General features: G+C 49.9%; 6 protein-coding genes across 9 annotated transcripts; 3 read left to right on the top strand and 3 right to left on the bottom strand.

The window, feature by feature from the left end:
* Positions 1-6,177: 6,177 nt before the first annotated feature.
* Positions 6,178-37,082, top strand: FANCA (FA complementation group A). Its single transcript, XM_066636940.1, has 43 exons — positions 6,178-6,225; positions 7,149-7,258; positions 7,965-8,052; positions 8,299-8,432; positions 9,459-9,554; positions 10,360-10,433; positions 11,189-11,301; positions 12,043-12,125; positions 12,743-12,776; positions 14,134-14,200; positions 15,537-15,649; positions 16,181-16,257; positions 17,438-17,579; positions 18,911-19,044; positions 19,329-19,439; positions 20,217-20,312; positions 20,769-20,828; positions 22,037-22,125; positions 22,900-22,960; positions 23,170-23,219; positions 23,711-23,787; positions 25,060-25,167; positions 26,069-26,211; positions 26,660-26,730; positions 26,816-26,915; positions 27,099-27,298; positions 27,738-27,834; positions 28,406-28,585; positions 29,080-29,153; positions 29,685-29,813; positions 30,257-30,347; positions 30,576-30,736; positions 31,011-31,116; positions 31,401-31,460; positions 32,124-32,228; positions 32,770-32,882; positions 33,436-33,577; positions 33,774-33,836; positions 34,433-34,538; positions 34,634-34,709; positions 35,418-35,577; positions 36,162-36,254; positions 36,872-37,082. The coding sequence occupies exons 1-43, from the start codon at positions 6,186-6,188 to the stop codon at positions 36,971-36,973; spliced, it is 4,329 nt and encodes a 1,442-aa protein (XP_066493037.1). The 5' UTR covers positions 6,178-6,185; the 3' UTR covers positions 36,974-37,082.
* On the bottom strand, positions 36,993-54,043 carry ZNF276 (zinc finger protein 276). The gene is made up of 11 exons (XM_066636941.1): positions 53,745-54,043; positions 47,003-47,321; positions 46,419-46,471; positions 45,604-46,098; positions 44,149-44,227; positions 43,039-43,116; positions 41,803-41,916; positions 41,641-41,716; positions 40,150-40,267; positions 39,458-39,557; positions 36,993-37,768 (listed from the first exon to the last, which is right to left on the bottom strand). Exons 1-11 carry the CDS (start codon positions 53,971-53,973, stop codon positions 37,480-37,482), a joined length of 1,950 nt encoding a protein of 649 aa, XP_066493038.1. The 5' UTR covers positions 53,974-54,043; the 3' UTR covers positions 36,993-37,479.
* Positions 54,044-58,838: 4,795 nt separating this feature from the next.
* On the top strand, positions 58,839-76,979 carry VPS9D1 (VPS9 domain containing 1). Of its 2 annotated transcripts, XM_066637081.1 has the most exons (15): positions 58,839-58,951; positions 60,817-60,892; positions 62,229-62,321; positions 62,842-63,001; positions 63,141-63,252; positions 63,529-63,591; positions 64,894-64,946; positions 65,100-65,187; positions 65,594-65,679; positions 66,466-66,971; positions 68,061-68,190; positions 68,853-69,067; positions 70,948-71,032; positions 74,030-74,134; positions 75,856-76,979. In XM_066637081.1, exons 1-15 carry the CDS (start codon positions 58,841-58,843, stop codon positions 75,983-75,985), a joined length of 2,013 nt encoding a protein of 670 aa, XP_066493178.1. In that variant the 5' UTR covers positions 58,839-58,840; the 3' UTR covers positions 75,986-76,979. The 2 variants fall into 2 exon arrangements, with proteins under 2 accessions (XP_066493178.1, XP_066493179.1); XM_066637082.1 differs by lacking the exon at positions 74,030-74,134.
* Positions 76,980-79,558: 2,579 nt separating this feature from the next.
* Positions 79,559-85,301, bottom strand: LOC136660078 (farnesol dehydrogenase-like). Of its 2 annotated transcripts, none has more exons than XM_066637084.1 (7): positions 85,216-85,301; positions 83,240-83,382; positions 82,201-82,308; positions 81,409-81,548; positions 80,816-80,912; positions 80,282-80,406; positions 79,559-79,817 (listed from the first exon to the last, which is right to left on the bottom strand). In XM_066637084.1, exons 2-7 carry the CDS (start codon positions 83,295-83,297, stop codon positions 79,641-79,643), a joined length of 705 nt encoding a protein of 234 aa, XP_066493181.1. In that variant the 5' UTR covers positions 83,298-83,382; positions 85,216-85,301; the 3' UTR covers positions 79,559-79,640. The 2 variants fall into 2 exon arrangements, with proteins under 2 accessions (XP_066493181.1, XP_066493180.1); XM_066637083.1 differs by lacking the exon at positions 85,216-85,301 and adding an exon at positions 82,853-82,941 and having other exon boundaries at positions 83,240-83,278.
* A 264-nt stretch (positions 85,302-85,565) lies between these two features.
* On the top strand, positions 85,566-91,133 carry SPATA2L (spermatogenesis associated 2 like). The gene is made up of 3 exons (XM_066637656.1): positions 85,566-85,632; positions 89,042-89,351; positions 89,456-91,133. The coding sequence occupies exons 2-3, from the start codon at positions 89,043-89,045 to the stop codon at positions 90,509-90,511; spliced, it is 1,365 nt and encodes a 454-aa protein (XP_066493753.1). The 5' UTR covers positions 85,566-85,632; position 89,042; the 3' UTR covers positions 90,512-91,133.
* A 742-nt stretch (positions 91,134-91,875) lies between these two features.
* On the bottom strand, positions 91,876-100,866 carry CDK10 (cyclin dependent kinase 10). 2 transcript variants are annotated; one of them, XM_066636935.1, is made up of 14 exons: positions 100,757-100,866; positions 97,247-97,319; positions 96,534-96,605; positions 96,322-96,424; positions 95,675-95,756; positions 95,231-95,298; positions 95,001-95,053; positions 94,827-94,896; positions 94,010-94,069; positions 93,723-93,846; positions 93,329-93,468; positions 93,075-93,127; positions 92,869-92,998; positions 91,876-92,451 (listed from the first exon to the last, which is right to left on the bottom strand). In XM_066636935.1, the coding sequence occupies exons 1-13, from the start codon at positions 100,850-100,852 to the stop codon at positions 92,898-92,900; spliced, it is 1,095 nt and encodes a 364-aa protein (XP_066493032.1). In that variant the 5' UTR covers positions 100,853-100,866; the 3' UTR covers positions 91,876-92,451; positions 92,869-92,897. The 2 variants fall into 2 exon arrangements, with proteins under 2 accessions (XP_066493032.1, XP_066493031.1); XM_066636934.1 differs by having other exon boundaries at positions 91,876-92,998.
* Positions 100,867-104,751: the final 3,885 nt, after the last annotated feature.

Genomic DNA, 104,751 nt, shown 5'->3' on the forward strand with positions numbered 1-104,751 from the left:
CTGAGATGGTTGCTTCAGGCAGCAGGTTGGCAGGGATAGGAGAGGAGAACAGTAGGTTAGAGGGGCAGACACACTTCAAATTCAGGGAGCAGCTAGCCTAGCGCATCACCAGGTGGGGGTGAGGGGGAGAAAGGAAACAGCATTTGGATGCTGCCTCAACTGGCCCAATGAAATAGCTTAGAAATTGACCCCCACTTTCAGAGCCAACACAGAATATTTTCCATACAAAGTAGTTTCCAAAAAGAGATGATATTCATTGATGGTTGAATAAATAGTCCCCTAAATAAAGTGCTCCAAACCAATTAATGTAAGCTCTGCAAGAAGCACAGAAGATGTTTGGAGGCAAGAAGGCCTCTGTAGCTAGCCAGCCAGCCAGCCATCCCCTTGACATCACACATACCTATAGGTGGGTCCATTCCATTCAGTTCTGTGGAGCAGCCCCAGCCCAGCTAGTTTCACTGCCACCCTTACTCACTCCTTGGATCACTGTGAGGCAAACTGCTTCTGGCAGAGGCAGGTAATAAATCAACTAACAAAGATCAGCTGGTTTGTAATGGTGGGGACTGAACAAGGACACCATTTTAAAGGTCTATGCAGCACACACTGTGCAAGGCTGCCTGTCCGCGTTGGAAGGAGCAAGGATGTGCAGCCTTTTTATTTTAAAATCCCTGTGTGGCCACAACAAAAGGATGACTAAAATAGAGGACTGCATCTGCCCATCTGAGAACTGGCAGTTGCTGAGTGCAGCAGGGGTAGCCAAGAAACAGAGAACAACTAGAAGCCTACTAGGCCTCGTACTCTTATCACTGTAGTAGCCTTTCACCACAGAACTGAAGTTCAGTCCAGCCTCAGAGCTGCTCCACAGGTTGTGAGCCTGGCAGGTATGTTGTGTCCCATAATGTACAAAAGGGAAACACCTGTTTCAACTGAGTGTATCCTGCAGGTGCATCATGCTGTGGGGAGCTGTGATTGGGGCCCTTGGGGGGGGGGAAGGTAAGCAAATACAAATGCTATTAATCAGTGGCCAATCTATTATTAGAGAGGCAACTATACTGGGTTGCAGTCCTAAATACGTTTATCTGGCAGTAAATGCCATTAAAAAAAGGAAAGACATCCAAGTCAATATGTATAGGATTATACTGTTTGTGGAAGCAAAAACAGAATCCTCTACACCAGCTATTTTCAGTCTTTTTCATTTCATGGTACGCTGATAAGGTGCTAAAATTGTCAAGGCATACCATCATTTTTGGGGCAATTGATAAGGCACACCATGTTGCTGGTGGGGTCTCACATTCTCCAATGCCCCTATTAATAAACAAGCCTCCCCCAAACTTCCATGGCACACCTGTGTACCATTTGCAGCACACCAGTGTACCTTGGCATACTGGTTGAAAATAGTTGCTCTACACAACTTACCCAGGAGTCAGGCCCACTGAACTTGCTTCCGAGTAGGCTGCTATGGTACCTCAAAAGGCTATTGTGACACAGTTTGCAACAATAAATCTGCCAGTCTTTAAGGTGAAACAAGGCTCTTTATTATTTTGCTTTGCAATATATTTAATGGGAACCAGAAGGATGCTGGTTCTCACTCATGACCCCTGGAGTGGGGTGAATAGTCTTTCTTTTATAGGATACCCTTTAATCCATGGAGGTATTTTAAAATTACAATGCCAGAGTGCACACTCTGAGGTTCCCTTCATAACTAAGGCATAACTAATCTGTGTTAAGATTAAGAACAGAACAAGGGAACCCATGAGAGTATCAAGAGGGGAGCCTCATGCAAAGAGCAATAGAGGACAGGAAAATCCGATGATGTCAGTTTCTGGCCTTTTCAGAAACAAGAACAGAGTCCAGCAACAGAGGGTGAGTCATCCCTGGTTCAGTTCCTGGTGGCACCTTCCCCACAAGGGCTGGGAAAGACCTTTGTCTCAAATCCCACCTATCAGTATAGAGCAGTGGTTCTCACACATTTAGCACCGGGACCCACTTTTTAGAATGAGAATCTGTCAGGACCCACCAGAAGTGATATCATGAAGCAGGAAAAATTTTTAACAATCCTAGGCTGCAATCCTACCCACACTTAATCAGGACTAAGTCCCATTTACTATCATTGTTAAAAGAATATATATAGTAGCTTGTTAAAAGTACAGGTCTGTAACATTTCCCCAAATGCAGTCACATACCATGGGAGCATCAAGTCTAATATATCAAAAATAAAATATTGAAATTAATGGGGGCCCACCTGAAATTGGCTTGTGACCCACCTCGTGGGTCCCAACCCACAGTTTGAGAAATACTGGTATAGAGATAATACTCAGCTGATTACCAGCAGCTCAATAGATCTGGTCCTGAGTCCTCTCTAGAGATGTTTCAGGGACCCTCTGCAGCTTCCCCCCCCCTTTTCACTTTACTCCTGTCCCCATAGTTAACTTCAGGTGTGGTGGTTGGCAACCTTCAGTCTCGAAAGACTATGGTATAAGCCTACAGCACCCGGTATTCCCAGGCGGTCTCCCATCCAAGTACTAACCAGGCCTGACCCTGCTTAGCTTCTGAGATCAGACGAGGTCAGGCATGTGCATGGTAACTTCAAGTGTAATGAAAAAACAATAGCACCCTTCACCTATTTTTTAAATTTAAAAACCCCATCCTATTGCAGTCAGCCTTTGATCATTCAGGGGCTGTCTCCTGTCCACCATGGCAAAAGTACGGTCACCTTGTAGCCTAACAGCAACCAGGTCAGCTAAGCAGGCTGTGGCAACCTTGAGGAACAATTAAAAATAGACTGCTGTGCAACTGTTAAGGAGGTAGAGAGCAAGAAGAAACAGCTGCCACCAAAGGAGAAATAAGCACTGCCTGGGGGCTTGCAGTGATGTCACACCTGTCCCCTAAGTGCAGCAGTGTGAGTCAGGTGTTCATCATCTGGCATTGCAAGGGGGGTGGGGTGGAAAAATCCAAGAGGTCAAACAACTCCATCTCTCTATTTTGCTTGCCCAAGCCCAGATATAAAAGCCTCTCCAAAGAGATTAAGTCTGCAATCCTATCCACACTTTCTTGGGAGTAAGCCACACTGATTAGAATGGGATTGACTTCCAAGTAGACATGCATAGGATTGGGCTCTAACTCCAGAATGAGAAGGGAAACCAATGGTATTCTTCTCTCTTCACACAGAGGATCCATGCCTGCTGAATATGGGAGACAGGAGCTATCATGATATGTGACTACATCCTGCTGTTCCTCCAATGATCTCAGGCAGGCTTATATGGGGGGTGTCCCATTATAGCCATACAACAGCCCTGGCTTGGCACTGGCAAGATTACGCACGCAGCCTCACAACCCAAAATTCTGGATTTGAGTCTAGCACTCTACCTACTTCCTCACTCTGGCTCCTAAGACTATGAGCCATTGTTGGTGGAGGGCAAAGGGGATGGCCACCATCCTAGGCAGTAGCCAGAAATGCCACCTGCAGGGGTGCTGGTCTACAGCCTCCCTCCCCATCTCTTTGGAGTGATGCTCAAACTGGGCAAGGGTATAGCCTGTTGATCTCACAGAGGCTGCTCCCTCACAAAGCTCAGGGCTTCCTGAATTCCACCTGTTGAGGCCATGTGAGGAAATTCCTTTCCTGCTTCATCATTATTTGCAGCTGCCAAATATTTGCAGATGCTTATCATCTCCTCCCACTTTGATTACGTGAAAAGGGTACGTGAAAAAGCTTTGTTTTCTCTAATGAGTCAGGGCCCAGAGCTCTCTCTTGAGCTTCCCTCCAGTAAGAGGAAGCCCCACACAAGCCAGTCAGAACCAGGGTCCTCCTGCAGCCCCTCTATGCAGAGCTGTCATTGGCTTGTTATCCCAAGCTCTGTGGTTTCTTTAGCATCCATCCTTGCTGATTTCCTAATCGCAATGCAGTTTAAGCAGTCTTTTTCTTCGTAGGCATCATTTGTTTGGATGCTTGCCTCTCTCATTCATCCCCACTCCATCTTCTCTGTTTGTGTCAAACTCCAGCAGCTCATAAGCTCCTTGGGCAGTGTACTGCCTTAAAGCCAGGGGTATTAAACTTGTTTTAAACAGTGGGTCAAATAGCACTCATGATGCCTGCTGAGGGCTGGAGCCTGGGGATGATGTCATTAGGCAGGAAGTGATGTCATTAAACAGGTCATAACCAGAAATAAGCACTTTTGCTTACTTAGAAACTAATTAGCTGCAAATGACAGAAGAGAAAATTCGCAAATCTTGATCAAGGTATGGAGAGCCCATTATTATGCGGGCCACCCTTTCAGCAGTGTCACCTCAGCACTACTCAGCAGCTGAGGGCCAGATAAAAAGCTTCGGTGTGTCGCATCCACCCCTGACCTTATGTTTGACACCTCTGAAGCAGTGTTGCTTAAAATTGGTCTACCTAACAGAAGTACCACCAGAAGTAACTGTTGATGATGTCATTGCCAGTCACTTCCAGATTGGGAGGCCAGTCGTAATGCAACAAACACTGGTAAGAGGCTCAGGGTAGCTGGGTGGGCTTTTCTTGAGCACACAAAAGCACATGCTGTAGTGTTGCCTGCTGAGCCTCCTACCACAGCTTGTTGCATTATGTTGCCGGTCTCACTGCCGGCTGGCAGGGGTCTGGGGGTCCTGCATGTACCACCTGACAGCACCTCAAGTACCACTGGTGGTACAAATATCACTGGTTGAGAAATGTTGCACTGTATGTCGATGTCATCAGATAAAGTACAGGCAGGAAGAATCAAGGGAGCGGGAGAGACTCTTGCTGCAGGGAACAAGAAATACAGACCCAGTGAGGTGAAACTTGTGAGAAGGCCCCAGTGAGATGAAACCTGTGAGGTGAGACCAGTGAGGTGGACCCAGTGAGGTCAGAGCTTGGCTGACCACTTTGTGCAAAAGGACTGTTTAATGGAGCTGGTGAGGCCCTGTCATTCAGTGGCATGCTGCACTGCATGCGGAATCCCTTCCCAAATTCCATCCCTGGCTGGTGGCATCTCCAGGTTGGCCTAGAAAGGCCTCTCTCGGGCTGAAACCCCTGGAGAGCCGCCCTCAGCCAGTACAGAAGCTATTGAGAGCCCAGCTCAGCAGAAGGGAGTGTCCTGCACACTCTTTTTTTCTGACTGAGGGAATGGGAGGAATTGGCACAACAACAGGTAAGGAGGCAGCACTTGGCATGCTGCTTCGGGCTTCTAAAGTGTTGGGCCAACCCCCAGCTCTGTGCACCCCTCTTAAGTGACACCTGGACAGCTGTGCAGCTCCATCCATGCAATGGTCTCTGTTAAAGCATAGCAGGGAGGTGGGCGCATCACAGACTCATCAGTCTATCACAGTTTTTCCCAAATTGCAGGTCAAGACTGACTGGCCGGTCACAACCTGATTTTTGGTGGGTTGCCAAAGGGTGATGGAAAGATCACATAACTAATTACCTCAAACCCTGAGGCTATTCAGTAATCAGATATTGCAGCTGCTAACTACCCCGCAAAGAGCTGAGCTCCTGCAGTTTGCAAGGTAGTTGTTAACTGTCTTGCAAAGAGCTGAGCTCCTGTCTTGCTGAGTTAACTGTCTTGCAAAGAGCTGAGCTCCTGCAGTTTGCATGGTAGTTGCTAACTGCTCTGCAAAGAGCTGAGCTCCTGCAGTTTGCAAGGTAGCTACTAACTGCACTGCAAGGAGCTGAGCTACCACAGTTTGCAAGCATGTGTAAATATAGGGAGATAAATGCTTGAGGGTCTTTTTTCTGGTTATTATTACTTATGCATAAATATTTCTTTCTAGATCATCTTTTTTAAAAATCTGGTACCTAGGTGGGTCCCCATATAATGTCATTTGAAAAAGTGGGTCCTGGTGCTAAAATTTTGGGAACCACAGTGGTCTGTCGTGTGTATAGATAGACCATAAACGCGTCTATCTATAAAAGTGCAAGAAGACAGGGACGCCTCATCCCGTCCAGTGCCCGGGAAGCCCTTGCGCGGGCGAGAGAGAGGGGCTTCTCTCTTTTGCCACAACCAAGATGGCGCCTGAGACCTGCTGCTCCCTCTTAACGCCACTACCAGTATGGCCGCCGTGCCGGCCTTTTAAGTACTCAGGAAAGGCCACGCCCCCAGCCCTTCTTCCTATTGGTGAAGACGTATCAGCCTGCAGCCTATGAGGATGAAAGGCGCGCGGGAGGACAGGGGAGGTGTCTTTGCGGAGCGATGGAGGTGGCGGGGTCCTGGACTCTCTCCGCTCTCCTGGGTAAGGGGCAGTGCAAGTCTGGAGGCTCCCTCTGTGCGTGCCCAGTGAGATTCTCTGGAGAGGGGTGCTGCACTCTGTGCATGCTCAGAGGCACTGTTGTACTGGGGGATACCGAGTCTCAGCTTAAATGAAGCTTCTGAGTCCCATAGATTAGAATGTTTTCATCTTGCTCTTCCTTCAGACGCTCAAAGCAGTGTATGTGCTTCTCTACCCCTCTTCCCCCTTTATTATCACAACAATCTTGCAAGGTAGCTGTGTGTGTGTGCACCTGGCCCAGAGCTACATGGGGGGCTATCTTGGCTGGGTAGAGATTTGAGTCTAAGTCCCCCTGGCCCTCATCTGACACTTGAACCATTATGCCAGCTGGGTTTCTAAGACTGATGTCCATCTCCAATTAGTGATAATTTTAAGTAGATATTGTGTTAGGCTGGAGGCTGGTAGTGCCATGGGGAGGGTCATGCCAGTCAAGCAAAATGGCTAGTAAGAATCCTCAGGGCTACAGAGGGAGCACAAATCTAGACGCTTCCCTAGCCAACCATGCTCCCCTCCACTTCCCCTCTGTCCTGCACTTCCTTTTCTAATCCAGAAAGTGGGAGGAAGAGGAGAAGCAGTGTGTTGAGTGGGCAGATGGACCACTGTTCTGCTCCCTACCAGTTTGCTCCCTAAGGCAACCACCTCAGTTGGCCTTATAGATGGGCAGGCCCTATTTATGAGGCTGTAGCTAGGAGCTCAGCTCAAGCTGGTCAAATGACGAAGACCAGCTTAAGCCATTTCTGCCCAACATATTATATATGCAACAGGGATCAAATGTGTACACCTGTGGGTTGGGCAGAAATGGGTTAAAATGTTTGTCATTTAGTTTCTCAGGCTTTAGTCTTCTGTAATTTCACTTTAGTCTTTTCTCTATATAACTTTGATTCTAGCAGGAAGATACAAGAAACAGAAATGTGAATCTAAAAGCAGGCAGAAGCTACAGGAAGAAGCTCTTCGTATGTTGAGTTCCCATCAGGACCTTGGGGACCTCTTGCTGGAGGTAAGGAAGGGCATGGCATGGATCTCAACAACTTCTTTCTCATGTGTTGTTGGAGTCCATAGAAGTTCAGTGTTGAGTTTACACTCCTGGCTTAAATTGTGGTTGCCAGGCCCAAATCTTTAGAATGGGCTGGGATGAAATGCAGATGAGTTTAAGACAAAAAAATTGAATCTCTTTGCAGCAATGGAAGTCCCCCCCCCCTAATGTAAATAGTGCAAAGGGAAGGGGGTGCATTTTGGATTGGCATCACACTGAGGGCAAAGTATTGAAATCTCCTTCTCACCCTCCACCATGGGGTCAGTTCGGCCTGCATAGCCTCTACAGTGTATGGTTAACAAAACAAAAAAAAACTTCAGGATCAACAGAGTCTGTTTTGACCCAGATTGGCTTTTAGTTGTGTTTTATAAACTGCTTTGAAGTTTATGAAAAGTGGGATATAAACTGAATGAGCAAAAACATTAGAGACTGATCTGTCAACTGAGGGTTTTCTGCCTGTTGTGGGAATTTTTTCCTTTTAGCTGCTCTGAGAAGCTGTTTCCATTTAAGAGAAATATTGAATTTTTTCGTGGACTCTGAAATGTTTGCTGTGTGTTGTGGGCCCAAAACCGTTCAAGCTATTAGAATCTTGCATCCACAGCACAAAGGCACATTTGATATATTAGCCCCAGACTTAAGGTTTCTTTTTCTTTTCTTTTTTTCTTAACAGGTGGGAAGTTCCCTTTGTGAGAAGCCATCGTGTTCCAGCAGTTTGGGCACATGCAGTGCTGAAGCTCCAGTTCCAGAATTATTTTTGGGTGGGTGAAAGAGAACCTTTTGTTAGAGCTAAAAATTAAGTTAGTCTCCCCAATGAGATGAACCTATTCAAACCACCTGCCCTTCTTGTTGTGCCACACATGCTATACTCCAGATCTATGCCCCACCTCAGCCCGGTGGCATCCTGAAAGGCCTATGGAACAGTGATTAGAGCTACAATGGGCAGATGTCCTCTTATGTTTGGCACATGCTGAGTTTACACTTCTGTCTCTGCTTTTATGTTCTAGTCTCCGCCTTGCAGGATCAGGCCTCCACATTGGGGGTGCCAGTGGGGATCTTGTCGGCCAGAACTGTAGCGAACAACATTGAGAAGATCTCTGCAGGGTCTGGTGAAGCTGCGCTGCTGAATGCAGAGCAGAGAGTAAGGAAGAGACATTGTTTTTGTTTGTGGCAAAGCAGGGAGGAAAGAAAAGAGCATGCCACACACTACAAGTGAATGTTAAGCAGCAGTTAGTAATGCGAAAGACTGCATACAGAATGTAAGTTTAATGAGATGGGCCCACCAACAGACTGAGGCCTCTGCTTCAGGTTTACTTGTCAGTTTCCTTGTGAGCAGGAAGTGGGAGCTTCTTGGCTCATCAGGAAGCTACAGTCACCAGGTGGTCTGGCAATTTCCTTGCAAGGATGTTGTGGCTTACCAGTGCCTCTGCCTTCACCTGGTAATTTTGAGACCACTCAACAGGACAGCAACTTACCTTTACCTTAAAGGCTTTCTGTTTTCCTACTTAATTCCTGAGCCGGGTCTGTGTCTCTGAGTGTGTGTTACGATTGCAACCTCAAATCTATGAATCATTGCAGTCAGTGCAGCAAAACTTTAATCACAGATGAAAATGTGCTTACCCTTCTGTCACAATCGGTTGGTGGGATGGCAAGATTCTGGGACTCTGGCTTCTTGAATGACCTGCCTTTGTGCAGGTTATGTCCTGACTTCCTCTTCTTCCAGGTTGTAGGAAAAAGAAACTTGTGATCCTTTTTTTTTTGGTGTGTGCTTTATGGGAAGCTGATAGTTTACCTTTCAAGGAAATGCTGTTTTGAGTTCTGTTACAACCAACAAAGAGAGCTCCCAACAGAGAGCCAACATTTCAGAAAGGATAGCTCCTGCAATACTGATGGATCTTGACCTTTTTTCTGATACCATTTTGGTATGATGTTGTAAATGGGAATATTCCCTGATTCACACTTGATTTTGGCCTTTCTTTCGAGCAACTTAGTGGCTTTTGTTTATTAAAATGCTTGTTACAGTAAATTTGATTTTCCTGCAGCATCCTCTAAAAAGTTCTTTTGCTGAGGTTTTGCAGAATGCACATGTCTTCATCAATTGATTGTTTACAGAAAACTAAACAGCACTGTTGTTTCCTCTCCACCCCCCTTTTGGGCTCAATTACAGAAAAGGTTGTCTTGCCTGCTGCAGGCTTTGAAGGATCTGTTGGCTCACAGTGCTTTCTGCTGTTCACTCTTTGCTCAAGAAGTGTGGAAAATGCAGGTGAGAGCTCTGTAGATAAGCAGGGATCCTGAAGAGCTGGTGGAGGGTGGGGTAGCAGAGGGACATAGTTATCCACACATGTGGGCTGGAAAATGACTGGGACTTTGCTTCTCTTCCAACCAGTTGCATGAGTCTAAAAAATATCTTTAAGTGAGTGTGGAGAAGAGCAGTTTTTCTGATTCTGTCACTCATATCTAAAGAGGCATCTATTTAACCCATTTTTGCCTGGCCCACAGGTGTACACATTTGATCCCTGTTGCATATATGCAACATTGGGCAGAAATAGCTTAAATACAGTAGGTAAACTGCAAAGTCTGTTTTCGCTAAACTGCCAGTATTGTGATAAATAGCACTTGGCCTTTGGCACACATCATGTTGTCCCCAGATCTTGGGTAGAGCACTGTCCTTATCTGGTCAAGGGCATGTGTTCTTGTGGAAGGGCCTGTACTCAAGCCATGGCATCTCTAGGTAAAAAGAGAGCCTCTTCCTGCCTGAAGCTGGCCGGGGTCTGACTCTGTAGAAGGCAAGTGCATGTATGAAGTATGCTGTACTTATCTAACACACTGACCTGCCTTGTTGTGCTGCTGCCTTTATAAAAGTTATTCTGCATGCTCAGATCTGGCTTCATGCTGCTCATGTGGATGGCTTGTGGTGGGCTGCGGAGCTCTTGGCAGGCCATGTGGGGCTTCTAATCAGCTCTTCAGTTGCAGGCAGATGTCAGAGTTATTGGAATGCTGGCATTGGCCCAGCATGGATGCAAATCTTTGCAAGTCCTCCCATCTCACTGAAGTGTAATTTCTCACAGAGCCCACCCATCCTGGAAGTCGCATGGCGCCTGCATCGCGAAAGCATTGTCAGCCTGGAGGAACTACTAGAGAAGTAAGTAGCTTGCTGGCATTTTTGATTTGTGGTGGACACGTGTCGACATTCTGGACTTCTGACTTTTCCCCTTTGCAAGATAAAGATGCCCTTTGCAAGGATTTGTATAGTGTTATCGACCACCAAGCAAGATTTTGCAGTGATCTTTGGCAGGGAACAGCTGAAAATGCCTGCAGAGCCAAGATCATTCTAATGGGCTGCAGATGACAATTAAATATCGCTTGGGCTGTGCGCCTACATGGTCCCAAGTTCTTTTCTTTGGGAACAGCTGCCTTCAGTGCTGCACACTTGGAATGCCAGCTAAGGTCCTTATTTAAGCGGCGGCCGCAGGGACCAAATGTTGCATGTCCACTTAAGAGGGTGGTGGACTGGGAAAGTACGTCGCCTAAGTTTTTAAAGAGTTGCGGCCAGCAGGAGCCTGAGGCTCATAAGCCAGTTGGCTCTACATGAGTAGAGCACATGACAAGAGAGTCACTGGACCCGTATCCTCCTTCCAACAGCTGAGGCTTTGCCAGGCTGATGTGGGCAAGTGGCTGAACTTCAGTGAAGTGGCCAGAGGTGAAATGCAGGAGAGGCTGTGGAGAGTTGCGTATTTAAAATAATGCTGGAGAAGATGAAGAGTAAAAGTCTAATTTCAGACAAAAGAAGGTGTGCAAACTTTGCAGGATTCAACTTATGGCTAAACACGTACTGGGGTGTGTGTGAAAAAGGGCAAAAAGTGCCAACTTTAACTGCTTTTTGTTGTACCTTCTCAGCAACCCAGATGTCCCTGCGCTGGTGGAGTGGCTATGCAGCAGCCTCTGTCTTCTGTGCCATCAGGCAGAAGATCCTTCCCTGGACATGGAAATCCTTGGGTGCATGCTCACAGGCAAGCTTGTGGACACTGCGAATCACATGTTTTCCTGCCAGATGAGGACTAGAACCAGGGTCCCTTGGGCCTGAAGGCAGTGGCCGGGAGCGCATTGGCTCACCTAAGAGGCCTGGAGAGTGCTCTCTATGGGCTTTGATGTGCTCTCGATGTGGCCTTTTGAGAGATGCATATAAACCCTCCCTAATCAAGTCAGAACCCAGTCCTGAGTAGGCTGATGGCTGTCAGGTCCAGTGAGCCCGGGGAACTTGTCTATTCTCTCCTTGGCTTGGTCCTTATTTTCCTGTGGATTGTATCCATGTCACAGAACTCCCTTAATGCCTAGTTGGACTTGGTGATGGATCCAATTGCTGCCGCCAAGTCAGACACCAGACTTTGACTGGGGAAACATCTGGCCATCAGCCTGGCTTCTGACAAAAACAATAATGGCAACAAACTGTCTGGTACAAGTTTTGTGAGATGTGAAAACGAGCACTGTGATGTTTGCAATCTGTTACCATAATTGCCTAGGGAGACCGGATCGGGCCCTGAGAAATGCAGTTTCTTCTGTTTGTCCTTTTAGCCACTCAGGGCTTCTTTGTGGACAAAGTTGGCTGAACCAAGCTGACCCTCTTTTTAGTAAGGAAGGGGTTTTGGAGGACCCACTTGTTGCCTGAAACATCCCCTTCTGTTCTATGCTTTACCTGACTTCCCTTGTGTGTTTGGATTGACGCTAATGGTGTGTTTGCTCTTAATTTGCAGACTTTGTGACTATCTTCCTCCAAAATGCATTCCAGAAAACACCTGAGCAGAAAAAGAAGTTGGAATTACAAAAGATCTCTAAAGTAAGGGCAGGACAGAGCAACTCAGTAGCACAGATTTCATTGCTCCAGTTTTGCAGCATTGTTGGCATGAACAAAACCAGTTGTTCTGCTGACTGCAGGAGCTTGCAGCATGACACAATTAAACTGGCAACCCTATAGCCTTGTCTCTGAATGTTTGGGCCATGGAGTCTTTCTAAGAACGCATGCAATCTGAGAGAGGATGAGGAGGGGGCAAAATAATACTCCTCGGCTTGGCTCTGGCTTCTCTTAAAAGCCTTTGCTTGCTGTTGCAGCCTTGTGGTTTTCCTCCATGAAAACCAATCCTTCTGGGATCACAAGAGGTCACAAGTGCCTTTCCTCTTTCCTTTGTGTATCTAGCGAATTTACCTGCTTATTGTTTTAGTAGTTGGCAAATGCATTTCTCGTCACAGTTGCTCTCTCAGTTTCTAACTTAATGAACAATTGAGGTTCACGAGGCACAATCCCATGCATGGCTACTCAGAAGTAAGCCCCCTTGTGTTATTGTGACTTACTCTCAGGAAAGTGTGCATAGGACTGCAGCAGCCCCAGTTGGTCTTGCTGCAGTCGAACAGATCTGCCAGGAATGCTCATGATTGTGTGTTTTTGTTTTTAAATAGATCTGCTGTGCGGTGCTGGAGAGAATGTTGACATGTAAGTGGCTTGTGTTGGGACCTAAGTTATAATTGCACTCCAGAGAGCTCCTTCATGCTTCCCAGCAGGGGGAGGGCAGGATGTTGTTGACCTGCTGGCATGCATCATCAACATGGTTGGCTTTTTAAACTGCCACTACATGTATAGGAGTGGGGATCCCAAGTGATAAGGAGCCATAATGGGAAACCAGAGTGGCTTGCTTGTATTTCAAGCCTTGCTTGGTGTGGTGATGTAGCAACTTGTAGGTGCATGGAAACATTTTCAATATCCTTTGTTTATCCTCTGCAATGAAAATAAAATCTGCAAACACAGCAGTGTCTAGGTTCGTTTCTCTTCTCTTCCCCTACCCCTCTGCACTGGGAAGCTATCATTAATGTTGTTTATCCATCTCCCAGGCAGGGTTATTTGATCCTGCTTATCACAGCAAGTGCCCCATTGCCTTGTGATGAGAGGAGTCCCACCTTCCTCTCCCGCTTGGAACTGGGGAGAAACTGAAGCTCATCCCAGGGCAGCTATAAGATAGATCCCTGCCCCCCCCCATTTCCAATTCCAAGCTGGAGGACAAGGTTGAGACTGGCTGTTCTGAGCCCTCTTGTCACCCACCACCAAAATGAGCTCTGTCCTTTCCCTTCTGGTCCCTGTTTTGGAACTGGAGGTCAGCAGAGTGAGTGTTTATCCCCCAGTTCTGTCAGACTCACAATGCCACACTCAGTCCCATAAAACTGCTAGGATAATTCCTGCACACCCACCCCAAACTGCCAGAGACCAAGGTTAGAATCCTTTGTGTGCTTTCCTGGGAGTGAGTCCCATTGACCATGATGAGTGAACATGCATAGGATTGCGCTGTAGGAATGGGTCACAGTCTTGGTGAGCATGTGTTTTGGCTTGCCACTGAGGCCAGCCAGCTTTGTGGAAACTGCTCTTGTGATAGCAGTGTCGGGATTGGCTCTGGAAATTGGACTGCTGCTCGAAGGTTCTTTGCTTGGAAGCAGAGAGACATCTTGCTCTTGTGCATTTCAGGGGTGCAGGTAATCTTGCCCCAGTTACATCTAGATTCCAAGTAATTTGTCAGAATGAAAGCTGCGCACACCAAACCACTTAAGATGTTTCAAGGTCAAGGTTAATTGTTTCCTCCTTTCAAGAAACTGCTCTTATTAACTTCAGCACTGGAAGAATGGTTGCTTCCCCCCATTTTCTTAACGAGGGCATCTCCTTTAAAGGATGTGCACAGTCCTCTTTTTAGTCTTTCTCTCTCCTTTCTCCCCAAACAACTTTCTCTGTGCTTCTTGATCTTGTATTTTTCACCCAGGTGAAAGACACTCAGGTGTTTGTTTGTTTTTTAAATTCTTGTGTTCAGGGGCACTTGATGCTGCAGCTAAAGAGAAGCAGGAAGACGCCTCTACCCTGAAGGCTGTGAAATGCTGGTAACAAACTGCCCCTAGAGATTTTGCAGAGGAACACTGGGTGTCCCTGATTCTGAGAGCAGTGAAATGCTGAGAGCAGATGATCCAATGGTGCTTTCAGTTTCATGATCCAGTGATGATCCAGTGCTCCCAGAAAGTCAGGGTGGTGTCGTTGGTATGGAATGTCTGATGACGACCAAGGAGGCCCTGCTGAGTCAAGAAGCTTGCCTTGGGCCATTCGCTAGCACTCAGCTTGACCTACCTCACAGGGTTATTGTGAGGATGTGGTGGGGAGACAAACCATGTATAGTATCCCAAGCTCTTGGAGAAAGAAAGGGTGGGATAAGTTGCTATACTGTCCTGTGCTGTAAGGGCAGAGTAAGAGAACTCGCTTGAATGTGTACTGCAGACATGCAGTGATCTGGATGGAAGATGCTGCCACAGCCTGCCTTGTGCAGTGTGAAAGAAGCAAGGGACGCAGCCCATGTAGCTGGTCCCTTTATGCGCCCTTAAGAGCTGCCTATAACAGGAGGTTTGCTGGTACCAGGACAGGAAGAGAGCACAAAGAGTGCCCTTCCACACCCGGCCTCCCCTCTGAAGTTTCTGGGGTCCTCTCAGCTCAGAGGGCAGTTGCTGGAGAAGAATTTGACTTCTCTCTCTCTCTCTCTCTCCAATTACCACTTGCTTGGGACAGAAAATGGGGGCTAGTGCTATCTTGCCCCACTTGTGATAGAGACGGAGAGCTGGGCCTGTGGAGGACCTGCTGTTCAGAGCCCCCTCCTGGTGCTTGCTTTCTTCACTCCCCAGCTGTACTTGAATAGTAGAAGTAGTAGTAGTAGTATATTAGTTAATATAATAGTAGTTAATAAATACTATGGTTAATAATAATAATAGTGTGGGGAATCCTGGAGGGGCACTTCTGGCACAGAAGAGGATTTGTTCCTTGACTAATAGGATTTGCACTTGCATTTCCTATGCAGGTGTTGCTGTCCAGGCCACCCTCTCCAGGTGCCGCCCACTCCCCCCCCCCCAGGTTTATGTTTCCTGGCCTGGCTTCCGGAAGCCAATCCATTTAAACCTCTTCAGGGTTTTCTGTTTCCTTTCTGAGCTGCATCCCTGTTCTTCGCTTTTGTGGAAAAGCTTTCTGCTCAAAGGAAGAATCTAGTACATTTCCCCCCCCCCTTTATGTGTTAAAATAAATGATAAATATTTACATACATTTTGACAGCCTTTCTGGGGACTGTTGATTTTGTCATTTACAGTTTGAAATTGAAGCAGTTTAAGTTATTTGTGGGCGATGACTCATTGCTCAGAGGGGTGTGTGTGTGAATGCGACTCCCCTCTCCCTTTTCTTTAGGCTCCATGTGTTCAGCATGACAGCATATCAAGGCATCATTCCACCTGAGTCTCTGCAGCAGTTCTTTAGCCACACCTTGACCCAGGTTCTTACCTACAACCCTCAGCTAAAAGGTAGGAGTCCAGGAATGAGAGAGGAGTTCCTCATGCCGAGCATACGCCTTTCTGAGCCTGCCAAGGAAGGCCCAAGCTAGAGAGGCTGCTTCCCCTTACCTGGAATGTATTCAGCGGCTGCTGAACAGCCCCCTTCCTGAATCTCCAGTCCTAACCGATGTGGTCTGCAGAGATGGCTGTAGGGTCAGATCACAAGCTGGGAAGGATGGACCACAGGGGAGTTGTGGGGAAGCCCTAGTGGATACTGCAGATTTGGCCAGCTTGTGCCTCAAACCTCTTGCTTTGAGATGAATTTATGCAGTGTCTTAGTCACAGTAGATGCCTCGTTTTGATCTTGGTGACTCGGCCTTCGGTGAGCAGCCTGTGTGAGAGCTGCTCCTGGGGGTGACAATTTGAGGAGTTGCTGGGAATCCTTGACTGACCTATTTTGTGGGGCTAAAGCAAGGAAAGTCTCGCTCCTCAAATTCTCACACTGCAGCAGTGCTTGGACTGCTTTATGAAGTTAATTTTTTCTCTTTTCTCTGGCTGCAGTTTCTGATGCCATTAAGCTCCAGAGAGAATGGAGTTTTGCAAGAACCAGCTTGCTGCTCACCATGCTGTACCGCAAAGTAGGTCTTCTTCCTTGGCCCACCTGGGAGCACTCAGTGTCTTGGTGCAGTCCAGGTTTCTGAAGCTTGTGCTCATCAGAACAGCTTAACTAGGAGAACTGGGCCTTTGGACTCCTGCTTCACACCCCTCGGAACATGATCGCTGGTGTGCCTGGGCTCCTTATTGTTGGTCCTAAAAACATTAATATATAGCTCTTTAAGCTAAATGTTCCCAAATCGGTTTATACTGCAAAATGAATAAATGGTTCCCTACCCCAAAAGTGCTCAGAGTCTAAAAGGATGCAGAAGAAGCTGCAGCAGAAGGGTCTCTGGGAAAGATGCAGTGCTGGCTGTTCTGCCCTTGCTAACTGTCTGTGGACCATCACTTTAATAGATGCCTCTTTGCCCGGTTAGCGGAAATAGCAGGCTTCAATGATTAAATGTGAAGCTGCTGTTCTGTACTAGAGAAGCGCCACTGGTGTTGTGCGCAGAGACAGGGAGCCAAACAAAGCATTAGGAAGGTGATCTCTGTGCCAAGAGACGGGCAAACCTGAGTGGGGACACAAAAGGAAAGTGATATCAATGCAAGGCCTTGTTTGAAGGGAAAAAAAAAACAAGGAGAAAGAGGAACAGTTTAGATTTTGGCTTCAAGGTTTCATTGCAGTCTCTGTAACAGGGGGGAGGGGGGAGAAGCATCCTTTCCCTGGAGACAAAGCAGTAAATATGAAAGCAGACATACTGGGCAAAGAATCCTTACATTCAGTTGATAGTAGCCAACCAAAAATGTGCGGTCCCCCAGGACCTGCCACCCCCCCCATGCCATGTGAGGTTAGGGACAATTCTTGTTCCCCATTTCAGTTCCAAGCAGGAATTGAGGCTGAGATGCGTGGGGGACTGTTAGTTGTGCAGTACTTCTGAGATGCTCTGAGTGTTTAGAAGTGCGACACAGTTGCTGGGTTGATCCTAGAACTTCAGGCTTTCTAGGAGGGCCAAGCCTTGTGCTGCTCAGGCAAGTGCACTCTGCAGCGTTGGGGGCACTATTCTGTCCACACCCAGCTATGAGGTTGGAAAGCTGCAGAGGAGATTGGGATAATTGCTGTGGCCGGTTGGATTGAGGTCCTCGGGCCAGGAGGGACCAGCAAGCACATCCTTGGGTATTTTTCACAGATTTCACTAAGAAACTGCTGTCCTTCCCTTCTAGCTGTTCGTGGTCTTCAGAGCAGAGGAGCTGATCCAGCACTTGCAGCAGGTCCTGGAGACCAGTGAAGTGAACTGGCAACACGTCCTCTCCTGCATTTCCACACTGCTTGTCTGCCATTCTGGAGCAGAACCTTTGGTTAAAGGTACAGGGGTTAGAGAAGAGGCTGGTCTTTAAAGGCCAAATTGGTGCGTGGCCTGTATGGAGAGAGGCCTGAGGATTCCCACTCTAACACTAGTAGAAACAGAAACTGCACCTTTGGGTCTTGGCTTTTCTGACAGATGTTTGCGCTTCACTTTTAGCCCTTTGGCCCAGCTGCTGCAGGCTTCTGAAGTGTTAATTGAGCCAAGGGTGGTTCTGTGGCAGCTGCTCAATTGCTGACTAGTATCTGAGAGTGGTAGAATCTGTGCCAAACAGTAGCAATTTGTGATCCAGTTTTGTCAAGAGCTGCTTCTTTAGTTAGCTCTGAATGATTTTGGTGCCTGCTCAGGAGTTGCCTTAATTTCTAAAAATGTGAAAATTGTCACAAAGTTGATGTGTATAACAGTGTTTCTCAACCAGTAGTACTCGTACTACGTGCGGTACTTCAGATGGTGTCCAGTGGTAGTTGTGGGACCCCTGAACCCTGCCACTGGCAGTGAGACCAGCAGCACAACGCAACAAACAGCAGGAGGCTCAGCGTAGCCATCAGAGCTCCAGTATGTGCTTTTCACATGCTTGAAAAAGCCCTCCTATCTGTCCTGAGTCTCTTACCAGTGCTTGTTGTGTCGTGTCTGGTCTCACAATCTGGAAGTTACTGGTGATACTTCCAATAGGTGGACTGTGCAAAGTGGTACAGTATGGGACAGATGTTGAGAAACTCTGATCTATAATATATAAAAGGCTGTTTCTAAGGTATGTTTTCAAGACCAGAGTAATGGAGTATAGTGGTTGGGCCTGGGAAGGACTTGACCATGAAGCTCACTGGGCCAGTCACACACGCTCTCTCCCGCTTCACAGAGGTGCAGCAAGCGTAAAATGGGGAGGGGCAAGGATGGAGTGTGCCACCCTGACTTCTTAGGAGGAAAAGCAGGATAACAATAAATAGAAAAGCAGAGAGTGCATGTGTGACCTTCTAAGCTTGGGCAAGACGTGATCCTGAATTCCCAGTGCTGCAGAAGCCTCTTGTGCTCTTTAGGCTGTTGTCCTTTACACAGGCTGCTGCATGGCACTGGGTCAGTGTGTGGAGTGGAAAACAGTTTGGCAATAGGTTGCGAAGGCCTTTCCTGAATTGCCACGTCCAGCGTCATAGCTTCTTTGCTTGTAGCAGTTGCCTCCTTGTCTTTCATGGCAGAAAGTCTTATCGTGTGTGAACGTTTGTAGATCTGCTTAGTTGTAGCTTGTTCTTTGGCTCTTGAATGATTGACCTGGTTCTGTAGCCTCCGGGTTTCCTCACAGACTTCTCACACTTGGGGGATTTTAATGTGCCTCTTCTAGACCTGCTGGGCCAGCTGCTGAGAAAGGCCTTTGAGAATTACGACCTGGAACACATGATCACTGCGTTCTTGATAGTCCGCCAGGCGGCCCTCGAGGGCCCTGCTGTATTCATGCCTTACTCAGAATGGTTCAAGGTAAGAGTCGGAGGAAGCATCTAGAAGAACCTGGGCTGGCAGGTGCTTCAAATTCTGATTGAGCTGGATCTGCATAGAAGTGAAACAGTGATCTGTAAGCAGAGCAAGGACGTGGCATTTCTCTTTTCACACACCTGACTTGGCAAAGGGGATGTTGGAAGAGAACCCACATTTATGAGCAAGGGAGGGTGGGAGGGAGAAGCAGCCCTCAGGAGCGCTGAGCATGTCTGTTGGTCAGGTGGGGTTTCTGCACTGCCTGAAAGGCGTGTGATGGCTCTTTCCAGGTGGCTTTTGGGAGTGGCAGCTCTGTCCATGGTGGCAGCAAGAAGTCCTTGGTCTTCCTCTTCAAGTTCCTGTCAGAGTTGGTGCCTTTTGAAGCCCCGCAGTACTTGAAGGTGAGAAGTGGCCTCTGTGGTCACCTCCTGTGGTAAACAGTGGCTTGGACCACCAAGGAGGCAGATCTGCTTCCCTCCTCATCCAGCAAAGGAGAAGCAAACCTGTGTCTCTGGGCAGGGTGAAAGCTGCAGTGCCTCAGGGCCCAATCCTATCCAATTTTTCAGTGCTGGTGCAGTTGTGCCAGTGGAGCGGGTGCTGCATCCTATAGTGGAGGGGCAGTCACTGGGGCCTTCTCAAGGTATGGGAACATTTGTTTCCTTACCACGGGGCTGCAGTGTGGCTACACCGGAGCTGAAAAATTGGATAGGATTGGGCCCTCAATCTGCTTGGAGACAAAATGGCTGCACTGCATGTGGATGCTAGAGTGAGCAGCATTGTGGTTGGGGAGGCTTACTTCTAAGCAAGCATGCACAGGACCAGGCTGTAAGTCTTGCTATGGGACTTGTGTTCTGGGAGAGCCACTTCACTGCAGGATCCAGAAGTGCTCTTTGAAAGCTCAACCAGGTTCCAGTACTGCTGTCTTGATTCCTTTCTGGTCCCAGCAGTCCACACCGCAAAAGGGGAAGAGTCAGGTGTGAACCCAGCTCTCCAAGTTCAGAGTGGCGGGGGACGATGGCGACAACGTTCTGTCTATCACCGAGCTGCTGCTCTGACATTCTTGATGTGTTTCATGGCTCTGAGGATTGCTGCCAAGACGTGCCTTGGGATGCCAGACTGCCTCTCTCAGGAACAAGTTGTGACTCTTCTTGGCGTCAGCTTTTCTGTGCTCTGTCTAGGTTCACATCATGCACCCGCCCTTTGTGCCCAGCAAGTATCGTCCTCTACTTCTGGAATACATCACTCTGGCAAAAACCCGGCTGGCTGATTTCAAGGTCAGTGGGCTCTGAACCTCTAAAGTGGCCTTTGATCGAGTTGGAGCCTCGGTCCTTCTAGCTCAGGCTCATCCTTCCTGACTGGTAGAAGCTCTTCGGGTCTTGGGCTTTCCCAGTTCAGCCTGGAGATGCTGCTAATGACCCCTGGGACCTTCTGGGTGTGAGCAGGGGCTCTGCCACTGAGCTTCAGGCCCTCCCTTGGACTTGCCCTCCCACCCTTTCCAGAAACCTGGTCTCAAAAGGGATAACTGGCAGAGACTGGAGATCTCCCTGGAAGCTGCCTCTCAGATCCCAGATGTGTGTGTGTGGGGGAGGCAGCTGCTGCTGTTCTGCAGGGAAGGGAGGGCACTTTGAGGGATAAATCCTGTTGAGAACTGGCTCTGGAGCCAAGCTTGGTCCTTGCCCGTCACAATGCCATTCATTATTCATTCCCCTCTTTCTTGTGATGCTTTCTAGGTTGCGATAGAAGACATGGGGCTCTACGAGGACTTGTCCTCTCTAAAGGAAACTGTGCAGGTACCCATGAGTTCTAAGAAATGCTGCTGCTTGTTGCCATGGAAACCCCTCCTGGTGCAGATCTTCCCTTTTAATACTTGGCAGTGTCACTTTGCAACAATAATAAATGTTTCCTTCTTGTACTCTGAAGGACATTTGGAATGTTTTGAATATTTAGAGCTAGAACATTTTTGTGCAAATGGAAGCGAAGGGCTCAGAGATGCATGTGGGGAGGTTGGAAGTAGAAATACTCGCGTGAACGTGAAATGGAGCTGGGAGGGGCCTTCAAAGCACTGGGAAGCAACGTGTCCCTCCCCCAGCTTCCAAAACCTTTTGCAGTTTCACATCTGCTGGGAAATTTGGAAATGCTGGAGCAGGCAAGTCTGTGTTCTTCTGCCGCGCACAGGCTAGGAGCTGTTCTTTTACAGGATTTCTACCCAAACCTGAGCACACGAATGCAATGCTGCCTGATTTGGAATCGCATATCTGGGCCATCTAGCTCCATACTGCCCTAGTGGCCGTTCCCCGGGGTTTCAGGCAGAGAAGAGACTTTCCCAGCCCTGCCTGGATATGTCGGCGCCTCCTGCATGCACAGTAGGCACTGCTTCCCCATAATCTCTCTGATCTCCTGCAGCTGGCTTTGGGCATGGATGTTTCCCTTGGCCCTGGCCTCCCTGCTGCTGGACCCTTTCTCACAACAGCTACACTTCCCAGTCAGTATTCTGTCCCTCCTGGTCCTCCCATGCCTTCCATTTCACAGGCTTGGCTTCAAAGGGAGACAAAAGCTTACTTCCATTCACTCATATGCCTTTCCTGGGCCCTCCTGCATGCTGTGGCATTGACTTGGTTGGCACTTGCTGTTTTTGTGGCTAACAGCTGGTTTGTGCCAGACCCCAAACAGCATTCATTGCCTTCTGCCTGGGTTTCCCAAAGCTTGTCACTCTGCCCTTTTAGGAGCATGTGCCTGAAACCCAAGATGCACAATGGTGTGAAGTTCTGAAGAAGACACTGGAGCATCTCTGCACCTTGCAGTGGACTTCATGGTCCTTTTTGTTCTCGTTCCCACCACTGAGCACTGCTGGTGCGATGGGGCCATTCACATCTCCCCTGCATAGCACACGAGGCTGTCACAAAGCATAGAGGAGCAGGCGAGAGAGCCTTAATAGCCTGCATGGAAGGAGATTTTTAAAGCCCCCCCTTTTTTTTCTTTTATCATGTGCATGCATCAGCCACACTGCCAGGCACTCCAAGATGTTGAAAAGGCCGTTCAGATATTTGAAAACACTGGGAAGATTCCGGCAAGCGTGATGGAAGCCAGGTGGGATGTCTTTATGTCCCTCTACCCCCAGGAGACCCTGTTGGCAAGGACACACAAAAGAAAATGGAAAGAAAATGGGCTTAAGGAGAGGGGACCCCTTGAGATCTTGGAAGCAGTTGGAGCTTGGTTCCTACTGTCATGGGAAAACTCCCAGTCAGCTGAGTGGCCCTTTTTCTCCTTCAAGGAGTCATTGCACAAGTGTGCATAAATGACAGACTTCCCTTGTAAAGACTTTCTTTGGAGGCCATGACACTCCTCTAGCACCTCCTATTTCACTAGGGTTGACTCAAGAGAAATTTGTGGTGGGTTGTGCTCCCACCCAACTGCAGTGTTTAAATAGCTGTCCTATTGACCTTCCTCTTCTGGAAGCTGTTTATGGATTGCAGTTTGTGGCACATCCCTCTCCTGATGAGATAAAGAATGTCTTGTGAGCTGTTTGTCTTCTTTTCTTTGGGAATGAAGCTTCCCCTTGTAATTAATCAGGCTATTATTACCATAATAATAACTATTATTATTCAGGCTATTATTACCATAATAATAATAATAATAATATAATATAATATAATTACCATAAATAATAACCACATAAGAACTCATGTTCTATGTGTTTTGAAAAGCTGACTCTTTTGGTTTAAAAGCTAGCACAAGTCTGCACCCCAGCGCTCTTTGATTTTGTACCAAGCAGAGTATGTTCCTCAGAATGTTTCAGGGTGCTCTGTGGTTCAGCTGTGATTAATCTTGACTACATCTTCCTTTTTTTGGTGTCTGTTTCAGTATTTTCAGACGGTCTTATTATACCTCCCATTTTGTTCCTGCTCTGCTTCTGCCACGTGTGGTTAGTATCCTTGCCATTTTTCCTTCCTTCTTCCTTGCTGACATGTTCAAATAAAATTTTGGATGCTTTTCTATTTATTTATGAAGTGTACCTGTCACTTTTTTCCATATTAAAAAATACTCCAAACAACCTGCCGAGTAACAGCAGTTGATGTAATACACCGACAACCACAACACTGATATTAAATGCTTCTTCTTTTGTTATTTCAGCTCCCTGAAGCGCCCGACTCCCGCATGGCTTTGATAGACTTGCTAAAGCGGTAAGAAGGGTGACTTCTGCACAGTGATGATCTCCTTTTTCCAGGCTTCTTGCTAGAGAAGTTTGATTTCACCTACAGCTGACTCTATCTCTGATTTACTGTGCTGTATTATGGGCTGTGTGTGCCTGCAGCAGAGTCACTCAAAAAATCTTTGCCCCATCTCTGCCTAATCAACTGTCTCCTGCCTCTCGTCCACCTGTGGGCTGTTCTTGGCCATCAAATTTTCTTTGGATATTGTGTGTGCAAAAGTATTCCCACTATAGAAACCAAAATGCTTTATATCCCAGTTAAAATGATAGATCACCTTGTTGGTCCATGAGAAAAAAATGCCAAAAGCAACAGGTGGGCAATACATTCCTTAGGACCATTACTCATTTGGTAACATTTTATTACATTTTGGTTCCTCCTGATCAAAGCAGCTTCTGAATGTTTTCTCAGAGTTGTACTTGGAGCCAGATTAAAACCAAAGCTGTCTGTGTCTCCTAAACCAGGGCTGACAAAATTCCGCTGAACACGTACTCTGCGTATCTTGAAGGGTGTCGAACTGCTAAGGAGAAACTCTTGCAGGGTGAGAAAAGCCTCTTTGCCCAATGAAAGGCTTGAACTTGGACAAATGCTGCTTCTTTGTTCTCATCCAGCAGAGGAAAGCTGTTGGCATTTTCTCAAATGTTGTGCCTGGTTCTTGCTGGTATGTACAAAAGAGAAATACGTTGTGGTGCCCAAGCACTGGCTGTCTTCCTGGGTGTAAGGAGGAACATCAATTGCCCCTTTTAAATGAGGGTGCTGGCGCTACTCTTCACAGGGTGCACAAAATCTGTTGAGCTGCAATGCTCAAGCAAGCCTGGTACAAATTCTGGAAAAAATGAAATTGACCTGGCACAGGTGTGCCCTCCAAGGAAGTATAAAGACCTGCTGCTGCTTGAGTTCCCTTTGTGTAGTGCAAAGACTGCGGTGCTGCTATCTGACTGGTCCACTGTACAGTGCACTGTATTGTCATATCAGTCAGGGAGGAGGGCCATGGTTGAGGCAGCAAACCGGATGATTTACCTTCCTAAAGAAGTGGCTTGGTGGACAGTGACTCCTAGTGGCTGGTCTTGTCTCTCCCTTAGCAGAACTGAGGTGGGCTTTTAATGTGCTTCAGCTGATATTGATGCAATTGCTGTGCCTGTTACCTGTAAAGCATCACTGTCTGTTAGAGCTAGCCTGGGGTGTTGTGGTAGTCGATCAGGACTAACAATTGTATTGCTGAATCAACTGCTGAAGTGGCTCAATACTGGTGTGTTTTGAGGGTCAGTTGTACAAGTCATGCTGGTCTTCAGAATGGGTACCCAAAGGTCTCTAGACCAGACCAAGAAGGATGGTGCTGTGAACAGGTGTGGAGGCTGCATGTTGACTTCATCATCGTCTGCTAGGCTGCGGCTCTCATGTACAGGGTAGGGAGACTGTTCAGTCAAGTTCCTCTCCATGTTGAAAGTACTTATAAGGGAAGCAAGCAGCAGACACTCCTACAAGGCAACAGATCCCTACACCCCCAGAGATCCCCCTTTGCATTCCCACACTGTACAGCCAACATGCAGCTCATTTCTAACTGCTGATTATAGAAATAGCTGCCCCCTTCGTAGCTGCACACACTTGTCCCCTCCACTTTTTCTGGTTCTGATAGTTGTATCTTTTATACACGAAAATAAATTCCCTAAGGCTCCTCTAACCGTTGGCTCCCATCAGTCAGTCATTCTGGGCTATTGACCAGCTGCCTGCCTGCCTACCAAAGGAATGATTGGCCAGTAGCCTTGAAGGTGTGGAAGGCTGAGCTGAAATGGCCTTCCCTCCCCTTTTGCAGATGAATCTGCTGAAATGGAAATTGTGGATCTTCAGGAACCCTTGGAACTGCTGAAGACTGAACTTGAAGTGCTGAGAGGGCTGATTACAGATCGGTCCAGGCTCGATGGTATGTAGGGGAGGAAACGGGAACAAAACAGCAAGTGATGGACCCAGAGGGTTGGTTCACTGATTGGGATAGACTGGAGCTGAATTCATAAGGAAGAGCTGTTTGTAGACTCCAGTTGCACTCTTCTACCCCTGACTCTTGCAGAAAGGGCTTTAGTTCGGGGGGGGGGGAGGGAATATAAATCTTTTAGAGAAATAAATGTAGGTTTTAGTTTTTCTAATATGGATTAGAAAGTGTGGTAAAAGATGCCTCTGTGAAACAAGCCTCGGCCATTCTCTGATGGTTGGGCAAGGCATGTCCAACTTGGTCCAGGGAGCAGAACCTGGTCTGCCCCCAAGGGTGGCTAAGGGGCACATGGAACAGCCGTGGCAGAAGATGGCTTGTCTTGCCTTCAGGCAGCTGCAAGGTTCTGTTGTAGAGTTGCTGGAAGCACATAGTTTCCTGGCCCATGCAAGGAGTTCCTCTGCACCCTGCTTCTTTGGTCAGCAGGAAAAGGCACAGCCACCAGCGAGCAGATCAGGGTTGCTTCCCAGAGCAATGAAGTGGTTCATTGCAGTCTGTGGCATCCAGGATTCTGCAAAAGAGCATTGCTTGTCTTGGCCAGAAAAGACCTGGGCCAGTAGATGGCCCATCCACTCTGGCATGTTCAGGTGTGTTTCTAGCTCTCAAGTGTATCATTTTAAACCCAGCCAAATTACCTGGTGACACAATTTTTTGTGTAATGTTGAGCTCTCAAGACCTCTTGCTGCAGTTGGAAACTGACACATGTTGTGGAACAGGTGGGCAGGATGATCTTGTGCCTGGTTTTTATCTCTAATGCAGTTAGGTACACCTGACTGTCTTTACTATTTCTTACCTGCACTTGGACCCTCATGACTTCCTGTGCTGTTCTTTGTTGCAGCTGTGCCGGTTCAGATGGCTGTGGTGTCTGAGAAGCTGACAAGTATTCTAGGACGCCCCCAAGATGAGGATGAAGCTGCTTCCCTGAGCCTTCGAATCAAGCTTGATCTTTCTGATCCCAAAGTTGTGCAGCAGGATCAAGGGGTACGTCCAGAGGAACCCACCTTTTTGAAGATCTGTGGCCAAGATGGGTAACGGCACTTCTTGAATGCTCCCCGTCTCATGGGGTCTTGGAGGATGATGCCTTATTGGGGAGTCGTGAGATTTGGTTGTGGCTTCTATCTTTCGCTGGCCGTCTGCCTGTTTCAGAGTCTCGCTGGAACTGTGACTGGGAGCTGCCCCTGTTCAGCTTTCTTCTGGGTGACTTCCATGAACACTAGTGACATTTTGCTTGTTGGCTTCATATTTTGCTGTGCTGTCAACTGATGGTCTGGAAAACTATTAAGGAACTGCGGCTCCTGCTGCTTTATAGTTGTTTAACAGGGACCAATATATTTACTGGGACAATTGCATACCAACTAGCACTGTGAGTTCCTTGGGGTAGAAATGAGCCATATGCCTGGGTTTTTTTGTTTTTGTTTTTTCCTTTCAGGCTGTTGATCTTCTCCTGACATCGTTCTGCCAGAACGTCATGGCTGCTTCCTTTTTCAGCCCTCCAGACAGGTAAGCCATCACCTGCCATGTTCATGCAGGTTTTGCAGTGTGATTATACACTTGCATTCTAGCGTGCGGCTTGTGACCCCTGCAGGCAGGGGCCCTGGCCATCCCTCTTCGTGAAAATGATCTGTGGACATCGCCGACTCCTGCCTTCCTTGTTCAACCGGCTCTGCCAACTCCTGTCTCATCAGGTGGGTTTGCTAATGTGGTGATCTGATGCACTAACATCCAGCCTGCGGAAGGAGGGAGACTCCCCCAATTGCCCGAATGGCACATGATCTGCTTGAGGCCCTGAAGGTCTCGCAGAGGCCATTTGCCTTGAATAAAATGTCTTGTGGGCTCTGGCCAGAGCATGTTGTGTTTGTCTGTTCCAGGGTTCTTCGCTAAGTGACGCTCATGTCATAGGCCTGGCTGTCTTCGTGGTTCACTTAAATGAAGTCAAATCCTTAATTCCCGAGGTGGATCTCTGCTCCAGGGTTCCTCATTCTACCTTGGTAAAAGGCCTTTGTGTCACTGAACTCTGGAATTATTTCTTCGCCTGCAGTACAGGAGAGTCCATGGTTTTTTGCTTGCGGTGAGCTGCTTTCTTCCTTGAAATGCCTGGGATAGGGCATCTCTCCTTGGAGAATAGATCCTGACCCTGAACGTTGCTTTAATTTTAAGGATGGGAATAGCAGCTAGGTCGTTTTAACTTCTGTGCATATGGTATATGCACAGAAGACTGGTATACGTATAGGCATTGTATACAAGGTGGGAGCCAATGTGGTGTAGTGGTTAGTGTCAGACTAGGACTGTGCAATCCTGTGTTCAAATTCCCTGGGTGACCTTGAACCAGTTGCCATCAGTCTTGGCTTCCTCTCAAGGTTGTTGGGTGGAAAAAATAGGGTTGGGGGAGGAGCAGGTGTGCTGTCCTGAGCTCCTTGAAGAGAGGGTAGGATAAAAATGTCATCAATATTTCAAAAGGGGCTAACACAATAATAAATGGATCAAGCAAATTTTTTTTCCCTCCTTAGGTTTTATACTGCAGCAGTTTCCTACTGTTTGTGCAGGTTTTCATCCCCTTCTCATGGCAGCTTATGTGCCTTATTGCATCCTGGTTTTGTAAAAAAGGTAACTTTTTTGAAGGCAGCCAGCCACAGTTATCATGCACTTTGTCAAATGCAAACACAAAAGCATCTTTCCACTGCAGATGTTTGTGGTCAGGTGTTCATACAGTGCTGTGTTGCCCTGTTTGCCGTGCAGTCCCCTGGTTGGCAGCTGGAATTTCTTGTCCGCTCTGTTCTCAGCCAGCTTCCCTGAAAAGCCACCTTTTTTAAAACTGTGTGTGTGTGTGTGTTTCAAGATTTTTGTGCTACAGTTTAAACCCAAAATGGGTGCTGCCTGATCATTTGGGGGGGCTCTTGTGTGCAATGGAAAACACCAACCCAAAGAAGACCCTATCATGCTACCAAATTGATTTGTGGGTTTCCAACTGCCTGGAGTCAGAGGAGCAGATCAGTGAAAAAGATGCTGCCCAGCAGGATTTGGGGCCAGGGCAGCAGCACAGCCTCCACTGGTGCTTGAGCCCCTAGACCGTTATACCCACTTCTGTGTTGCACAGTGTTGTTCTCTGGCTAGTTCACTCTGTTGGGTGCCACATGGGGCTGGCGAGCCATGGATGCCTTTTTCTCTCCTTTTCCAGCTTCAGTACGTTGTACCGCGACTCACTTCGGAAGCTCGAGGACTCGGCTGTGAGGAAGAGGAGGCGGCTGAGCAACCATGGAGCTCTTTATCCCGCCCCTCCCTTGGCTACCAGAAAGCTGCCCTCTGCCTGTGGAAGCAGGCACGATTCAAAGCACTCTTGCAGGAGAAAGCATTCCAGGTACTTGGCAGGGCTCTGTTCAGGTGCCACTTCTGGATACTTTGAGCCACAAGACCTGGTGCTCACCAGGACTGGTTTCTGAGCAGCCCTTGGGAAGCACACAACTGGAGCAGAGAGTAATTCCTCACCACTGCAAAGCGAGAGTAGAAGACGTATGCGGTGCCTGCCGTCACACTAGGAATGGTGACTGCATCAGTCTTAAAGTGCCACTGTTTGTGAGGCTCTTCCATCTGAAGATGGTGTACAGCTGTACTGTGAGGAGAGGGTCACGGCTGCTGTGACGTCAACAGTGAGGCACGGTGGGGGGGAGGTCCCAGAGGAACAAGGAGAGTCCAAACCTTTCAAGGTGGTCTGGTCAAACTTTGTACCTGGGTATGTGCCCACAGATCAAGGAGAACCAGGCAGCCCTGGGCTAGGTAGAGGCTGCCAAGGTGCCTGGTGCTCTGCCCTGGCTGTCTGGTCACCCGGGTGGCATCTTTCTGCTTTCCTTCCAGTTGACTCTACAAGAGTGGCTACTGCTAGAGCTGGGAGTCCACCCTGATGAAGACGTTCTTTCTGCCCTGGAAAGGTGGGAGCAACCAAGCCCCGGTGGAACGACAACAGTGGGTCATGCCGCTGTGCCTGGGGGTGGCCAAACCAAGAGCCTGGCAGAGGTATAAGGAAGGCCTAAGTGACTTGGGAGCCTCTCCACACAGCCAGTCCCTTTCCACAAGCGACACTAAAAACAGCTTCTCCTTTCTCAGGGCTTGTTAATGAGCTGAGCGCACTACAGAACAGCGTTTGCTATGGTTCTGCTTGAAATTTGGCTCAGAGCTAAAATGGACCTACCTTTGCATGATGTGATGTTTTGGCCCCTGACACAAATAATCCAGTTCTGAATGTGAAGGTGGAACCTCCAGGCTTCCCTTTTTGCAGGTCTGGCTGGGCACAAGACCATGAGAGCAGCCTCTGTGGGTTAGGACAGATGTCCAGCAAACTGCTTCCCACAGTGACTGGCCAAATGCCTCCAGGAATCACAGAAGCAGGGGATGAAGGAGGTCAGCGTTTGTGCCCTTTGTGACTGAAAGACCCACTTCTGCTGTTTGCTTCCTGTCTGCAGGCACGAATTCCATTACTGGGCTTTGTACCAACACTACCTCCCTGCTCCTGCTGAGGCCGGAGGCTGTGAGGGAGACTTGAGGGAGGCCTGTGCTGTCCTTGTTGGTGCTATCCTGGACTTCTGCCAAAGGTAGGCTGCCTCCCGAGTGGCTCCCTCTGCATATGGTTGCTGGCCGGGTCACTTCAGCAGACGTGTCTGCAAGACAAATGTCTGCTGCTCCTCATGCCAATTTCCAGCTGATTCCTCTGTCAGGAATTCAGCTATCTGGTGGCTGAACCCACAACTTGCTTGTAAAAGACCCATCATATTTGAGGTATTTCCCCCACTTATTGGGTTTTTTTTGTTTTGGACAACTCAGGAATCAAGTGACTTGGCCCTGGGTTTTCAGGTATGGCCGAACAAGTAAAGACGCCCAGTTCATGGCCGTGCACCTGCTGTGACTCCTCTTCCCAAGTGTCCTTGGCACACCTCCACTGTCTCTAGCAACTGCTGCTTGCTTTTCTCTGCGTATTCACTGCTTTGTGGCCTTTACAGAAGTCCGTCTGGTGACTGGCAGCTGCTTTACCTTCCAGGTCCCAGTTGGACAACTGTAGTCCCCTAAAGAACTTCAAATGTCCAGTTCCCTGTGGGAAAGGAAGCCCTGATATCCACTGCAGGCTACAGGTGACGCAGCAACTGCACGTGACAATCCTTGGATTTTCTGTTCCTTTGTTTCCTCTTAAAGACATGCCTCCAGTAGCCCTCCAGGGTTACTGTATATGTGAAAAGCTTTCAGGCAAGGCAGCAGGCAATAGCAAGCCTTGTTGTCATCCACCCTCTTGATTTTGGTGTTGGCCTGACGAGGCCGGCTCGTGCTGCGGACATGACTTGTGGCCACTGCCTTCCTTGCAGGAGATGCTGCTGGAGTTGGAGCTGCAGCGCAGGAGGGCCCTGCCCCAGGAGCACTTTCTCTTTGGGGTGTTCCAGAAGAGGCTGAGCGCTCTGGGGGGTGGGGATGGGTCCGCTGTGAGCAACAGGTTGCGCAGGCAGCAGGAGCTCTTCTTTCAAACTTGGTAAGTGCCTGAGGGCTGCCTGTCAGAGGGGATTGGGCTGCCTAGAAACATAGTTTGGGGGCCCCTGAAGGATTGGCCCTCCTGCTCTCTCCCGGGTGGTGATGTCTCAGGAGGCAGAGAGCCAAGAAAGAGGCCAGTCTCTGTTTCCATGCCACCAGCACTTGCATTGCCCTTGGCAGTCTGAGAAAGGTCTACAGCAAACCAAACCCCTGTGGAAGAAAAACCAGGGAGAGAGCGGCTTCATCCTGAAAGGAGCTGGGTTGATTTTGTGTAGGATACTCCTGGGCCTCCCGCCATCCATTCTCTTCACAACACGGCAAAGAGGAGAGAAGGTCACTCTGGATTGCAAAGACTTCTTCTGCTTTGTAAACACCGAACTGGTGCGTAGCATTGCCTGGAGAACAGCCGTGGTCTTGGGGACTGCTCCGGGCAGGACTTCTGCAGTCTTGGCAGTGTCCTTCCCAGTGAATGATGCTGAAGCACCTTTCGGGGCTGATAGCTATCAAACTACTGGGGTAACACTCATTCTAACATACTGGGGGGTCACAGTTCCATATAATGGGAGAAACTACATTTTAAATGACAGAGTTTATCACCTGCTTTTCTTGGGAATATTCTTCTCTGCAAACCCTTCATGAATGCTTTTTTCAAAATGCCGTTTCAGAGAAACATCTGTGCGCAAGGCTGCACACTCCCTTACAACATCACTGTGCATTTCTTCAGGGTAACTGCGAACGTGTCTGGAACCTCTCGTATTTCTGCTGCCCTGCAAGTGGTTTGCAGTGAAGCTATTGGTTTGCTTTGATCTGTATCCTGCTTTTTGACCCAAGATCTCCTGGTTCATAACCACCATAAAATAGAACAGTTACCTTTTTAAAAACCCAAAGCCGGGGATGTGGCAGTGCCCTTGCCTCACTCTCTCTCTCTTAGGGTAACTGTTCTTGCATGGCTGCTGCCATGTCCACCCCCAACCTGGGTTTACTTGTGCTATTGAGAATTGGATGTGTGCTTGGGGTGTATGAGCCAAAATGCAAAATTTAGGGCATGGTACCAACCTTTGATTTAGATGTATAACACACCATTCCCCCCTCCCCCCCAATAACAAAGTGGTCAGGGCCCTGCTGTTGTGTTTAGCTACCCTAGCAGAATAGGCTCAATTGGTGTGTCTGGGATGCCAATGTGGATTCTGGAAGCTGTGCTGCAGTCAGATTGGCAGGGGATATGCATTGATTCACCAGGGAGCCCTGATGGTTGGCATTTCTGTGGGTTTGAAGTGCATTGTCAAGATTCACAGCTTGGTGTGGCCAGCACTTCTTCCCACTGCCCTGGTCTTGGCCAGTGAGGCACATACTGTGAGCTGCACCCAGATCTCCTTGCCGTCTTCCAGGGCTTGCTGAGTGCCAGCTTGGACTGTGACGAAGCTGCACAGGAGATGTCTGCCATCCTTGCCCTGTGTCGGGACAAGTGTCCAATCATCATTTCTTCTGCAGCAGTAAGCAATCCATGCTCTTTAGTTTTTTGCTCATAATAGGATGCAAGCTGGGTTAATTTACATTCAAGGACCAAAGAGCCAGAATCTTTTGGATCTAATGTTGGTTTATTTTTTTAAACCCTCGTGGCTGGGCCTGGGCAGATGCAGTGCTCAAGTACTCAGGTTATCTGATTAAGAAGTTTTTTTTAATGGTATTAAGCCTGTTTCTGCTTGAAAGTACAGTATTTGGGTTACACAGAGCTCTGCTCTCCTTTCCTTTTCCAATTGGTCACATTTTTGCTTTCAAAACTTCCAAAAATATGCTGCCCCCTGGGCATTTTGTAGCTCTAGAAACCCCAGATCTTTCACTGAAAGGTGACTAGCAGGATGCTGAGTGGCTGATCAGGAAGCACCTGATAGTCCAGCATTGAGGTGGGTGGGTCTGATCCATTCCTTGGACAGGAGACTGCTGGAAGGTCCATGGGAGGACAGCGTAGAAGCACAGCAGATGCAAAGCCCCCAAATGAACAGTGGCTAATCTGTGCTGTTTGTCTTTGCGAAGCGGTGGTGGTGGAGGTTGGAGTCCATGCTGTGCTTGGAGTGGCGAAGGCTCTTCAGAGCTCCTCTCGCAGAGGGACTGCAAAACTTCCGGGACTTACAGTCTTCTGTCAGGAGGTAAATTTCGGGTCTCAGCTTGCCAGAGTCCATTCAGCCTGCCTGGAACTGAGACTGAGGTTCTGTATTATATGCACCACACCTTCTCAGCCAGGTGTGTACCTGATGAGGGAACTCTCCTCTGCAAAATCTCCTACTATAAGGAACCAGTTGGCCTTTGAGATGCTACAGCAGTGCATCTTCACAGTACAGTGGCTAGTCCTTGGCCCCACTGCTGTGATGACTGGAACAGCCATGCCTCCCCCAACCTGCTGGACACAGGGGGTGGCTGCAGGGCAGGGCTGTGCCAGTGGGTGAAGTGTAGCTGTACAGCTGCCTGGCCCTTTGAAAGAGGCATCATTTGGGCAGGAGGGGGTAGAGCAGAAGCCCCAGTTGAGGAGCAGGCCCTCCCATGCCTGTGCACGACTGCTATCTCAGATGGCAGTGGCTCACAAAAGGGGCACCCACAAAAGGCAGTGGGGGGGGTGGAAGAGGTGGACTTCTCCAGCCTTCCCCTGCCCTGTGCCACATCAGGCTTGAGGTATGTTGTTCTGGCTCTTCCCCCGACCCCCAGCTTCCTCTCATCAGAAGCAGCTTCCCTGGTCTCCGATGTGCCCTGGGTATCTGCTGCCTTCCTGCATTTCTATGCTCATCAGCAAACGGCGCGTGAGAAACTGGTAGAAGCGTTGCAAAGTCTGGGGCCTAGAGCAGAACAAGTAAGGCATGATGGTTTGCAATTTCCTCCTCTTCCCAGACACTCTTAAGCAAAACACCTTTTGAGGAGTGTCTTCCAGCAAAATGCAGTGAGGGCCAGTAACATGGAGGGGAAGGCAGACCCCGCTTGCTGCTCCTGGACACAACGCTTGAATGTTGAGTTCATTCATGGCTTTGGTGTTCCTTTTCCGTTGGCAGCTTCTGCTGTGCCTCCTCTGCTTTTCCATGGTGGATTTCATCTCTGCAAGAACAGCGCCACAGGTAAGGCAGCCCCCACCCAGCTTCTTAGTGGAGGCAGAGAGTGACGTCCTTTTGCTGCATGAATGGACAAAGCTGGGACGATATCATTTTTCCAATTATTTTAATCATATATATGATATTTACAAGGGCTCCTTTTGTGGCAGAACCCTCCTATCCTCTGCCTACCTGAGTTTGCCGGCAGTTCCCTGTCACCATCCAGACACCTAGAGGCTCACCTTCCCTACCTGCTTGAAACTAGGAAGAGCCTGAACTCAAACACCAGCTGCTGGGGTTAGAAGAAACCGGACCCCAGTCTCCTCTTCCCCCTCCCTAATTATATTTTGATTATTTTAGTTTTAGGTTGTTTAGCTAAAGAGCAGAGTATGACTAGAATAAACAAACAAATGTTCTTTTGAATCTGCAGTGTGTTGTAACGTTTGTCTCATTCATTCTCAGAGGAATTCTGGGGGGTGCATATCTCATGTAAGCCCACTTTTACAGATAGATGAACTGAGGCTGAAAAGGAGTGGCGATCCCCAAGTTCCCCATTTTGTCCATGGCTGACCCCAGGGGCTCTTGAAGGGATTGTGTAAGCAATGTGTTTGCCTCTTTTTCAGGAAGGGGTGGATGTTCGCAGAGCCTTGGATCACAGCTCAAAAGTGCTCCAGCATCTACACAAACGAGGCATCTCATGGTGGCCTCTCTTCTCTTCCCCGGGGAAAGGTGCAAAACTCTTCCATCTAGTGCAGTTCTCAGGTGACCAATCTGCTGATGTGACCTGGTTGCTCACCTCTGATCTGTCTCTCCTGGTGTTGCAGGCCAGAATCCTTGCAAAGCCCTCCTCTGCGCCGTGTCAGATCACCACTTGCGACTGTTGCCGGTGGCCTTTTATAGGTAACTCTCAGAAGTGCTTTCCTCTCAAGCTGTTCTTGGGCTTTCCAGGGGCAGTTGGTGGGCCACCATGGGTAATAGAACTCCTTGGGCCTGATCCAGCAGGGCTTTTCTCATGTGTTGAGATGTGGATTTCAAGGAGATCAAGAGGTGTGGAAAACAGTCAGTGCTCCCAGAGAGTTGGGATCTGGGATGGGTGAGGAGTTGGCTGCTACTCCAACTGGGTCAGAAATGGAGGCAGGCAGAAGTCAGGGTCTGAGAACACCCTCCCTGACAGAGAGGAGTTGTTTGGATGGAGGAGCGCAGCTCAGAGCCTGGGGCTTGGCAGGGACTGGCCCTGAGAGGCAACTTGGGACTGAGCCTTGATGGCCCCCTCAAAACACAGGAGCGCAATGAAATCAGAGGCCTGGTGATGCAGGAGGGAAGGTCCCAGAGGCTGACTGCCTGGAGCCCTGGTTTTGGACAGATGCGCAGGTGCATCTTGTCAGAGCAACTTGTTCCAAACGTTTGACTAGTTAGTATTCTTACCTCCCCCCACCCACCAAAAAGACTCCTTTGACCAATGTCGTCTTGAATTTTGAAATAAAACAAGTTGTCAAAAGCCTGAGGGGGACCCTGCCTGCAGTTGGGAGTGTGTGTGCAGGTATCTGGGGTGGTTTGCCTTGTGTCACAAAGTTTGTTTAGTCTGTTAACCTGCGTGTTCTCCTCTAGCCTCCTCTTCACCTCTGACCCAGAACTGCTGATCCAAGAGCCAACATTCCTCCCTGTGGCCACTGCTATGTACACGCAGCTGCTGCAGCTCTTTATGGACGGGGCAACAGCACCAGGCCTGCTGGGCCAGAGAGAACAGAGCCTGCTTACCAGTGAGCCTGTGAGCAAGTTGTTCACTTCTCTTGTAGGGTTCTGGTGTGTTCCCCCCCACCCCCACCCCATCTTCCATGCTTGGTTGTCCATGCAGGGACTATGTGCCAAGCACATTTGACTAGGCCCTGGACAGGGCCCAGCTGCCACGTAGGACCACCTGGGACAGATTCCTGCTCAGTCAGGCAGCCACAGATTCCTGTGCAAGGCTGCAACTGCATATTTGAGTGGCATGGCTGTGTCCACTGGCTTAGCATTCTATGCCTTGGCTGGTTTCAGGGGATGTATAAAACTTCACCTGTAAACAAAAAAACTTGCAGAACTCTGTCTTGAAGTGAGTGTCTCCAATAAAGCTAGTTGCAGGATATCCCAAAGAAGGGGAGCTGTATTTACCTGGAGAGTGGGTTTAAGTTAGGGTTAAAGACTGGAAGGAAGTAGCTCAAAGCAGAATTCAGAATTGGAGAGTGGAGGACAAAGGGCTGGTTCTCCCAGCTGCTCCAACTGGGTGTGATACCTTGCCTCAGGCCAGGAGGCTGACTGAATCCCATCTGTCCCTATGGAACTGCTGCTTAAACTGTGTCTGTTTTTCTCCAGGATGATTTGTTGGTGTTAATTAAAAAATCCCGTGAGTTTCTGCTTGGCGCAATCCCCAGGTGTCCTGCCAGGAGTTCTTCAAACCTCCAGCAGGTAGGCAGAGTCATTGTTTTACCACCTCAAAGCTTCAGCGAGGCTCCCAGGGACTGTCCTGCTGAGCCTCCCTCCATGCAAGTGCACAGAACAAAGACCAGCGGTTGCCCCCTAACCTGACTTCTTGGGATGCCTAAGAGGGCAGTTGCACACATTCAAATTCTGCATTCATTTGGAGAAAATAAATTTGGCAAGAGCTTATTTGGAGAAAAACCTGCATTTGCGATTCTGGAAAAAAGGCACAAATAGATGTGGGGAAAACAAAAGCTAGTGCGGGGCTGAAAAGAGAGGGGCATGCTCCGTGCCTAAGGCCCTTTTAACTGGAGGTAGCAAGACAGTGAACCTGCCCCATGACAGATGTGCTCTCTTGAGCCACAAGCTCCAGTGTACCTTATCTACTCAGCATCTGTCTCCCTGTGCTCTCTAGCCAGCCTCCTCACCATGTTCCTGAGAGATTACAGCACACCACAGTTGTCACAGCGCTGGCAGTAGCCTAACCTGTGGAGGACTGGTACCAGCTTTGTTGGGTTGCTTCAGGGCCATGGGCAGATATTGCTAAGTTCTCTGCCTTGATACCAGACTCTCTCTCTCTCTCTCTCCCCCCCCCCCCTTCTTAGTTACTGGATCTCTGCGGAGAGCTGGACCCAGAGCTCAGAGCTGCCCTTGCAAACTCTGCGGCAGAGAGGGATCTGCTTGATGAAGACCTGCTCCTTTTCTGACCTGGGCAGGGAAACTAGCTCACAGGATGTGGGCTGGGCTTGAGAAGGCCTGGCAGGGCCTGGTTGCCAGGGGCCTCATCTGTCCAAAACACTGTGTAAATAATTTATTACAAGCATAACCATGACTTTTTGTTACAATAAAAATCAGGTTCCATCTCTTCTGTGTCTGCTTCCTTTACAGTTGGCTTTGGGACTTAATTTAAAACGCATGGTCTGGGCTCTGAATGTTTCCATCATCTTTAGAGTAGCAAATCGGACTGCACACCTTTACAACAGGTGTTGTCATCTCAGCCCTTGAGCTTGCTGCCTTTGGAGACATGGTTCACGTGGCTCTGTGTGCCACGGCTGTGGCGTTGGGACACAAGCACACTCAGAGGATCACGCCAATGGAAAGCTTTTTCATGAGCAAGCAGAGGCAACCCCCGCCAAGTCTATTTTTGGAGACTCCATTCAAATGTACACTTCAAACTCCCCCCAGGCTGGACCAGTTCCCCTCCACCTGCATCTCAGGTGGGCTCTTGCTGCACACTGAGTTCTGCTTTCACAGGCTGGCTTTCAGCAGCTCCTCCCAAGGTGTCTGGCGGAGCCTCCTGCCCTGCCTCGGCTGCCTTGGCTTTGTCATGAGTCTGGGTCAGCGGGTGCACCATGGACATGTGGACGTTGAGGTTGTGGGCCTTCTCAAAGCGTTTCCCACACTGGTCGCAGGCAAACTCCAGCTCAGTCTCTGCTTTGTGTTTGGTCATGTGGTACTTCAGGGATGCTCGCTGCCGGCACTGGAAGCCACAGATCTCACACCTGGAGAGGAGGAAAAGCACTGAGTGGGTCTTAAGCCACCTGCCTTACCTCACTGTTGCCAAGAAGGAAGGGGGCTTTGCTGCTTCAAACATAAGGTGCTACTTTCCACTCAAATTGAGGCAGCTGAATCAGGGTGCTTCTCTACACCAAATATATCCTGCCTAATGACCACAGAGCACAAGGCAGCCTACAGTGGGTTCCCAGGCAGTCTATCCAGGTACTGACCAGAAATGGACCTGCTTAGCTTCAGCAAGGTTGCTAGTTCAGGTACTTTCCATCTCTGGCCTGATCTACGCAGCACTTTACAGGCTGAGCTGCTCTTGTATCAAAAAGCATTTGCCTCTGAGTGAAGCTTTAACCACTCAGGAAACCAGCAGAGCAATGCAAGTGGGCTTGGGCGAGGGGGAGATTCCCCCAATAAACAGGACTACAGGTCAACCTTTGCTACAATGGGATTCTATTTTCTCTTAGGGACCGGAATATGCCCTTCTCAGTAACTGGCACTTTTGCAAGAGAGGCTTGATGAAGCCTCTTAACATGGCCACGGTGGTCTATGCTTCAGGACTGGACTACTGTAATAGGCTCTACATGGGACTACCCTATAAGATGGTTCAGAAACTGCAATTAGTGCAGAAGCCGGCAGCCCGGGTGGTTACAGGGGCTAGATGATATAATGACCACTGTTTCAGCAGCTACATTGGCTGCCCATTTGCATCCAGTCCCAATTCAAGGTGCTAATACTAACATTTAAGGACCTCTAGGATTTGGGTCCAGACTATCTGAAAAACTGCCTCCTTCCATACATTCCAGCCTGACCTCTTACATCATCTGAGGGGGCTCCTCTGCAAGTGCCACCTTTGTCCCAACTGAGAGGTGTGGCTGCTCGAGATCAAGCATTCTCTGTAGCTGCACCACAGCTATGAAATTCCCTTCAGGGACTTGAGAACTACTTCCCACAAGGCTTTTCACTGAAGGCTCAAAACATGCCTGTTTTGTCTGGTATTTGATTGCTGAGAGGATATTTGCCCTTTGCCTCTACCACCCTGCTATGGCTTAACTACTTCCCTGGACTCATTTGTTGCCCCAAGGGCTCAACCAGAAGTGTTTGGTTTTACTTTGTTTTGCTTCCATGTTTGTTTTGTTGTTAGAATTAATGTTTTTAATGCTTTGATTTGTTTTTTGGTTTTCTTTTTATCTACTGTGTACATTTATTATGGAGATTTGCAAGCCACATTGGCCATTTACTTCAGCATGGGAAAGGCGGAATATAAACTTCTCAAATAAAAACATCTCTGTGGCTGCTACACTAGCCTGCATTTAGGTGTTTGGCATCTTAGAACTATCAGCTGCCTTCAGTCCATGACAGCAGGTACAACCAAAAGAACAGTCCTGGCTGTTGTTATTCTGCAAGCCGAAATAAGGGCTAGTCCCATGCAATTGTACATTTTTCTCACCTGCGTTTGGCAGGAGCATCATTCCTCAAACTGTCACTCATGTTTGCTTACCACCTCACAATATCTTTGAGACAAGAAATTACACACATTGCTTCCCGCTTAGAGAAGCCCCTTTACTGCTGCATTTACAATTTGGGTAGTCTTTCATATTATATAGAGCAGTACTGGGAAGCGGTATTGTTCCGTTAAAGCCACACAATCTGGACACTGACGGGCAAGAATCAAGGGCACTCACTGGAGAGGTTTTGCGCCTGAGTGGCGCATCTGATGAACCGAGAGGTGTTTGCGTTGTTTAAATGTCTGGCCGCACTCGTCGCAGATGTAGTTCCGCACCTCTGCAATCAGAAAAGCAAATGGGGGGGAGTTTAAACCAGTCGCTGCAGTTCTTCCTACAGTACATACTGTCAAGAAGCAAAGAGAACGGAAGCACAGCTTGATAGCAGAGCAGAGACAGAAACTTGACAAATGGAATTACCCAGGTGACAAACGACCCCACACAAGGCCTGAGTAGCTTCTGTTTCTTCCAGATGTTGACAGGCCAGAACTTTATCCCCATGTGTTAGGGCAGTGTACTTCAACCTGTGGGTTCATTACCACAATGGGGTCATGAAGCCTCTTTTGTGGGGTCACAGTAACCTTTAAAAGCCCACTCCATGACCACCTTTTCCCTCTTTCTGCCCCTAACTCGCCCAGAAGACAAGAGCAAGGGTGGGAGGGGGAGGGGGATCGGTGGTGGGTTCACAGATTCATGTTTTATTTATTGGGGTTATGGCACGAAAAAGCTGAAGACCAACAGTGTGGCTTCTGCCACCTATGAATCTATGAGCTTCACACCCACTGCTGCCTTCCCAGAGGCAGGATTTGGGGCAGGGAAGTGGCCTCTCTTCCATGCAAAGCCACAGCTTTTCCACTGGGAATGCAACATACCTGTGTGGATGAGCTTCACGTGGCGCTGAAGGTACCGGTCAATCATGAACACTTTGTTGCAGCCAGGGTGGGGGCAGGGCCTTTCCCGGACCTCCTCATGGTGCTCCTTGATGTGTTTCTAAAGTCAAGAAGAGGAGGGAGCTTTACACACACAGGCCACTTGCCAAGGCTGTTGGGCTTCCTCCTTGCTCTCTCAGGCCTGTTGGTACCATTGACCAAATGCTTCAGAGCTCTGTGCAAGAGCACAGGTGAGATTTGCAGCCAGGCTGTCTTCTCCCTTCCTGCAGCCAGTCCACTTGGTCAGCTTTAACTTGGAAGGTTTGGTACCTGACCTGATGTGTTTGCCTTTTTGTATTTGTCAATATGATTCTAAGCTCCTGCTGCTTTTTTTTTTTAAATCTAAGTACAGTCCTTAGAAAATAACAATAGAGCAAAGAAGGAAGAAGTTGCTTTGCTGTAATTAGTCTGCAATCAAACATGGATCTTAAGTTACAAGCCTGGTTTTTGTTTTGTCAGCTAGTAGTGGGGGAGACAAAACAGTATTCTGTATTGTATTGGCAACCTTCAGTCTCGAAAGACTATGGTATCGCGCTCTGAAAGGTGGTTCTGGCACAGCGTCTAGTGTGGCTGAAAAGGCCAATCCAGGAGTGACAATCCCTTCCACACCGGGAGCAAGTGCAGTCTGTCCCTGGTCTGTCTCCCTGGCTATGGGCCTTCCTTCTTTGCCTCTTAGCCTCAGACTGCTGGCAAAGTGTCTCTTCACACTGGGAAAGGCCATGCTGCACAGCCTGCCTCCAAGCGGGCCGCTCAGAGGCCAGGGTTTCCCACTTGTTGAGGTCCATCCCTAAGGCCTTCAGATCCCTCTTGCAGATGTCCTTGTATCGAAGCTGTGGTCTACCTGTAGGGCGCTTTCCTTGCACGAGTTCTCCATAGAGGAGATCCAGACAAAAACAGTGCTGCTGTTAATAATTCAGGTCTTTTAATTAGTTAGTTGTCGGGCTTTGGTGGGTTTAACTTTTAAATTTATGTATTTGTCTTGTAAGTAAATGAACATGGCAACAATTGTTGGAAGGAAATGCTGCGTTTGGTACTTGTCCTGTCCTATTTCTGCTACAGCCAGGGCAGTACCGCAGCGCATAGCAGGCAGCAATGCCCTGGCATCTGCCCACCTATTAGCGTCATCTTGCAAGGTCTTTCTCTGCACCTCCACCTTCTGAGCTCGTTTGCAGGGAGATGTACACAGGAGGGCCTTCTCTGTGGTGGCATCCAGAATGCAGAACTCCCTTGCCCCAAGAGATGTGCTTGTTCCCTTCCCTACCAACCTTCCACCATCATCTGACGACGCTTCTTAACCTCCTTATTTTGTCATTTTATTTAATTACTCTGTGCTAAGTGATATTATTATTTACAGCAGGCCCCTTGAGAACTTTCTTGAGAACTGGAAAAGTGGAATATGAATCTCCCAAGAAGAAAACAGATTCTTGGCCATACCTTCATTCCATCTGCCCCTCTGTACACAGCGGTGCAGCCCTGATAAGGACACTTGTAAATGGTTGGCAACTCTTCCCTGGAAGACAAAGAGGGAGCAGTCAGTGAGAAGCCACAGTGCCATTCTTCCACAAAGCTTCATCCCTGGACATTCTGGCATGTCACCTCTCGCATTTTATCTTCTTCTTCCAGCCAGGCTTGGGACCCGGCTTCTTCCTTATTTTGGGCTCATCTGCCTTCTTCGCTTCCTTGCTTTCTGTTTTTCGGTTGTTGGATACCCTAATGGGGAAAAAAACAGGGAGTGTGGCATTGTTACTGCCTCTCTGTCATGGTTCTAAACACTACCACAAGCCACGTGTCACTAGCGGAGGATAGAAAAATGCACCACCTTCACCAGCTGCAGCACAGTGGCTGTCCAATAGGAGCAGAGCCTTCTTTGGTAGTGTTACTGGCCTTATGAAAGTGCTCTCCCAGGGAAGGCTCAAGGGAACCCCCCCACCCCATATTGTGGTGATTTAGGAACCAAGTAAAGCCATGACCTTTTCAGAGGACTCTTGGGCTTGTCTGCACCGACTAGCTGTGTTCTTATGAATTCTGCCGGCTGGGGATTTTGGTCAAGCTGATTTAATTCCTGCAGGCCTGCTACTATATCTTTATTACTGTCAGACCGATGTTGTGCTAAATTTTTGTTTATATGAGAAAAGTGGGATACTGTACAGTAAATGGCTTTAAAAATAAATAACAAAAATAGCAGAGATGAGCCTCAGGCTCTCAGCTCTTGACGAAACCATCAAGAGCGTGAGAGAGAGACTTCAGCCTTTATTGCTCAGGCAGAAATGTGGGAAATAAACGTAGTAAGTAAATACAACCATTATGGGGGAGAGAGATGTTAACACTTGCAAGTAGGGGGAGGGGTAACGGGGTCTTGACAACAGGTTTTTGCCCCTAGAGTAGTGGTTCCCAAACCTTTTAGCACCAGGACCCACTTTTTAAAATAAGACTCTATTGGAATCCACCTAGGTTTATCAGACTTTTTAAAAAAGGAGATCTAGAAAAAAATAATTGTTTGCTTGCTTATGAGTAATACTGACCAGAAAAAGTTCCTCAAACTTTATCTTTATTTACACATGCTTACAAACTGCAGGAGCTCAGCTCCTTGCAGGGCAGTAGGCAGGTAATGTATCTGAAGTCTTATCTGAATGCCTCAGGGCTTAAGGCAATTATCAGATCTTTCCATCAGCCTTGGATCCTGACCAGTTGATCCTGACCCACAGGGTGGGAAGCACTGCCCTAGAGGCGAGGAGACATTAAACTCCTATAAGAGAAAGCTGAGCACTCTGGTCTTGCTCTGGGCCTCCAAGAGAATCACATATGAAAAAAACCCAAAAGGAAAGGACTTACTTCCGCTCTGGGTAAGGCTCAAAGGAATCGTCTGAAGACCGTGTTCTTTTGTCGTTCTCGTCATCGCTGGAGGAGTCTCTGCAAAAGTAGACAGACCTGTTTATTCATAAACAGGAGGCAAGCAAGATTTTGCTTAGCATCAACATGGTGACAGGAGGAGCGCTTTGATTTCCACTATAAATCTGGTAGTTAACCAGGCTCCGCCTTCCTTGACCTAGTGCCCTGAATTCAAGGAACAAACTCCATTTCCTTGAAAAGCTGCAGTTGACAGTAAATCCAAAAAACACAGTGTCAAGAAAATTATGCCATGAAACAAGCAAAGCTTCTAGCCCTCATGAATGTCAGTTTTAAAACTAAAAAGCTGAGGATGGTGCCTGCAAAAGTCTCCAGAGGGCAAGACCACCACATAAGGGGTCTATGTACCCCCAACTATCTATTGCTGGTTAAAAGTCATACCCTCCACATGGCATTGTTTGGAACTACTGCCACTGGCATCAGATGGCAGCAGAATTTGCATATGCCTAAAGTCCAGCCCATTGGAGAAATATACCAGATTCAAGCAAAAACCCCAAATGCATCACTAACTCATGTTACATGTTTTTCAGAATTTAAGATCTGGGTACCCTAGACCACAGAATGTTGATTTTGAAGCTGCATTCATTGAAGGTGGCCTACAGATGAGGTTTTACTAGAAGTCAACACCTACAAGGTAACACAGTATCTTGGCTGTAGCCACCCAGTCTGCAGGCCAACAGCCATTTCCTTCATAATAGCAGCCAAACAAGCCTGGCCTCATTGCTCTGCAGTCACACACACATTCAATGGGCTCTGGATCTGCTTGCCAGAGTCCCTGTCAGGTTCTGAGGGAGCCCTGACCAGAGGAAACAGGGCTGGGTGCCCATTCTTTGCAAGGACACTCAGATGCCCACAGGCTCTGCAGCTGGAAGAGCACTGTGAGCTTGTACTCAAAGCTACCAAAGAATCTATGTGCTGGCCACAGGTTCAACCCACCCGCCAAGCATCTCCAGTGACTAAACCCCTTCTGTGACTTCCCCCTATGTTAATTTTCATGCTCGCAAAGATGACATTTCAAACCCACTCTTCTCTCACCCCTCAGAAAGGTCACTGAACTCGTCTTTTACCCGCTCATCCGAGGCTGAAGACAGAACCGGCTTTTCACTCAATTGTCCTAGGGAAATGGACAACAAGGTACTTTACAAAGAACAGAGAGACACAATAAAGCAGAGCCACAGTCATTGCAGAAAAGTCCTGAGGCACTTTCATAACTAGTTATCTTAGCAGAGGTTTGCTTCTGTGGGAGAAGGCGATGGGTATCTGGGTATGCTGGTGGAGGAAATCTAAGCAGAGGAAAAATCTCATTGACATGGTGCAAAGTAACAGGCTTGCAAAGGACACACCCTGAGAACTGGGCATCCTGAGAACTTAAAAAGCCAACCCCATGGAATTGTTAATCCCAAAAGGGTTTGAGCAGATGTCAGAACTTTCCCTGCAAAACTAGAAGCTGGTGGTGGGTAGGTGTGTGTGTGTTTAAAGGGCAGAGCATGTAAAGAACCCTTTCCTTATTAGTGCCTTGGAGCAAGAGCAAGAGCAGTGAGGTGGGTTTCCTAGAACAGTCTGAATGGGAAACTTTTCTAGTGCCCTAAATTAAGTAAGGCCCCCCTCTAAGCATGTCTGACTCATATTTTTATACAAAACCACAGAAGTAGAGCAGGTTCATTTTGCATGCTGCAGAAATAGCTCAAAAGCTTTCAGAGAGTATATGAACTGAAACACTTTATTACAGAAAAAATATCAAAGTGCATCTGATGTACATCTCACACCTTTACATAAAAATAATTTTTATTGGAATACTCAAAAATATTTTCAGACATCAAAGAATCTTACATCACTTTAATTGCTAATCCATTTATCTCATTTTAAGTTTTTTGTGGAATACAGTCCATGTCATCAGATCAATGAAGTGAAATCCCCAGTGAGCATTTGTGGGGGCAGGAAAAATGGGGGGAAGTCATTAGAAGGTTGGGGGGGGGTCAGAAAATCATGTCAATGACCATGATTATGTTAAATACAGCAACAACTCACAACAGTAGACAAAAAGAGTTGCCCTGGCTACCTCAGCATCACTAGGGACTGAGCTGAGAGTTGCTTGGCATTCATCCATTGCTGCCTTTCACATAATTGTGATCATGGACTCTGACTCCCAATTTTGAAAACTTAGTGATTTTTTCACTATACTGTACTACATGTGCACTTGTTCTCCACTGGCAGCATGTAAACATATGTAGAACATTTCATGCTACCAATGAAATATAGTCCATAAATGTTTCTGCTGAAAGAACATGGTAGTCATTGCAGTGCCACAAGAATCTCTGTTGTGTTTTGTTGCAACAGACAGTACTCCTCCAGGCGACTTACAGATGCAGCTACTCAACAGCATTCAGCTCCTTGTGTAGTTTAAATTTTATGGGGGGGGGAAACAAAACCACTGGAAAAAAATGGTATACATCTTCATCCTCCCACCTACGATCCAGACAAGCCTCTTACCTGGACTCCCGTTCAGCGGGCAGGCTGACTGCGGCAGGCTTTCCTCCTGCAACGGAACTTCCACGGCTGACAAGGAAGGCAGGTCCTGGCTCTGCGACCCCTCATGTTCTGTGCCTGACGCAGGCAAGGTTGCCTCGGGGCTGGCTGGCTGCTGGCTGGCTGCTGCCTGGGTTGTGCTGTGCTGGGACTCTGGCAGGGCACCAGCAACCTCGGCGTTGTTGGCATCCATCCCATTGCCAGTCACGTGCCAAGCGGAACCTTTCTTCAGCTCCCACTTGACAGACAAGGCATTGTCAACCAGCAAAGTGCTTAAGTCCGAGTCTGTGCTCATGATGTAGTCATGGCCCCCTCCGCAGCCCCAGACGGCTCGGATGATCCCACAATACTCGGAGGTCAGCAGGCTCTGCAGGCTTGGCGCCACCTGGCAGCTCTCGGCATGGTTGTGGGCCCATCGCACCAGGCTGTGGAGGCACTGGGGGCTGGAAGTGATCAGGTCTGCTGTTCACAGGGAGAGACCAAGAAGAGGAGGACCGAGCCAGCAGTTACACTGTTGCATCTGGGCAGCTCCCCCCAGCCAGTCTGCCATATCACAAAGGACATCAGTCCACACATCTTGCATTGCACACAGCTACCTTAGCACCACCCCTATAAATATGCCTTGCCAGGCATGGAGCACCAAACCCACCCTGGTCACAACAAGCCTTGTAGGACAGCAGCATAGAAGAAACGACAACAGCAGCAAGGGCCAGCAACACATTGTGACCTCTCTCTGCACCGAGCGCAATGTCCAGAACAGCCAGAATAATTCCACTTACCCAAACAGGGAGCACCTCCTTTGTCGGCAGGCAGAGGCTGGACAGCATTATTCCTGCAGGCAGAAGAGGAGCCAGCACAAATCAGTCGCCTCTCACAGACCTAGGCACAGCATACGCTGAGCTAAAAGCAGTAGTTGTGCTACCTAAAACAGAGCTGGCTGTTTTCACTGTTTGGCATGACAGCCCTCCCAGGAGCTGGAAGCCTGTGCACAAATCAGACCATGCAAGTCACAAGCTTCATCCCACAGACTAAGTCTGCACTATGCGAGGAAGTCCCTCCTTTAATCTGTCCTCCATCTCCCATCAGTCAGTTTCATGGGATGCAAGAGGAGAAGAAAAACTCTGTCTCCACCGTGCCTGATTTTGTAAGTCTCAGTCTTGCCCTCCTGAGTCATATTTTTTCCAAATTCAAAAGGCCTCCCCCACACATTAGTCTCTCCTCCCAGGAAAGTACTCCAGCCACCCCCATCGCCTGCCTATTTCTGCACCCCCCCCCCATTCTAAGACTGAATGTTAGCAAAGCATTTCACAGGCAAACGCTCCTCATTGAGCAGCCCTGAAACTCAAGAAGCTGTGCAACCTACTTTCCTCTCGCCTTGATGTGACCAACAGGGGAGACGTTCACCTTCTGGATGAAGGCCTTGAGGATACTGCGGCACTTGTAGAACTGTGCGTGGCACTTCTTGCAGACAAACTGGGGGAGGGCAGGGTCTTGCCGGACAGCCACTCCAACGAGGCGCTGGAAGTCCATGAAGAAGACCTGGTCCAGGCGACGCTGCTTCTCAGAGCTCTCGCCTATCACGGGGACCTTCCCAAAAGCATTCCTCAGGCTCCGCAAGGAGAACTTCCCATGGCAGAGCCGGCAGTGGCCTGTGCTCACAGCCCGGCCGATTTCTGCGGGGGCTGCAGTGAAAGAGAAGAAGTCAGGCTAGATGAGCTCCTGCAGAGCCACAGAAGAGCCCTGGGCATGCCAAGGAAACAGGAGGAGGCCTGGGTTATGGGATGGGACACACCCACCCAACTGCAGGCCAAACTGATCCCCAAGTGGTATTCTTAGGCAACACCTGAGAAACACCACATGGCAAAAGTGTTTCATCACCTGCTGCATCCTTCTGGACCACAGGTCAAATTTAAACCATCAATCCTCTACATCAGGGGTGACCAAACCCCAGCCCGGGAGCCACTTGTGGCCCTCAGGGACTCCCAATCCGGCCCACGGGGAGCCCTCAGTCTCCAATGAGCCTCTGGCCCTCCAGAGACTTGCTGGAGCCCGTGCTGGCCCGATGCAACTGCTCTCAGTGTGAGGACGATTGTTCAACCTGTCACCTGAGCTGTGGGACAAGGGCTCCCTCCACTATTTGGTGTTTCATGTCCGTAATGCAGCAGTGGCAGCTGACCTTGCTTTGTGCAAGGCCTTTTATAGGCCATGAGCTACTGCAAGACCTTCATTCATACATATAAGTTCTATCTTTAATATATTCATTTATGTAAATTTATTCAAATTTTAAATGTAAATTCTTTTTTTCTCGGCCCCCAACACAGTATCAGAAAGATGATGTGGCCCTCCTGCCAAAATGTTTGGACACCCTTGCTCTACATCAATGTTTCTCAACCAGTGGTATGGATACCACCAATGGTACTTGAAGTGGTGACTGGTGGCATATGCAGGACCCCTAGACCCCTGCTGCCTGGCAGCCATACCAGTAACACAACACCACAAACAGCAGTAGGAGGCTTGGCTTAGCAGGCAGAGCTCCAAAGCGTGCTTTTTGCATGCCTGAAAAAAGTCCTCCTGTCCAACCTGAGCCTCTTACTGGTGTTTGTCAAGTTGTGTCTGGCCTCACAATCCAGAAGTAACTGCCGATGATATCATCACCAGATACTTCCAGTGGTAGTTACAATAGATGTACCATGCAAAGTGGTATGGCGGGGGACAAACATTGAGAAATGCTGCTCTGCATCCTTCAATTTGAAGTGTTCCCTCATCTGTGATCACACCATTTTAAAGCCTGGATTCTACATGAGAAAAAAGGTTTCAACCATCCAAATGAATAAAATTTTTTTAAACCAAGCTTTAGCCTTTATAAGCACAAAGCAGGCCTGACAATTCAGTTTTTCCTCAATGTGGAAAGAATACTCTCTCCGGTCCAGTTAGAATCCACAAAGTGCTGTTTCAGAATTTGTGATGACCCTCCTGCTACTGGAGCCTGCTGCTCCTTCTAAAGCCTGAGCAGAGGTGGGTCTGGCTGTAGAATGGCAGGTCTATGTGCAAGATGCCCAGTTGGGCTTCTGTGAAAACAAGCAGGAGATCTACTACAAGGTGATGGTCAAGGATGTGAGAAGTGTTTCCAACAGAAACAAGTCATCTTCTTGTATATCCACCCCATACGGCAGTACAAATCCGTCACTTTACAGCCTCTCCAACATGGCACAGAATATTTTTTAATGAATATGATGCAACTTAAGAGAAGATAAATACCACCTAAGTACGAATTAAAAGGAGTTCTCTCTCATCTGAGCAGACAATGACTGAAAAGACTTTTTGTGCCAAAAAGCATTTCAATCATGAGCTGAAATTTCATCACCCTGCTCCTTTGCCCCTATCATTTTTAAGCCCACAAAAAAAGCTGCAAGCAGAAGAAAAAAGTTGGAAGGAGGGTTTGCAGTCAGCATTTTGAGCAAGAGAAGAGGCCTGAGCCTCTGATCTCTAACAGCTGGTTGTGAAAGGAAAGGCAAGACTCGGAAGACCTGAACCCACTGAGGTCTGATCACAGTGAGGCAGCTCTGAGTTGGGAATGGTGCACCTGGAACAAAAACATCTGAGTCTGTACAACTCTTTTTCTTTCCAAGATTCAAAGCCAGTTATTTTAGTGGAATTAAAGAACAATGGGTGTGTAGTTCAAAAAGAATGAAGAGAGATGGAGACAGAATTAATTTGCTCTGCCCACTCTTGCCAAATGTAGAGTGCAATGTTTTGGAAACAATTACTTGTGGAGTGGCAAATGAAATTTGGGGTGAAAAGGTGCAGCAGCTAATGTTGCGGGGGTTGGTAGGAGAACACATAATTTGCCTCTAAAGCAGTCCATCCCCTTGGTTCATTATTTAAAGCAATTAAAACAGTAGCAAATGAAAAGCTGCAAATAGTACACTTTTGGATTTTGTACCCCCAATTTGTCACTCATAATCATTCACAGAAGGTGGCCCTGTGTCATCCAGGATGTCTTCCCCGCGCATCAATTTAAGACAAAACTTCTGCCACTTTAGAGAAAACACTCTCTAAAAGCTGGATTGGAAGAGTCTGAAATTCTGAAGAGTTGCAGTTCTGAAGAATTATCATTTTAAATGCCACAACATGACTAACCAAGTTAGTGGAAGTGGTTTCCATGGCCTAGCAGGGTGAGCATGGAAGCATTTTTGAACTTCTTCCAACATGGCATTCTCTTCCAGGGAGCTGCACAGTTTCTAGAGGTTCTGCCTTTTGAAGGTTCTGGTTTGGTTTCACTTTACTCCAAATCAGGACTCAGCACTCCTGAGAAGCAGGGCTTCAAGGAGGCCAGGCACAAACCAGAGATGGTCTTCTGCTTCCATGAGAGAACCATGGGAGACTGAAAGAGTCTGACTTTTTTCTTTTCTTTTTTCTGGAGGGATTTGATCTCTCCAGAAAGAGAGGGCCATGACTCAGCATGACAACACTGCTTGGCATGCAGAAGGAGAGCTGAGAAAAACCCTCCTTGTCCATCAGAGTCACAAGTTGAACAGGACCAGAAAAAGATCACAATCAGACCTCAGTGGGTCAGGGCAGGGCTGCTGCCATCACCCTTGTATTTGGAGACAAACAGAAGCCAGAGTCCCAGAGGCCAATCCCACCAAAGGCTTGGGCTTTGGACAACCCCCCAATTTTCCCAGGTCTCCCACTCACATGCCTGCTTTCCCTAGGCACAATGCACCCTCTACTCTCTGCCTGGCTTTTGCTTTCCCTTCTTTTATCAGAATCAGGTAACTGCTCTGCCCCTCCTGTCCTTCCAATTGGCCTAGAAGGAGACAACCAGCAGCAGCCTTCTTGCCTGCTGGCCTCTGGTAGGGGGTCCTATGCTGCAGACTGGTGTCCGAGGAGGGCCCCTGCTCTAGTCAAGTTGGAGACTACTGGGGTGGTCTTGTCAGCAAGATAGGACAAGTGTGATTCTGAATAAGGCAACTCAGGACTCTGACTGCAGGCCCCCCTGGTTCTCTCCAAAGGGGGCTCTTGGACCCACACTCCTTGCATACCCAGTAGGACATTTTCCCTCTCCTGTAGCCTGGCATCTCCTGGAAGGCCCAGCTCAAGTCACATGACCAGTGCCTCAGGTTGAAGCTTAACAGTGGCCTCCTTGCTTTGCTGGCAAAACCAGCCTCCACAACAGCACTGCTGGAGGTCCTTCTCCTCCCTTACCAGAGGAAGCCACCTGGTTCTTGAACCCAGCGCAGAGTGTGGCCCTTGCCTCCATGGGCAGAGTTGGGCCTGGCTCCATTTGGCAGAGTTTGGCTCCATTAAACACTGAGCACAGCAAGGGAAGCAGGAACCAGCTCCCTCCAGTCTGCTGCTCGCTTTGAGGGCTGGATCTGCAACTCCCCACAGCAGCTAGACAAGCCACAAGTTGCACTTCCTGGTTTGGAAGAGGCAGGGCTCACTCCGCCGCCCCCCCATTCCAGCAGCCTCCAGAGATTAGGTCAGCTTTGCAGTCTTATCAGCCAATCACAGGCCTTGTTTTCCCCAGGCCTTGCCCATTGCCAGCACCCAGCTCCTCTCCCCCAGGCACCTGAACAGGAGTCTTTCCAAGTCTAGCTGAAAGGGAATGTTTATGTTTTAAAAGAGACACTTACACGGGAAATAAGGGAAAGTTTGGCCTAGAAAACATCCTCCCTTCCCAGGCTCCAAGTTCAATTCTTCCTTCTGGCCTGCACATGGCTCTTTCCTAAGCACTGATCTCGCATTTCTAGGAACACTGCAGAGTGAAACAGGTATCTGGAACTTTATGAACGCATGGCATTGCCTTCTCTTGAGTGAGATGGGCCGACCACCAAGTTCGGTTCTGTAGCTACTGGCTGGCAGCAGCTATCCAGCATTTTGAACAGGAATCTGGAGATGCCCATAATTCGAACTTGGGACCTTTTACAGGCAGAGCTACAGCCACTCCTATAGTCTCCTTTTGCACCTTCAAAGTCTGTTTTGCTCACCAGCCCATGCGGGTTCACCCAAAACATGGGCCTGGCTGAGACAGTTTGGACCAGACTGCCTCAGTAGCTCCTTCCAACTTCACATAGCTATCAGTGTGTTTGGCCTGTTTCACAAAACCTTTCAGGAATTTGGGAAAGGGAAAAAGAAATTTGGGAAATTTCATTTGGGCAGGTTTCTCTAACAAGATGTATTTTGTGGTAGTTGGCAATAAGAGGAGGGAAAATCAGCCATCTGATCTAGGTCCAAGAGTTAAGGCCACCAGACAGTCCAACATATGGTACCCAAGTGGACTGAGGTGGTAGCAAAGACACCTGAGAGTTCAAAGCAGCTGCAGCCCACAACACGCATGTTGGCACAAGTCAAAGGAATTGGTCCCAGGGAGATGACAAATCATGCCAATAAATATAGGGCCTGATGGTGTCCATCCACATACCTAACAGCCCAGGGTCCTAAGTTCAGACATTACATAAGCAGACTCTAGGGACCTGCAGTGGATGAATCCTCTGAGAGACATTGTGTGACAAAGTTATCTTAAATTCTGGGGTCTCCAGAAGAACTCTTGGTGTTCAGTTGTGCAAGGTGGGAGATGTTCTTCCAAGGAGAAAGAAAAGGGCATTTTGATGTTCACTGGCACCAGGAAGTTAGTTCCCTGGTGCTGGAGGGGCAATCCTTTTTTGCTTCATCCTCATGAATTCAAGCAGCACTCTGGGATGAAAGATCCAGAGCACCAGGCATCTACTTCCTACTGTAACAAACCAGCACCCCGTGCCACTGCACCCCAGCAACTGGTTTTCAGAGGTAGAATGCCTCAGAACTTGGAAGTTCCCTTTCCCCACAAGAGCAAACAGCCACTGGAAGGAGCCAATCCCTCCTCCTTGACCTTCTCGAATCCCTTTTCCATGCCAATGGCCATAATGAGGTGGCCACAACTTCCATCCACGAGTTATGCACCCTGTGAAGGAGACCCATCTACCCAGCACCAGCAATGGCCCTGGAGCTGCAGAGAGGGAACACAAGGGTGGGGACAGGCAAGTCTCCATGCAGAGCAGCAAATCTGGGAATTAATTAACAGGGATTCTGCCAAGGACGTGGCACCCAAGCACACCTGTGGGCAGCACCAGCAAAGCAAGCAGTGGCAACAAGGCGCCCCACTGAGCACCCCAGCATCCTCTGCAAATGGTACAGGTGTAACTCCCCAACATACACAGGACAGTTGCTGGAGGGGTGGCAAAAGATTTTGGGTCAGCCCTAAAGGGGCTAGTGATCAAGAACTAGTGATCTGGTTGGATCCACTTGAATGGAATCTGAAACTACCCATGGAGGGTAAGGAAGCCCTGGATTGCCCTGGAATCAACATCACAGAAGAAGGGTGAGATTTCAGGTGACACCTGAGGGGGGCTACCCAGTGATGAGGAAAGGAACTCTGCACATGCTCTATTCCACCAGCTCCCCCCTAGCATCGGAAGCTGACTGACAGTGCCAGCGCTTGGCGAGGCTCGGAACAAGTTGAGCCGGGAGCGGCGGGTCAAGGGCAGCCGCTTGGAGGCGCAGCAAACTGGGTGGCGGAGCCGGAAGGGGAACGGCTAGCCGTGCGGGTCCCCTCGGCTAGCGGCCTCCGCCTCTGCCCGCTGAGTACGGCCCCGGTGCCAGGGCGCTGCCAGGGCGCACGCACATTTCCTGCCCGGGCTGGGAGCCCGATCCTATGTATGTCTACTCAGAAGTCAGCACCGTTATAGTCAATGAGGCTTACTCCCAGGAAAGTGTGATAGGATTGCAGCCTTAAAGCCCAATCCTATACATGTCTGCTCAGAAGTCAGTCCCATTATAGTCAATGGGACTTACTCCCTGGAAAAAGTGGATAGAACTGCAGCCTGAGAGCCAATCCTACGCATGCCTACTCAGAAGTAAACCCCATTATAGTCAACGGGGCTTACTCCCAGGAAAGAGTGACAGGACTGCAGGCTGACAGCCCAATCCTAGCCACACTTTCCTGGGAGTAAGCCCCGTTGACTCAGTCTACTTCTGAGTAGGCATGCATAGGATTGGGCTGTGACTTCCGAGGAGCGCGCAGCGGATCGGGCGCCTTCCCCCCATCCCGCGCCTCCGCTCACCCGCTGCTGCTGCGTTGCCGGCTCCCGGGGCGGCCCAGCGCTCGGGCGGCGGCTGTAGCTGCGGGTCCCCCGGCGCGCTCTCCTCCTGCTCCCGGGCGAGCGCCACGGCGGCGCGGCCGCGGCGGGCCCGGGCGGAGGCGTCCCGCTTGGAGGCGCCCACTTGCGCCAAGGGCGAGCTTGGAGACGCGCTGCCCGCAGGGAGGAACCGGCCGTGCCGATCGCGCTTCATCGCCGCCGCGCCCCGGCCCCGCTGGCTGGCTGGCTGGCCCGCTCGCCCACCCGGCCAGGCTCTCCGCCGGTCCCCGTTGCCGTGCCTCGGCTCGGCACCGCACGCAGCGCCCCTGGCGGACGGAGGAGCGGCGCCCGCCCAGCCTCGCCTCGCCGGCGCGCAAGAGCTCCGCCCGCACAGCAGGCGCAGGAGTCCGACGGCGCGCCCTGCCACAGCGCAGCTCGAGCCCGGGTGGAAGAAGGCGCGATGCCCGGCCGGTCAGCCAGCCAGCCCTCGCGCGGGCGGCTCGGGGACGGGCAGCGAGCGCTCAGCCGCCTTCGCCTCCGGGAGCCGCGCATCGCTGGAGCGCAGCCAAACAGCCCAATCCTATCCACACTTTTCTGGGGGTAAGCCCCGCTGACGCTAATGGGACATATTTCTGCGTAGATATGCATAGGATTGGGCTGGGAGGCTGCAATCCTGGGAGGCTGCAAATCCTGACACGTTTCCGGTCCCGTTGACTATAGTGGGAGTTTCTTCTGAGTAGACATGCATAGGATTGGGCACAGGCTGCAATCCTATCCACACTTACCTGGGAGTAAGCCCCATTGACTATGATGGGACTTACTTCTGAGTAGACACGCGTAGGATTGGGCTCAAAGTCCCCTGCATGGGCGCTGAAGTCGATGCCAACTCACCAAACCCTGCAGTGGGGTTGACTTGAGGACTGCACAATCTTATGCATGTCTGTTCAGAAGTATATGCCATTATAGTCATTGGGGCTTACTCCCAGGTAAGTGTGGATAGGATTGCAACCTGATGCCTGGAACAAGAGGACAGACAGAGCTCTGCCTGGAGGGGCTCCCAATCACAAATCCATAGCACAGGAAGAAGCCAGGACCTTGGGACATCAGAGGGCATAAAATCCGCCCTAACAAAGCAGAATGTAACAGTAAAATGATGCATGGGGGGTGCATTGACAATCTCCCTTGGGAGGGTCTTAGGGTCCCAACCCTGTCCAACATTCCAGCATCTGTGCAGCTGCAATGCAGCCCCAAAGTAAGGAAACAAACATTCCCTCACCTTGAGAAGGCCTCACTGACTGCCTCCCCACTGTAGGATGCAGTGCATGCCCCATTGGCATGGCTACATCAGCACTGGAAAGTTGGATAGAAGTGGGCTCTTCCAAAGCTGTGGAACTCCCAATAAAAACAGGGGCATTCTGCTTCTGCACATCTGTGGGGCTGTGGGTGGCCTTCATGAGAGACACCAATAGTGTCTCTCTGCAGTGCGGCGTAGCTGAATGTGTGTGACTGACATACACTGATGCATCCACATCCCACCTAGGTCCCTCCCATGTCCTCACCCCACCCAAGAGGTTGTGCCTGCTGTAGCTAAGTTGGTGACAGAGGTATAGCACTGGTGTCCATGGCACATTTGTTGGCAGAACTGGAGGAGCTACAGTTGCAAGACAGCCAGAGTTGAAAGGCATTAGCCAACTTCTAGGCCTTAGGCAGACATTTCAGAAGTAAAGGACCCACCCTGACTTGCATCTTTTCTTGTATTTCAAGATCTATGAGTCATTCTCTCTCCCAGCTTGCTGTTTATGGTCACAACAATCATGTGAGGTTGGCATTGCTAGGGGGTGCAAGCGGTGCAGGCCACACCGCGTGATGCGCACAGGGGGGTGGCACCACTATTGGCCAAAATTTTAAAAATCTTGGTATTTTTGAATAACATCATCATGTTATATTCATTCAATGCATAATTTCATGCAGAATGCACTGAAACAAACTGTGTTGAAATTTCTACTCTCTCAAAAATTATAGCCAAAAACCAGTGGGGGTAGGGCAATGGTGCATCACCACACCCACTGCCTGGGGTGTTGCCCTGCCGACTGCATGGGGGGGGGTGATGCGCTGGCCTCCCTTAACGGGTGATGCAAACCCTAATGATGCCATTGCCTGGGACTGAGATGGTGTGGGCCTGAGAGTCCAATCCTATCCACACTTTCCTCAGAGTAAGCCCTACTGAATGCAATGAGACTTACTTCTGAGTAGACAAGCATAGGCTTGTAATCTGAGAGTGTTACACTCTGGATTATTTCTGTCACCAGGGTTATACCCTATCAGCATCATGGGTGAGCCGAGATTCAAACCAGGCTTCCTCTCTGGCCATCGGCTGGCCTTTGGACATTAGTCTAGTCACAACCCCACCTTGGCTGCCCAAGTGGCATCCATCTAGGCACTGGACAAAGAGCCTGGGACCTGCTCACCTTATCAAGGGGGTTGCATCTGGCTGTCTTTCCTTTAAAAAGGGAAAGAGGGGGGACCAGGGAAACTATAGGCCAGTCAGCCTAACATCTATACCGGGTAAGATGGTGGAATATCTCATCAAAGATAGAATATCAAAACACATAGACGAACAGGAGAATCAGCATGGCTTCTGTAAGGGTAAGTCTTCCCTCACAAACCTTTTAGAATTCTTTGAAAAGGTCAACAGGCATGTGGATGCGGGAGAACCCGTGGACATTATATATCTGAATTTTCAGAAGGCGTTCGACACGGTCCCTCACCAAAGGCTACTGAAAAAACTCCACAGTCAGGGAATTAGAGGACAGGTCCTCTCATGGATTGAGAACTGGTTGAAGACCAGGAAACGAGAGTGGGTGTCAATGGGCAATTTTCACAATGGAGAGAAGTGAAAAGCGGTATGCCCCAAGGATCTGTCCTGGGACCCGTGCTCTTCAACCTCTTCATAAATGACCTGGAGACAGGGTTGAGCAGTGAGGTGGCAAAGTTTGCAGACGACACCAAACTTTTCCAAACTTGTGGTGAAGACCAGAAGTGATTGTGAGGAGCTCCAGAAGGATCTCTCCAGACTGGCAGAATGGGCAGCAAAATGGCAGATGCGCTTCATTGTCAGTAAGTGTAAGGTCATGCGCATTGGGGCAAAAAATCAAAACTTTACATATAGGCTGATGGGTTCTGAGCTATCTGTGACAGATCAGAAGAGAGATCTTGGGGTGGTGGTGGACAGGTCGATGAAACTGTCGACCCAATGTGCAGTGGCAGTAAAGAAGGCCAATTCTATGCTTGGGATCATTAGAAAAGGTACTGAGAACAAAATGGCTAATATTATAATGCCGTTGTACAAATCGATGGTAAGGCCACACCTGGAGTATTGTGTCCAGTTCTGGTCGCCGCATCTCAAAAAAGACATAGTGGAAATGGAAAAGGTGCAAAAGAGAGCGACTAAGATGATTACGGGGCTGGGGCACCTTCCTTATGAGGAAAGGCTACGGCGTTTGGGCCTCTTCAGCCTAGAAAAGAGGCGCCTGAGGGGGGGTATGACTGAGACATACAAAATTATGCAGGGGATAGACAGAGTGGATAGAGAGATGCTCTTTACACTCTCACATAATACCAGAACCAGGGGACATCCACTAAAATTGAGTGTTGGGAGAGTTAGGACAGACAAAAGGAAATATTTCTTTACTCAACGTGTGGTTGGTCTGTGGAACTCCTTGCCACAGAATGTGGTGATGGCATCTGGCCTGGACGCCTTTAAAAGGGGATTGGACAAGTTTCTGGAGGAAAAATCCATTACAGGTTACAAGCCATGATGTGTATATGCACTCTCCTGATTTTAGAAATTGAGACATACAGAATTATGCAGGGAATGGACAGAGTGGATAGGGAGATGCTCTTTACACTCTCACATAATACCAGAACCAGGGGACATCCACTAAAATTGAGTGTTGGGCGGGTTAGGACAGACAAAAGAAAATATTTCTTTACTCAGCGTGTGGTCGGTCTGTGGAACTCCTTGCCACAGGATGTGGTGCTGGCGTCTAGCTTAGACGCCTTTAAAAGGGGATTGGACAAGTTTCTGGAGGAAAAATCCATTATGGGGTACAAGCCATGATGTGTATGCGCAACCTCCTGATTTTAGGAATGGGTTAAGTCAGAATGCCAGATGTAGGGGAGGGCACCAGGATGAGGTCTCTTGTTATCTGGTGTGCTCCCTGGGGCATTTGGTGGGCCGCTGTGAGATACAGGAAGCTGGACTAGATGGGCCTATGGCCTGATCCAGTGGGGCTGTTCTTATGTTCTTATGCTATGTCATAATGCCAGATGCAAGGGAGGGCACCAGGATGAGGTCTCTTGTTATCTGGTGTGCTCCCTGGGGCATTTGGTGTGCTGCTGTGAGATACAGGAAGCTGGACTAGATGGGCCTGTGGCCTGATCCAGTGGGGCTGTTCTTATGTTCTTAAGTCCTCAGCCAGACCATGTCCTGCTGGGATCAAACTGTCCCCTAGTAGTTGGACACCTTCACTACTGGTCTGGCTGGCTTGCCAAATCTGTCACTGTCATCCTCTTTGATGTTATGAAGGCAAACTACTTTGAGAACCATCATGCTTGAAATATTATATGCATATTGTACAGATCAATAATATACACGGGATCCTGCGCATGTCTACTCAGAAATAAGTCCCATTCTAGTCAATGGGGCTTACTCACAGGTAAGTGTGGATAGGATTGCAGCCTCAGAGTCCAATCCTATGCATGTCTACTCAAAAGTAAGTCCCATTCGAGTCAGTGGGGCTTACTCCCAGGAAAGTGTGGCTAACAGTAGCCTGGGTCAGCCTGCCCCAAACTAGGAGCAGCCGGAGGACAAAGCTGCCTCCCTCTTTCCTCCTTGGAGAGCCTCCAGCCAGCTGTCCAGCAGAGCCGGCCAATGGCAAGACGAAGGGAGAAAGGCACACCCACTTGTGGCCTCGTCTGCCCGGCCTCCGTCGTTCTAACCCGTCTGGCTCCCCGTTTGTCCATCCATGAATCCTGTCCGGGTGGGCGCTGTTCCCTAGTAGGAACGTTCCGGTCCAGCTATGGCCGCGGCGGCTGCCGCCCCGGGGGAGGCGGCAGCGGGGAAGCCGCTGCAGAGCGCCATGAAGCTGGCCAAGGGCGCCCTCGAGCTGGACGCCGGAGACCAGCCGTGGGTGAGGCGCGGCGGGCGTTCCTTGTTTCCCTAGGAAAAGAGGGGAGGCGTGTTTGCCTGTGCCCCTCTGCGTATGTGTGAATGCGGCTCTCGGGTCAGCTGCTGCCCGGGTTGGAAGGGCGGGCATGGGGTGGGTGAGCGGTCACGGAGGGGCTGGGCTGCTCCCTCTAGGCTCCCCTTGGGATTCCCAGGGGGCTGGGTCTGCTGGACAGGGGTCCGCCCTTGCCTGCAGTGGGGCAGGGCAACTGACAGCACAAACCCTATGCGTGTCTATTCAGAAGTAAGTCCCATTGAGTTCAATGGAGCTTACTCCCAGGAAAGGGCTATAGGGTTGCAGCCTGAGCCCCCCACCCACCTCCTTGGCTCTGCACCAAGGACAGCTGCCCCATCTCTGCCTGGGGGAAGAAAGAGGAAGCAGGGACTCTCAACTCCCCCTCGCCTGCTCCATGCCCCCTGGTTCTTAGGGTGAAAACCCCCCCCTCCCTGCCTCTTCACTCCCAGGCTTAAGTTAGGGGGTAGGGGACACCCCAGGTGGAAGCCCACAAGTAGGGCTCGAAGACAAGAGGGACCTCCCTGCTCTGTCCCTCTGAGCTTTGTTCCCCTGGCACTGGACAAATTAATCGGTGAAACTCCTTGCCACATGATGTGGTGATGGCACCTGATCTGGATGCCTTTAAAAGGGGATTGGACAAATTTCTCGAGGAAAAGTCCATCACATATTACAAGCCGTGATGGGTGTGTGCAAGCTCCTGGCTTTAGACGTAGGCTACCTCAGAAGGCCAGGTGCAAGAGAGGGCACCAGGATATAGATATATCCTGTTGTTTTGTGTGCTCCCTAAGGCATTTGGGGCCACTGTGAGATACAGGAAGCTGGACCAGATGGGTCATTGGTCTGATCCAGTGGGGGCCCTTATGTTCTTATGGATATTAGGAGGGGAACTGGCTCCATTTAGCCTGTTGGTCGGGACAGACCTATCTTTCCTTCCCTCCCCCCCAAGACTCTGTCTAGTCTCCTCCCACATCAGGCCTTCTGTCCTGTCTTCCCCATCATCCTATTTCACCTTGGGTGTTTTTGGAACTGAACTCCATTCGACTGGCCCAGATAATCTCCCCCAACCCGGTAGTCTTCTAAAAGCAGTTGGGAAAGAGGCTGACCCAAAAGGTCTGGGAGCCAGACTCCCCCCCCCTCCCCAAATCCTTTACTTTGAGCCCATCACACTGTCATCAGCCTCCAGCAGGAGGATTTTCACGTTCACAATCCCTGATGTGGTGCCATCAGTCTGGCTGCTGCTTTCTGAACAGTCCCCAACTCTAGGTGTTTGCTGCCTGTGTTGTGCAGTCTCCTGGGGCTACTGTAGGCTTTAATGGATCAGGCCAATGTGTGCCAGGGTCCTGCTTCCCTCATGGTGGGTGGTGGGGGGCAACCAGGTGTCCCAGTGAGAAGCCCATAAGCAGTGTATGAAGGTAAGAGCCTCCCTCTGCGCTTTGCTCCCTGGCAGTGGGTATGAGGAGAGAAACTGGCTCCATTTAGCCTATTGGCCAGGAAGATCTATCTTTCCCTTCCCTCCCCAGACTTTCTCTAGACTCCTCCCACATCAGGCCTTCTGTCCTGTCTTACCCATCACCCTGTTTCACTTTGGGCATTTTTGGAATTTCCCCGACAAGGAGCAATATTGTTTTAGGAGTACTGGTGCTACAACCATTGCCTGATATAGATGTTTGGAGAGGATCCTGGAGTTCACCCCCCCCCCATTGTATGGTGCAGCCTTTTAGAGCAGCAAAATGCCTTCTTTCACCAGCTCTTAGTGGCCACAGACCCCTGTGAGAATTGGCTCTCTGAGCAGACTGTTTCTTTCTGCTTGGCAGGAGGCCTACGTGGAGTACCTTAAGAGCATCAGCTATATTTCCCAGGTTCTGCTGGAGGAGGCGGCAGTAGCAAAAGGTACAGCCCAGTCTTGTCTGACAGCAAAATGGGGAGAATAATGCTTCCTCACCCTACGGGATAGTCATAAGGGCAATATCAAGATGATACATGTGAAGGGCTTTGCAATGTATTGATATTATGCACTGATATTATGTGGCAAAACCAGAAAATAGAAACAATAACATATCTAGGGGAGAAAAAATAAGATTAAAAACAACAACTTGTGTATGCTGTGATGTAAGGAAAGACAGGACACAAAGGCACAAAACTGCAGTAAGTTGAGCATCTCTGAGGACCACTGGACACTGCTGATGTCAGACCTGAGCTACTGCAGGTGTGTGTATACATGATCTCACTTTTTATAACCTGCAAGCATTGATCAGCCTTCACCCATGGGATTGGATATTTGGGTGCGGGGACAGACCTGAACTCCACTCTTGAAGATCAGCAGGCTTCAGGGTCAAATGAACTGGCTCAAAGCCAAGTGCATCATGAACAGGTCTGTCAGGGAAGAAAGAGAAGGTCAACAAGAAAAGATCACGGTGATTGCGTCTGGATGACTCAGTACCTTTTCAGGATGCTGAAGCATTATTGAAGCCTCTAGGGTGCCAGAACCATCCTAAGTTGGTTTGAGGCAGGGATTTTACCACCATCTTGGATGCCATGTTCTAATTTAAGTCATCTGGAAATCTGCTTGCTTTTACAAACTTTTGGAAATGATGGAGCAGCTGGTTATTGTTTTTATTTGTACTTTGTTGTGTTGATAAAGTGTATATCTATAGGTTTTCTTAAAAAAAAAAACCCATTATTTTAAATCAAAATTCTCTGTGTTCTGGATCATATGACAGGTTCCAGTCAGCCCTTTATAGCCATCCAGTTCAGTTTTTTTTAACAAGGCAGAACTGTTTGCCCAGGGAGTTCTCAGCTTTGCTCTGCTCCACCCTACTGTCTACTCTCCAGATCAACAATCCATCTCTCTGCGATTGCGAAACTGGCTCAGACAAAAATGGCAGGGGTTTATAGCTCCAAAGATCAAGAGTTTATCTGAGTTTCTAAAACTTGGAAAGCAGGAGGGGCCTCTGCTGCCAGGGTAAAAATGTGTTCTCAGTTGCAGAGATTGAGTGCTTTGGGGCATGTTCTTGCATGGAAGGGGAGTGGGTGGGGAAATTCTCCCTTTCTGGGGAGGTAGACAATTGATGAGGGGAAGGAACATAGGGGAATTCATTTGTGGCAGGATCCAGGATGATGGTGATAGTTGGCGCTGGAGAGCCTTAGGCCAACTTATCAAGGCTGGGCTTGGCTTCCACATGCTCAGCATGACCTGCCCCTCTGTCTCTGCCTTCCTCCCCTGTAGCAGATGGAAGTGACGTGACACTGGACACTCCCAAGATGCTAAAGGTGGCAGAGCAGTGCTTGGAAAGGGCCAAAAGCAGCATTGCCAAAATTGGTGAGTTCTGTTTGCCCAAACTGCTTCCCTGGTGCTATTCCCCTGAGCCAGTGCTACAGCCTGTTTTGGTTTCAAAAGATCTCAGGCTCAGGTCCTTGCATCTCCACTTATAGGGTCAGGTAACATTGTAGGAAAGGCTGCTGTAATGAAGTTCATAATCCTGGCCAGATGAACATGGAGGGCGGATGATGTAGGCCAATAGCTGCTTGGCAAGCAGAGGAGTCCAGAGCATCTCTGGCACCTCCAGTGCAATGAACCTTGGGCAGCAATCCCTGTGTCTGCCAGAGATATGTTGCCAGCTGGAGTAAAACCATTTCAGTTCATCCTGCCAGTGTCTCTGCTGCCTGTGTCTCTGATCACGCTGCCCAACCCCAGGGAGTTCTTTTGATGTTGACCAAGCAGGGGCATTGAGGGAGTGGCTGGGGTTTCAAGGGGGTGATGAGAAGAAGCTCTGTGAATGTTCCCTGCACCCACCCTTTTGCTAGCATGGATGTTTGTGTACTTTTTCTCCTGGTTCCAGGAAAATCAAAGGCAAAGCTGGTGCCAGAGAGGGTGATGGGCCCTGCTCCTCTCTCCCGGCACCGCAGGGTGCTCTCTGATGAAGGTGGGAAGCTGTCACCTTTCCTGCCCCCTGAGATGTTTCAGAAGCTGCAAATTACAGAAGTGCACAGTACAAAGAAGTGAGTGAGGCCTGCATATTGTGATTAATGGGTAAAGGCTGCCCCTGGTGTAGGATGGCCAAGGTATCTGGGCTCTGGCACCAGAAGGCATCTTGTATGCTGCAGGGGGTACTCTTAAAATGGTTCTCATCCCCCGTAGACAGCTCACCCCTTTGGAGGAGGCATCACTGCAGAACCAGAAGCTGAAAGCCGCCTACGAGGCCCGGCTGGCCCGGCTTAACCCCAATCAGGCTATGCAGAAGACATCTCTGGCAAGTGTGGCTGGGGGCAAAATAAGCCCTATGGGCCTTGGCCAGAGAATGGGCCTTTCCCAAATCTGTGGTCCTAATATATGCCAGAGGAATGCAGCGGGGTAGAACTTGGGGTGGGGATCTCTGGGGCTGCTTCCCGCCTTGCAAAGAGGCCACCCCTGAAGGGGCTTATTTGACCTTGCTAACCAGTAAGCTGGGAAGGGGTTTGAGGGCCAGTCTAGTGGGAGTCCCTTGCTCCAAGTGAGCTGCCTCTCAGTGTTGATCTCTGCTCTGCAGACTCTGTCCCTGCAACGTCAGATGATGGAGAATCTGGTGATTGCCAAAGCACGGGAGGAGACAGTATCCTTTCTGCCTCTTTGTGGCTCTCCATCTGTCCTTGGATTACGCCACCCCTGACCCAATGTCTTGTAGAAATTCAGTGAGGCTGGTGTCTTGGATCACTCCCAGGGCATTTAATAGAGGGATACAGTACAGACTTCCTGTTAAAATTAATCAAAGCTGTGATCATGCAAAATACAATTGGTGTATTCCATTCTTTTTTAAGAACACACAGCATTGCCTGTCCACTTTTTGAATTTGTGGAGATCTGGGGAGGAAAGCTGTGAGTCCTGTACCCCCCTCCCATTCATTTATAGCTAGCTCTTTTAGACAGGCACTGTTCCCACCCAGGATTCAGGCCTGCTCAGTGTGTGTTCTGGCCCAGTTGTGACCTGCTTGTCAAATGTCTCTCTAACTAGTCTGGGGCCCTTTAACCATCTTGGGGCTGGTGTATCTGTATGGTAGGCGCCAGATATCCACCTCCTACTGAGACTGGTATCCTTGATGTCCTTGCACCCTGAGGACCTCAGAAGAATGTGGACAAACTGGAAAGTCTTTGAAAATACTTTGCAGAGTAGAGAGGAAGCAAGTTGTCAAATGAGGAGGAGTGGGTTGGTTTACCTGACCTCGAAGAGGTCGCAGGGGCCAGGGCTTGTGGAATATTTCAGGCCTTGGAAGGGAGAGGCTCTTCTGGAGAAGACCAGCTCTCCCCACCTGCTGTTTTTACAGACCAAGAAGTGCTGGCCTTGAAGCCAAGGAAGAAAGGCCATCCAAATAGTAAGGGAGCAGGTCATGATGGCAACAATTTTTTCCTGGGTTCCTGGCAACTGGTGCAGAGAGAGCAAGAGCCTCTGCATGTAGAGCCTCTGTGTCGCCAGTGGTAAACTATGTGAATTTGTTGTACTAGATGATTACAGGGATCCTATCCTCTTCCTTTTTCTTGTTTGGTTTCTCCAGACTAAACATAAATGCGATGCAATCAAGCCTTTTCTTGCAGAATTTGGCTTCCAGGCCCTCTGAATCTCTCCTCTGAAGCTTCTGGCTTGTCTAGGTAGTTGTGAGGTTAGAGGCCAGGCACTTGACTGCAGGCCAGGCTGCAGCTCCTCCCCTCCCAGCCTGTCCCCTTCCCTGAAGCACTCCCACCCTAACTGACCAGGACTGGAGTTTGTCCAGGGTGCCTCTGTGTTTATCTGGCTGTGAGCACGTGACGCCTCCTGTTGGAGAAACTTGCATCTTGATCACCCCCAGAGTGGTGGTAGTTTTAGTGGATGGGGGGAAGGCAGGTAGTGTGACCTGCAAGACCTTAACTGTGCTCCACCCCAGCTCCAGAGGAAGATGGAGGAGCGGCGGCTGCGGCTGCAGGAAGCGGCCAACAGGTGAGTGGACCCTGCAAGGGATGAGGCTGGGTCTGCCTGCACCCCTTCTCTGCGGGTCCCCCTCTTGCAGCTGATGGCTGGTGGGAGGGGGCCCAGCAGCCCATTCCAACCTTCCCTGCTGACCTTGGGCATGCATGTTCTTCTGTCCCTCAGGAGGTTTTCCAGTAATGCTGCACTGACCACCGAGGAGCAGGAACAGCGGGCCATCTATGCCGCCATCCTGGAGTATGAGCAGGACCATGTATGTACTGAGTGTGGGTGCAAAAGAGTGGGCAGGGCAGCCAAGAGGTGCCTTTGCTGGGGTTGTGTGGAACGTGGTGTGCCCTGAAAGGTGAAAGAACTCCTGAGTCTGCATAGGACTTTCTCCCTGGAAATCCAGAAGGACCACACAGTCCCAAAAATGGATTAATGACCCATTGGCCATGCCACCCAGACCAGAGCCTGTGTGGGTGCAGGGCAGTGTCAGGTGGGGAGGGTGTGTGCAGGGTAGTGGAGAAGGATTCCAGCAGGGTGGTTTTCCTCAACATGGTTGTGGCTCCTGCTTAATCCTTCAGTGGCCACTGAATGGGCAGGGCTGGGGGCTGTTCCAAGGGTAAAGGGCTCTGGGCTACGTCATGGGATCATGACCTCTGCTTTTCTCCATGCAGGAGTGGCCACGGTTGTGGAAAGCCCAGCTGAAGAAGAGCCCCAGTGATCTGTCGCTCGTGCCCAAGCTCATCTCCCACCTCCTCAGGTACTGAGCTCATTTCCTCTGCATGCAAGCCTGCGTGTCCCCAGAATTCTGTTGTGGCCAGACCTCAGGACCTTGAGGGCAAAGGCTGGTGGTGTGGGATTGTGATTCCAAAGAGCAGGGTAGGGGAGCCATGTCTTCAGGAGCGCTTGCTCATTAGCAGCCATGTTCCAGGCTGATGGGGAGAAGAGAAGGTCTGCAGAGGACTGCGCCCAGCAACCAAGAAAGCCCCTGTGCTTGAGCTTGTTTCTCCTTTGCTCTGGAATGGCTTTTTAAACGCAGGATTGAGCCATAGTAGAGTCTGGATCTTAAGGCTGTTCGTACGTTGGCTGCCAGCATGTCATGGTGAGTAGAGTATTGGGCCAGGGAAGACTTAGGTTTAAGCCTCCTTGCTGAGGATTGTGGGCCGGTGACCTGCTTGCAGCCTGGCTTTCCTGACAAGGTTGTTGTGAGGATGTAAGGGAGTGAACTCCATATTTGTTACTGTGCCATACCCCAAACCTTCATAAGGTGATTGCTGTGAGACTCGGGGACATGAAGCTGTACAGGGCTACACCCCCACGGGAGTCTTGAGATCTAGATATTTGTTTTCTCATCTTCAAAGCAACTTTCTGCTAAAGTTCACTCAGAAAATTGGAGTGCTCACAGCCTTCCCTGTAGCAATTTGGGAAGGCTTTAATTTTTCTACATGCAGTCGTCGCTCAAGCTGTTCACCATTTCTAATTTCTGAAGATGGGGGAACCCCCTAGACCCTGGCACCCTGTAACTGGCACCCTTTCTTGCCCCCAGTTTTGCTGACCATCCCATTTGTCAGCTGCTGAAGAAGCTCCAGTGCTCCGTGTACAGCCGCGTCTACCCGCTGGTGAGCCGGAGCACAGCAGATGTCCGAGCTGCCAGCAGAGCCTCCCGCGGCCTGTCCCTCTCTTCCTCGCTGGACGCAGAAGCCTTTCTGGCACTGGCCCCTGAGGGGCGGCGACTGCGCTCCTCCCAGAGTCTGCACTCCATGTTCTCTGTCCAGGAAAACAATAAACTGAACCTCTGCCACAGCCTCTCCAGCACTCCCCTCATCGAGGACCAGGGCTTAAGCAGCTCCCCTGGACAGAGCCTCCCTCGAGAGGAGCCGACACTGCCCCCGCCAGACAGGGAGAGCTCTTTTGAGGACCTGGAGCAGTTCCTCTCCGCCTCAGAAGCCTGGTCATCTGGGCCCCCACCTGAGTCCCAGGCCCCGGCCAGGAAGAAGGCTTCTCTGCAGGAGCGCCTCAAGGCAGTGGTGAAGGACATCCACAACTCCATCGGTGAGGGCTGCATGTGGCGGGGTGGGGGGCATGATTGATCTGGGATGGAGAAGGACAGCCGGGGTGGGTAAGCTTGCAAACAGCAGGTGCATCTGGGAATTTGAAGTGAGGAAGTCTACCCCCTCCCCAGCATGCCGTTCCTGTTTGTTCTTGATCAATGCCAGTGTCTCCTTTCTCTCTCCCCCCCCCCCCCAGAAATGCCCCTTCCTATCTCTGTTAAGGACAGAGAGGCCAGGCCACAGCAGGTCTGACTAGTTCAGCACCTGCCTTTCCATGGTGGCCTGTTGGATGTTCCGAACAGGAAGGCCACAAGCAGTTGAGCATATGAGGCAAGCTGTCACTCCCCAGTATTCAGGGTTAGACTGTCTCTGGACATGAAAGTTCAACTGAGCTGTTGATAGGCTTGTCCTCAATGGATTTGTCTAAGCTCCTGTCAAAGCCAGCTCAGCTAGTGGCTGCTGCTTTATCTTGTGGAAGCAGATTTTGTACTATGTGATAGTCAGCTCCTCTCTCTTTTAAAATCTGTCCTGAGTCTGCTCCCCATCTGTGTCTGTGGATGACCCCGTTCTAGGTTTTGGGGGAAAGGTGCAGAAAAACTGTTTCCTTCTCTCCACTGGCCTTTTTTGAATATCCTCCTGGATTGGAGCTCCTGGGCAAGGAGGGGCCCTATTCCTGTGGGCTTTCCCTTGCTGAGTGGTTTTCCCTCTGCTCGCCCAGTCCTGGTGTCTGGACGCTGTGAGGGGGTCTGCTTTCTGTGGCTCTCTGAACACCAGAGGGCAGCCGTGCTTCTTGGAAGCCTGTTTGTGTCTGTTGATAATTTGGTACTTGGAGGCTTTCAGTCTTTTCTTCCCCTTGAAAAGTGTGACTTTCGTGTTGCACCACATCAATCATGTTCCCCTTCACCCCATCTTGATTGGCAACTGTGTCTGAACTGGAAGCTCCTCCAGGGACAGATGAAAGTCCAGGGTAAAGCCACAAGTGTCCCAGGCTGTCCTGTTTTTCCAAGCCCCCCCCCCCCCCGTGGCTTGTGTGAACTGGGTTTGGGGTCTCTCTTGAGCCAGCTCTGCCTGAATCCTTTCTCTCCCCCAGATAGACTCCTGTCCCTGACTCTGTTGGCCTTTGAGGGCCTCAACACTGCAGCCTCCAAGGACCAGTGCGTGGCACGTCTCGAGGAAGCCTTCTTTGCTCCACTCTGGGCCCCACTCCTGGCTGTGTACAGGTAAGGGGTGCCACCCTTCTGTGGGAAGATGCCGTGAACCTTTTCCCAGAGTACTGTGATTCCAGGTCATACTACAAAACAGATGAACTACAAATCCAGAGGGGGAGCAGACAAGAGAAAAGACGTTTGCTGAGTGACTATATGGAACTTCCAGCCACACTATGTGGTGACAGTGGCCTCAGCTGTACACTGGCAGGGCCTCAGCCAGCACAGGCAAGAGGAGAAAGTCCACCAGCAGCTGTTAGTCATAATGCGCAGAGCAACAGGCCTCTGAGTACCAGCTGTGCCTTCCTCTCCTGTCTGCGGACTTTTCAAAGGGGGTCAGCCACTGTGGAAACTGGGAGTGGGGCTTGCTGGACCAGGAGGCTGAGTGACTGCTGCAAGAACTGGATGAGTCCACTGAGTCTTGCCTGATGAGGTGGCTGGAAGGGGCTAGGTGCTCTTTTCAGGAGCCTTAAGAGGAAACAGCTGTTGCTGTTGGAAGAAGGGTGAAGGCTGTCCTTCTGCTATCACTTTATCAAGGCCTTCCTGTGCCACTGGCTGCTTGGTCCAGGCTGGCACATGGCCCCTGGGCAGCGAGCTCTGTAGCAGGCAGTGAGAAGGAAAGTCCCCCACAGTCTGAGATGCTTCTGTTTTCTTCCCTTCCCCCGCCTTGCATTTAGGAGTGTCTACAGATCACGGGAGGCGGCCCTGGCCAGGAGCATGGAGCTCTACAGGAACACACTTCCCTCTGCCATCGGCATCTCTTCCAAGCTCCTCCCGCAAGGCAGCCCACCCAGGGGGGCAGTGCTGGCTTCCTACCCTTACTGCGTGGCTGTGCAGGAGCTGATGCTGATTCCCTTGGGAAGCTGCCCTCAGAAGAAGCTGGACTGCATTGGTGAGGCTTTACCCTGCAACGAACTGCCTTTGGGTGGGGCTGGAGGGATCTGGAGAGCTCAGAGGGGCTGGTGGGCATGACTGGGGACCTCCCCAAAACCCACATCCATCTCTTTGGGGGAAACGGGTTCTCTTGCTTGGACTCTCACTGGGTAACCTTCTAGAGGGGATCACCCATGTTAGTCTGTTGCAGCCAAAGAACCCAGGAGTCTTCTGGCACTGTCAGGACTGATGGGTGTGCGGTAGCAGAAGCTCTCATGGGCCACAGCCCCCTTCATCAGTTGCATAAAGTGGGGTCATCCATGATGTGGTAATGTACATTTACATTTGTCACAGAATTGTCAAAGACTGGAGCACCTGTGTTTCATGACCAGTTGGCCCCAATGTTGACTTTCTTTTCCCCATGTGTGTCTTTGTGTAAAATTTAGAGTACATGAGTGCACCCCTAGTGCCAACTGAGGGTAGCACTTCCCATGCCTGATGAAACAGGCTGCTGGCACGAAATATCAGTTCGTCTTCAAGATGCCACAACACTCTTTGTCCTCCTGTCCTGTATTTCAGTGAGAGGCTTACTGTCTGTGAAGCAGTCCAATAATTTGTTTGTTTAGTCTGGAGCCCCTTCAGTTGGAGTTCTTCATGGGTTCTAGATGATGTTAGGAAGTCCAATATTACAATGAGAATTCCTGAGAAAATAAATCCTCCTTTCCTGTTGCAAAATAAATATAGGAATTAAGATGCAAGGATTTTTGCAGAAGCCACCTATTGAAGTGATGGAGATGGTTTGTTCAAAAAGTCATCTTCGGGGTTGAGACCTTGTCTATGATTAAGAGGTCCTATATTGTATCAAATCAGCTTGTAACAGGTGGGAGATAGTTGCTTTTCCACCAGGCTGCTAATTGTAATTTAGCAGTTAATGACAACATGGGCAGCCCAATCTTATGGAATGAGAGTGCCGGCACTGTGGCTACAGAGCTGGCACTGGGTATTGGAAAAGTACTTTTTGGCACTTTTCAGCACCCAGCAAGTAAGTGGCACCAGCAGGAAGGGCTGTACTGTCCTGTGGCTGTTCCATTTCACCCAACAGCTGCCAGGGCAGGTAGGACGAGACCTTCTCCTGCTGTAATTCAACGCTGGATACAGCATGGACCTGGTAGTCCCTTTCTCTTGAAAGGAATGCAACCAAAATGCTCAGTTGGCTGGAGCACCTTCCTACAACATTTCAGACTTTTTAGCTTGGTGGGGAAGACAATTAAGGAGGGACATGACTGAGACTTATAAATTATGCATGGGGTGGTGAGAGAGGAGAGGAATGCTAGAACCAGGGATCACCCAATGAAACTGAATTAGAATGACAAAAGGAGGTGGTACTTCTCAAGGTGTGTAATTGGTCTACAAAACTCATTGCCACAAGATGTGGTTATGGGCAGTGGCTTGGGTGGAGTTAAAAGGAGATTGGACAACTTCATAGAAGACAAAGTCTCTCAACAGCTGCTAGTCATGATGACCATTTGCTATTTCCAGCTTCAGTAGCAGTCTACCCCTGAATCCCAGTTGCAGGGCAGCAATTGAAAGAGAGAAGGCTGCCTTACTGTCCTGCCTGTGAGTTTTCCCCATTGGAGCATGTAGTAGGCCACTGTGGGAAATAGGCTGCTGGACTAGACAGGCCTCCTTTGGCCCTGATCCAGCAGGGCTGATGTTCTACTTTCAGGTTGAGCTTTGACATTCATACAGTCTAACCAGACTGCTACAGGCTCCAATGGGATGACATAGCTGGTGATTGAGTTAATGCTTTCAGGATGCATTTCCAGTATCTTTTGATCTTGGGCTCTCTCTTTTCACTCATTTGCACAATGGATTATTGTTCCTTTTTCCATTTTGCAGTGCGGACTCTGCGTGTCATCTGTGAATGTGCCGAGGAATATTGGGGGGGCCGAGAGGGCAGGCCCCAGCCAGCGTCGGCTGCCATGTGAGTGTCGCAACACAAGGTTGGCAAATCCACCAGGCCTGTGTAGGGGGCTCATAGCGTGCTCCACACTGTGTTGTGCTTGGAAAGGCTTCCTTTGCAGGGGGTGGGGCAGGGGAAGGGGGCTTCCCCTTCCTTGATGCATTGGAGGAGAGTGGCTCTGCCTCCATCATGAAGATGCCCTGCTACCCCATACAGAGGAAGACACGTCTGGGGCCCCAGGCAATGCCACTGACTCAGCTCACTGCCTCCAGGCTCTCCATCATGCAGACACACACTCAGCAAGGGGCCAGACCTTGACGGATCCCTTCTGACAGCAGGACGCCCTGCTGGGCCGGGCTGGAGCGCCGGGCCCTCGAGTCTGGGTCTGAGTCTGAGTCTGCCAATTAAAGAGCTTGGGACCTGTCACAGAGACTTAGTCAGCGAGCAGCAGAAGGCTGGGAGAAGAAGGGAGAGTGGGGCAGGCTCTTCCAGCCAGGCACAGCCCTTAAGCTGGGGCATGGGAGTGAGGCCTGTCAAAGGAATTATGCCCGTTGAGGACGACCCACTGCAGCAGGAGCAGGGTGGATGATGCAGCAGGCAGGGCCCTCGATTGGGAGTCTGGCTTTGCAGGCAAACTCCCAGACGGTCCTCCAAGCAAGAAAGGGGTCTGGGTATGGTGGAAAGGAGGCAGGAAGGAGGTGTTCTGGGACAGGGGGTAGGGTGGGTAGAGGTTGTTCCAGTGGGCAGGGAACAGGAGGCGGGGCTGGGACTTGGCAGTTATGCCAAGCCGCTTCCTAAGGTGGTGCAGGTCCGAGGAGACCCATTGAGGCTGTGGTGCCTTACCCAGGGGTAAGGGGAAAATTTTCCCCTTGCCTCTGGCTGAGCTGATTCTGGCCCCAATCTTGTGCTGTATACAGTGCAGGCCTCCTGATCTGCCTGTTCTAGTGCAAGATAGGAGTGCGCTGCACATCGCTTTGTTATCCCACCCTCCTCCGGAGAACTCAGGGCAGCACATGTGGTTCTCCTCCTCCTACCCAGTTTTATCCTTGCAACAACTTCAAAGAGGAAGGTTTGGGCTGAATGGGTGTGACTGGCCGAAGGCCACCCAGTGAGATTTGTGACTGGGTGGGGTGGGGACCTCTCCAGTTCCACTCCATCAGCTCTTTTGAGCTGTCAAGATTCCACCCCCTTCCCTGTAAAAGGTGCCTTTCCTGGAGAGAAACTGGCCTCCAGTGAGGAGTTCTCTGTACCAGGCAGGGATTCTTGGACACAGTCAGGGTGCTCCAGCATTGCAGTTGTTCTGTGCTGGGGGCAGACCTGGCCACGGTGATCCATGCCATGGTGACATCGAGGTTAGATTATTGTAATGCGCTTTATGTGGGGCTGCCCCTGAAGACGGTTCAGAAACTGCAATTAGTGCAGAATGCGGCGGCCCGTGTGGTCACTGGAGCTAGGCGGTTTGACTCTGTCAGCCCGCTTCTCCGGGGGCTGCATTGGCTGCCCATTCGTTTCTGGGCCCAATTCAAGGTGCTGGTTTTGACCTTTAAAGCCCTATACTGCTCTGGGCCAGGGTATCTCAGAGATCGCCTTCTTCCGTACAATCCGGCTCGTCCTCTTAGGTCATCAGAGAAGGCCTTTTTACAAGTGCCGCCGCCTAAGGAGGTACGTGGGGCGGCGGCAAGAAATAGGGCCTTCTCAGTAGTGGCACCAACATTATGGAATTCCCCTTGACTTGAGAATGGCTCCCTCTCTTGAGACCTTTAGGCGAGGCCTGAAGACATTTTTGTTTAAAGAAGCCTTCTGAGTGCATGGCCTTTTAAAACATCTTTTCTGTATCTTTTTAGTATTTTTACAGGCCTGATTCCTCTGATTTGCTACGTTTTACTCTTTTTATCTGACTTTTTATCTGACTATGGTTTTTATGGGTATATGTTAATGTGTTTTTAATATGTTTTTATTTGTGGTTAAATTATGTTTTAAATCTGTTTTTAATATGTTGTGAGCCGCCCTGGGGCCCTTTGGGGAGAAGGGCGGCATATAAATAAAGTTTAATAATAATAATAATAATTAATAACCTATGTCAGAAAACAGTCGTAGCCCTTGCTGCATTTGGGCTATTGCAGAATACTGGACTCTGTAAATAAGCCCCTCCAGGCACAGATCTTTCAAGCAGCCACTAGGAGTGGCTCTGATCCCAGAGTGGGGAGCATAAGAACATAAGAACAGCCCTGCTGGATCAGGCCATCTAGTCCAGCTTCCTGTATCTCACAGCGGCCCACCAAATGCCCCAGGGAGCTCACCTGATAACAAGAGACCTGCATCCTGGTGCCCTCCCTTGCATCTGACATAGCCCATTTCTAAAATCAGGAGGTTGCACATACACATCATGGCTTGTAACCCATAATGGATTTTTCCTCCAGAAACTTGCCCAATCCCCTTTTAAAGGCATCCAGGCCAGATGCCGTCACCACATCCTGCAGCAAGGAGTTCCACAGACTGACCACACGCTGAGTAAAGAAATATTTTCTTTTGTCTGTCCTAACCCTCCCAAAACTCAATTTTAGCGGATGTTCCCTGGTTCTGGTGTTATGTGAGAGTGTAAAGAGCATCTCTCTATCCACTCTGTCCATCCCCTGCATAATTTTGTATGTCTCAATCATGTCCCCTCTCAGGCATCTCTTTTCTAGGCTGAAGAGGCCCAAATGCCATAGTCTTTCCTCATAAGGAAGGTGCCCCAGCCCAGTAATCATCTTAGTTGCTCCTTTGGTTCAGCACCTGCTTTGCACAGAAAAGGTTCTGGGTTCAGTTTTGAGAAGAGAAAAGAGCAGAGTTCCTAGGTCTTCGCTTGGGAAGACCCTTCTCTGTCCAAACCCAGGACAGCTGCCACCAGTTAGAGCAGGAGATGCTGAGCTGGGTGGCCCAAAGCCCTGACTCAGCGCAAAGCAGCTCCCCAAGTCTGTCGCACCTCTGCCAGCTAGTACAGCACAAGCTAATGATGCTTCCTGCTTTGCACTGCAGTGGCGCTGACGATCTCCTTCCCATCCTGTCCTACGTGGTGCTCAAGAGCAACCTGCCCCAACTGGTCTCGGAGTGCGCAGCGCTGGAGGAGTTTATCCACGAAGGGTAGGCCTGAAGCCTTTTACCCCTGGGGGCAGCTGAGCCCAGGGAGCTCTGTCCACAGCCCATGCTAGCTCTGACTGCTCCCCAGCTCCCAACTGGAGGTGGGTAGACCCAAGAGGCAAGTTAGGCCTCCAGAGGAAGGAAGGTCAAAATTCCCCTTTCATGTTCAAAGTCCCTGTGAACAAATTCTCGAGGGAAGTGTCTGCTCCAGGATGGAAAGCCAGAAGAAATCTGGCTTGGAGTGTTGTGAGGTGTGCCTGCCTGCTTTTCTTTTGCCCCTTGGTGTTCCTTTACCTGTTGTGCTTCTGTGTCCTTCCCCTGCCTGTGCCACTTCTTTTACAAGTACTTTCTGATTCTGTGCTCTGCTTGGTGGGCTGCTTCATTGTAATTGTAATTATGATCAGTTTCTTGTAAAAGGGGGGAGGGGTTTCTGGCTCTTGCTGTGGTTTCTTTGTTGTGCTTCTGTGTGTGTAAGGTCTCCCTTTTACAAAAGTGACATTTTTGTCTATATGGTGAAAAAAGTGGCCTGTGAAGGTTTGTTAAAATAAGTCTGAATTGTTCAGCAGAATGATTTTCACTGAAGTTGCTCCAGATCCTCTTGGTGGCTCAACTGTGCTGGGAAGAGTGTTGTGTAGGGCTCTCCTCTTGACATTCCCTGTGTGGCTTGCTTTTGATATGGATTCCTTGCCTCTGCTGGGCTCTCATTCCATACCCTAAATCTGCAGTCCTTCCAGCCTTCTACCACATGTGTGCAGCGTGGGATGATGGAGTCCTTTGTGTCGCTTGTTTGGCCAGGGATGGGCCACAACTGCATTGCAGGAATACATCCAGCCAGGCACAAAGCTACTGGCTGCCCACCACCGTCGCCGTGTCTGCCTCGCTGTGGGGAGTGGGGCCCACAGCCGTCTCCGCCTGTCAGCTCTGCTTACGCAGCCTGCCAGCCACGGAGCCTAAGCAGCATGTGGGCGAGTTTGCTGGGGCTTAATCTGACCAGACAGGCTTTTGGGGACAGGTGCTGGCCAACTTCACAGCCTGGCTCCTGCATTTCAAGCTGCCACAGAGAATGCTGTAAGATGGAGTCTGAGCTCAGTGTCTCCTTTCCAGCTTGGTACTCTGTTTCCCCCTGGAACGCATCCACTTTGAAGCCCTGTGCCCTCCAGAACTGCCTGGGTAGCCCAACAAATGATGACAGACACTGGTACTGGTACAGACAGTGCCTGTCTTCAGTACTGGTTTTCTGCCTTCAGTACTGTATAGTGTTGTGCACTCCCCATATCCTCAAGTGGTGAGGCATTCTGTGCGCTATGTAATCTGATCCCTTTTGGAAGTGGCTTGTGGTGCTTTTTGTAATATTTGCTGTATTGACAAATATATGATTAGAACATTAGTGGAGGCTGACTTCACCATGAGGGTCGTGGCCACATCTGGCAGTAGAGTGTTCCAAGAATGGCACTCTGTGCTGTGTGGAGGGACTTGCTTTTGTCCCTCCTGACTCTCTTGCCCAGTCTGTCTCAGCGGATGGCCCTGAGTCTTCAAGTTCTGACAAGGGAGGGGGAAGAACTGCTCTTTGCTTCCTCCTTGAAGATGCTCAGTGTTGGCTATCAAGCTGGGAATGGCTTTTGTTCTCAGATCAGGTCTCATGGGAGTAAAGAGCTGCCTTCTCTCAAGGGTCTCTCTGTCCTATCTCCTTCCAAGTACTGATGAGTCTCTTGTTTCCTTGCCAGGTACCTGATTGGCGAAGAGGGATACTGCCTGACATCACTGCAGAGTGCCCTCGCCTATGTTGAGTCCCTCCCTGCACGGGCCATCCCTGGCACTGCAGCTGATCTGTCCATCAACAGCTTGCCAAAGTGACCTGCTCTTCATTCCCCCTGCATGGGATCCCTCCTGCAGCTTGTGATGTGCTCTGAAGAGGAGTTATTGAGCACTTTTTTCTTGCGAAAAGAGACTTGCTGATGAAGTCTCACTTTCCTCTATGTCCTACCTCCCCCATACTCCCCAGCTGTGTAATATTTGAGGGGGTGTCTTGCAGCCCTTGCCTTTCTGGCTGATGCCAGGAGGTGCCCTTGCCCTGCCCCAAAGCATGGAGTTAGGGGGTAGGAAGGGATATGATACTGCCATCAAGGGATGCTCAGTCTGAGCCTGTATTTACTGGTGAATCTTTACTCACTGCTTCTGCACCAGTGAGCACAAAGGGAAGGAGGTGCTGAGCTGTTCTCCTCCCAAAAGAACTTCACTCCAGAGGGCCTGCAGCCCTCCTTCCTCTTAGCTGCCAAGTCCAAGGAAAAGAAGCCACCCTGCCCCTTCGTGCAGCATCCTCTTTACATGGATTAAGAGTGATGCTGGGCCCAGGATCCCCTGCCCTAGTTATGTGTCCTCTGATATGGAGCAGCTTTTGCTAACTGGTGTCGTCGTGCAGGCTGAAAATTTTCCCTGCAGCTCCCTGAGCCTGGTCCTGACATTTCTTTGATTGGCCCAGAGCAAGGGATGGAATTTTTACTGTGAGTTAGAGAAGTGTGTGGGTGTGTGTGTGGGGAGGAAGTGGCCATTTGTCCATTCCCCTGCTATAGGTTTTAGAGAAGCATTTGTTAACCTTTTTCATCTCATGGCACACTAAGGCACTAAAATTGTCAAAGCACATCATCAGTTTTTGACAATTGACAAGGCAGTGCTGGAAGGAGGTTCACATCCCTCAATGTTCCTGCTAATGAATGACCCTCCCCTAAACTCCTGTAGCACAGTTGTGGACCATTTGTGACACACCGATATGCAGTGGCACACTGGTTGCAATTGCTGTTTTAGAGGCCTCTTGCCAAAACAAAAATACACTACCTGAAGGTGAGCGAACAGGGGTGGGTGGGTGGGTGTGTGTGTGTGTGTGTGTTAGAATTTGCACGGTCTACTGAAGTTGGACATGGAGCCAGAGGGAAGAGAAGCCCAGTGGCAAGAGCATGGTGATCAGTGGAGGAATTTGTGGGAGCCCTATGAGACTGTAGCTTCCATAGAGGAGGGAGTTTTGGCTGAGTGGGGCTGAACAAGTGGGGCTCTTTCTCCTGCCCTGTGGAGGGGGGGGGGAGCTGTGCTGGATTCCAGGTCCTGTGTTGGGAAAGCCAAGAAGTCTTTGCTGTTCTCGAGGCATGGAGTGCTCGAGCCATTAGGAGCAGAAACCCGGTCACTGCTGCCACTGCTTGGTGCTTTCTTCAGGGGCTCCACGATGCTCCCCCTAGGACCTGCCTTGGCCCCACAACCTCCATATTTGGTGGTTCGCCTTCCCATGTGTTCAGCTTTGTTCTTGGGGGCTGTACCATAATAAACCCTTTTGTTCTTGCCTGCTAAGGGAGTTGTGTTATTGGAGTCTGTAGTATTTGGAAATGTAGGTCTGAGAATAATCTGAATGGTGCCCTTCTGTGCAGGGCCAGGGAAAGACCAGTAGGCAGATAATCCATCAGATAGCAGACTATCTCTTAAACCAGAGGTGTCAAACTCATTTCATATGAGGGCCGAATAGCATTCATCATGCCTGCTGAGGGCTGGAAATGATGTCATTAGACAGGAAGTGATGTCATTACACAGGTCATAACTAAAAATAAACACTTTTTCTCACTTAGCTGCAAATGACAGAAAACATGCAAATCTTTATCATATTTCAAGATAAGGGACAGCCCAATTTTCACCTGGACTGCCCTTTCAGCAGTAACACCTCTGCTCAGAAGCTGAGAGCCTGAGGGCTGGATAAAAAACTTTCATGGGCTGCATCCGGCTCCCAGGCCTTATGTTTGACACCCCTGTCTAGCCTAACAGTTTCCCAGGCTCATTCCTCTAAAGACGCAGCAAACTATCCCGATGTTAGTCTTGGTGGTGGTTTTTCAAAAACCAAAGAATCTGCCCAGTCAGGTAAATGCCTCCCCCCCTTTCCTCTGTATGGTCCCTTTGTTCTGTGGTAGAAAGCTTGTTCTTCTATCTGAAGTGTTCCTGCCTCCATTGAATAGCTCTGGGGTTCCTTTCATTCTTCCACAGTCACCTTGAGTGCACAGAGGCACGTACATGTCTAAGGAGGAGGAAGATGACATTGTTGAGCAAGGAGGGCAGTGAGAGAAAGCAGACCGAGCGCCTGTTTGAAGGGTTGACACCTTGGTGCCCCAGTGTGAATCTGAACTGGTTGCGTCCAGTGTACTTTAAATGCACATACATTCACCTGATCTGGGGGCCATTTTCTAGATGGGGGGGGGGAAACCTTGTTAGTCTTGCAGCAAAAACACCAAAGCGTCTTGTGGCAGTGGAAAGGCCAACCTGGACAACATGGTATAGACTAGGAAAACAGCCTAAAGGGAGAACAGAAAGCTGCGATGTGCACGATTAAGGCCCTGATCCTGTGTGTACTTACCTGCAAGTAAGCCCCATTGGTGATAATGGAATTTCTCAGTAGACATGCAAAGACTAGGCTGTGAGACAATAAATTGTTGGTCTTGAAGAGGCCACACGAGCCTCTGTGCTGTGTTAGCCTGGAAGAATGGGGTCACAGTGGGCCCCTTTATTCCCTGAGGGGAGGAGCTCTTCAACCTACTCACCCTCGAGCAGCAGTGCCCATGACTGCTGGTTCTTCATCTTCCCCCTCATGCAGCCCAGATACCTCCCAGCCTGTATCCATGCCAGCAGAGCTGCTGAAGCCCTTCCCTGAGAGAGGGAAAGTACACTGGCAGCATTTAGGGTTTGTTAAATACCATAAAATGTTTATTAAAAGGTGCAAGAGCATGACAAACACTATCGCACAGGGCCCGTAGGACGATGGGGATGGGAACTGGTTTGTAGGGTGGTGTCCGGTATGGCTGCTTGTTCCTGGTTCTGAGCTGCGAGGGTGCATGCAGCCTTTTTCAAGGCAGGGCTCTGGCTAGGAAAGGGACCGGCAGCAGGCAGGACTGAGAGCGGAATGCCTTTTGGTTAACAGGTGCGCACTCTGGTCTCCTGTGGGCTAGAGATGGGCTCACTGCAGATGCCACTCAAAACCAAGCCCTCAAATGCTCAGCAGCCTCCAAAGTTGAGAATGTCCCCATCTTGCCACCTCTCTCACTTTGGCAGTTGCTGCCTGACCTCTCCTTGCATCCCTCTCGAATATGTATTATAAGCCCTCTAGACCCCACTGCAACGTCAGGCATGCTTGATGTAGAATTGGCTGTAGTTGTCTCTGCTGCCATGACTGGCAAGAGGATGAATGGAGGTTTTCTGGGAAGGGGCAGTTGGGAAAGGGTGAGCCAGGGATCCCTTTCTGTTTCTTCCCTTGTACCTCACTGGAGACCACTCTGTGTGTCCATGTTGATGAACACTTTAACCTGTCTATCATCAGCTAGTACTGAAGGTGGATGGGGAGCCTGCCCGCCCAGCTGCCATCAGCCCCCCCCCCCTGCCTGGACCAGAGAAGTACCCTTCCCTTCCCCAGCGAGGAACCAAGGACACAAAAGGGGTTGGCAGGAGGGCAGGGAGTGGTATGGCTGTTGTTCTTCCAACTGAGGGCTCACAGCTTCCCCTCTGCCGTGAGGGTCTTAAGGTCTGCAGGAGTGCCCACGCTCAGCACCTTGTGGGAGACACGCCTCTTTTCGACCAGGGAGGCCACTGCCTGGCCCACCTCCAGGTGGCTCCCATAGCCTGGGCCCAGGCGCTCTGGTGTTGTCACCCCCATATTGAGCTTCACCTGCAGAGGCAAGCAAAATCTGGTCCAGAGCATGCACAGAACCCCTGTAGGAGGTAGGTACTTCAGCTCCGTTACAGGAGATATAGGCGCTCAGGGATTGTGTCAAGGGCTTTGTGGAGAAGGGAAATGGGGGGGGGGGGCTTTAAACAAAGTAAGAGAGCCAACATTGTGCAGGTGCTCAGGGAGACAGTTCCAGGCATTGGGGGTAACCAGGGAGTAAGGGTAGAGTCGCTTTAGGGCAGGAGACCAGGGACTGGTTGAGGGGGGTGGAGCTGGAGGGTCAACAATCACAGGCAGGGATGTATCTCGGCATGCATCAAGATAAGTTTCAGAAAGATACCCTCACCTCACCTCCCAAGAAAAGCAGCCCTGGAGAGGCTGAACACCCCACAACAGGGCGTTAGGCCTGAGGAACAAGTGAGCAGCAAATGCTCACCCAAACTGGCCACCAGCCAGGCACTGACCTCATTCAGCTTGCAGGGAACATCAGGATACTCCTCACGTAGCACCTGGCAAAAGGCTAGCGCGCCTGCTGCCCCCAGGGTCAGGAAGCCAGTGCCTGGCATGAGAAGACGCTCACCAGCCCCTCCTAGAGCAGAGAAGTCAACATATTGGAATGGGGTAGTGCTGGCTGCAGAGGCTGCCTGTCTTGTCCTGTCTTCCCTCCCTCTGGACAACACTCAATCCCAGCCCAGTCCAGCTGCTGCCCATCAGCTCTGAGTTGCCAGATCATGCCTGCCCACCCAAGGTTTCACCTGAGGCGAGGCTTAGGTCTGGAACTTAGACTGAGCACCAGGACTCAGTTCCAGTAGGTGGGAAGTAATGGTGGTCTTTGAACTTTATGGAGTACATTTTCATCTCTGCTGACTTGCCTTACACAGCTGGGACAAGGGTGGCAAAAGGGTCAAAGAACATGGCTTGCCAACTGTCTGGAGTCCCAGGGTCTCTCTCCCAGGGAGGATCTTCACTGCAGAGGCTCAGCTTGACTTTTTCCTCACCTGTGATGAAGGTATAGGTCGCATTGGGGTTGTCCTTGACCAGGGGAAAGAACGCCTTCCAGGATGTGAAGGTGCTGAGAAGCAGAGTGTCCAGGACCTGCCAACAAGATGCAAGATGGGTGGGGAAATGGGGGCACACAACTGTGATCACCCCACATGCAGAAGAATCCCCACCAAGCACTCTGAGAGCATTTTAAGAAGGAGACACATATGCAAGTGCATAAATGTGCACCCTGTCTCCAGTAATGAATTGTATGTAGTAGTCTGTCAGGTCAGGACTGTGTCTTCTTGTATTAAAATGCATATTCTTCCCATGTTTACCTTTATTTCCCTTCCCTTCTCCCTGTATTATTGTCTATAGATTGTAAGCTGTTTGGGGCAGGGACCTGTTCTTTCAATCTCTATCAAGCATAACATATATGGAAATTAATATATATTAATTCATTAACAGATGCAAAATTCTTAATGTACTGCATATGCAATAAGCAGAACTAGTAGAATGACTCAGAATGCAAGACAAAGAAAGAAAGAAAGAAAAGTCTATTGCTATAAACAGAATTTGAAAACACAAAGTGATTGCCTTCTCTGCTTACCCGGTGAAGCTCCTTCAAGGACTGGGCGTGAGGGGGGCCTCCTTGCCACCAGCTGAAGCCCAGAGAGGAGACCACATCTGTAACCTGCCCAACACTCTTCAGTAGAGCTCCTCGGACTGTTTCTGCTCCTTCTTCCGAACCTGGGTGGGATACATGGGGAGGAGGAGTTGCATCCCAGTAGACTGCACCAGCCCTCCCCTTTCACCCAAATGGCCAAGCAGCCAGAATTTCTCTCCCCAAAGTCTCTTCTTCCAGAAGAGAGAGACCCACAGCTAGAGACATTCTCTGGTCCCAATGTCATATTAGCCCAATGTCAGTGTGGCATAGCTGAGCTCCTGCAGCCTTCCATGTGTACTTGCACCACAGGATTGCAGAGTCCTGCATTAGGAGATGGTCAAGGGCCATTGCAGCATACTGCACGGGTAGAGTTGGCCAGAGGGGGGTCTCTAACACTTAGCAGACAGGTGACAAGTCAAACTAAGCCGTGCATGCTGGGAAAATGCCACCTCCAGGCAAGAGAATTACACTCTGTGGTGAAGTGTCTGCTCAAGGTGAGGGAACTGCAAGATAACAATTTCCTGCTCATTAAGGCTCATGCTCTAAACTTGAGTTCCTTGTAACAGATTCAAATTTGCCTCCTCTCAATCAGAACACTTATTCTGATTCATTTTTTCTTCACATGCTCAGTTCTGGGTCATCATCACATTTGATTTGTGAAGTACCTCAGATGCTAGCATATTTATGATTGGGTAGGAGATTCACTTGCAATGCTGTGGCTGACCAAGACCTTACCCACATCTCCAACAAGTGTGTGCAGGCGGTCATGGGTTGATGCAGGCAAAAAGTGCCTCAGTTTCTCCAGTCTGCTTCCATCTCGGGAAATGACGGCAACACGGAAGCCTGCACAGATGACAACAAGGCATCAGGGCAGACCAAACCCTCCAGGCACAAAGCAGCATAGAGAGGATCTTGCAGCATCCTGTTGGCTCAGTACCCACATCTGATGGACTTCCAGGGAACCAGCCAGCGAGACATAATCTGAACCAAGACTCATTTTTAGGAGCTGTTTTTCAAGCCAGAGTGCAGATCTGGAACATAACAGAAATGAGAGTACCTCTGGGCATGCACCAAGTGCATTTTCTTTCACCATGGAGTAGCCACAATACTGTCTTCCTAATACAGTATATCCATGTCTGAAGTCAGGAGATCAGAGCTTCAAGAGAGGTTGAAACTCTAACACCTCTTTGAAGAAATGATCCACGTCACACCCTCTCACACGCCAGAACATCATGGGAGGCAGGTCAACATGTTGGGGCAGGCCAGATTTGGACTGTGGCTGAACCTGTAATGCACAGAGTTCACACATGCACAGGACACACAGGAACAAAGTTGCTGCTCCCTGGGCCAGGCGTCTGTGAGCCGGGATACAGCAGCAGAGTCTTACCTTTCTCCAGCAGTGACTTGACAATCCCGGACCCCACCGTGCCTGCTCCACCAAGTACCACCGCCAGCCGGTCGGACGTGGCAGACATCCTGGGGCAAGGACAGGCAGACCACCCTTCTTATGAGACAGCCACAGAATGATGGCAAGTAGGGCAGCCCTTCCTATGCAGGCACATAAGTAGGGAAGACACCCACCAGCCCCACCTCCGAGGAAGCAAGACCCACCCACCACCCTGTATCCCCACCTCCTCCTCCTCTGGCAGAGAAGGCTGAGGCTGCCTTGATCTCCCAGATGTACAGAACACAAAATCTTGCCTCTTGCAGGTTTCCCAGAGTCACAAGAAACCAGACCCTGGAATATGTATAAGTTGCTCACACTGAAGCATACCTGTCGAATGAGGCCACGGATGATGGGTCTCTGGGATGCCATGTCCTGTGGCCTCCATTCTCAAGGACAGGGCTTCCAAACCATGATGAGGAACCTTCCTACATCTTTGATGGTGGCATCACTGGGCTGTATTTTATTCACATCTGGGGCCCAAAGGAAGGCCAATGAAAAGAAAGAGGACTCAGCATACAGGCAAAAAGTCAAGATTTCTAGGAAGCAAGAGAAACCACAGCATAAAAACCCTCTTGCCCATGCCCCCATTTCTTCTCCCTTCTTTACTGTTGTTGTTTACATCTGTCTAGAACAGTGTTTCTCAAACTGTGGGTCGGGACCCACTAGGTGGGTTGTGAGCCAATTTCAGGTGGGTCCCCATTCATTTCAATATTTTATTTTTAATATATTAGACTTGATGCTACCATGGTATATGACTGCATTTGGGGAAATGTTACAGATCTTTACAGGTACTATATATATGCTTTTAACAATAATAGTCAATGGGACTTACTCCTGGGGAAGTGTGGGTAGAATTGTAACCTAGGATTGTTAAAAAAAATTTTGCTGGATGATGTTATGACATTACTTCTGGTGGACCCCAACAGATTCTCATTCTAAAAAGTGGGCCTCAGTGCTAAATGTGTGGGAACCACTGGTCTAGAAGATTGCAAGCCTGTCAGGACAGGCATCTGCCCTCTCATTATGGGCAAGGAGCCAAGCACTTGAGTGGCGCCATAGGAATCATGACAATGCTAACAGGATCGTCAGGCCGTGCGGGGGGGGGGGGGAGTAGACAAGGACTGAACTCCTTCCCCAGCTGGAGTTTTATTCTTGTGGTTTGTGTATCTTTCTAAGCTGCCAAATTTGTTTCTGTGCCAAAGCAGTGAGGTGCTGTTTTCAACCCACAAACGGATTGGTTTTTATGTTTTTCAGGTTTGTGCCTTGAAGTTTTGAAGGGGAAATGCAGAGTAGAAATATTTGAAATAAATCATGAAGTAAGATTGCCTGGGGGATGGTGGGGAGAGGAAGGTTGGAGCTGGCATCTGCTCCCCCAAACTGCGGTCCTGTGATTTGCCCCACCACTCCTGGGCGGGCTCTGGTGCCTGTTTGCTGGTGCTTCTTCTGCATCTTTTTAGATTGTGAGCCCTTTAGAGACATGGAACCATTTAGGCTGCAATTCTTTACACTTACCTGGGAGTATGTCCCATTGTACTCAGTGGGAATTGATTATGAGTAGACATGCATAGGATTGGGCTGTGAATCTAAGCTGGAAACTTCCTTTCCTTCCTAAAATTAAAAAAAAAACCCTCACAGTGCATCATTAATGCAAGTGCTGAAATAAAAGAGTGCTTTGTACACTCTGAATGCTGTGGGACTGGCTTCCTTGCAAGGACAGCAGCCTCCGTCTTCAAGGAAAACTCCATCACAGGTGATAAGCCATGATGGGTATGTACAAGTCTGAGACTAACTGGTTACGTCGTGAGGGCTGGGTAGGATTTTTTTTCTGCCATCCGAACTGGCCGTGGATAGTAGTTTTTTTTTTACCTGCCCCAGGCTGGTGAGGGAGGGAAGTTGTGCTTAGCAGGTTTCATGCATTAAGAATTGGTGACTGTGTTTAAAATAAGTGATCCAAGTTAAACCTAAGCTGCTGTCTGGTGTCTTCATTGGGGAGTGCGAGGGTAAATAGAATGCCAGATGCAGGGGAATGGCAGCAAGATGCAAGTATCTTGTGGTCTTGTGTGCTCCCTGAGGCATGTGGTGGGCCACTGTGAGATACAGGAATCTAGATGAAATGGGCCCTAGGCCTGATCCAGCAAGGCTCTTCTTATGTTCTTATGAATGAGCCTTCAAGGATGGTACAGCCTTTTACAAAGGGGTCGGCTGGCTGCCTTTCTGCTCCATGCCATCCCGTTTCTTTTCAATTCATGGCACATCAAGAGTGTCCGGAGAGTTAGAGCAGACAAAAGGAAATATGTCTTTACCCAGCATGTCGTTAATCTGTGGAACTCCTTGCCACAGGATGACAGCGTCTGTTCTGGATGCCTTTAAAAAAGGCATTGGACAGATTTCTGGAGAAAAGGTCCATCCCAGGTTACAAGCCGTGATGGGTCTGTGCAACCTCCTGGTTTTAGAAGCAGGCTGACTCAGAGTGCCAGGTGCAAGGGAGGGCACCAGGATGCAGGTCTCTTGTGGTCTGTGGCATCTGGTGGGCCACTGCGAGAAAAGAAAGCACCCCTCCCTGAAGCTGTGCAGCAGGGAAAGAGTTAATTCCAGGGCTCTGGGCTATGACATCAGGGAGGGGAGGGGCGGAGCACAGGGGATCTGGAAGTGACGGAAGGGAGCAGGACGGGAGGGGGAGTAGGCTGGATCGCGGGGTCTGAGCGAGACAGTGCTGGCAGGTGAGAGGGGAGCGCGGGGTGCTGGGTTCGAATCCCAATAGGTATGGTTCGGGCGGGTGGCCAGGCAACCGCATCCTGGGAGGGGGACCACCCCCAGGCTTCGCCCCCCCCTTGTTCTCCTTCAGGGCTTGGTCTGTGGCAGCCTGTGACCAGGAGCCCACCCCCCCCCAGGGGGGCAACCTGAAGACTCCCAGGGTGACAGCAGCTCCCCCAGGACTGTGGTAGGCAAGAGGCTCAGGAGGGGGTCACCCCAAGACTGTGGTGTGCAAGAGTTGCAGGAGGGAGGGTCTCCCCAGGACTGTGGTGGGCAGGAGGGTGAGTCACCCCAAGACTGTGGTGGGCAAGAGGCACAGGAGGGGGTCACCCCAAGACTGGGATGGGCAAGAGGCACCCCAGGTCTGTGGTGGGCAAGAGGTGCAAGAGGAGGGGTCACCTCAGCACTATGGTGGTCGCAGGAGGGGAGTCATCCAGATAGGGATCAAGGATGCTGCTGCCACCCAAGCCTGGGTCTTCCTCCTGCTGGTTGAAGGAGTGCCAGCCCAGGCTGGTAGCAGCTCTGCAGGATGTCAGGTTGGGGACCTTTCTTGAACCCTTCTGGAGCAACCACCAGAGACCAGAGCAGGGACTTCTGCCTCCAAAGCAGGGGTGGCTCTATCATGAGGTGGCCTGGCAGCACTCCTACAAAGTCTTGGGCCAGCTGTGGTGCTCTCTTTCAGACCGGTTTTTCAGCAAGGTCTGGCACCTGTCTGAGTGGACTGCCTTCTGCCACAGCTGAGGCTCTTGAGGCCACAGTTGGAGGGCTATGCTGTTTTGTCAAAGTTCTCTTCCTGCACAGGGTGTGGGGAGAGCAGTTACTTTGCACACCAAAGGTCCCGGGGGGGGGGGGGTAGCTAAGAGGCTCTTGTGTAGCTTAGTGGGAAAAGCTCTTCTCTGCCCATGACCCTGGAGAGTTGCTGCCATCCGGGGTAGGCAGCTCGAGGTTAACTTGGTCAGAGACAGCTTTCTGCATTCTGCCCTCTGTCACCACATTAATGAGGATATTTACAGCCTGCCAATTCTCGAAGAGTCTAAGGAGCTCAAGGCAGCAGACGTAGTTCTTTCCCCTGCCCTTATCTTCACAACAACCCTGTGAGGTAGGTTGGGCTTTGAGTAGCCTGAAGTCATGCAGTCAGGTATGCTGTCCTTCTTCTCCCCCCTGCCTTCTTCCTAAATGCAAAACCAAAGCCGCCAATTCCTCCCCTTCCTGTATCACCACTTCATAGGGGTTGTACAAATTTAAAATCAAATAAAACTAGACAGGTTGGAAACAAAACACAGCCAAAGAACATCATTAGAAAACAAGAGAACAAACTTAAAAAGTGGTTTTGGCCAAATGAAACCCTTTTGGAGGTGACCCAGGAGGAACCTTTCCCTGAGCTCCAGGGTCTCCTTCCTTCCTTGCCACCTGCTCTGCCCCTCGCAAAGCAAATCTGCTGACTCCCTTGGCAGTTTAGGGGTAGGTTTGCTGCCTGGAGGCTCTGAGGGGCTTTCCCTTGCTGAACTTAGCACTTCAACTGTCTGAGTTTTAGAGCTGCTGGTGTGTCCTTGATTTCAAAGTGTCGTAATGGCAGCACCTTTGATGCTGCAGGAAGGCTGATGAGGCTGCCCTGGAGTGATGTGTTAGCTGCAGCTGTGCTTCCAGACTATAGCCATGTGCTTTTTTGGGTAAACACTCTGCTCAGTTCAGTGGTCACTGCACGTGATCTAATCCCCACATGTTCAGAAAGAGATGTTGCTGCCTGCTGTAGTGTTTGGGGAAGGACAGGCAGAAGCTCAAGGAAGAATGAAACAAGAGAGAGAGAAGCAGAGCACCAAGGAGGACAAGGACAACAGGGCCAGAAAGGAAACATGCCTTCACCCCCACACTTTCTTTGTCAGGCAGGGACTGCCCACGCCTTGCTCACAAGCTGCAGCCAGCCCAGTTAGCACCATATGGAGGCTGAGGTTTACATGGTGGCTGTTGAGCTGCTAGGCACATGGAGAGAGGGAGGCTGAGGCTGCTGGGGCAGTGGGTGCAAGATCACAATGGGAAAGGAGAGGCCCAGCAGAGTCCTGCTACAAAGCCGAAGGATAGTTTGGGCAGCCCTCCTCCCCCCAGCAGCCAGTAGCTCCATCCTCTGTCCACCATAATTACTGCCAACCTAGGAAATGATCTCCCTCCCCCCTTCCACCAGAGCACATGTGAGCACTCCAGCCCTGGAGTATTATACAGTTGGGACTGGAAAAAATACACATTATTGGGAGACTGACATGGCTTTTCCTCCTCTCAGTTTCTCCTGCAAAAGGGGAGAAAGAGTGTGTTTAATGGGCCTGTATGAGTGGCCTGTTGGAAGGTAATGTGGAAGTCAAGGCTTGTGGTCTGTGAGTTTTGCTCCTTTGATGTGCACCACTTGTTGTAAAGGGGAAGAGGTCCCTGTCTCCCTGCCCTAAGGTGCTTACAATGTATACTACAAGGCGGACAGCAGAGGAAGAGGGGGAAACGGAAGAACAGACAGATGGGGGAAGGATCTGGTCTGTTTTGGACACATGTCTTAGCTGCAGTACGGTATGGGGAACTACTATGGGGTGGGGAGCTGTACCCTATCAAATCAATGCTGGGTCCTTGATTATTCCTTTGTACCAGCTAAGACAACAGCGCTAACTGGCTTGTGCCCAAAAGCTGTTTGCGGGAAGCTTCTGAGAAAAAAGAATAGGTATAAACCAGTGTGCAACAGTTTGGGAAGAGTGAGAAGATGATTGTGAAAGTCATCCAGGCCTAGTCGCAGACACCATTTGTATGTCGGTGTGGGTAGCCAGAATTTGAGGCTCTGGGGCAGAAAGCTGGCCATCTCTACCATCTATTAAAAAAGAAAAAGGAATGTTAAGTTCTTGTGGATGTGCTGAGAGGTTTGCAAGTGGCCAGGTGTGTTGGCCAAAGTCTTGGGCAGTCAGGGTTAGGGAGCAGAGCTGTTGTGACCAACATGACATCTCTCTCTCTCTCATATATAATATATATGGAAAATGAAAAGCTCCTACAGGCCACTGAACATGAAAACTGAGAAGTGAGAACATTCATGCAGGCTAGACTAATTCACAAGTAGGTGGTGATGTTCCTATTTTTGGAGTGGGTGTGAAATGGCTTTTGAAACAAAACTTGGATTTAACCCACACATTTTTCCTGGTGAGAAAATAGTATGTCAGTGCCACAGCAAATGTAGCAAACATTGTGCTATGTGCCATTTTTTGCTTTTCTGTCTATATTTCCAAGTGTTTCACTTCCCTTCTGATCGCATCACCCTGCAATGCACAATTTGACTGCCTAAAAGGGTCTGGGCACTACTGAGGTTTCCAGTGAGAATGGTCTTGTGACTTGGCTCTTCCTCCTTTGCAGGATGACTCCCAGCACTGCGCTACAGGAGGAATACCGCAGGTGCTTGGAGAGGGATTTTCGAAGGGGCCACACTGGAGTCTGCAATGACTCCTCTCTGAAGGAGCTGCTGTGGTGCCACCTGCTGGAGGATCCAGAACTACACTGTGCGCTGCAAGGGGACGACACTTTTGCCATGCTTGCCACTGCGCTGCGGGGACAGCTAGACCTGGGGGTGACCCTGCAGAACCTCTGCAAGGCCTTTGAGGTGCTGGAGCTGGCGGCCATCAACCTGTACTTCTTCCCCTGGCGCAAAGAATTTACCACCATAAAAGTGAGCATTACTGGGTTGGTGGGGGGGGGGGAGGTAGAGACTGTAGCAGCAGAATGCAGTGCTGTGCCTTGAGAGTCAGGGAGCTTACATATCTTTTCTTGCAGACCTTCTCTGGGGTCTATGTGCACGTACTCCAGGGAATCCTCTCAGATGCTGACCTTGCCAGGAGTTTCCGACGGCTGGGCTACATCCAGAAAGACGACCTCCACCTGGTGATCTCCCAGCCGCCCTCTGGGGCCAACCTCCTCTGGGCAGCCTGTGGCTTTTTTGCAGCAAGAGTGGAGTGTGAGATCCTGGGCAAGATTGTGGAAGAGCTGGAGCCATGCGGCGTGTCATCTGAGGAGCTGCTGCAAGCACGGAGGGAGATGAAGGGTAGCCTGGAGGGCTGTGTGGCCAAGCTGCAGAGCCTGGTTCGCTGGCCAAGGGGCCGGGAGCTGCGGGTGGAGCCGGCCGATGGGGTGGATCTGTACCGAGAGACCCAGGAAGCACAGAGCCCATATCGGGAGCCTTCAGGAGCCCGGGTGCCCTCACCACATCAACTTCCTCTGTGTGAGCGCAGCAGCCCCAGGCTGCAGAGCCGGGAGCAGCAACTGCACAGCCCTCAGGGTCTCACGGAGAACAGGGGCACAATCTGGGCATCAGGCCAGGAGCAGCCCTATGGCAATGGAATCCTGGGCTTGGAGGGGCCTGACCCTGAGACCTCCTTCTCATTCATCTCCCTGAGGCGTGAGCTTAGCAGAACGACTGACACAGACTCCCTCACGCAGCCAGGAAGCTGGCTTCTGTGTCCCAGCCCTCACTATGACAGCCCCAGCTCCCAGTCCCATGGAGCCAGTGGCCCTGCCTCACCAGCCGCCAGGCAGCCACGTAGCCCCCAGCTCAGTCCTGCTGGCCTAAGACGATCTCCAGGGCTGGCTGCAGGGATGGCCACAGCAGAACCCCCTCGCTACCACCTGCACCTGTGCTTGCGCCCAGGCGCCCTCCCCTCCTCCTGCTGCAACACTTGCCGGTTGCTACACAGCAGCAGCTGTGATGTGGCGCAGTTGTGCCGGGGCAGCCACCGCATGGAAGAGCTGCAGAGCGAGAAGCAGCAACGCCTCTGGCTGCAGCGGACAGAGATGGACAAGCTGCTGCACGAGGGGGGTGGAGCCTGGCAGTAGCTGCAGGTCCCTCCTGGGCCATGTGGGCTGGACTCTGGCAGCACAGTTGCCACCTCCTCTGCTCCAACGCTCCTTCATCCAGAAGCTGGCACACAAAACTTGCTTTTCTGCTGTCTCCCAGGCTTTTCTCCTCCCATAATCTGAAACAGTCTTCTTCCCAGCTCCTGTTCTGAAAATGTGTGGAATAGAGGGACAGGCCTGTACCACCTGGAGTGGCTTTGCTCCCCTCCCCTTGCCTTGTTTTGCTGGTCCTGCACACTGCACCTAGTGGGAGGAGCTGATTGGACTGGGGAGGCGTGATGCGCGGCAGACCCCATGACTGTTTTTGGGCCAGATACATGTTTCACAGATTGTGTTGTGGAAGGTGGGTGCCTCACAGGTGAACCTGTTCCAACATTCCAAAACTTTGCCTGCCTTTTCAAAATGGGGAGGTCTTCAGGTGGCCTGAGAGTAGAGATGCTTTTGCACCTCCCTCCTGGCCCCTTGTGGGTCACGTGCACAGCTTCTGTTGCAGGGAAGCCCTTCTTTGCGGTAGAAGCCAAGTGGTGCATCTCTTCCTGATATGATGGAAGAACTAAGCTAGTGTCTTTCTTACATGAGGTACAGTGTGAAATACACTAAGTAAACCAAAACAAAAACCTGCCTGATTCTCTGGATGCATTACACACACACACACACACACAGTTGTGTGAGGTATTTGGAACCTGGAAAAAATTACTGTTCTAGATTTGACCCCTTGGTAGACCAATTCCAATATCCTAGCTCAGTGACATAGCAGGTGGTTTGCATTCAAAAGAGTTACCCGCTCCATCGTGGTTGGTGTTTGCAGGAGTAGAACAGGTCAGTGTGACTGGCATACTGTCACTTTCCTCTTTGTGCTTCGGCTGTGCTCCTCCTCTCTGCTGCTATCTGACCATTCCAAGTGGGCAGCTTCTAGGCTCTGGAGGAGAGCTGGGCTTTGTTGCTAGGATACAGCACAGCTCTGAACGCCAGAACCACCATCAAGGCTGGCACTCTTAGTCTAAGTTGGGCAAGGAGGCAGCTTTGCTGGGAGGGGGCGTTTGCCACACCCACACTCTTAGCCCCTTCCCCCCACAAACATGCCAAACAGCCCACAGCATGATGGAGAAAAGACCATGCCACTGCTGCGAGCAGCATCTCCTGCAGAAACTGTGTGGGAGGAAGGTGTCTGGGCTGCTAAAAATGGGCTGCTGGTGCCAAGGGACTTCAGGTATTTCCTCTTCCCCCTGCTGTGTGAGTGTGTATTTAAGGCTGCCCCCTAGGGATTGGTAATATTTTTTCTGTTCTCCTCACAGAGCTTGCTGCAGCCTTGACATGTCCCCTCCATTCACACAACACAGCAGTAAGCAACAAATGACTTTATTACAGCATCTCCCACCCCTTTCCCACAAGTTTTGCAGCTGGGAAGGAAGGAAGGGAATGTAGCTGTGGTTGCTTAACGTCAGCTATTCTGCCTTGCAGTCTCCGCTGTGTCTAGAATCCCTGGCACAGCTAACCAAGTTGGCTCCCCTATTGGTAACTGGTGTGGGCCAGCAGGGTACCTGTTCGCCTGAGAGGCAGCGTTCATCTCAACATCAGTCAAAGACTCCTGGCAGCTTGCTTGAGTGTTGGTGGTAGCTTCTGTTACTGCCTCTTCTGTGCTTTGTCCTTTCAAAGAGAAATGCAAGTTCTATAACAAGGTAGGCTCCAGGTTGGGGCCCTGGTCCTTCTTCCAGTTTGTTCTCATTAGGGGAGCTCAAAGGCTTTCCTCCCAGTCACCACCCCATATTTCAGAGAGATTATTCAAGGGGTTCAACTATCCACAGATGGCAGCCAGTGTCTGCAGGAAATGCTAAGATTGCACAGAAAGGGCACAAGAGCTTCTGGGTACAGAAATCAGCTTCCATTTTCTTCTAAAGCTTGTTTCTTCTAGTTGTATTCTGCAAAAAGACACTTCCAAGTTTAGACAGTAGATCGAAAGAGGAATGGCAGAGTCCCTGCCTTGCACGGGAAAGGCCCTGGGTTCAGTCTCTAGGAAGGCCTGGCATAGATCCATGCCCAGAACCTTGGAAAAGCATTGCTCTATAGACTATATTGAGCCAGATTAACCAATTGCAGCTTCCTTTTTAACTATTCATTTGATACTAATATGATACATTTACCTTAATTTCTTTTTTGGATGCTGACCCTGATCCAGCCAGACCATTTTTATTTGTGCATTCCCAGAAACCTACCCAAAGTCACATAAGAGCTTGTACCATGGGACAGTGGAAATGTGACTCTTCTGTGCTCAGGCCCAACTTTCCGGCCACAGAACTGCCCTGCCCCTTGCCGAGAAGGCCAAGTCACCAGCACACCTCCTGTCCTGGTCCCATGACTGACAGTCTCAGGGTCGGCTGCGCTTGCCCACACACTCAGTACTGGCACTTGGGGCAGCCCGTTTGTTACGATGGTGGGGAAAGGTTGGCATGAGCTCAGGCTCGCAGGCTGGAAAGAGAGAAGACAGATCAGGTATTGCTCGACGAAGGTGCAATCAGGAAAGGAGGGTGCAGGTGAAACTTACGCAGAGGCTTCTCCTTGAAGTAGGAGCTCTCCAGGCAATCTCCAGCCGTTGCTCTGGGAAGAGGAGGCAAATGAAAGGAAAAGACAAATGGGGTCTTTTGTAGCAGGTCTGCTGCCCCTTTCTGACTGTACTGTTGGCCAAAGCAGAGGCACCCACCAAGTGACGTCCTAGAGAGCTGAAATCATCCCTCTCCCAACACACAGGACTTGGCAGGCAGGTGTGTTGTGGGCCTCCAAGCCTCTGCACTCAGTTACCTTTTCTTGGGGTCATACATGAAGAGGAAGTTGAGTAGGCGAAGCCCAGCCTCCGACAGCCATGGGAATTTGTGTTTCAGATTATTGTAGGGCTGCTTGCGCAAGGTATACTGGCTCACCAGTGGCAGCTTGGAGAAGCCCTGGAAGCAATGTGGATACAGGAAGAGGCACTGAATAAAGCATAGGCTTGGGCCTGTTTGAAGCTGCAGCGCTCTAGGACTTCTTGCAGTGGTTGATCTCTGTGGATCTGGAGAGCAGGTCAAGGGCTGTGTCTTTGGGCAAGCAGTCAGTCTAAATTGTTTTTACCCTCTTGCATTTTAGTGGGGTATAGAAGGGGGCAACAAGAGGCAGGAGAAGCAGAGTAAGGGTGGGGGCGGGCAAGGATGGGGCTCACCGGCCAGATGGTCTCACTGGGTGTGCCCAAGAGCTGTACAATCAGGTCAATCTGCTGGATCTCTGAGCTTCCCGGGAGCAACGGCTTATGGGCCAGCAACTCTGCCAGGATGCAGCCCACTGCCCTGCAGGGGAGACTCAGATCAGCATGGAGAAAGATCTGCCAGTCAGCCTTGCCCTTCCTCCAGCCTCCCACCAAACAATTGGACCTGACCGAAACCAAAGGAATGTGTTTTCCTCCCTGCAATCCCCTTGCTCATAGCTAAGGGGCAGACCCCCTTCCCTCACCACATGTCTATAGCGGTGGTCTGTGTTGTTGTTCCCAGAAGGAGCTCCGGTGCTCGGTACCTGCATAAGGATGAAAAGAACAGTGGGTCATGATATTTCCCTGGCCTTTCAGAGTTGTTGGAAGGACATTCTGAACCCTAAGAGAGAGCAGGAGGCAGAGGCAAAGTGGCACTGTGCACATGAGGGGAGAGGGCATTCTGGGGAGTGGCCAGGCTTTGGACTAGCCCCTTACAGGGCTGTGCTGCACTGTGAATGACCCAGGCAATGTGTATTTCCTGCATCTGCCCGCGGCTCTGTTTGGAGTGGTGGGAGTTGGTGGATTTATTTATTTTTCACATTTTTATACCACCCTTCGTGTACATTGCTGCTCCCCTCCTTTTGTCCTCACAACAACCCTGTGAGGTAGGTGAGGCTGAGAGAAAGTGACTGGCCCAAGGTCACCCAGGAAGCTTTGTGGCTGAGGGGGGATTCGAACCTGGATCTTCCAGGTCTAAGTCCACCTCCCAAAACACTACACCACCCTGGCTCTCATCCACCTTGACACAAGTGACAATTTATCCACCTTCCCAGGGTCACCTTCTTCCAGGTACAAAGTGGATCACTCTTCCAAAGAGCAAACCCCCATCCCCGTTGGTATCACACACATTTCACAGTGTATTTCTTATAAGGAAAGTGTGAAGACATCTTTCTGGCAGTCCTGTTGCCTGGGAGGAATGTGGCAATGCCCTCCTTTTCAGCTGTGGCCCTCAAGGGAAGCAGCATATTGGCAAAAACAGGTAAACAGCCAATTTGGCAGGGTTTCCCATAGTCTACTCACCAGAGCGTGACCACTTTGGGTGTCATGGGCCTCAGGGGCACTCGATAGGCACGAGCCAGCCCAAAATCCGCTGCAAAAAAAAGAGGAGGTGGCCAGGGCCATAATGGGGCAAGTCAGCTACATGACAAACCAGCCAGGTGCGTTTTAGGGGGAAGGGGTGCTTAGACGGCTCACCTGTCTTCACACAGCCTTTGTCAGTCATGAGCAAGTTGGACACCTTCAGGTCCCTGCCATGGGAGGAAGGAGAGGCTCACATAAAGAGCAGGAACTCGGGGCAACCCTTCTCCACATCCAGTGCACTTTGGCAGTCACCCGCCTCAGATTTCAAAGGAACAAGGAAGCCTGTGAGCTGCATGGTTTCCACAGCAGCGACCCAACATCTGGACCCTGCCCTACTCTCTCACCTGTGGATGATGAAGTTGTCATGCAGGTACTGGAGGCCCTTCAGCACCTGGAGGATGATGCACTTCACCTGCAAGCAGTGGAGAGGGCATGAAGGGTGAAACAACACTGGATAAAACATCCCCTGCTTTCTCTGGTCCCATTCCTGGGTCCAGAATCCAAAGCAAGGCAATGCAAGGAACTAAAACGACTATTTGATTTTTATTTACACAAAACATTTCTATCCTGCCTTTTCCCTCCCCATCAGGTGGCACCAAAGGCAGCTTACAACAGAATTTAAAAACAATGAATTCAAGCAGGCAAAACACAATTAAACGCAGGAGGGTCAATAAATACTACAGCTTAAAACATATATAAATATAAACTTAAACTGGAGAAAAATGAGGCTGTGTAGCAAATTGGGCTGCTACTCTTCTCCGGCACAGTTCCATTTAGCCGGTACGCACCTGAGCTTCCGAGAAGGGGGCCTGCATGTTCTCCAGGAGGCTGGCGAGGTCCTGTTCACAGTAGCCCATCACCAGGAAAATGCTACAGGAGAAGCACAACTGCTCGTGTCTGGGGCCTGCCTGGAGGCAGGCGAGAACTTGCACAGATGGGCAGGGCTAAGCAATGACTTGGAAGACAAGCAGGCCCTGTGATGAAGCCATGCTCCAGAACCTACTATGGCCTGGGAAGGGTGTTGGGGAGGGGAGCCAAAGCTCAGAGGTGCAGCACCTGTTTGGCACGCAGAAGATACCAGGCTTAATCCCCACTATCTCCAAGTAGGGCTGAGCGAGAGCTGCTGCCACTCAGCATAGACGATGCTGAGCTAAATGAACCAAGAGGCCGATTCTGATGAAGGCAACTCTGTACACATGTGTACGCTTAGCTTTCTCTTCAGTTATCATTCACATCACACAGCAGATTCCCACCTGTGGCTGTCTTTGCTTGTCCGTCCCCACCTTGAACAATGATTTCACAGTAATTCTTTTAAAGCCATAATATAATGGGGTCTGAGCCTCTGGGAAATTCCAAAGTGCCAGAAAAAAACACCTAACTGGCATGTCAGATTAGGATGGAGCCTGCTCTTTGCCTAGGAGAGACTGACACATACCTTTCCAGGTGATTCCCCACCACCACCTCCTTCAGCTCCACAATGTTGGGGTGCTGGAGCTTCAGGAGCAGGGTTATCTCTCGCAGGCTGCTGATGGGGATTCCTGCAAAGATCCGTCACATGTCAAGAGGTCATTCTGGAGATGAGGGCAGAACTCAGCAAAGCAAAACAACCCTGCAGGACTGCATCAGGGTTTGGATTCCCCTGCTCACCATCTTTCTCTTTGTCCATCCGCACCTTCTTCAGTGCCACAATCTCATCAGTCTGGGTGTCCCGGGCACGATCTGAAATGGCAGTACAGTCAGAGCTCTGGGTCTTGGGAAGCTGCCCTCCATCTCTCCACACAGAGCAGGGGCCAGGAAAACCCCAGCTCAAGCACTGCCTGTCATTGATGGCTTTGTGCACCCTACTCCCTTGCAGACTTTTCCACACAGGACTGCTAAGGGGGTCACAGCACCCCCTCCATGCTTTGCATGGAGAAGGTCCCAGATAAAATCTCCAGCTAAAAAGTAACAGGTAGCAGATAAATGAGGAAGACCTCCTTTGATGCGAGACCCTAAAATGTTGCTGCCAGTCTGAGGGGACAAACCTGGACTAGGTGGACCAATGACCTGACTCTGCAAAGCAGCTTCCTATGTTCATGTAATCATTAAATTGAGTCAAAAACATGCTATAACTCACTCTACCTGTCTATGGAAGAATACACAACACATAGCTAAATACACATCTATGTAAATTAATGCATTCTTCATCAGGAAAAAACATCTGGATTTATTTATTTGTCATGGTCTAGAGGGGTGTGTGTGTCTGTGGTGAGATCACACAGCTGAACTATCCCTTCTGCCAGAAAGTTAAGCCCCAACATTTCAGTTCACATACAGCACAGATTTTCGACTGCACGCTTGGTAGCAAGAGGGGCACTCACACACGATGCCGTAGGTCCCTTCTCCAATCCGATTGAGCTTCTCAAACTCCTTCACACTCCGACATCTTCCCAGCTGAAAGGAGAGGCAGGTCAGAGCCAGCCCTGATGAGGTGCGACTGAGATTCTAGGGTGTTAGCACTAGCCAGTCCCCACCACCACCCTCAGGCCTTTCCCAAAAACTGCAGCCCTAACTGGAAGATGGCACTGAAAATCAAGACAGAATCTTTCCACATGGAACACAGAAAGGCAATTCCCAAAACCATCTTTCACACTCAAGTGGCAGCCTAGATCAGAGCCACTTTCCTTATGCTCATATAGGATTGGGGGCGGGGAAATGGGATGCCAGTGGTTTATACAGCTACGAATGTGTTCAGGGAAGCAGAAAGAATTTCTCTCTCTAACATCAGAACTGGGGAACCTCTGATTGGCGATGATTTCAGGACAGACAAAAGAATGTCCTTCACCCTGTGCAGAGTGAATTAATAGCATTCACCACCATCAGATGTGCCGATAGCCCAGTGGTGTAGCTAGAGGGTGCAAACCACTACGTTTTGCAAGGAGCCTCACCACAGCATGAAAGCAGCCTGTCCCCTTCCCCTTCAGAGCTATTCTGGGGAGGGGGGAAGAAAAACGCCCAGAATGGCTCCAAGAGGGGGTGGCACTTGCACAATTGGTGAGGCTCCCTGCAAAACTTAGTGCTTTGCACCCCCTCTAGCCATGCCACTGCAATAACCCCTGGCTTTTGCTGCTGAGTCCATTTTTGCCTGGCCCATAGGTGTACATATGCAACATTGGGCAGAAATGGCTTAAGGAGGAAACTGGACAAATTCACAGAGAAGGAGAGGTCTGTCACTGGCAGAAGTCATGATGGCTGACGGAATCTGGTTGACCTCTGCTCTGGTTGACCTCTGGAATAGGGAGTTGGCCAGGGCCGTGGATGAGATTGCTCCTAAGCGGCGTCTGCCACATTGCAGAGTCAACGTAGCTCCTTGGTTTACCAAGGAGCTGCGGATGATGAGGCGGCAGGGTAGATGTCTTAAGCGACAGTGGAGAAAGACTCGTGACAATTCTGACTGAACACAGGTTAGGGCCCACTATAGGGCCTACTCTGTGGCAATGATGGCAGCGAAGCATTCCTTCTTCTCTGCCACTATTGAATCCGCACAGAGCCGACCAGTGGAACTGTTCCATGTTGTACAGGGTCTTCTCCATCAGACCCCACCAACTAATTAGGAGGAACACACGGAAGTTTGCTATGCCATGTTTGCCAGGCACTTTGTGGATAAAATCGCTCGGATTCGCCACGACTTGAACTCCATGTTGACAATGTCTAGTGATGTCCCCGTGGTACCTGTCAGTTCTGTTTTGTCGGATTCTTTCCAGCTTGTAGAACCTGAGGATGTGGACTGAAGATTGAGGCCATCTGCCTGCCCGCTGGATCCGTGCCCAGCATGGCTGATTAGATCTGCCCGGGAGAGACTGGCCGAGTGGACAAAGAGGATAGTAAATTCATCTTTGAGTTAGGGGGTGTTGCCTCTGGCATTAAAGAAAGCAGTGGTTTGCCCCCTTCTGAAAAAGCCCTCTCTGGACCACTCTATATTGGATAATTATTGGCCAGTCTCGAATCTCCCATTTCTAGGCAAAGTGATCGAGCGGGTGGTGGCATCTCAGCTCCAGAGAATCTTGGATGAAGTGGATTATCTTGATACTTTTCAATCTGGCTTCAGGCCTGGTTTTGGGACGGAGACGGCATTGGTCGCCTTGGTGGATGACCTTTGCCGAGGGCTGGATGGAGGGAATGCATCCTTGCTAGTCCTTTTGGACCTCTCAGCTGCTTTCAACACCATCGATCATGGTGTCCTTCTGGGACGGGGAAGGCCCTACTCTTTGCTGCCACTCCTCTCACTTCCATCAGTGGTGGCACCCGTAAAAGAGCCCTCTCCGATGACTGGAGAGGACAGGATGGAATGTATGGAAGAGGTAGTCTCTCAGATATCCTAGCCCCAAGCCCCACCAGTAACTCAAACTTTTTAGCACCAGGACTCACTTTTTAGAATGACAACCTATCAGGGCCCACTGGAAGTGATGCCATTAAGCTTGAAGTGATGTAATAGCTTAATGAAGTGAAGTGATGAAGTGAGACCATACCCCTGTTAATTGGGTAAGAGGCGCTTTTCAAGTAGGTGCTGCTCTTTTTAGAAGGACCTCACCCCAGCAGCGTCTTTTCCAGTGGCTATATGCTGGTGTTCTTTGCATCTTTTAAGATTATGAGTCCTTCTGGGACAGGGAGCCATTTGATTTTTCTCTGTAAACCGCTTTGTGAACTTTTTTGTTGTTGAAAAGCTGTATATAAATACTGTTAATAAAGCAGGAACATTTTTGACAATCCGAGGCTGCAGTCCTAGTCACACTTACCCAGGAGCAAGCCCCATTGACTATCATTGTTCAAAGCATATCTACCAGTGGTTTTCAACCTTTTTCATCTCATGGCACCCTGACAAGGCAGTAAAATTGCCAAGGCACACCATCAGGTTTTTAAGAACATAAGAAGAGCCCTGCTGGATCAGTCCATAGGCCCATCTAATCCAGCTTCCTGTACCTCACAGCGGCCCACCAAATGCCCCAGGGAGTACACCACATAACAAGAGACCTGCATCCTCATGCCCTCCCTTGCAGCTGGCAATCTGACATTTTTTGACAATTGACAAGGCATACCATGCTGCCAGTGGGGGGCTCAAATCCCCCCACTAGCCCTAATAATAAATGACCTCCCCTCCAAATTCCTGTGGCACACCTGTGGACCACTCACAGCACATCATAGTGCCACAGCACAGTGGTTGAAAATGGCTGATATGTATAGCAGCCTTTTAAAAGGACAGATCTGCCACATTTCCCCAAATGCAGTCACGTACCATGGCGGCATCAAGTGTAATATATTAAAAATAAGATACTGAAATGAATGGGGACCCACCTAAAATTGGCTCACAACCTACCTAGTGGGTCCTGACCCACAGTTTGTCTTAATCATACTGAGAAGCCAGCCTTGTCAAAGGGGAGTCCACTGTGGGGTGCCTGCGAAGGTCAGCCCTGCCTCACCCACCTTCCCTGCCAACAGGCACGTGGCAGAGGCTGCCCAGCTAAGGTCCTATACTTAGACTTTCACGACATGTTGGTTGGATTCCGACATGGTGGAGTCAACATGTGTGTGGCACCTCTCCTTCCCAAGCACCCGATCCACTGCCTCCAGGCGCCCCTGCTCTTGCAGTCCCATAGCATGGGAGCAGACCCACCTAGTGGGTCCCGACCCACAGCTGCAGGTCCCACATGCTCCTGGGGTTCCCACTCAAGAGGGAATCAGGCGGCAGCCGCCGCCGCCACCAACACGTGTCCGCGCATTCACACAACAACGGAACGCGTGTTGCCCTTATCTGCACACGTGTATGCTGGCACCTGGGGGGCGGAGCCACTTTTCCGCCCTGGGGGCTTCTGGGAGTTGTAGTCGCCACTCACCCGGTGCGCTTCCGGCACCGCGAAGAAGCCGCCGCCGCGCAGCCGCTTCAGCCGCAAAGCCTCCGGTTCCTGCTCAGAGGACCCTTGTTCCGCCATGACAGCTCCAGAGGAAGCCACACCCCTCACGCGGGGGGGGGGTGCTGCGCATGCGCGGTAGAGTTCTGCGCTGTGGCTTCCTCCTAGAGGTCTCTTAGCAGCGGTTGCTATGCAAGGCCTTGGGTCCAGAGAAAGCCACACCCTCCCCATACTGGGGGTTCTGCACATGCGCCAACTCTTACTGTTAGTTGTAGTGAAGTCAGGAGCTCAAGCTCTTTGCAATTCAGGTCTTATTTCATATTTTAAACCTCCCCCCCCCCCACTTAGACTCCTCTTAAGGGGTTAAAAGTGTGTGTGTGGGTTAAAATATGAACTAAGACCTGAAGGAGTGGCCTGTCACTCATTCCCAGGTCCCTCCCAGTTAAAGGGATTAAACCTGTCCAGGGTGCTACCATTTGAGGGATGCAGACACTGCTGGCCAATCACAGCTATGGTAACATCTGCCTGCACCGCCCTTATGGTGCCCAGCCACGCCCCTTGAGCCTAGGCAGCTGCTGGGCACTTTTTGGGGGGACACACACTGCTGTCCAATCACAGCTATGGTAACTTTCTGCTAACCCCGCTTTGGCCCTGCCCTTATGTTGCCTAGGCATGCCCCTTTGCACTCCTGATCTTAGCCAGCAATTGGACACCTGGATTTGGAAAGGAAATTCTGAGGCTGCAGCGTGGGTGGCTATTTGGAACCTGAAAACCTGGGAAATATAGATTTGGGGGAGATACAGATTTTTATTTAAAAAGTTTCATACTACAATAAATAATACAAAAGAAAGAAATCATATTTTACATTTTCAGCTACAGTCACATTACATCTAGAACACAGATACATATTGTTATAGGTGGATTCACCCCATCTACCTACTCCCACCATTTTTTCCACCTGTCTCTACCGGTTTTCACCCTTTCATAAGCCATGACGCCATATACTCTGGAGACCACAAAACGGACCCATCTCTGCATGTTGGTGGACTATTTCTCCTTTATTTCTTTGCCCCTTTGGATGCCCAGCGCAAAAAGGACATACAGATTTATCAAACTTACCGTAGACCACGGCAGCTCCCACCTATCGTCTCCTCCCCTCCGTTGTCCCAAATTACTCGTCCTCTTGGGTCCCCTCATACCTCCCGCCGGCTCCTTCCCAGAGAAGATAGTCTCCCAGGCCTGTTGGGCCAGTTCAGGCCACTTAAAGGCCCTCGCTACGCCCCTCCACAACTCCTTCGCCAGCATACACTCTTGGACGAAATGGGTTACCGTTTCTATCAGCGGCGGGGCGCCTACCGATCTAGAGGATCCCGACCCCAAACAGGTCCGACTCTTGCACGTCTTCTGATCTTCTTGCAACCATGGGTTTGCCACTCCCACCCTGAGGACCTGATGGAAAGCCCTCCACCTTAATTCCCATAAACTAAAGGGGACTGTCTTCTCGCTAAAGGCACTGTGCACCACCTTTTCCTGCAAGAGGTACGCGGAAAGGTGTGTCTTACTTTGCTGTTTTTCTTGGTGAGGCCTCATGATAAACTCCTGTACCATCGTTTCATACACGTAACGCTTGAGTTGTTTCCCTTCCAGCCCGCTGGTTTTATACAGCTTGGCCAAGAGCCCCATCTCCTTCTTCAGAGTCACCGCCTCCCTCATGTACTCCGGCAAAGATCGTTTTATCGCCTGAGTACGTATCCCATCTCTTCTTTTGCCCACCATTTCTGTCCCCAGGTCGTCTTTTCCCAAGTGTCTCCGAATTGGGCCCATACAGATACAAAGGCTCCCCCTTCCTGCGGTCTCTGCCTCCATTTCGCCCAGTTGCCAAAGTTATAGGAGACAAAGGTCACCAAGAACAAAGGTCCCAGGGGCCAAACCCCTAGTTGTCCTCCTTTCACTTTCTTATATGCCATTGCTTGGGAAAGAGGGAAGAAGACAGTGCCCCACAAGAAAAAAAACCTGATGGGTAACCTTGTCCACCACCTGTTTCGGTGGGGGATAGATCGCCACCAAATTGAACGCCATCGGAATGCAATACAAGTTGACGTAACGCGCCCTCTGGTACAAGTTCAAGTTCCATTTTTTCCACCTCTTCAGTTTTTTCTCCACCTTAGAAGCCTAGTTTCCAGTTCTTTTCCCACCTTCTTTGTTTCAGTCCAAAAATTATACCTAAAATTTTTACAGATTCCTCCTTTTGAACCTCTTGTTTCCTTTCATCCGTTTCAAAAACAGCCCCCCATGGCCCTCACCTCTATGTTTTTCCCCCTCAACCCAAGAGAATAACATTTGGTTTTATCCTCGTTTATCACCGCTCCCGAGGCCCTGCTGTATTCATCTATTATTCCCTTCAATGTCTCCATCTCACCCACGTCTCTAACCATAACGTACACATCATTTGTGTGGGCTACCATTTTTATGGCATTCCCAGCCTCTGCGCTATTCCCTTCCCCACCCATGGCGATTTCCCTTTATTCTGGGCTCTGCCTAGGGGTCACCAAGAGACTCCCATGGGGCAGTGCTTGAATTTCCTTTCCAAAGTGTGTAGGGCAGATTGTACGACAATCAGTTTTTATCTAGTGCAGTGGTTCTCAAACATTTTAGCACTGGGACCCACTTCTTAGAAAGACAATCTGTCAGGACCCATTGGAAGTGATGTCATTATCCTGGAAGTGATGTCATGGCCAGAAGTGACATCATCAAGAAGGAAAAATACTAGCTCCCCATATGACAAAATCTAATCAAGTAAGTGAATTGAAAGTTTGCAATAAGTTTAAATATTCATTTAAAATAAAGAAGCAGTGGCATCACTAGGGTTTTGTCACCCGGTACGGCGTCCTCCCATGCAGGGGGAGGGGCAGCGCCCCAGGAGGTGGGTGTGGTGATGTACCATCACCCTTCCTGGTTTTTTGGCTATAACTTTTGATAGAGATATTGCAACACAGTTTGTTTCATTGCATTCTGCATGAAATTACACATTGATTGATATGTAACGTGATTGTATGATTCAAAAATACCAAGAGTTAAAAAATGTTGGTGACTGGTGGTGTCACCCCCCATGTGTGCATCACCTGGTGTGGCCCGCACCCCCCCGCACCCCTTAGCGACGCTAATATAAAGAAGAACTTTCTAACCCTCCTCAGCAGTTGCTGATCTGTTTATAAAAAATTCTCCAAACATCCCAAAGGCAATCCTGTCCACAGTTACCCAGGAGTAAGGCCCACTGACTATCATTGTTAAAAGTATGCACATAGTAACCTGTTAAAAGTTCAGGTCGGTAACATTTCCCCAAATGCAGTCACATACGATGGTAGCATCAAGTCTAATATATTAAAAATAAAATACACTTTGAAATGAATGGGACTCACCTGAAATTGGCTCGCAACCCACCTAGTGGATCCTGACCCACAGTTTGAGAAATGCTGCTCTGTATTTTAAAACCTAACACCCAACGTCCTCTCAACTTTTAAAATCAGTCCAGGGTGCCGCTGGGATGTGTCAATGTTAATTGTGTTTATGTCACAAGAATCTATTCTGCTTTTCTCTAAAAGAACCCAAAGCAGATCCCCCCCGCCCAAAAAAAACCTACAAAAGTCATAAAACAAGTGATGAAAAATACCATTTGCAAAGACGTAGCGCAGCAAAATATCAGTCAGCACTCAGCTGTTGATACAGCATCAAGGTCTTTCCTCAAGACCCCCTTTTCCAGATGTGAAAAAGTGCCAAGATGCTCCACATTAGGAGCTGGGGTCTTCGCAGGGATTAGCAGGATTTTGGCACTGACTCCAATTCATTCATGCAGATCCTGGTGTGTTATTGACTGGGAATCTTAAAAGACATTTACCAAACATCATTTATTTGGAAGTGAATATCCAGCTTCCACATTTCCAACTGGCCCAGTTTTGCCCCTTCTCCTCCTCTTCCTGCAC

The sequence above is a fragment of the Tiliqua scincoides genome, chromosome 9 (genome assembly GCF_035046505.1).
Source record: "Tiliqua scincoides isolate rTilSci1 chromosome 9, rTilSci1.hap2, whole genome shotgun sequence".
Classification (NCBI taxonomy): Eukaryota; Metazoa; Chordata; class Lepidosauria; order Squamata; family Scincidae; genus Tiliqua; species Tiliqua scincoides.

What these genes read in the sequence shown, in the direction of transcription:
- FANCA (XM_066636940.1), top strand. Translation starts at nt 6,186, where the DNA reads ATGGAGGTGGCGGGGTCCTGGACTCTCTCCGCTCTCCTGG. An exon ending in TGCAGGAGAAAGCATTCCAG is followed by an intron (nt 28,586 to 29,079) that starts GTACTTGGCAGG and finishes CTTTCCTTCCAG; the next exon opens with TTGACTCTACAAGAGTGGCT. An exon ending in TCACTGTGCATTTCTTCAGG is followed by an intron (nt 31,461 to 32,123) that starts GTAACTGCGAAC and finishes GCCGTCTTCCAG; the next exon opens with GGCTTGCTGAGTGCCAGCTT.
- ZNF276 (XM_066636941.1), bottom strand. Translation starts at nt 53,973, where the DNA reads ATGAAGCGCGATCGGCACGGCCGGTTCCTCCCTGCGGGCAGCGCGTCT. An exon ending in TTCAGTGACCTTTCTGAGGG is followed by an intron (nt 43,117 to 44,148) that starts GTGAGAGAAGAG and finishes CTACTTTTGCAG; the next exon opens with AGACTCCTCCAGCGATGACG. An exon ending in AAGAAGATAAAATGCGAGAG is followed by an intron (nt 41,717 to 41,802) that starts GTGACATGCCAG and finishes TTTGTCTTCCAG; the next exon opens with GGAAGAGTTGCCAACCATTT.
- VPS9D1 (XM_066637081.1), top strand. Translation starts at nt 58,841, where the DNA reads ATGGCCGCGGCGGCTGCCGCCCCGGGGGAGGCGGCAGCGGGGAAGCCG. An exon ending in GGAGGCGGCAGTAGCAAAAG is followed by an intron (nt 60,893 to 62,228) that starts GTACAGCCCAGT and finishes CCTCCCCTGTAG; the next exon opens with CAGATGGAAGTGACGTGACA. An exon ending in GAAGTGCACAGTACAAAGAA is followed by an intron (nt 63,002 to 63,140) that starts GTGAGTGAGGCC and finishes CATCCCCCGTAG; the next exon opens with ACAGCTCACCCCTTTGGAGG.
- LOC136660078 (XM_066637083.1), bottom strand. Translation starts at nt 82,940, where the DNA reads ATGTCTGCCACGTCCGACCGGCTGGCGGTGGTACTTGGTGGAGCAGGC. An exon ending in CACACTTGTTGGAGATGTGG is followed by an intron (nt 81,549 to 82,200) that starts GTAAGGTCTTGG and finishes TATCCCACCCAG; the next exon opens with GTTCGGAAGAAGGAGCAGAA. An exon ending in CCTTGAAGGAGCTTCACCGG is followed by an intron (nt 80,913 to 81,408) that starts GTAAGCAGAGAA and finishes TCTTGTTGGCAG; the next exon opens with GTCCTGGACACTCTGCTTCT.
- SPATA2L (XM_066637656.1), top strand. Translation starts at nt 89,043, where the DNA reads ATGACTCCCAGCACTGCGCTACAGGAGGAATACCGCAGGTGCTTGGAG. An exon ending in AAGAATTTACCACCATAAAA is followed by an intron (nt 89,352 to 89,455) that starts GTGAGCATTACT and finishes CTTTTCTTGCAG; the next exon opens with ACCTTCTCTGGGGTCTATGT.
- CDK10 (XM_066636935.1), bottom strand. Translation starts at nt 100,852, where the DNA reads ATGGCGGAACAAGGGTCCTCTGAGCAGGAACCGGAGGCTTTGCGGCTG. An exon ending in CCCCCTTCTCGGAAGCTCAG is followed by an intron (nt 95,299 to 95,674) that starts GTGCGTACCGGC and finishes CACTGCTTGCAG; the next exon opens with GTGAAGTGCATCATCCTCCA. An exon ending in GACAACTTCATCATCCACAG is followed by an intron (nt 95,054 to 95,230) that starts GTGAGAGAGTAG and finishes CTCCCATGGCAG; the next exon opens with GGACCTGAAGGTGTCCAACT.